We start from the raw sequence: 121,896 nt of genomic DNA on the forward strand, positions 1-121,896 counted from the left end.
GCAGGGAACTTCTGAGAAATGCAATTGTGGAACATTCTATTGTAAAATCATTACAAGCCTATTTAACTCCTATTTAACTTTTCCCTATTAGCCCATTGAAGATTTTAGTCCAGTATACCTTCTCTGTATTACTTACAACACGTTAATATCCTTCCTTAAATGATGAGACCAACTCAGTACATTTCTTGCAAATGAGAAAAATTAAGAGAATTGGGGTCATTTTAGGAACGACTTCTTCCCTCTGGTATCACATTTCTGAATGGATAATGAATCAACCCATGAACCGTATTTCACTATTTTAACACTAATTATTTAACTTAATTATTCCATGCATATTTAAAATACTTCTTAGTGTAATTTATAATATTTTTACATTTTGCATTATACTGCAGCACAACAATAAATTTTTTGGAGTTCTTGTATCCAATGGACCCTTGGCACAACTATAAAGCAAATAGGTCAAATATGTCTACCAGTGATATTAAACCTGGTTCTGAACTAGGGCTTTTCTCTTTGGACAGAAGGATGAGGGATGACTTGATAGAGGTATACAAGATGATAAAGGGTATAGACTGAGTGGACCACCAGAGATTTTTTTTCCCCGGGCACAAATAACCAAAACCGGGGGACATAATTTTAAGGTGATTGGAAAAAGTATAGAAGGGATGTCAGAGGTAAGTTTCTTTTTTAAACACAGAATGATAAATTTGTGGAACATGCTGCCAGGGATGGTGACAGAGACAAATACATTAAGGACATTTAAGAAACTAAGATATGCACATGGCTGATAGATAAAATGGAAGGCTATGTAGGAGGGCAAGGATTCATCTGAGAATAGGTTAAAAGGTTGGCACAATATCGTAGGCTGAAGGCCTGTACTGTTCTACAGTGTGTCCTGTGTTTAACTGTGGTCTCACCAGCATCCTGTTCAGCTGAACCATCACTTCTCCCTTTTGAATTCAAACCACTCAGTAAATAAACAAAAATATTCTCTTCACTTTCCTGACTACTTGCTGTGCCTGCATGCTAATCGTGTACTAGGATATCAAATACCTTTGCATCTTCAAGCACTGTAATCGGTTACCACTTGCTCTCCTCACACTGTTGCCATCAGAACGGAGATACAGGAGCCTCAAGTCCCACACTGCCTAGTTCAGGAACAGTTATTACACCTCAGCCATCAGGACTTGAACCAGAGGGAATCATTTCATTCACACCAGCACTAAGTTGATTCCTCACTCTTAAGGACTCTACAACTCATATTTTCAATATTTATTGCTTATTTATTTAGTATTATTATTATTTCTTTTTCTTTGTATTTGGACAGTTTGTTGTATTTTACACATTGGTCTTTGTCGTATGTGGTTTTTCATTGATTCTTTTGTGTTTAAAGAGTCACAGAGTCATAGAAAAATACAGCACAGAAACAGGCACTTTGGCCCATCTAGTCTGTGCTGAACCATTTAAACTGCCTACTCCCATCAACTTGCACAGGGGCTATAGCCCTCCATACTCCTACCATCAATGTACCTATCCAAACTCCTCTTAAACATTGAAATTGAGCTTACATGCACCACTTGTGCTGGCAGCTCATTCCACACTCTTACGAGGATGATTCCAGGAATGAAGTGTTTGGCAGCTTTGGGCTTGTACTCACTGAAGTTTGGAAGAATGCAGGGGGCGGGGGGGGGGGATCTCATTGAAACCTACCAAATGTTGAAAGGTCTAGATAGAGTGGATGTGGAGAGGATGTTTCCTGTGGTGGGGGTATCCAGAACTAGAGGGCACAGCTTCAAAATTGAGGGGCGACCATTTAGAACAGAGGTAAGGAGGATTTTTTTTTAACCAGAGAGTAGTGAATCTGTGGAATGCTTTGCCACAGACTGTGGTGGAGGCCAGGTCCGTGCATATACTTAAGATGGAAGTTGATCGTTTCCTGATCGATCAGGGCATCAAAGGACATGGAGAGAAGACAGGTGTAGGGGGCTGAGTGGGATTCGGAATTGGCCCTGATGGAACGGCAGAGCAGACTTGATGGGCTGAATGGCCTAATTCTGCTCCCATGTCTTATTATCATATGGACCCCCTGAGTGAAGAATTTTCCCTCATCTTCCTATTAAACCTTTCACCTTTCAACCTTAATCCATGACCTCTAGTTGTTGTCAACCCAACCTCAGTGGGAAAAGCCCACTTGCATTGATTCTACCTATACCCCTCATCATTTTGGTGTTTTTTTTGCGTGTCACACCAGACAGTCAGCTATTCTTGTCTGGCGCGTGGTGTCAGGATTGGTCTCCTTTCGGACTAACTGGGTCACGATATGAACGTTCCTGACTTGACCCTTTTTTTTACGAGGCCAAGTAGCTAGCTCGATGCTCAACCCTGCACAGATGGAAGCGTGCTCGGTGGGGGGTGGCCCGACTTGGATTTGAACTTGAGAGCCTTCGCTCCAGAGTCTGGCGCTGATGCCATTGCGCCACCAGTCGGCTATTTTGTATTAACTGTGAATTCCCACAAGAAAATGAACCTCAGGGTAGTATAAGGTGACATATATGTACTTTAATAAACTTGCTTTGAATTTTGAGGCATCCTCATTCTCCTGTTCCTCCTTGGATTTGATACAGTGAAGCTAGTTTACCACGTTGATCCTACCTCAGTACAGAAAAGAAACACTTCAACACTGAGAGGGCTACAGGTAATATGAAATAAAAGGTGACATGCTGCAATGCCTGATGGGGCAGCATTTCCAACATTTTGTGTGTGCTGCCGAAACATCTTCAGATTCTATCACGTTTAGAAGTTATACAAGGCAGTGAAGAGAGGGGGAGAGAAGATTGCAGTAATGAGAAGAAAAACATTGTGCAAAATAAAAGACAGACATAAGTCCATGGTGGTGCAGGAGGTGGTCCGAATTATTCCATTGCTGAGGGTTGTTCAGGCATTTTTAGGATGGAGTCATTACTACAAAGGCCAACATTCACTGACCATTCACTGCTGATGATGCTGAGGATGTTCTACGAGTCTGTGGTGGCCTGTGCGATCACGTTTGCTGTTGTGTGTTGGGGCAACAGGCTGAGGGTAGCAGACACCAACAGAATCAACAAACTCATTCGTAAGGCCAGTGATGTTGAGGGGATAGAACTGGGCTCTCTGACGGTGGTGTCTGAAAAGGGGATGCTGTCCAAGTTGCATGCCATCTTGGACAATATCTCCCATCCACTACATAATGTACTGGGTGGGCACAGGAGTACATTCAGCCAGAGACTCATTCCACCGAGATGCAGCACAGAGCGTCATAGGAAGTCATTCCTGCCTGTGGCCATCAAACTTTACAACTCCTCTCTTGGAGGGTCAGACACCCTGAGCCAATAGGCTGGTCCTGGACTTATTTCATAATTTACTGGCATAATTTACATATTACTATTTAACTATTTATGGTTCTATTACTATTTATTATTTATGGAGCAACTGTAACGAAAACCAATTTCCCCCGGGATTAATTAAGTATGACTATGACTGTGACTATGACTATTATAATCTGTACACTGAAACACACAGTGAAATGCATTAAAAACCAACAGACCCAAGGATGTGCTGGGGGCAAGTGTCACCAGACATTCCAGCGCCAACATAGCACGCCCAGCTCACTCAGCAGAACAAGAGAGAGCACAAAGAAGCAGAACATACCAAGCAACAAAGCAACAACAGCAAAACAAGCCGCATTCTTGCCTTCCACCCACCAGTCATCCAACCCCAGGACAGGCCGTCTTCGGCCTCCAGCCTCCAGAGGACTAGTGGATTCAAAGACATTGGACATCCCCATGGACTCACACACTCACAGACCAAGGGCTTCAGTCATCACACCTTGAGTTTTCAGCTTCTTATCGATGTTTCATATTTGCTGGGTAGTTGTGCCAAGGGTCCATTGGATGCAAGAACTCCACAGAACACTTGATAAAGAATGATGTTTAAACTGACCCCAGGACTCGATGATGAGACTCTGAACTCTAAGCCTCAAACTGAGGGCTCCCAGTAGTTCACCGATTAAGGCTCTGGCCATTAGGAATTTGACTTCTGGACTTCTGATCAAAGGTCTCTTCTTAAACTGCAATTGCTCTGAAGGTAATTATCCTATGATAAAAAATATTCTTGTGACATGGAGAAGACCTTGTATGGTTGTGATCCCATCTTTCCTGGATTTGAGAAATAGTATCAAAGAAATGAGTGCAGTTTAATCAGCTGTAATGGAATCTTGGAATGGAAAGCATCCAACTCCTGGGAATTTACACTTCACCACGGTGGGTACAAAATGCCCAGAAACAAAACAACCCTGAATTGAAACCTCTTATGATCTTTCTTATGGTTTAATTAAAGCCTCACTTCACTGATCACATATTAAAGATCATTCTTTATCAAACAGCTCTATGGAGTTCTTGCATCCAAGGGACCCTTGGCACAACTACACAGCAAATACGAGAAGTGATTACAAGATAATAAGATTAGGACTGTGGGAAATAGGTTGCTCTATGAATAGCTCTGATCTACTGTTAATAATATCAGGTGCGGAGCAGTGATCAATTTACTTTGGAGTAAAGAAATTTCACATGGGCTTGTTAACACGTTCAATACCATATCTTTTTTATTTATAAACATTCATTTTGAAGGACCTGGGTTCAATTGCAAGGGCACCTCTTATATACCTTCCCAAATGAAGGTCGGCTGGTGGCGCAGTGAGATCAGCGTCGGGCTCGAGAACGGAGGTTCCGGAGTTCGATCCAGTGACAGACCACCCCCGTGTGCGCTCTCCATCCACACCGGGTTGATGTCGAGCTCGCAACTCGGCCTCATAAAAATAATACTGGGAAATGTCTGTGCGAGGAGTGGCAACCCACACAGCCTTTCGAACTGCGCCTTGTAAGGAATGAAAATGCCCAACACTGGCCTCTCAGGTCTCAGTCGACATCGTTATCACCATCATCATCGAATGAGAAGCTAGCAGTATTTTTCTTAAACTTGCATCGTTGTGCTGAAAAACCTCAGTATCATATTCAGTGCAGAAACAGACTGTTCGGCCCACTTCAGCCATGCTGTCTATCAGCTAGCCACCTATACTGCATTCTGACATAGTCTTGCAAAGCAGAACTGTGTTTTCAGGATCCTGATGGTAGCAATGATAAGGGGGCATGTCCTGGGTAATGGGGATACTTAATGATGGATGCCACCTTCACGAGGAACTGCTTTTTGAAGATGTCCTAGATGGTGAAGAGGCCAGTGTCCATGATGGAGATGGCTCAGTCTACAACCCTCGGCAAGTTTTTCCGATCTTATACATAGATTGGAAGCCTCCAAACCAGATGGTGATGCAGCCATTCCGAATGCTCTCCATGGTACATTGTAGAAATGAGCTAGTGATTTGAAATCTTGCCATCCTGGCTCTAACTGAAGCAATACTTACTTTTTAATATTCTCCAACCTAGTATACTTTATACTTTATACTTTATTGTCGCCAAACAATTGATACTAGAACGTACAATCATCACAGTGATATTCGATTCTGCGCTTCCCGCTCCTGGTGTACAAATCGATAGTAAATATTAAAAATTTAAATTATAAATCATAAATAGAAAATAGAATATGGAAAATAAGGTAGTGCAAAAAAAAACCGAGAGGCAGGTCCGGATATTTGGAGGGTACGGCCCAGATCCGGGTCAGGATCCATTCAGCAGTCTTATCACAGTTGGAAAGAAGCTGTTCCCAAATCTGGCCGTACAAGTCTTCAAGCTCCTGAGCCTTCTCCCAGAGGGAAGAGGGACGAAAAGTGTGTTGGTTGGGTGGGTCATGTCCTTGAATATCCTGGCAGCACTGCTCCGACAGCGTGCAGTGTAAAGTGAGTACAAGGACGGAAGATTGGTTTGTGTGATGTGCTGCGCCGTGTTCACGATCTTCTGCAGGATTAGGATTCCTCCATGGTCTCACTCCTTCCTTTGGTAGCAAAAGTGGAGATTGTTGACCCTGAGGGAGATTTGTACATCTTCATCAACTTCAAGTGAGAATCCAGAAGACTTTTATAGAAGTTTGCGCAGATTCAGTATGTTATCTAAAACTTCAACAAAACTCTATAGGTGCACAGCGGAGAACATCCTGACTGACTGTATCATGGCCTGGTATGGAAACGTCAATGCCCAGGAAAGCAACACCTACCAAAAGTACTGGACACAAACAAGAGAAAATCTTCAGATGCTGGAACTCCAGGCAACACACTCACAATGCTGGAAGAACTCAGCAGGCCAGGCGTCATCTATGGAAACGAGAACAGTCGAGCCTCTTCATCAGGAGTGCAGAAAAAAGATGAGGAGTCAGAGTGAGAAGGTGGGGAAAGGGGATGAAGAAACACAAGGCGTACAACAGTACTGGATATAGCCCAGTCCATCACAAGCAAAGAGCCCCCCTCCCACCATTGAGTACATCTACAGGGAGAACTGCCACAAGTAAGCAGCATCCTTCACCAAGGACCGGCCCTCTTCTCGCTGCTGCCATTGGAAAGGAGGTACAGGAGTCCTAGGTCGCACACCATCAGGTTCAGGAACGAAAGAATATAGAACATAGAAATCTACAGCACATTACAGGCCCTTTAGCCCACAATGTTGTGCCGACCATGTAACCTACTCTGGAAACTGTCTAGAACTGTCTAGAAACTGTCGACAAAAAAGCCTTGCAGAGGGTGGTTCGGGGAGCAGAGAAGGTTATTGGGATCTCCCTACCTACTGTCCAAGACCTCTTTCAGAGTCGATGCCTCCAGAAGACACGGTACATCATTAAAGACCCCTCACACCCTCTCCATGAACTGTTTGTTCTTCTGCCATCAGGCAAACGTTACAGGAGCATCAAAACTAAAACCACAAGGCTACTAAACAGCTTCCTCCCACAGGCAGTCAGACTGCTAAATAGCTGCTCTACCTGACTCTGCTTTGGACACTTTTAACTCGCACTGGACACTTATAACTTGATTTTAACCGACATGTGGCTGTTGTGTTTTACTATTTATTGCTATGTTTATTATTTAGTGTTGCGTGTGTTATGTTATGATTGCACTGCTCCTGAGAAACGCTGTCTCATTCTGCCCTGCAGGGCTGATGTACGGTTAGAATGACAATAAAGTTTTTTGAATCTTTTGAATCTTGAATTTCTCTACCGCATAGCCCTCTATTTTTCTAAGCTCCATGTACCTATCTAAAAGGCTCTTAAAAGACCCTATTGTATCTGCTTCCACCACCATCACCAGCAATGCATACACCCACCACCTACACAGTTATTACTTTTCAAACATCAGGCTCCTGAACATTGTGGATAACTTCACTCAACTCAACAATGAACTGATTCCACAACCTATGGATTCACTTTCATGGACTCCACATCTCATGTTCTCAGTATTATTTACTTACTTATTTTTTAACTTGCAGTTTGTCTTCTTTTGCCCATTGGTTGTTTGTCAATCTTAGTATGTAGTTTTTCATTGACTCTATTGTACTCCACTGTTCTACCGTGAAAACCTGTAAAGAAATGAATCTCAGTATTGTACATGGGTGACATAGAACCATAGAACCATAGAAACTACAGCACAGAAACAGGCCTTTTGGCCCTTCTTGGCTGTGCCGAACCATTTTCTGCCCAGTCCAGACATATATATACTTTATTAATAAATTACTTCAAACTTTGACTGGAGGATAGAAAATGCTGTTCTGTTATTCAAAATAAGCAATATGGTTAAGCCAGGAAACTCCATGCCACTGGGTCTTGAATAACTAAGAAGTATAAGAATATTGTAAGGGAATGTACTTATTTCACAAAGTTTCGTAGGTTCATTTATTATCAAAGTATGTATGCAATGTACAACTCTGATATTATTCTTCTCCAGATAGCCACGAAATAAAGAAAAACAATGGAAGTCCGTTCAAAGAGTAGGAGCAAACCCACACACAAAAAAGGGACACCAAGACAATCATCCAACCACCCCCCAAACCTCCCTCCCCGCATGAAACGCAATGAGAATATTGGCCCCCAAATCCCCCTCCCCGCACAAAAAACTAACAGAATCACATAAAGAATGCAATCTGCCAAACCCCCCTCAAACGCAATAAGAATATTGACCCCAAAATAACCATAAGACTGAAAAAGTCCATAATATATAGCCCAAATTCAAAAACACGGAATCTTGCTAACATCATAGAAAGAGACATAGTTCGAGGGCACAGGCCTACCCTCTGGTCACAGTGATAGGCCGTACAGGCTCTTCCGGCAACAGAGGGATTAAAAAGCATGTAGCCAGTGCTGAACACTCGCTTGCTCGCCTTCCACACTTGCCTCAATGTTTCATCTTCCTTGCTGCTTTGAACAGTGAATAATGGAAATGGAAAAGCTGAGACTTTTAGGAGGAGTCTACGTGGCTTTGTGTAGGGGTTATCCCATTTCATATATCTGAGCTTTGAGGATTAACTAAGAAAACTCATGAAGACAAAACAGTAGACATTGTATAAACAATAAGAGATTCTGCAGATACTGGAAATTCAGAGTAACACACCTCCATTTCTGATGATGGGTCTTGGCCCAAAACATTAACTCTTTATTCCTTTCCTTTGATGCTGCCTGATCTGCTGAGTTCCTCCAGAACTTTGTGTGTAGACATGGTATACGGATGTCACCAAGACTTTTGACAAGTTCCCACTTGGTAGATTAGTCCACAAGGTTAAAGCATATCAGGGATTAACTTCAATCACCATATAGAGTACATTTACATATATTAAGAGTTTGCTGTGTGTGTTGGTTCGGATACAACATGCAACAAAAGAATGCAACAATTATAAAGATTTATATATAAAAATAAGTCAGATCGTAAAGAAAGGATATGAAATAAAGTGCACATAAGTACACTAATACCAGCAAGTATTTACTATGTCGAGCTTTATAAAAAGTGGTTTAAGGTGCTTAATAACTGTAGATGTTCAAATTCAGGTTCAAGCTCAATTTTTTTGTCATTCAATCATATAAATGAATATTGCCAAACGAAACAATGCTCCTCCAGTTCAAGGTGTACAACTCGAGGTAATATTCCCACAAATAAGTTAACAAATAACAACAAATATATTCCAGAAGATTGGCATTTATCCAAAGGTTCATTTACGACAAAAGGTTTATTTCCACACATAGACTGGGAAGTCCATTCTGTAAAAGGGCTGGATGGTTTGGAGTTTGTCAAATGTGTGCAAGATAGTTTTTTTGCAGCGATACATAGAAGTACCAACTAGAGAAGGGGCAGTGTTGGATCTCCTGTTAGGGAATGAGATAGGGCAGGTGACGGAGGTATGGTTTGGGGAGCACTTCGGGTCCAGTGATCACAGTACCATTAGTTTCAATATAATTATGGAGAAGGATAGGACTGGACCCAGGATTGAGATTTTTGATTGGAGAAAGGCTAACTTTGAGGAGATGTGAATGGATTTAGAAGGAGTGGATAGGGACAATTTGTTTTATGGGAAGGATGTAATGGAGAAATGGAGGTCATTTAAAGGTGAAATTTTGAGGGTACAGGATCTTTATGTTCCTGTTAGATTGAAAGGAAAGGTTAAAAGTTTGAGAGAGCCATGGTTTTCAAGGGATATAGGAAACTTGGTTCGGAAAAAGAGAGGGATTTACAATAAATATAGGCAGCTTGGAGTTAATGAGGTGCTCGAGGAATATAAAGAATGTAAAAAGAATCTTAAGAAAAAAATTAGAAAAGCTAAAAGAAGATAGGAGGCAGCTTTAGCAAGTAAGGTGAAAATAAATCCAAAGGGTTTCTACAGTTATATAAATAGCAAAAGGATAGTGAGGGATAAGATTGGTCCCTTACAGAATCAGATTGGACGGCTATGTGTGGAGCCAAAAGAGATGAGGGAGATTTTGAACGATTTCTTTTCTTCGGTATTCACTTAGGAGAAGGATATTGTATTGTGTAAGGTAAAGGAAACAAGAAGGGTAGTTATGGAAAGTATGACGATTAAAGAAGAGGAAGTACTGGCGCTTTTAAGGAATATAAAAGTGGATAAGTCTCCGGGTCCGGACAAGATATTCCCTAGGACCCTGAGGGAAGTTAGTGTGGAAATAGCAGGGGCTCTGACAGAAATATTTCAAATGTCATTAGAAACAGGGATGGTGCCGGAGGATTGGCGTATTGCTCATGTTGTTCCATTGTTTAAAAAGGGTTCTAAGAGTAAACCTAGCAATTATCAGCCTGTGAGTTTGACATCAGTGGTGGGTAAATTGATGGAAAGTATTCTTAGAGATGGTATATATAATTATCTGGATAGACAGGGGCTGATTAGGAACAGTCAACATGGATTTGTGCGTGGAAGGTCATGTTTGACAAATCTTATTGAATTTTTTGATGAGGTTACTTGGAAAGTTGACGAGGGTAAAGCAGTGGATGTTGTCTATATGGACTTCAGTAAGGCCTTTCACAAGGTTCCACATGGAAGATTAGTTAGGAAGAGGTATTAATATTGAAGTAGTAAAATGGATTCAGCAGTGGCTGGATGGGAGACACCAGAGAGTAGTGGTGGATAACTGTGTGTCAGATTGGAGGCCGGTGTCTAGTGGTGTGCCTCAGGGATCTGTACTGGGTCCAATGTTGTTTGTCATATATATTAATGATCTGGATGATGGGGTGGTAAATTGGATTAGTAAGTATGCAGATGATACTAAGATAGGTGGCGTTGTGGATAATGAAGTAGGTTTTCAAAGCTTGCAGAGAGATTTAGGCCAGTTAGAAGAGTGGGCTGGAAGATGGCAGATGGAGTTTAATGCTGATAAATGTGAGGTGCTACGTTTTGGTAGGACTAATCAAAATAGGACATACATGGTAAATGGTAGGGCATTGAAGAATGCTGTAGAACAGAGGGATCTAGGAATAATGGTGCATATTTCCCTGAAGGTGGAATCTCATGTGGATAGGGTGGTGAAGAAAGCTTTTGGTATGCTGGCCTTTATTAATCAGAGCATTGAGTATAGGAGTTGGGATGTAATGTTGAAATTGTATAAGGCATTGGTAAGGCCAAATTTGGAGTATTGTGTGCAGTTCTGGTCTCCGAATTATAGGAATGATGTCAATAAAATTGAGAGAGTACAGAGGAGGTTTACTAAAATGTTGCCTGGGTTTCATCTTCTAAGTTACAGAGAAAGGTTGAACAAGTTGGGTCTTTATTCTTTGGAGCGTAGAAGGTTGAGAGGGGACTTGACAGAAGTGTTTAAAATTATGAGGGGGATAGATAGAGTTGACGTGGATAGGCTTTCTCCATTGAGAGTGGGGGAGATTCAAACAAGAGGACATGAGCTGAGAGTTAAAGGGCAAATGTTTAGGGGTAACATGAGGGGGAACTTCTTTACTCAGAGAGTGGTAGCTGTGTGGAACGAGCTTCCAGCAGAAGTTTGAGGTAGGTTCGATGTTGACGTTTGAAATTAAATTGGACAGATATATGGACAGGAAGGGAATGGAGGCTTATGGACCGAGTACAGGTCGGTGGCACTAGGTGAGAGTAGGAGTTCGGCTCAGACTAGAAGGGCCGAGATGGTTATATGGTTATAAAAAGTAAATAGTATAATGCTACCAGTGCTTCATATGTGACTAGAGTTGCATGCCTGGGTGGTATCAGGGAGTTCACTGGACTCACAGCCTGGGGGAACAAGCTGCTTCCCATCCAAACAGTCCTTGTTCTAAAGCCATGGTGCTTCCTGTCTGTTGGTAGGAGGTCAGATAGATTATGGGATGGATGGGCAGGATCTTTGACAATGGTAAGGGCCCAGGGTAATAGATAGAAACCCAAGGCTAGTTTGGTGGTAAGACGTAGAGGTGGATGGTTGTTCTCTTGTTGGAAGTCTGTAACCAGCAGTATGATGTAGGAATCAGTGCTCGGTCATCTGTTAATGGGATGAGAATGTAAGTGGTCAGATTAATAAGTTTGTTGGCAGCACAAAAGTTAGTGGAGTTGTAGACAGCAGAGAAGGTTGTCTAAGGTTAGAGAGGGAAATGGATCAGCTGGAAAGTTGCGCAGAGCAGTGGCAGATGGAATTTAATCAAGGCAAGCACACATTTTTGGCAAATAGAATAATTATCAAAAATAAGTATCTGAACTTGCCTTCCTTCTCCCACTAAAACCATAGGTCAATTTGTTTTCAGGTTAAGTAGAGGACACCACTCCTACACTCGTGTAGGATGTGAGACGGATGCCCTAAAATAATGCTAGAAGCCCTAACACAATCATAACTACCATCACCGAATGCTAGGAAGGCCCTGGGATTACATATGTGATTGGCTGACCATTGGCCAATCAGAATGCTTCCCTCCAGAACCTCCAGCCACAGACAGCTCAGTTGAGCCCAACAGCTAATTGATTGCCTGTAAATCATGTTGGGATGTGCACAAGATATGAAAGGCTCCACAGAAATGAATTCCATGACTTTATTTACTCCTCATTGCTAGTCCAACCCTTAACTCATTTTCTTTTTAATATTCACGACATGTGTCATGTGCGCTGTTTATTCTTCCTTTCCCCAGTCAACAGCGGCACTAAATTAAATAGTTGTCGCTGAATAATTGAAATGCAATTAGCAATTACGTTACAATTGCAGCCTTTGGCAAATATCGAGCAGAAGTTTGAACACAAATTCGGAGCGGAACGCTGAGAATTTTTCATCTCAATTAACTTTGGACAAAGATAAAAGGGAGAGAGAGCAGCCAAGGTCGACAAATCGAAAACACCTTTGAAAATGGATCAGATATCAATTCTGTACCTTTTAAGGGAGTTGTCAGAGTGAAAATCCAAGGAATGATTATTTTTTTCCAGTCTGCTTTTCAAAATCACTATGCTTGAAGGGAAAGGACAGCCCTACACTAAAGCTTAAATTCAGAGCATGCACTAGAAAATAATTAGGTTCAGATGTGTTTTCTTTTATTTCCACTGTGTCCTACAAGCGAGAGTCATCCAGTTCTTTAAGGTGTGTTAATGAATCTTATTTTTTATTATCTTCATACATAGACAGACACAACCAGAATATAAAACAATGGAATATTTCTCCATGTGAAATATTATGAGGGCATAGAGAGGGTAAATACAAGGAGGCTTTTTCCACTGAGTTTGGGTGGGACTACAACCAGAGGTCATGGGTTAAGGGTGAAAGGTGAAAAGTTTAAGGGAAACATGAGGGGAAACTTCTACACTCAGAGGGTCATGAGAGTGTGGAATGAGCTGCCAACTGGATGCAGCTCGATTTCAATGTTTAGGAGGAGTTAGGATAGGTACTGTACATGGATGGTAGGGATATGGTCCCAGTGCAGGTCGCTGGGAGGAGACAGTTTAAGTGGTTTCAGCATGGAATAATTGGGCCGAAGGGCCTACTTACGTGCTGTATTCTCTATGACTAGATTAGGTCATTGGTTCATGACTTGGCGGAGGTGGTCACTTTACGAGCCAGCAATTGGCCACTGAATGTAGTCACCTTCAATCCACAAGCGGGTACGCTTTGGTGTGGAGTGCACAGGGCAGATCGAGGAATGAAAACTCTCCACATTAAGTCCAAGCTGAGTGTGCAACCAGGCAAGATGCACTGAGTGTCAGTGGTCCTCTTGGAGGAAAGAAGCCCCATGGCCCAAGTCCTGGGTCTGCAAGTCTGTGAGACCACTAGGCTGAATATCCATGAGTCTACTGGGGTGTGAAGGCCAAAGACGGCTTGTTCTGGGGTTGGAGGGCTATCTGTTTGTGTGTGTGAGTAGGTGGGTAGGAGAGAGGAATGGGCTTTGTTTTGCTGTAGTTGCTTTGTTTAGAAGAATGGAGGGGTGGGGTGGTTATTGAAACCTACAGAAAATTAAAAGGCATAGATAGAGTAAACAAGGAGTGGATGTTTTCAGTAGTGGGAGAATCTAAGGCCAGAGGGCTCAGCCTCAGGACATCCCTTTAGAAGAGAGATGGAAGGAAATTCTTTAGCTAGAAGATGGTGAATCTGTCAGGAAAAGAGTAAATAGTCAACATTTTGGGCCAAGACCCTTCACCCGTCCTGAAGAAGGGTCTCAGCCCTTAACGCCAACTGCTTACTCTTTTCCATAAATGCTGCCAGACCTGTTGAGTTATTCCACCGCTTTGTGTGCATTACTTTGATTTCCAGCATCTGCAGATTTTCTCTTCTTTGCTATATGTTGTGGAGTCAGTTCAGAGTTGAACTGAATGAAGCTATCCGTGCTGGTTCAAGAGTCTGATAGCTGAAGGGTAATATTGTTCTTGAACCAGCTGGTGGGCTAAGGCTCCTGTACCTCCTCCACAATGGCAGCAGTGAGACCAGAGCATGGCTTCAATGGGAAGGGTCTTTGCTCATGGATGCTGCTTTCCTGTGACAGTGCTCCTTGTAGATGTGCTCAATTGCGGGAAGGACTTTTCCTGTGATGGACTGGGCTGTATCCACCACGACTTCCCAGTAGCCCAACAATTTAATTCCTATTCTCATCCCCATTATAACACATCAATCCATGGCCTCCTCTTGTGCCACAATGAGGCCACATTCAGGGTGGAGGAGCAACATTTTATATTCCGTCTGGGTAGCCTCCAACCTGATGGCATGAACATCAATTTCTCCTTCCGGTGAAAATAATTTCTCTCCCCTTCCCCTCTTCTTCTATTCCCTATTCTGGCCTCTTATTTCTTTTCACCTGCTTATTACCTCCCCCTGGTGCCCCCCCACCACCTCCCTGCCCTTCTATGGTCCACTCTCCTCTTCTATCAGGTTCCTTTACCTCCAATCCTTGACCCACCTGGCTTCACCTATCACCTTCTAGCTAGCCTTCTTCCCCTCCCCCTCCCCCTCCCTCCTTTTCATTCTGGCATCTTCCTCCTTCCTTTCCAGTCCTGAAGAAGGCTTTTGGCCCAAAACATTTGTTCATTTCCATCGATGCTGCCTGATCTGCTGAATTCCTCTACAATTTTCTGCATGTTGCTTTTGAAAATGTTTCTGTTCTTGGGCATTGGTGTCTCCACATCACTCTGTGATGCAACCAGTCAGAATACTGTGCATCTATAGAAGTCTGTCAAAGTTTTAGATGACTTTTAAGAAAGTAGGAGTACTGTCATGCCTTTGTGATGGCACTTTTGTGCTGGTCCCAGGACAGATTTCACATAGTCTCTGAGTTCACATACTTGGGGTCGACCATTAGCAAAACTCTCTCCCTCGATGCTGAGATCAATTAGTGTATCGGCAAAGCAGCATCGATCCTTGCTCGACTCTCCTCGCGGGTCTGGGAGAATTCGAAACTCACTACAAAGACCAAGACTGCCTTGTACAATACATGCGTTATCAGCACCCTCCTGTATGGTAGCGTGACTGGACCATCTACTCCAAGCAGGAGAGGAAACTCAAAAGTTTTCACTTGCGCAGCCTTCGCCGCATCCTCAGCTTCACCTGGAGAGACAAAGTCCCAGACTCTGAGGTCTTCCCCCGCGCTGGACTTCTCACAATGTTCATGCTTTTAAGACAACGCAGACTGCGCTGGCTGGGCCACATCCGTCGTATGTAGACTGCCAAAGGACATCCTCTATGGAGAAATAGCAACAGGCAAGAGGAACGTTGGTCGACCCCAGCTTCGCTTTAAGGACCTCTGCAAGCACGACTTGAAAGCCTTAAAAAACAACATAGAGTGCTGGGAGGATACAGCAGATGACCGCAACAAATGGCGAGGTACACTTCAGCAACACCTACAGCAAGGTGAAAGAGTGATCCTGAGTCAGTTTGAGGAGTGGAGGGCTAAATGGAGAGTACAGCGGAAAGCGGACAACAGTTCTACGATGCCCTACACATGCAGCAACTGTGGTAGAGCCTGCTGTTCCAGGATCAGCCTCAATAGCCACAGTCGATGCTGCTCGACAAACCAGTGACTCCCAGAGGCGCAGTACACATGCTCGATCATGACCGACGGAGGCCACACACACAGGACAGATTTTCTGATAAGATAACATGAAAGAATTTAAAGTTATTGACCCTCTCCACCTCTGATTCCCTAATGACGACCTTCTGTAGTCAATAATGGCGGGTCAGATGTGCTCATAATGTTCATAAGAAGGGTTTTGGCAGAACCTCGTTTTCACTATTCTCTGCAGTTCCTTGCATCCCTGTACTTACAAATTGCTGTACCAGACTATGATGCAACCAATCAGGTTACATTCAACAGTACATCTACAGAAATTTGGTAGAATTAGTTAAATACCACAGGTCTTGAATATAGGAAAAAAATTTCAATACAAACTGTAATGCAGGAAATATTCAACTGATGAGGCAGCATCTGTTGAGAAAACAAAGAAAGAATTAACATTGTTAATCTTTTGCCAAAATTACTTGAAGCAGGTTTTAAATTGCAGAGAATTTGTGCATTACTAGAGAGAAGGTTCTTGGGAAATTGAAAGGTCCGACAGACCACCTGGACCAGATGGTGTACACCCCAGGGTTCTGAAAGAGGTCATGAAGGCATTCGTAATGATCTTTCAAGAATCACTAGATTCTGGAATGGTTCCAGAGACTGGAAAATTGCAAATTTCACTCCACTCTTCAAGAAGGGAGAGAAGCAGAAGAAAGGGAACTTTAGGTTTTGTTGAAAAGTTTGTAGGCGATATGAAGATAGGTGGAGGGACAGGTAGGTTTGAGGAAGTAGAGAGGCTACAGAAGGACTTAGACAGATTAGGAGAATGGGCAAAGAAATGGCAGATGGAATACAGTGTCGGGAATTGTATGGTCATGTACTTTGGTAGAAGAAATGGAAGTTTTGACTATTTTCTAAATGGAGAAAAAATACAAAAAAAAAACGAGGTGCAAAGGGACTTGGGAGTCCTTGTGCAGGATTCCCTAAAGGCTAATTTGCAGCTTGGGTCTGTGGTGAGAAAGGCAAATACAATGCTAGTATTCATTTCAAGAGGACTGGAATATAAAAGCAATGATGCAATGTTGCGACTTTATAAAGTTCTGGCAAAGCCTCGCTTGGAGTATTGGGAGCAAGTTTGGGTCCCATATCTTAGAAAGGATGTGCTGAAACTGGAGAGGGTTCAAAGGAGGTTCATGAAAATTATTCCAGAATTAAATGGCTTGTCATCAGAAAGCATTTGATGGGCTTGCATTCACTAGAATTCATAAGAATGGGGGGGTAACCTCATTGAACCCTATCGAATGGTGAAAGACCTTGATAGAGTGGACGGTGGAGATGATGTTTCCTATGGTGGGAGAGTCTAAGACCGGAGGACACAGCCTCAGAATACAGGGGCGTCCTCTTAGAATGCAGATGAGGAGGAATTTCTTTAGCCAGAGAGTAGTGAATCTGTGGAATTCCTTGCCACAGACAGCCGTGTAGGCCAAGTCTTTATGTATATTGAAGGCAGAGGTTGATAGATTCTTGATACGGAGAGAAGGCAGAAGACTGGGGCTGAGAGGAAAATAGGATCAGCCATGAAGAAATGGCCTAACTCTGCTCCTATATCATCTCATGATCTTATATATTAAATAAAGTAAGTTATGCAAAAAGATAGCAAAGGAATATTGCAATAGTGTTCATTGTCTGTTCAACTATCAGAGACAGATTCATTATCACTGATAAATGTCGTGACATTTATTGCTTTGTGATAGTAATTCAGAGCAATATACTGCATACTATAAATTACAACGAGGTATACACAGTTCATGGTCTTCTGCTGCTGGAGCCCACCTACTTCAAGGTTCGATGTGTTGTGTGTTCAGAGGCGCTGTTCTGCACACCACCGTTGTAACGTGTGGTTATTTGGGTTGCTGTCGCCTTCCCATCGACTTGAATGAGCCTGACCATTCTGCTCTCATTAACAGAACATTTTCAACCACAGAACTGACGCTCACTAGATGTTTGTTTTTATTGCACCCTTCTCTGTAAACACGAGATATTGTTGTGCATAGCATCTTACTCTGTCAGAAGCTGTCATTTCAAATCAAATCAGATCAGGTTTAATTATCATTCAACTATACATGGAGACAAACAAATGAAACAGAGCTTCTCTGGGGCCAAGGTGCAAAACATACATGGCACGCTCAAAATAGCAAGCAAAAAACACAGTCATGCAATAAAAATACATATATAGCCCAAGATGCTGAGCAAAAAGTTGACGGTACAGTTCACAGCACTGGCCTGCTTTGGTATTTATCTAAGAGCGATAGATCTGGATCTGAATGTGTACGACCCAGAACTATGCTGCACTTACCTACTGAGTCATTGGGAGAATTCTGAATATTTTATGGCAGCTCTTTGTACTTGGATGTTTATTTGCCTTTGAATATCAGTGATTACTGTAATGGATCATACAGTTATGACCACACACAGATTTGTTATTTTTCTCTCTATTTTCCCCTCTGAATGGAACACTTCTCTCCACAGTGCCAGAACTGGGCAATCTTTAAATGCACATCTCTACAAAAAAAATAACAAAAAATTAAATTACATGTTGTTTCTTTGGGACAATAATAAATAAAATGCATTTACATTTTCAAGTACCTCATCAACATATATTTGATTCAATATCATTATGAAAATATACAGATATTGGTGAAATACTCTATTTTAATGGAAAACATTTTTTGAAGTGAATAACATATAGTTAATAAAAACCATCTGAATCTAAATATAGGCCAACATTTATTTTATATAAAGAGAACTGATTTATAGTGTGGCCTATATTGTATTGGCGGGTCTCAAAGGTTTAGATGATATTTTATCCAGAGGTGCCATATATGAAAGCAAATACAGCTTTGTAATGCGCTTTTAACATATTTGTCGAGATCCTTATCTCTGCAGTTAAAGGGGATGCAATAACTTTGAGCTGGATGGTGACTGATACAAGGTACAGCTATCAAATCCCCTTCAACTGCAAGATACAGTTGTCAAGAGTGGCGGAGTGGAGATACATCTCTACCAAGGGTGGTGTAAATAAGCAACTCTTCCCTCTGCTAACTTGAGCAAGGTATAGCACCTGCTTGACCCCAAGCCGCTCACCAGTCAGGGTCACATGAAGCCATAGGAGCAGCTGGTACATATCAGAAGTCCTGGTTATGCGACTGTTGACACCAGGCAGACAATCTCTGAAGAGTATTGTTGATGGCTGGGCTCACCCCTCTTGGAAAGAAGAAGAAGAAAATGGCAAACCACTTCTGTAGAAAAATTTGCAAAGAACAATCATGGATAAGACCATGATCGCCTGTGTCATCCCACCCATCCATCCAGCATCCTCTTTGACTTTCTACCATCAGGCAGGAGACTCTGATGCATAAAAACAAGAACAGTTAGAGAGGAAACAGTTTCTTCCCCCAGGCTTCAGAATTCCCTGTTACATTTGAAGTATACTAGTTAATCTGCTCCAAACCTTACAATATTTAATATTAATGCACGTTAGCTTGATGAATAATGTCTTCTCGGACTTCCAGCCAGATACTGGTATTGATTATAACCGACATTTCAATGACAAACTCTGCCATCTTCTTCAGGGACAATGCCTGGGCATGTCTAGTCCACTGGTATTTATTCCCCTGTATTCCATCCCTCATGATTGGTTAGTCCTCATCCAATCAGGTTTCCGCTCTCCCAACTTGTTTACAATCGAATATACGTCATCATATATACTGGGAAAGCTCTAGATCCTTTTGCGCTTTAGTTTGATATTTATGCATGATTCATCTGTAGATTTCTCCTTTCCTTCATAAGTTATCATGCGTGATGTGTGTTATGTTACACCCTAATTCAAAGAAATGTTGTTTTGTTTCTATATACATTGTATGGTTATATACATTACATGTATGTATATAGCTAAATGTCAATAAACTTGACTTGACACAGCGCATAATGACGATGATGAAGATTGTTGACAAATATATTAAAAGTGCCTTTACTTTCTTCCCGTGACTGCATAGGCTTTCTCTGGGTACTCTAGTTTCCTCCCACATTCCAAAAATAGATTTCAGGTTAGCTTTAGTAAATTGTGGGTACGTTATGTAGATGCTGGAAGCATGGTGACACTTGCCACGTGCCCTCAGCGTATACTTGATGCAAATGTCGCATTTCACTGTATGTTCTGAAGTACATGTGACAAACAGCACTAATCTCTCTAACCACATAGATGACAAACAACAATGGATCCACAACCAAACCTTGTGACACACTTCTGGTCACAGGGCCCCAATCCCCAAAACAATTCCACTCTACCATCCTCTGACTCCAATTTTATGTCCAGTTGGCTGGTGTACCCTGGATCCCATGTGAACTAACCTCTTCGACATTGGTAAATCATATCTGTCCCATACTGGACGTGTAGAAGTCATCCATATCAGAAGGGTTTGTTATATTAATGATTTGTATGAAATTAAAGAGATTGGCCCTATTAGAACTGAAGCTCACTTCCATGAAATTTAGTTCTGAATGTCATTTGCTTATTTTTTATTGTTTGCACAATTTGTTGTTTTTTCTGCACATTGGGTATTTGATGTTTTTTTTAATGGGTTCTATTGGGTTTCTTTGTTTTGTGGCTGCCTGTAAGGAGATGATTCTCAAGGTTGTATATAGTTTACGGACTTAGATAATAAATGTACTTTGAAATTTGAACCTTTAAACTTTATTTTCCACATGTACATCAAAACAAAGTGAAATATGTCACTTGCGTCAGAATTGTGCTGAGGGCGGCTATAATTGTCGCCACACTTCCGGTGCCAACATAGCATGCCTACAATTTACTAATCCTAACCTGTACATCATTTTTTGGTCACAGGAAGAACATACAAACTCTCCTCTCCTATCCGATTCCTTCCTTACCAGCCCTTGACCTTTCCCACCCATCTGGCTTCACCTATAACCTTGCAGTCAGCATCCTTCCCCTCCCCCCGCCTTTTTATTCTGGCGTCTTCCCCCCTCCTTCTCAGTCCTGAAGAAGGGTCTCATCCCCAAACATCGACTATCTTCATTTTCATAGATGCTACCTGACCTGCTGACTTTCTCTAGCATTTTGTGGGTGTTGCCTTAAATCAGGTTATAACATCTGCAGAAAAAATAGAGAAAATGGAGTGAGGAGGGAAGTGGATTCAGCTATTTTGGATCATCACTATGCCATATGGCATAGAAGTGATCCATCTTCCACTCCGCCCCACATCTTCTCCACGTCCCACTACACCCCACATCTTCTCCACATCCCACTACACCTCTCATCTTCTCCACATTCCACTCCGCCCCACATCTTCTACATGTCCCACTACACCCCACATCTTCTCCACATCCCACTACACCTCACATCTTCTCCACATTCTACTACACCCCGCATCCTCTCCACGTCCCACTACACCCCACATCTTCTCCACATTCCACTACACCCCGCATCTTCTCCATGTCCCACTACACCCCACATCTTCTACACGTCCCACTACAACCCACATCTTCTCCATGTCCCACTACAACACACATCTTCTACACCTTCCACTACACCCCACACTTTCTACACCTCCCATTACACCTTCCACTGCACCTTACATCCTCTACACGTCCCACTACACCCCACATCTTCTACACGTCCCACTACAACCCACATCTTCTCCATGTTCCACTACAACCCACATCTTCTACACCTTCCACTACACCCCACATTTTCTACACCTCCCATTACACCCTATATATTTTACACCTCCCACTACGCCTTATAACTTCTACATCTTACGTCTTCTGTCGTTATTAATGAAAGAGAATGCAATACTGACATTTGGTATAGTGATGATGGAGGAGTTAAGCTGAGGAGCCAAAACTCTAAAGAGATCAGAGGGGTCAATTTTCTGAAAGAGTATGTTGAATATCTGGTACAAGCTTCCAGACAAGGTGGTAATGAGAGATAAAAAACTGAAATTACATTTGCACAGGTACTTGGATACCATGAAACAGTCCACATTTCATGCAGGCAAATGGTATTAGAACAGATAATCATCATGGTCGTCATGGACAAGGTGCATTGAAAGGGCACATTTCTGTGCGGCACGATTCTATGGTTCTGGACACCATGATAATAGAAGTTAAATGAGCAATGGATCTGTTATAAATGGAATTTAAAAACTAGAAGTTGCCCCAAGGCATACAACAGAGACTGTAGATGCTGGAGGTCTGTATCAGCACATGCAAAATGTTGGGGGAATTCAGCGGTCAGCGAGCATCCATGGAGGGGAGTGAACAAGAGAGGAAGAAGATTTCTTCAGTGTACGTGTAACTCAATGAGACTACACAGAAAATCAATAAACACAAGATTCCCCAGATGCTGTAAATCCAGAGCAACACATACAAATTGCTGAAGGAACTCGACAGGTCAGGCAACATCTACAGAAGTAAACAAACAGTTGACATTTTGGACCTGGCCCATCATCAGAACTGGAAAGGAAGGGGAAACACACCAGAAAGATGGGGGAGGGAGAGGGGAAGGAGAACAAACTATAAAGTGAGATGAAGCCAGGTGGGTGGTTAAGGTAAGGACAATGGGAGAAAGGGAAGAAGAGAATGGACAATAGGAGAAAGGGAAGAAAGAGAGGAACCAGGTGATAGACAGATGAAAAAAGATGCAACAGGCCATAGTGAGGAATGGAAGAAGAGGGAAGGGGAAGGAGAAAACAAAAGCAATTACCAGAAGGAGATATTGATATTCATGCCATCGGGTTGGAGGGTACCACGATGAAATATAAGGTGTCACTCCTCCACCCTGAGAGTAGCCTCATTTTGGCACAAGAGGAAGCCATGGACCAACACTTTGGAATGGGAATAGGAATTGGAATTAAAATGCTTAGCCACCAGGAAATTCTGCTTTTAGCTGATGGAGCAGAGGTGCCTGACAAAGTGGTCCCTAAATCTACATTGGGTCTTACCAATGTAGAGGAGGCCACATCATGGACACCGGATACAATAGATGAGCCCAACAGATTCACAGGTGAAGATTTGCCTCACCTGGAAGGACTGTTCGGAGCCCTGAATGGAGGTAAGGGAGGAGGTAAATGGCCAGGCGGAGCACTTCTGTCACTTGCAGATATGTGAACCAGGAGGGAGGTTAGTGGGATGGGGCAAATGGTTAAGGGAATCACGAAGGGAGTGATCTCTCCGGAAAGTGGAGAGTGTGGGGAGGTAAAGATGTGTAGGATGGTAGGTGTTGTGCATTTAATATTTCAGTAGTATTTGAGCAATATTGTAAATATATTGTTTGATTAAGCATTCTTTGTTGTTTACATAATTCATTATGAGTTGTATGTACAAAGTACATGAATGGCATAAATCATTATGCCAACACGTTGTATTTATGCGCCTCATTAGAAGTAAAGTAAAATGAGACTAAGCGTACTCGAGTTACCCCCAGCTCTTCAGTGTTTTTATTTTGATTAATTTCTGGAGTTTTAAAAGCATAACAGTAGGAAACCCTTGAAGATGCTGGAAGTTGCGAGTCTCATGGGCTCATAGGTGAGGACAAGAGGAGCTCTATCCTTCTTAAGGTAGCAGGAAGACAGGGTGAGCATAGATGTCCAGGAAATGGAGGAGACGCAGCAGAGGGCAGCATCAATGAAGGAGGATGTCCTGTAAAGGTAAGCTGCACCTTGGGAATATATTTATGGGAGATGAAGAAACTGAGAAAAGGGAATAGCATTTTAGCAGTTGACAGGTTGGGAAGAGCTATAGTCAAGATAACTATGGGAAACGGCAGGTTATAAAAGGTGTCAGTAGACAGTTTGACTCCAGTGATGGAGGCAGAAAACTCAAGAAAGGGGAGCGAGGTGTCAGAATTGCACCAAGTAAATTTAAGGGCAGGGTGTAAGTCGGAGGCAAAGTTGATGAAATTGATGAGCTCGTGAAGCAGCAGCAATACAGTCATTGATGTAGCACAGAAAGAGTTGGGGAGCATTACTGGAGAAGGCTTCGAACATGGATTGTCCCACATAATTCAATGCCCTACATAGATGCTACCTGACCTTCTCGGTTCCTCCAGCATTTTGTGTGTGTTGATTCAAGGAGAGTGAACTATCTAGGTCCCTGTTAGTCATTTTGTACAAAATCCTGATGAGAGATATGGCATAGTAGAATGCAAAAAATACATGTGTATAATAAAGATAGATTGGTTTTCAATCATAATAAGATTCAAATAGGTTGGGGTGAGAAAGTTAGCTAAAAAGAGAGCAAATTTCTTCAGTATGTTGAAGATAGGTTTTTTGCAACACTGTGCTCTGATACTAAACAAGCATGGGCCATATCATTATAACAATGACTAATTAGCCATTTTAGTTAATGGCTTAACAATTAATGTCCTTCTAATAGTGATCATACTATCATGGAGCTGGCTGTATGATTGAAAAGGGAGAAATATAAAACAATTTGTTTTTCTTTAGATGAACAACTCAACATAAGAGAACTTTATGCTAAATTCTACAGAGCTGATATGATATGAAGAACAACAAAGAAGACATTACAAAAACAGCAGGCTTTCATCAACCGGTGCCTAAGAAGGATTATAAACAGATGGGCTGACAAAGGAATCAACCAGTCACTGCGGGAAAACACCAAACAGGAATCGATATAGATACAAATACACAAACGGAAATGGGGGGTGGATTGGCCAGACCTTGAGGAAGCCAACCAACAACATCAACAGGCAGGCATTAAAATGGAATCCCCAAGGAAAGAGAAAAAAGGAATGGCCGAAGAACAAATGGAGGAGAGACACTGAGGTCAAAGTTAGTTGATGGGGACGCTCCTGATCTACCACTGAGAACAGAGGACGATGGAGACGGGAGGTCATCAATGGCCTATGCTCCACTGGGAGTTAACAGCCAAGAGAAGAAGAAGATGTTAAGTTTAACAGAGCTGACACGAGTAAAGCCACCTACAAAAAGCTAAAGTAACTCTATGGGTCAGGCAGCATCTGTGGAGGGAAATGTACAGTCGATTCTTCAGATCAAGACCCTTCAACAGGACTGGGTGCTGAATGAGTTCCTCCAGCATCTTGTTTGTCTGACTCAAGGTAAGGGGTCTGGACCCAAATTGCCAACTGTCCATTTCCCTCCATAGATGTTGTCCGACACTCAGAGTTCCTCCAGTTTGTTGTTGTTTCTGCAGTCACTTGTGTGACCAATGAGTGAAGATACATCAGTGAAAGGTGTTCAAAAATATACTGAAGCCTCTGTAGGTCAGCGTCAACTGTAAATGTTGTGTCCTAGCTGTTTAGATGCACAAGCCAGGACGGTATAATAAGGCGAGCAGGCTGTTGCCCATATAACAGGCTCCCTCACTCCAAGCAGCTGAGGAACCCAAAGGAACATAGAGACTAAAACAGTTTGGCACCAGCAGCATTGCAGGAGTTGGCAGTCAGGTTGACCTCATCATAGGACTGCCTTAGGGATTCCAGTTCCAGATTTTTCCCTAGGGGTTTACTCTTGAAACCTTCCCCATCAGTGCGTGTAGCCACAAAGCAGTGGAGGTTAGAGATCAGAGTTTTCCTTCTCGTAGATGAGCTGCCAACCATGGTTGAAAAGGACCATATGCCCGACGTGACTGCTTTAAAGGCACCAGTAACCCGCCTTTAATCCTTCTTCTGCCAGTGGGATTGGAAAAGAACACTGACAGGGATGGTGACATGGCAGCAATGGCTAGAATTTCTGGAAGCAATTCAGAAGGTAGAGGATATATACATCCCAATGAGGAAGAATTATTCTAAAGGTAAGATGACACAACCGTGGTTAACAAGAGAAGTCAAAACCAACATAAAAACTGAAGAGAGGGCATACAATAAAGCAAAAATTAATGAGAAGCGAAAGGATTAGGAAGCTTTTAAAAACCACTGGAAGGCAACTGAAAAAAGTCATTAAGCAGGTAAAGATGGAATACGAAAGTAAGCTAGCCAATAATATTAAAGAGGATACCAAAAGCTTCTTCAGATGCATAAAGCGTAAGAGAGGTGAAAATGGATATCGGACCCCTGGAAAATGGTGCTGGACAGGTAGTAATGGGGGTCATCGAAATGGCAGACAAGCTGAATAAATATTTTGCATCAGTCTTCACTGTGGAAGATGCTTCCAGTATGATGGAAGTTCCAGGAGTCAGGGGTCATGAAGTGTGTGAAGTTGCCATAACTAGAGAGAAAGTTCATGGGAAACAGAAAACTCTGAAGGTGGGTAAGTCACCTGGATGGTATACACCCCAGAGTTCTGAAAGACGTGGGAGAAGAGATCATGGAGACATTAGTAATGATCTTTCGAGAATCACTAGATTCCAGAAGACTGGAAACTTGCAAATGTCACTCCACTATTCAAGAAGGGAGAGAGGCAGAAGAAAGGAAACTATAGGCCAGTTAATCTAACCTCAGTTGTTGGGAAGATGTTGGAGTCAATTATTAAGGATGAGGTCTCAGGGTACTTGGAGGCACATGATAAAATAGGCCTTAGCCAGTACGGTTAACTCAGGGGAAAAGCTTGCCTGACAAATCCATTGGAATTCTTTGAAGAAATAGCAAGCAGGATAGCCAAAGGAGAATCCGTTGATGTTGTGTACTTGGATTTTCAGAAGGCTTTTGACAAGGTGCCAGACATGAGGCTGTTTAACAAGTTACAAGCCCATGGTACTACAGGAAAGAGTTTAGTATGGATAAAGCAATAGTTGATTGACAGGAGGCAAAGAGATGGAATAAAGGGAGCCTTTTCTGGCTGGCTGCTGGTGACTAGTGGTGTTCCACAGGGGTCTGTGTTGGGACCAACTCTTTTTTTGTTATATGTCAATGTTTGAATGATGGATTTGATGGCTTTGATGAAAAGTTTGCAGATAATGTGAAGACAGGTGGAATGGCAGATAGTTTTAAAGAAGAGATGCTATGGAGGAACTTAGCCAGATTAGGAGGATAGGCAAATGTGGCAGATGGAATGCAGTGGCGGGAATTGTTTGCTCATGCACTTTGGTAGAAGAAATGGAAGGTTTGACTATTTTCTAAACTGAGAAAAAATACAGGATTCGCTGAAGGTTAGTTTGGAGGCCAATGAAAGGTATGAAAACTCTTTCCACAGATGGGACAGGTTTTGACTTGGGGGTAGACAAGTTGCTATTGTGAGATGGTACACCATGACTATTAGACATAGGAGCAGAATTAGGCCATTTGGCCCATTGAGTCTACTATGCCATTTCACATGGCTGATCAGTTTTTACTCTCAGCCCCAGTCTCCTGCTCCTGTATCCCTTCATGCCCTGGCCACTCAAGAATCTGTCAGCCTCTGCCTTAAATATACATAAAGGCTTGGCCTCCACACTGCCTGTGGCAATGAATTAAACAGATTCACCACTCTCTGGCCAAAGAAATTCTCTCATCTCCATTCTAAAAAAATTCCCCTCTATTGTGAGGCTGGGTCTTCTGGTCTTAGACACTCCCACATTAGGAAACATCCTCTCCACATCTACTCTATCAAGGCCTTTCACCATTCGATAGGTTCCAGTGAGGTCACCCTTTATTCTTCTGAATTCTAGTGAATACAGGCCCAGAGCCATCAAACGTACATCATATGACAAGCCATTCAGCATTGGAATCATTTTCGTGAAACTCTTTTGAATCCTCTCCAGTTTCAGCACAGCCTTTCTAAGATAAGGGGCCCAAAACCGCTCACAATACTCCAAGTGAGGCCTCAACAGTGCTTTATAAAGTTTCAACATTACATCCTTGCTTTTATATTCTAGTCCTCTTGAAATGAATGATAACCACATTTGCCTTCCTCACCACAGACTAACCTGCAAATTAGCCTTTAGGGAATCTTGCACAAGAACTCCCAAATGCCTTTGCACCACACATTTTTGCATTTTCTCTCCATTTAGAAAATAATCAACCTTTTCGTTTCTTCTACCAGAGTGCATGACCATACATGTCCCGACACTATATTCCATTTGCCAGTTTTTTGCCCATTCCCTTAATCTGTCTAATTCCTTATGTAGTGTCCCTATTTCCTCAAAACTACCTGTCCCTCCACCTATCTTCACATCGTCTGCAAACATTGGAAAAAAGTCATCAATTCCATCAAAATCAACCAATTCTTGTTTGGCTATCATGCTTGTTATTTCTTCAAGAATTCCAACAGATTTGTTAAGCAAGATTTTTCCTTGAGGTAACAATGCTGACTATGCCCTATTTTATCATGTGCTTCCAAATACCATGAAACCACATCCTCAACTATCAACTCCAACATCTTCCCACCCACTGAGGTCAGACTAACTGACCTATCATTTCCTTTCTTCTGCTTCTCTCCCTTCTTGAAGAGTGAAGTGACATTTGCAGTTTTTCAGTCTTCCAGAACCATTTCAAATTTTAGTGATTCTTGAATGATCATTTTTAAAAATGCCTCCACAATCTCTTCAGCCACCTCTTTCAGAACTCTGGGGCATACACCATCCGGTCCAGGTGACTTACCCACCTTCAGACCTTTCAGTTTCCCAAGAACCTTCTCTCTAGTTATGGTAGCTTCACACACTTCATAACGCTGACATCTGGAACTTCTACCATACTACTAGTGTCTTCCACAGTAAAGACTGATGCAGTTCGACCGCCATTTCCTTGGCCCCTATACTACCTCTCAAGCATCATTTTCCAGTGGTCCGATACTCACTCTTGCCTCTCTTTTACACTTTATATATCTGAAAAATCCTTTGGTATCCTCTAATATTATTGGCTACCTTAGTTTCGTATTCCATCTTTTCCTTCTTAATGACTTTTTTAGTTGCCTTCTGTTCATATTTGAAAGCTTCCCAATCCTCTAAATTCCTACTAATTTTTGCTCTATTATATGCCCTCTCTTCGGCTTTTACGTTGGTTTTGACTTCCCTTGTTAGCCACAGTTGTGTCATATTTCCTTTAAAATACTTCCTCTTTGGGATGTATATATCCTGGGCCTTCCGAATTGCTTCCAGAAATTCCAGCCATATGCTGCTCAGCTGTCATCCTGCCAGTGTTCTTTTCCAATCAATTCTGGCCATCTCCTCTTTCATGCCTCTGTAATTTGCTTTACTCCACTGTAATATTGATATAGTGGTGCTAGAAAGTTTATGAACCCTATAGAATTTTCGCTATTTCTGCAAAAACATGACCTAAAATGTGATCAGATCTTCACTTAAGTCCTAAAACTGGATAAAGAGAACCAGATTAAATAAATAACACAAAAAAAATTATACTTGTTCATTTATTTATTAAGAAAAATGATCCAATATTACATGTATTTGTTGGATAAAGCTTATGAACCTCTGGGGCAATGCCTTTGACAAAAGCTATTTGGAGTCATGTGTTCCAATCAATGAGATGAGATTGGAGGCGTGGATTGTAGAGGCACCCTGTTCTTTTTCAAAAAAGACACACAAAGTCAGGTTACTGACAGAGCCTTGCTCTTCTCAAGAAAAATCTGTTTATGTGCACCATGCAGTGATCAAAACAACTTTCAGAGAACATTAGAAGAAGAGTTGTAGAGATGCATGAAGCTGGAAAAAGGCACAAAAGCATTTCTAAAGTCTTGAGTGTTCATCAGTCCTCAGTAAGAGAAATTCTCTACTAATGAAGCAAATTCCGTACAGTTGCTACTCTCCCTAGGAGTGGGCATCCAGCAAAGATCATACTAAGAGCACAACATGCAACGTTGGGGGAGGTGAAAAAGAACCCGGGGTAACAGCAAAACACTGCAGAAACCTTTGTTCATGTGCTCTCTATAAGAAAAACACTGAACAAGAATGGTGTTCATGGAAAGACACCATGGAGGAAACCAGTGTTCTCTAAAATAAAACATTGCTGCATGCTTCAAGTCAAGTCAAGTCAAGTCACTTTTTATTGTCATTTCAACTATAACTGCTGGTAAAGAACATAGTAAAAATGAGACAATGTTTTCCAGGACCATGGTGCTACACGAAGCAATACAAAAACTACACTGAACTACATAAGAAAAAACACAGAAACTACACTAGACTACAGTCCTATCCAGGACTGCATAAAGTGCACAGAACAGTGCAGGCACTACAATAAATAATAATAAATAATAAACAAGACAGTAGGGACAGTAGAGGGTATAGAAGGTTGGTGTCAGTCCAGGCTCTAGGTATTGAGGAGTCTGATGGCTTGGGGGGAGAAACTGTTACATAGTCTGGTCATGACAGCCCAAATACTTCGGTGCCTTTTGCCAGATGGCAGGAGGGAGAAGAGTTTGTATGAGGGGTGCGTGGGGTCCTTCATAATGCTGTTTGCTTTAAGGATGCAGTGTGTGGTGTAAATGTCTGTGATGGCGGGAAGAGAGACCCCGATGATCCTCTCAGCTGACCTCACTATCTGCTGCAGGGTCTTGCAATCCGAGACGGTGCAATTTCCGAACCTGGCCATGATGCAGCTGCTCAGGATGCTCTCAATACAACCTCTGTAGAATGTGGTGAGGATGGGGGGTGGGAGATGGACTTTTCTCAGCCTTCGCAGAAAGTAGAGATGCTGCTGGGCTTTCTTTGCTATGGAGCTGATGTTGAGGGACCAGGTGAGATTCTCCACCAGGTGAACACCAAGAAATTTGGTGCTCTTAACGATCTTTACGGAGGAATCATCAATGTTCAGCGGAGAGTGGTCACTGTTTGCAAAATACCACCTGGATGTTCTACAATGCTTCTGGGTCAATGTTTTATGAACAGATGAGACAAAAGTTGAACTTCTTGACAGAAATGCACATAGTTATGTTTAGAGAAAAAAGGGCACTGCACTCCAACACCAAAACCTCACTCCAACTGTGAAGCATGGTGGAAGGAACATCATGGTTTGAGGCTCTTTTGCTGCCTCAGGGCCTGGACAGCTTGCAATCGTTGAGGGAACAATGAATTCAAAATTGTATGGAGACATTTTACTGGAGAATGTCAGGGTAGCAGCCCATCATCTGAAGCTTAATAGAAGGTGGTTAATGCAACAAGACAATGATCCGAAAAGCAGGAGTAAATCAACAACAGAATGGTTTAAAAAGAAGAAAATCGGTGTTTTGAAATAGCTGAGTCAGAGTCCTGACCTTAATCCTGTAGAAATGTTGTGGAAAGACCTGAAGCAAGCAGTTCATGCAAAGAAGCCCACCAACATCCCAGAGTAGGAGCAGTTTTGTAAGGAAGAATGGCCTAAAATTTCTCCAAGACAGGTCAGAATAACAGTTACCGGAAATGTTTGTTCGAAGTTATTGCTGTACAAGGGGCTCAAATCAGTTACTGAAAGCAAAGGTTCACATACTTTTTCCAACAAATACATGTGATAGTAAGTCATTTTTCTCAATAAATAAATGAACAAGTATAATTATTTGTGTTATTTATTTATTTGGGGTCTCTTTATCTAGTTTTAAGCCGCATGAAGATCTGATTACATTTTAGGTCATAATTATGCAGAAGTAGAGAAAATTCTACAGGATTCACAAACTTTCTAGCGCCACTGTACATCTGATTCTAGCTTCTTCTTCTCAGATTTCTGGGTGATTCGATCACTTTCCCCTAAGAGTTCTTTTACCTTAAGCTCTCTAATCAATTCCGGTTCATTCCACAACACACAGTCCAGAATAGCTGATTCCGTAGTGGGTTCAACCAGGAGCTGCTCTAAGAAGCCATCTCGTAGCCAATCTAGGAATTCCTTCTCCTGTAATCCAGCACAAACTTGATTTTCCCAATTTACCTGCATATTGAAGTGCCCCATGACTATTCTAACATTGTCTTTTTGGCATGCATTTTCTATCTCCCGTTGTAACTTGTAGACCGCATCCTTACGATTGTCTGGAGGTCTGTATACAACCCCCACCAGGGTCTTTTTACCCTTGCGGTTCCTTACCTCTATCCACAATAATTCAACACCCTCCCACCCTATGTCACCTCTTCCTAATGATTTTATTTCATTTTTTACCAACAGAGCTTTGCCACCCCCTCTGCCTTCCTGCCTATCCTACAATACAATGTGTATCCTTGGACATTAAGCTCCCATCTATAATCTTCTTTCGGCCATAATTCAGTGATGCCTACAACATCATACTTGCCAATCTATAACAATGCTTCAAGTTCATCCATCTTATTCCGTATACTGCGCAGATTCAAATTTCACACCTTTAGTTCTGTATTCACCTTTTTCCATTTTGTCTGCCTTTTTCCAGTTCATCGTGTTGAATGAAATTTTGGCCTATATCAGCCTCTCCTTGCTAGGAGTCTCACTACACATTGCCTCTGCTTGCAAACCAGCTACCTCTTCTTCAGCATGATCACTCCAGTTCCCAACCCCTGCCAAGTTAGTTTAAACCCAACTGAACAACTCCAGTCAACATCTCACACATGCATTAGGGTCAGAGTTAGCGTTGCCCCTGGAGCCAATCTCACTGCACTTTACACTAATAGATGCACACCTTCTGCGCTTTCTGAGTGTTCACAATGTATGGCCTTGAGGCTCTCTGTGCCATCCTGAATGCGCCTTTTCCTGAATGTTCCTCTACGAGTCTGTGGTGGCCAGTGCTATCATGTTTGCTGTTGTGTGCTGGGGCAGCAGGCTGAGGGTAGCAGACACCAACAGTATCAACAAACTCATTCGTAAGGCCAGTGATATTGTGGGGATGGAACTGGACTCTCTGACAGTGATGTCTGAAAAGAGGATGCTGTCCAAGTTGCATGCCATCTTGGACAATGTCTCCCATCCACTACATAATGTACTGGGTGGGCACAGGAGTACATTCAGCCAGAGACTCATTCCACCGAGATGCAGCACAGAGCGTCATAGGAAGTCATTCCTGCCTGTGGCCATCAAACTTTACAACTCCTCCCTTGGAGGATCAGACACCCTGAGCCAATAGGCTAGTGCTGGACTTATTTCCTGGCATAATTTACATATTACTATTTAATTATTTATGGTTTTATTACTATTTAATTATTTATGGTGTAACTGTAACGAAAACCAATTTCCCTCGGGATCAATAAAGTATGACTATGACTATGACTACTGGGCAAGAGAGGAAAAAAAACACAAATGATAAAAGAGCAATTCTACAAAACTAAAAGGAAAGACATATAAAATACAAAGTGAGCATAGAGCTTAACAATGGACTTATGAAAAGAATAACAAAGTGTCAAGACATACGAGAAGGAATGGAAAAAGAGGGTCTGAAAGAAATATCAAATTTGATGTCAACCATTTTTTACAATTATGGCAAGAAAATAGGTCATCAAAACCAAAGCAACTGCACTGAAAATGGTAGAGGAGGAAACTGTTGATTACATTTACAAATTTACACTCAGTTTAGTATCTACAACAATAGCGTGCTGAATATTGCATGGATTAGTGAGCTTATAGCAACGAAAAATATAATACCGTTGAAGTCAGAAAATCAGAATCAGGTTTAATATCACCGGCATACAATATGTTGAGGAATTTGTTGGCTTGCAGCAGCAAGTCACTGCAATACATAAAGAACTATAAATTACAATAAAATATACAAATAAAAATTAAATTAAATAAGTTGCGCAAAAAGAGAGGGAAAAAACTGACGTAGTGCACAAGGGGTAAATGTCTAGAGTCAGAATCAGGTTTAATAGCACTGGAACATACATCAAAGTTGCTGGTGAACGCAGCAGGCCAGGCAGCATCTATAGGAAGAGGTGCAGTCGACGTTTCAGGCCGAGACCCTTCGTCAGGACTAACTGAAGGAAGAGTGAGTAAGGGATTTGAAAGTTGGAGGGGGAGGGGGAGATCCAAAATGATAGGAGAAGACAGGAGGGGGAGGGATACAGCCGAGAGCTGGACAGGTGATAGGCAAAAGGGGATACGAGAGGATCATGGGACAGGAGGTCCGGGAAGAAAGACAAGGGGGGGGGGTGTTGACCCAGAGGATGGGCAAGAGGTATATTCAGAGGGACAGAGGGAGAAAAAGGAGAGTGAGAGAAAGAATGTGTGCATAAAAATGAGTAACAGATAGGGTACGAGGGGGAGGTGGGGCCTTAGCGGCAGTTTGAGAAGTCGATGTTCATGCCATCAGGTTGGAGGCTACCCAGACGGAATATAAGGTGTTGTTCCTCCAACCTGAGTGTGGATTCATCTCCACAGTAGAGGAGGCCATGGACAGACATGTCAGAATGGGAATGGGATGTGGAATTAAAATGTGTGGCCATTGGGAGATCCTGCTTTCTCTGGCGGACAGAGCGTAGATGTTCAGCAAAGCGGTCTCCCAGTCTGCGTCGGGTCTCACCAATATATAAAAGGCCACATCGGGAGCACCGGACGCAGTATATCACCCCAGTCAACTCACAGGTGAAGTGATGCCTCACCTGGAAGGACTGTTTGGGGCCCTGAATGGTGGTAAGGGAGAAAGTGTAAGGGCATGTGTAGCACTTGTTCCGCTTACACGGATAAGTGCCAGGAGGGAGATCAGTGGGGAGGGATGGGGGGGACGAATGGACAAGGGAGTTGTGTAGGGAGCGATCCCTGCGGAATGCAGAGAAAGGGGGACATCTTTCCCTGTGCAGTAGCCCGTCCATACCAGACGGTGATGCAACCAGTCAGAATGTTCTCCATGGTGCAGATGAGATGCAGTGTTAGAAGGTTTTCATCCTAGGATGCCAGTAGGTGAGAATTCAAAAAATACAACTTACAAAATTCTCTTAATTTAGGAAAAACAGAGAACCAGAGAGCACAGCTTTCAGGTAGGGGTCGGCGGGGGCTGGTTTCACCTGGACTGTAAGGTCCTGTAATTGATTGCTTTAGGACTGACCTGGAATAGCTGAATTCAAAGGTCAATGTAACAGTAGATTTTAATGAATGTGGACAAACACTGCAGGTGTTGGAAATCTGAAATAAAATTTTAAAATGCAGAACTGCATCTGTGGAGATAGCAGTGATGAAGGGAACTGACCTGAGGGTGCTGGCTGTTTCTTTATTCACAGGTGCTGCCTGACCCAGTCATTACACAACACGCACACCTATGTTAGCTGTAAGACCAGTAACTGATTCCACGCTTGAGAATAGGTTAAGGCTGATAGGTGAAACATTTAAGGGGAGGAACATCTTCACTCAGACAGTGGTGGGAGGTGGAACGAGCTGCCAGCGGCAATGGTGGATGCAGGTTCGATAGCAACACGTAAGAGAAGGTTGGATAAGTTCATGGATGGAAAGGGGCTGGAGGGCTATGGTCCAGGGGCAGGTAGATGGCGCTAGGCAGATTAATAGTTCAGCACAGACTAGATGTGTATTTAATATTTCAATAATACACGAGTAATCATGTTTAATTATATGTTTGATTAAGCATTCTTGTTCATTTAAATAATTAAGTACAAGTTATACCAATGAATTGATCCACTTGACCCGAAACAGGAGGGTGTGGGCCATGGCAGTCAAAGCTCAAACTGGGCATGGCACCTGATGATGATGATGATGATGATGATGACAGGTTATATGTAAAACTACATTAATTAAATACGTCATCATGCTATCACATGATACGTGTGCACCTCACTTAAAGCAAAAAACAAAGATACACCCACATTTCAGAATTCCCTTGAGTTTCTTTGAATTAATTTCATGTTTTGAAGTTATAAAACATAAGAAGCTGGGCCAAAGAGCCTGTCTCTGTACTGTAGTGTTGTATGACTCAATGACTCTTCAAGATTCAAGATAGTTTACTGTCATTCTTCAGTACACAAGTGTAAAGGAGAACAAAATGGAAGTTACTCCGAATCTGATGCAACTTAAAAAACACAATAATTATGATTATAAATGCAATACTATAAACACAATGTACAAGTAACTGTTTGAGTGTGGTCATCTACACATAAATAAAGGCATCCATTAGTCTTGTGAGACCATGGATCTGTGCCTGGAAAGTCTTCACTCTGGGCAAGGTTGTATGGAAGACCAGCAGTTGCCCATGCTGCAAGTCCCTCCTCTCCACGACACCAATGTTGTCCAAGGGAAGGGCATTAGGACCCATACAGCTTGGCACCAGTGTCGTCGCAGAGCAATGTGTGATTAAGTGCCTTGCTCAAGGACACAACACATGTTGCCTAGGCTGGGGCTCGAACTCACGACCTTCAGGTAGCTAGTCCAATGCCTTAACCACTTGGCCACATGGCCACACTATATACATAAGATTAGCTTATAAACATAGATTGATTGTATGCACATAAAGGTGCAGGAGTGTCCATGCATAAGGTAACTCTGGCAGGAAATGATAAAGCGTCGAAATGATTGTTGGCAAGAAGAACTCTTCTAAGTGGCATTGGGGCATTTGAAAACACAATAGGACAGTGACTGTGTCGATGTAGGTGTGAGATGTGGAGTGTAAGTATACTGTACAGTGGCAGTGCATGGAGGGATGAAGCGTGCCGAGGGGCTGTGGCAAGGTGTGACTGATGTCTATGCAGTGGTGGTGTGGGGTAGAAGGGTAGGTTAGTGGGTGGAGGTGTTGATCAGCCTTACTGCTTGGGGAAAGTAACTGTTTTTGAGTCTGGTGGTCCTGGTCTGGATGCTACATAGACTCCTCTCTGATGAGAGTGGAACAAACAGTCCATAAGTAGGGTGGGCGGATCCTTCATTATATTACTGGTCTTTTTTCCAGACATAGATATATATCTGTCTATCTATCTATATCCATTGAGCACATCTGCATGGAGCACTGTCACAGGGAAGCTGCATCCATTATCAGGGATCCTCGCCACCCAGGCCATGCTCTCTTCTTGCTGCTGCAACCAGGATAAAGGTACAGGAGGCTCAGGGCCCACATCGCCAGGTCATTACACATCAGCCATCAGGCTCCTGAACCAGAGGGGATAACTTCAGTGAACTTCACTCGCCCCAGCACTGAACTATTCCCATGACCTATGGACTCACTTTCCAGGACTCTTCATCTCATGTTCTTGTTATTTATTGCTTAGTTATTTATTATTGTTATTTTGTTTGTTTGTTTCCTTTGTATTTACTGTGAATGCCCACAAAAAAATGAATCTTAGGTTTGTATTAGGTGACATATATGTACTTTGATAACTCACTTTGACAATGGGCAAGCTGGTGCTGGTGATGTGTTGGGCAATTTGAACTACCCATTTTAGAGGCTGCCTTATCCTACTGTACTTCACCGTCTAAAAGAATTGGCCAAGAGAACTCGCTTCATGCAATAAGCTGCTTTGATCCTTCCAGCTTAATTTAATCTTTAAATGAATTTTAAGTCGGCCTGAACACAATAGCTAAAATGGTTCTTTCGGTGCTGTGGAAATTCTACGGTATCACGTTTAGTCCTCACACTAGATGTAACCCAGACCTGTCCATAGATTATCGCTAATTCTTCCAATAAAGTTCCATGGCATTTCAATTCTTCTGCAGCCTTCTGTCACTGGAATCTTCGGAATTCTCCACCCCAGTGAGCTGCGGATGCCAAGTCATTTAATATGTTCAAGGCTGAAATAGATTTCTGGACTACAGGGGAACCATGAGCTGTGGAAATCAGGCATGAAGAATTTGAATGCAATAGTCCGATCAGCTATGATCCTACTGCACAGGCTCAAGAGGATTTATGACCTTCTCCTCTTCCTACATGTTAGATACATAGATCAATCTGTCATTGAGAGATTCTGAGACTGTGGGTTTCTTTTAATACATATTTCCAAAATAAACCTTATTCAGAACAAGCATATATAAAAAGGAATTAACACCATGCAAAGCATTTTATATTCTTAGTATTCTTACTATGGTGGTTGAGATGGAAAATAAATCAGCCATAAAGACAAGAGATTCTGCAGATGCTGGAAGTTCAGAGCAACACACACAAAGTGCTGGAGGAACTCAGCAGGTCTGGCAGCATCTATGGAGCAGAATAAGTAGTCGGCATTACTTATTTATTTATTATTTGTTCGTTTATTGAGATGCAGCACAGAACAGGCCCCTCCAGCCCTTCGAGCTGTGCTGCCCAGAAATCCCCCAATATAATCCTAGCCTGATCACGGGACATTTACAATGAGCAATTAACCTACCTTTGGACTGCGGGAGGAAACTCACATAGTCATGAGGAGAACATACAAATTCCATACAGACAACAGCGGGAATTGAATCCGGGTCACTGGTACTGTAAAACATTGTACTAACCACTACGCTCCCTTGCCACCCTGGCCAAGACCCTTCATCAAGAATGGCAAAGCAGACCTGATGGGTTGTAGGACCTGATTCTGCTTGTATGTCTTATAGTATAGAAACATAGAAACATAGAAAATAGGTGCAGGAGTAGGCCTTTCAGCCCTTCGAGCCTGCACCGCCATTTATTATGATCATGGCTGATCATCCAACTCAGAACCCCGCCCCAGCCTTCCCTCCATACCCCCTGACCCCTGTAGCCACAAGGGCCATATCTAACTCCCTCTTAAACATAGCCAATGAACTGGCCTCAACAGTTTCCTGTGGCAGAGAATTCCACAGATTCACCACTCTCTGTGTGAAGAAGTTTTTCCTAATCTCGGTCCTAAAAGGCTTCCCCTCTATCCTCAAACTGTGACCCCTCGTTCTGGACTTCCCCAACATCCGGAACAATCTTCCTGCATCTAGCCTGTCCAATCCCTTTAGGATCTTATACATTTCAATCAGATCCCCCCTCAATCTTCTAAATTCCAACGAGTACAAGCCCAGTTCATCCAGTCTTTCTTCATATGAAAGTCCTGCCATCCCAGGAATCAATCTGGTGAACCTTCTTTGTACTCCCTCTATGGCAAAGATGTCTTTCCTCAGATTAGGGGACCAAAACTGCACACAATACTCCAGGTGTGGTCTCACCAAGGCCTTGTACAACTGCAGTAGTACGTCCCTGCTCCTGTACTCGAATCCTCTCGCTATAAATGTCAGCATACCATTCGCCTTTTTCACCGCCTGCTGTACCTGCATGCCCACTTTCAATGACTGGTGTATAATGACACCCAGGTCTCGTTGCACCTCCCCTTTTCCTAATCGGCCACCATTCAGATAATAATCTGTTTTCCTATTTTTGCCACCAAAGTGGATAACTTCACATTTATCCACATTAAATTGCATCTGCCATGAGTTTGCCCACTCACCCAACCTATCCAAGTCACCCTGCATCCTCTTAGCATCCTCCTCACTGCTAACACTGCCGCCCAGCTTCGTGTCATCCGCAAACTTGGAGATGCTGCATTTAATTCCCTCATCCAAGTCATTAATATATATTGTAAACAACTGGGGTCCCAGCACTGAGCCTTGCGGTACCCCACTAGTCACCGTATAATGAGCAATATATTCAGTTTCTGCTGGATCTGTACGTGGTAGTGTCAGTGTATTATTTTTATATAGCACCTTTGCCACTCATGACTTCCACTGTTTGAGTGGCTTTCCTGCTGGAAGCGACCCTTCAATGCCCAGTTGCGGAAGGAGCCTAGGCTGTGGTCCTTCCCCACAAAACTCTTGTGTTGGCTGCACCAAGCTTCAATGCGTCCCTCAGCATGTACTCCCACAGTCTGGAATGTGGGAATGCCAGTCAGCAACATTCCCTTACCGACACCTCACCGTGACGGAACACCAACAAGCTCAGGGAAACTAAGGGGCATCTTTCACTGAACTGATGATCTTCCAGCAACACTTGATTGTGTGATGCTGTTAAAAAAAAGTGCTATAATTTCTTTATTTAAATTGTTTGAGTACACTTCAGTAAGAATGCATAACCAAGCTTTAATCCCCACCACTTAACAGATGGGCACTAACTTTAGATTCCAGGGCTTGGTGGTGAAACACTTGTACCTTGGTGGCAGTTTTGATAAATATGGTGAAAAACTAGAATCAGTTCAAGTTTCAGCTCTGAACGGGCGACCAGCTGTCTAAAGGGATCTCACGCCATGTGAAGTGCAACCAATTTTGTGTCAAGTGAATTATACAGTATAATGTTCTGAAAATTTCCAGTCACTTCTAAGATTAGTACAGTCATAAAAGAGAAGGCTAAGTCTCAGAATCCCAAGAAGAGTTGGATTTTACACGTGCCGCACTGTTCAAAATTAAATCTCAAAACTAGACTAACAGTGTCGGAATGGGTACAGTGTCAGGAATATCTATACCCTCACTACACCATTTTTCTTCAATTATTCAGATTCAGTTTTATTTATCACATGTACATATATCAAAACATACGACAAAATGCGTCTTATTCATTAACAACCAGCACAACAAAGGATGTGCTGGGAGCAGCCCACAAGTGTCACACTTGATTGAAACCTATCAAATGCAAATGTTGAAAGGCCTTGATAGACTGGATGTGGAAAGGATGTTTCCTATGGTGGGAAAGTCTAATACCAGAGGACACAGACTCAGAATAGAGGGGCATCCTTTTAGGAACAGAGATGAGAAGGAATTTCTTTAGCCTGAAAGAGGTGAATCTGTGGAATTCATTGCCACAGGCAGCAGTGGAGACCAAGTCTTTGTGTACATTTGAGGTAGAGGTTGATAGATTCTTGATTGGTCAGGGCATGAAGGGATACAGGGACAAGGCAGGAGATCAGGAATGAGAGGAAAAATAGATCAGTCATGATGAAATGGTGGAGCAGACTTGATGGGCCAAATGGCCTAATTCTGCTCCTATATTTAATGGGCTTACGGCATTACGGTCATATGTCTGGTGCAAGCATAGCATGCCCAGCAGGTTCAGCAGAACAACACAGAACACAGCTAAACAAAAACATACCAAGCCACAATGTAACAACAGTAAAACAAGCTCCGTTCCTCCCTCCCTAACCTGACCCCTAACTCCCCTCTCCGTCCCCAAACCATCCCTACAAACCGAAAAAAAAACCTTAGAAACCAATTAAGCCTGAACCATAATCTTGATGAAGGTTGTAGCTTGGCACCATCTTGACTTCTTTTAGAGCCAATCACAAAAGAAACATGAATGTACTACCCGTGCCAGTATCACCGAGGCATAGTATCACACACAAAATGCTGGAGGAACTCAGCAGTCCAGGCAGCATCGATGGAAAAAAGGACAGTTGATGTTTTGGGTCAAAACCCTTCAGCAGGACTGGAGAAAAAAAAGCTGAGGAGTAGATTTGAAAGGTGGGGGGAGAGGAGAGAGAAAACACCAGGCGATAGGTGAAACTTGGAGGGGGAGGGATGAAGCAAAGAGCTAGGAAGTTGATTGGTGAAAGAGACAGAAGGCCATGGAAGAAAGAATACAGGGGACCAGAGGGAGGCGATGAGTGGGCAAGGAGATAACATGAGAGAGGGACAAGGGGATGAGAAATTTTGAGGGGGCAGGGGTGGAGGCATTACCAGAAGTTTGAGAAATCGATGTTCATGCCATCAGGTTGGAGGCTACTCAAAAGGAATGTAAAGTGTTGTTCCTTCAACCTAAGTGTGACCTTTTCACGACAATGAAGGAGGCCATGGATAGACATATTGGAATGGGAATGGAAAGCGAAATTAAAACGTGTGGCCACTGGGGATCTTGATTGGTTAGTGCATTAAAAGATACTGAGAGAAGGCAGGAGATTGGGGCTGACAGGAAAATTGGATCAGGCATGATGAAATGGTGGGGTGGACTTGAAGGGGCAAATGGCTTAATTCTGTTCCAATATCTTATAGTCTTACTTTCTCAAATGGATGCAAATAATTTTGAAAGGTCTGTTTTGAAGGACAGATTATCCTTTGGTAATACAGGTTTAGTCAAAGAGCTGGAAATTTGGTGGGGTAAATGATTTATAAAAACAATCTATTTTACAGAAAACAGAGTCCATTAGCTTTCTGAGGGGCAGGTCATGCCTCATGAGCCTGATTGAATTCTTTGAGGGCATGACAAAACAGAAGATAGAGAGTGATGTGATGTATATAGATCTTAGTAAGGATTTGGACAAGTTTCCCCACAGCAGGATCATTCAGAAAGCAGAAAGCAGAAAGCATGAGATCCAGTGAAACTTGGTTGTGTGGATTCAGAACTGGCTTGCCTACAGAAGGCAGACGGTAATAGTAGGTGGAACATACTCTGCCTGGAGGTCAATGATGAGCGGTTTTCCACGGGAATCTCTTCTGGGTCTCCCTTTCTTTGTGATTCTTATAAGTGATTTGGATGAGGTAGTCCGGTGGTAGATATGCCCAGGCATCATCCCTCATGAAGATGGCAGACTATGTCATCAAAACGTCGGTTAAAATTGCTAACTGTATCTGAGTAGCCCAAGAAGAGTTTATTTGTCACATACACTGGGAAAGCACTAGTTCCTTTTTCACTTAATCTGGTAAATTCGAAAACAGTCTGAAGTCAAAGATAACAACAGGTAAAGACATAAATAACAAGACACTGGAAAAGGTACATGGATAGGAAAGGTTTAGAGGCAAATGGGTCAAATGCGGGCAGGTGGGACGAGCTCAGATAGCCATCTTGGTATGGACGAGTTGGGCTGCAAAGCTTGTTTCTGTGCTGTATTCTGCTATGACTCAACACCACATCCCCATACTCTCTTCTCACTGCTGCCATTGGGAAGGAGGTACAGGAGCCTCAGGTCCCGCACCACCAGGTTTAGGAACAATTATAATTCGTTTATTTTCACCTGACTGTGCATATATACTGTACACCCAAGTGAAACAGCGTTCCTCCAGACCACAGGGCACCTACAAAACATATATCACACATAGCACATAAAACAAAATATTGCATTATAAATAAGTTAGTAAAGCATAATTCAAAATGTATGTAGTAAAGTGCAGCACAGATAAATAGTAAACAGCTCACTGTCCTAGTGCGAGATGTCAGTGGTGGCAGTGTATTCGTTAGTCTCAGAGCCTGAGGTAAGAAGCTGTTACCCAGTCTGGTGCTTCTGTACCCCCTTTCTGACAGTAGTTGGTCAAAGAGATTCTGGGAAGGGTGGTAGGGGTCCTCAACAATGCTTTGGGCACTTTGTCTGCAGCATTCCTGGTAAATGTTACAAATAGGGGAGAGGGAGACTCTGATGACCCTCTTGGCGGATTTCACTGTCCTCCGTAGGGTCTTGTGGCTCGATGCCTTACAGCATCCATACCACACAATGACACATCCATAATGGACAGTCTCGATGGTGCTCCTGGAGAAAGTTGTTAGAATGGGGATGGGAGCCTTCCACACCTCAATTTCCTCAGAACGTGTTTATGCTGCTGTGCCTTCTTGACTAGTGAAGAGGTATTGTGGGTCCAGGTTAGATTGTCCATTATGTGCACACCAAGGAACTTTGTGCTCTTCACTCTCACCACGGCAGAACCACTAATGTGCAATAGAGACTGGTCAACCTGTGCCTTCCGGAAGTCCGCAATCATCTCTTTTGATTTTTCCACATTGAGACACAGGTTGTTGTTCTCACACCATGTTCTCAACCTCTCTACCTCCACTCAGTATGCTGATTCATCATTGTCGCTGATGAAGCCAGCCACTGTAGTATCATCGGTGAGTCTGATGATGCAGATTGAGCTGAATCTGGCAGTTCAGTCATGTGTCAGCAACATGAATTACCCTCCAACCACCGGGCTCCTGAACCAGTGTGGATAACTTCACTCTCCTCAACCCTGAACTGATTTCACAACTTACTGTGATGCCAAACCAAGTTATCAGAAGATTGATGCTAATGAGAGAGAGATAAGGGAGACAATGGAGAAACATTCAAAATGCTAATAAGAGAGAAGAGAGAGATTAACGAGGAAGAAACACAATTCAGATATTGATAGACCAGTTGCTTTGAACCTGAACTGTTTGAACTTTGATGGACAGACGATACCCCAGCAGGGGGATAAAAAGAACATGTTCGCCAAGGCACAACACACACCACGAGATCACGAGATAACGAGACCCTGGAAGAGCGGTGTGCCCCCACAAGTTGGTGGAAGTTTGGATGTCCGGTTCGCGGGAACCGACCACAGACTCACAGGGTGAAAAGGTACGATCGGCGGGAACCTGGTGTGTGTGTCCGCCCTTGCCTGGGTGCCGGGTTCACCGTGGAAGAACGGTTGTATCCGGAATGGAGGGGTCACAGTCGGTGACCACAGCGGGATAGAAGATATAAAAGGGTCCGCCCAAAAGCCAACTGCGAAGAACGTCAAAGGTCTGCTTGAATCAAATATGCATCTCTCTCTCTCTCTCCCCCCAATGGCACAACAGCGATTACTGCGAACTGCACTAAGCTGAACTGAACTCTGCGTCACTCGAGACTGATCATTTTACCCCTAGACTGCGATAGAGCTTGGTTGATTCCTATTACCCTAGTTCTGTGGACATGTGTGTTTTATCAATGCTAACCTGTTGCATTTATATCCTTACTGTGTTACTTATTTCTTTAATAAAACTTTATTAGTTTCTAGTAATCCAGACTCCAACTAGTGGTCCATTTCTGCTGGTTTGGCAACCCAGTTACGGGGTGCGTAACATTACAAATTCACTTTCAAGGACTCTACCCCTCATGTTCTCAGCATTATTTATTTACTTATATTTTGTGTTTGCACAGTTTGCCTTCATTTGCATGTTGGTTATTTGTCAGTCTTTGTGTGTACTTTTTCATAAATTGCATTGTATTTCTTTGTTTTCCTTTGAATGCCAGCAAGAAAATGAATGTCAAGGTAGAATACGGTAACATATATGCACTTTGGTAATAAATTTAATTTGAACTTTAAACTTAATTATTGGGATCAGGGTGGTCATAGGGACGTTTATGAAGCAGAACTTTTGAATTATGGGTACAGCCCAAGAATTGTCTTCCTCTCTCAGTGCAATTAAAATGGTTTAAGACCAAATGAGACCAGAGAAACTATCAGGATAACAATATTATTCCATGTTAGGAGCTGGTTATTATTGATGTTCAAAAATTGGCTAGCAGAGCTGCTCCTGTCATCTGGCAGGAGACCAAGAAATTCCCGCCAGACCACAGAAATATTGTAGCACATAAAAACACCACATCAGCCAAAAGCGTTACAGCTCCACAAACACAGACACACACACACACACACACACCTTTTTAAATAGGTGAGGCTGCAGTGCTCTGTTTGGCTCTATATTTCACCATAGCCTTGGTTCAAAAGTCAACCAGAGTTTGAGAGGTGAGATCGAATCAGTTTCAGATTTTTTTATCATGTGTATATTGAAACATGTGTCGTTTACATTAACAACAAACATCGAATGGATGTGATGGAAGTAGGCTATAAGTGTCGCCACACATTTGGGTGCCAGCATCGCTTGCCCACAGTGTTCAGCAAGCAACAACAATAGAAACAACGACAAAATAAAAAATACCCACAACAGCAAAACAAAACCCTCACACACAGAGACAGGCCTCCAGCCCCAGGCCCGGCCACCTTTGGGTCTCCAGTCCTTGGCCCTGAACTAGCAGACTTGCAGACATCGGACAAGGCAAACCAAGAGCTTCATCCTTCAAGCCATGTATAAGATGATGAGGGGCATTGATCATGTGGATAGCCAGAGGTTTTTTTCCCAGGGCTGAAATGGCTAACACGAGGGGAGCATAGTTTTCAGGTGCTTGGAGGTAGGTACAAGGGGGATGTCAGTGGCAGGTTTTTCACACAGAGAGTGGTGGGTGCATGGATTGCACTGCCAGAGACAGTGGTGGAAGTGGATACAATCAGGTGTTTTAAGAGACTCTTACGTAGGTACATGGAGCTTAGAAAAATAGAGGGCTATGTGGTAGAGAAATTCTAGGCAGTTTCTAGAGTAGGTTACACGGTCAGCACAACATTATGGGCCAAAGGGCCTGTAATGTGCTGTAGATTTCTATGTTCTATGTTCCACCTCCAGACTCACTGACTTCAACCTTCGGCCTTCAAGCTTCTACCTCCGTACTCGCTGGACTTCGATCTTTGGCTTTGTCCTCTGGATTCCTCCAACCTCTGAGTAACAACCCGAGAACTTGCCAATTACGAGTTTGACATTCAGGCCTTCACCACCGCCCCCCCACCCCCCCCCCGCACCCCCACCGGCACTCGCCGATCACAAATTTCACCTTCAAGCTTCATCCCAGGGTCTCACTGATCACAAGTTTGACCTTCAGGCCTTGACTCCAGGACTAACCGATCACAAGTTTGACCTTCAAGCCTTGACTTCCAGACTCACACAAACCTCCAACGCCAGTGATCTTGTGGGTGGGGGTGGTGGTTGTCACCATCAATGTTTCCTCTAAGGTGTGCGCCAGTGCACACGCGCTCATCTTTTGCTACTAGCGCGCAGAAGGTTGTCATCCCCTACCTCATTGACATGTTACGTATATTTCACGATCAAACACAACCACATTTCCTTTTCAGATTTCTGATGTGGACAGCATTGACAACTTGGAGTTTTTAGAACTGGCTTATTTAAACTGTTTTTATTGAAGAAATTATTCAGTGCACACATGTCACTGGGCAAAAAATTGCTCAGCACAAGATTTTTGCTCACACTGGTCATTACAAAGTAGTGGGAACTTTGGTCACCAGCCCTTGTGAGTCCCACCCATATGGACTTTCAACCTGGTACTTACCAACCTGGGGATTGCTGTGCTCCTCAGCGCCTGCCAATTCAATCTCCAGGATTGCCGACCTTCGAAAATGGAACACTCCAAGCATCAGCTCCTGTACTCACTCTTCATTACTACCTCTGACCTCTAAATCTCCCTCATTCCTGTCCCTAAACCCTAATATGACCCCACAATAGATAGATACATAGATAGATATACTTCATTGATCCCGAGGGAAATTGGGTTTCGTTACAGCTGCACCAACCAAGAATAGAGCATAAATATAGCAATACAAAAACCACAAACAATCAAACAACAAAATGCAAACTATGCCAGATGGAAAATAAGTCCAGGACCAGTCTATTGGCTCAGGGCGTCTGACCCTCCACAGGAGGAGCTGCAAGTTCGATGGCAACAGGCATGAACGACCTCCCGTGCCACCCAGTGTTGTATCGCAGTGGAATATGGCTGAAGTCCAACAGTAAAAAGTTCAATATCCGGTCTACAAACACGTTCCTCGATCGTAATAAGACCCGGATTGCACCATCTGTTGTTAACTAAAACAGTAAGCACCCAACTCCTTTACGCTTACCGCTCTCAGTGCACTTCCAATCAGTCCGAATGGTCTGGAAGCCATCCATGGAAAAGTTTTGATCGGGGGGTATGTCCTCGTGCAGCCCCGTTCCAGTAAAACACATAACACTGCATAATATTCCCATAACCAACCCTACAAATCTAAAAAAAACAATTATCTGAGCTATAAAATCAATGGACATCTCAGCACCATCTTGACCAGAAGATGGGAGTGACTCCCGCTGACCACAAGGTAACATCTAACTGAGCAAGACAGCGAGGAGAAATTGGTCAATGGCCATCAAGGGGAAAACACTTCAACATTTGGTGTCATATCTCACACAAGGGAAGTTGTTTGTTGTTGTTCTCAGTCAATCTTCCCAGTCCCATGACATCACCCCAAGAATTCCTCAGGGCATGGAAAGCTCTGCACTTGCATTTGTGTGCAGTTCCAGCAATTCTCAAGAAGCTTCACAACATCCAGGTTAAGGCAAACCCACTTGTTTCTCTCAATGCAAAATATTCATTCCCTCCACCACCAGTGCACAGAGTCCATAGTGTGCACCATCTACAAAGTACACCTCAGGTATTGGCCTGAACCACAGTGACAACACTTCCCAAACTTGGTCTACCACCAAGGACCAACCACTTCAGTAGGACCAACCAGGGTAGCTCTTACACAGTGAATGGCAGGGCACTGACGAGTGTGGTAGAACAAAGGGATCTGGGAATACAGGTTCATAATTCCTTGAAAGAGTCATCACAGGTAGATCGAATTGTAAAAAGAGCTTTTGGAACATTGGCCTTCATAAATCAAAGTACTGTGTACAGGAGATGGGATGTTATGTTGAAGTTGTAAAAGACATTGGTGAGGAGTATTGGAGTATTGTGTGCAAGTTGGTCACCTACCTACAGGAAAGATGTTAATGAGGTTGAAAAAAATACAAAGAAAAATTACAAGGATGTTGCTGGATCTGGAGGACTCAAGTTATAATGAAAGATTGAATATGTTAGAACATAGAAGATTTGATAGAGGTATACAAAGTTATAAGGGGTATGGATAGGCTAAATACAAGCAGACTTTTTCCACTAAAGTTGAGTGGTTCTACAACTAGAGGTCATGGTTAAGGGTAAAAGTTGAAAAATTTAAGGGGAACATGAGGGAAACTTCTTCGTTCAAAGGGTCGTGAGAGTTTGGAACAAGCTGCCAGTACAAGTGGTGCATGTGAGTGCAATTTCAACATTCAAGAGAAGTTTGGATAGGTAGAGGGATGGTAGGGAGTATGGAGGCCATGGTCCTGGTTCAGGTCAATGGGAGTAGACATTTTAAGTGGTTTTAGCATGGACTAGATGGACAGAAGGGCCTGTTTCTGTGCTGTACTTTTCTATGACTCTGTGACTCTGAGGACGAAGACAGCAGGTATAGGGGAACATCACCACCTGCAAGGTAACCATCTTCCTAACTAGGATCCTAACATTGATTGCTTATTCCTGGCCCAATATGTCAACTGTTTACTCCATTCCATAGATGCTGTGAATTCTGTTAAGTGCTCCAACATTTTCTGTGTGTTATCCAAACATGGAAATATGTTGGTTACACCATGGTCAGGCTGAGCAATTCAAATACACAGGAATGAAAGAAGCTGCAGAGAGTAGTTGACTGCCCAAAACATCATGGGCGCATCCCTTCCCACCATCAGCCATATCTATAGAAGGCAAATTCCTTTATCAAAGACCCCCACTATCTGGGCCACACCATCTTCTCATAGCTTCCCATGGCAGCAGATACAGAAGCGTGAAGTCCCAAGGTGTGGGAACAGCTATTTCACTTTAATCATTCAGTTCTTGAACCAACTGGCAGAACCCTAATCACTACCCCTGTATCTCAATACTATGGCCACTTTGCACCACAATAGTCTTGGTTATACTTTGCTCTAATTGTGCTATTTCTTGTTAAAATTCATTTCTTATTTATGTATAATTTGACTTTTTCTTGTCTATGTTTTGTCACAAATGGTTTGTGCCTGTGATAATGTTCTACAGGCTTGCACTTATGACAATAAACTCCAACTTTGAAATATATTACAAGTTTGTCATGGTCCCTGGGTTTAATTTATTAAGTTGCTCCCCAGCTACTGTATACAGTGGGAGCCTTTTCACCAGGAGAACCACATCAAATCAAGAAAGTAGATCCACCACATCTTCATGGACTACTAGCATGGACAGAAGCTTGGCTGACTGGCAGGAGGCAAAGAGTGGAAATAAAGGGGACCTTTTCTGGTTGGCTGCCAGTGACTAGAGGTGTTTCACAGGGGTCAGTGTTTGGACCAATCCTTTTCACATTATATCTCACTGATATGGATGACAAAAATTATGTCTTTGTGGCTAGGTTTGTGGACAATAGAAAGATTGGTGGAGGGGCAGGTAGTGTTGAGGAAGCAGGGAGTCTGCAGAAGGACTTGGACTGATTAGGAGAATCAGCAAAGAATTGGCAGCTGGACTACAGTGTAGGGAATGCACTTCGGTAGAAGGAATAAAAGCGTAGACTATTTTCTAAACGGAGAAAATTCAGAAATCAGAGTTGCAAAGGGGTTTAGGAGTCCTTGTGCAGTACTACCTGAAGGTTAACTTGCAGGTTAAGTCGGTGATAAGTAAGGCAAAGACAATGCTAGCATTCATTTTGAGAGGACTAGAATATAAAACCAAAGATGTAATGCTGAGGCTTTACAAGGCATTGCTCAGAACACACTTGGAGTATCGTGAGCAGTTTGGGGCCCCTTATCCAATAAATAATGTCTTGGCATTGGAGAGCATCCAGAGGAGGTTCACAAGAATGATCCTGGGAATGAAAGGTTTTACGTGTGGTTTTACATATGGGGAGTATCTGATGGTTCTGTACCTGTACTTGGTTGAGTCTAGAAGAATGAGGGGGATCTCATTGAAACCTGTTGAACATTGAAAGGCCTAGATAGAGTGGACATTGGGAGGATGTTTCCTACAGGGGAAGACTCTAGGACCAGAGGGCACAGCCTCAGAATAGAAGGATGTTCCTTTAGAACAGAGGTGAGGAGGGATTTTTTTACCTAGAGGGTGGTGAATCTGTGGAATTCATAGCCACAGACAACTATGGAGACCAGGTCATTGAGCATATTTACTGAAGTGGAGGTTGGAAAGATCTTGATTAGCAAGGGTGCCAAAGATTACAGGGGGAAGGCAGGAGAATGGGGTTGAGAGGGATAATGTCAGCTGTGATTGAAGAGCAGAATAGACTTGATGGGCCAAATGGCTTAATTCTGCTCCTATATCTTATGGACTAATGGGGACATGCAATAAATGTTGACTATGCCTATTAATCATAAATTAATTTAAGAAACAGAAGTCTTGCTAGGAGGAGAGGATCATGTATATGATCTCCAACCCAATTAGTTCCCCTCTAATTTTCTTCAGGCCTCTCTTATTTCCTTTCCTCCTAGGAGAATTCTTCAAATTATTACCCGTGCCGTGTAATTTCCTTCAATATCCTTCCTCTGTTCCTTTTGCAAGCACTGATGTCCCAGCTGCCAAATGAATCCAAGAGGTCAAAAAGGAGCAACTCCCAGCAACTGTGTCCAAGTTATTCACCACTGATACCTAACATTGCTTGTATATTGTGTGTCCATTTCCAAACACAGGAATACACAAACACACAGCAGATGGGTCAAGAGACGGATAGATAGATAAGAATGGATGGATAGATAGATAGATAGAACAAATGTAAAAGCAAGGATGTAATGGTGAGGATTTAGAAAGCAATGGTCAGAACACACTTAGAGAATTGGGAGAAGTTTTGCCCCCCCCCCCACCCCTCATCTAAGAAAGCATGTGTTGCCATTTCAGAGGGTTCAGAAGAGGTTCACAAGAATGCTCCCAGGAATGAAAGTGTTAACATATTTAGAGCATTTGATGGCACTGGACGTTTACTTGCTGAATTTAAATGTATGAGGGGGATCTGACTGAAACCCATCAAATATTGGAAGATCTAGATAGAGTGGATATGGTGAGGATGTTTTCAATATTGGGGAAGTCTAGTACCTGAGGGCACATTCTCAGAAAAGAGGGCTGTCCATTTATAACAGAGGTGAGAAGGAATTTCTTTACCAAGATTGTGGAGAATCTGAGGAATTTAATGCCACAGTCACCGAGAAGGCCAACTCATTGGGTATACTGAAGGCGGAGGTTGATGGGTAAGGGCGTCAAAGGTTATGGGGAGAAGGCAAGAGAATGGGGTTGAGAAGGAAAATGGCTGACTGGTATCGATGAGCAGAATGACCTTTACTTCTGCTCCTATGTGTTATGGTCTTATAGACACATAGATGAGCATCTTAAACTCGTGCGTTTTCTCTCGATGTGTAGGCAGAATGATGCTAGAAGTTACACCGGAATAATTGTACATACTAACTTAAACCTGCGTTTCCCGCACGCAGTCTATGAACACTGCTCCCTACTGGAAGCTGGGGACATTACACCACAATCCAAACTGGAGCTAACGGTTTCAGCTATTAAAATTTCTTAAATATAACTGTGCAGGATTCTTTTTATTATTGAATTTAGTGTATGCAAAATAGATTGAACCGCTAATAATTCTGTATATTTTAGTACATGCGGTTGATAGAATAAGCCGACCACCTCAGCCCAATGACAAGCAAGAGAAAATCTACAGACGATGGAAACCCGAGCGACACACACAAACTGCTGGAGGAACTCAGAAGGCCAGGTCGCATCTGTGGAAAAGAGTACAGTCGACGTTTCGGACCGAGACCCTTCGGCAGGACGTTTCGGCTCGAAACGTCGACTGTACTCTTTTCCTTGAGTTCCTCCAGCATTTTGTGTGTGTTTACCTTAGCTCAATGGCTGGCATTCAGGGATCACAACCAGGTGGATGAGGTTGGATGCGGCTAGGACACTGGACAAAAGGTTCATTAACGCTCTCCAGCAATTTGGGAAACAGCTACATTTTCAAACATCTCCTTTCAAGTGTAGTAATGTTTGCACATTCCCCAAATTCTCACCCAGAAATTATAGACGGGCTCGGACGAGAATGAAAGATATCCTATCGCAGGTGGTTCTACGGAGCGTTGAGGAGTGGACAGAAAGGGGGTAGGATGGGAGAGAGTCATTGTGGTCTGCGTGAAAGGACCGGTCTCATGGTCTTCCCCTTTCAGGAGGTTCCTACTCTTGTTACTGTTCGGGGCCGGGATTCACCTGCGGAGTGAAGTGGGGATACATCATACCGTCATGCCGGGCTCAAACAAATGGGAAATCAACATTTATCCAATAGCGAGAGTCTGTCCACGATGAGACGTTCCCTTTACGCCCCAGGCACCTTGCACTCAAGCGCAGGTTAGACCGCAATCCTAAAAGCTTCCGAACAGAGTAATCGCGTAATACAGCACGGAAATGGGCGTTCGGCCCATCTCGTCCATGACAAAATGCCCACCTAAGCCTGTCCCATTTGGTCCATCGACCTCTAAACCTTTCTTATCCGTGCACCTGTCTTTTTTTATTTTATCTAGAGATACAGCACGGGAACAGGCCCTTCCGGGCTAATGAGCTCGCTCTGTCCAATTACACTATGTGATCAATTAACTACTAACCCATACATCTTTGGGAACATAGGAGGAAACCGGAGCACCTGGAGGAAACCCAAGGAGTCACCGTGAGAACGTGCAGTCCTTACAGGGAACCCAGATCTCGGACGCTGTGATAATATTACCCTAAACCGCAGCTACGCAAGCGTCGTGTTATTTGCGCCTTCACCTGTTGTTTTTCGCTATGTCCATCCCACATCAGTGCGCTAAAGATGCCAACCCGCTTTTAGAAGACAAAAATTCCGGGAACAAATTCCCCTGTCAACTCGGGAGTCCTGGGAGATTGCAGATGCTGGGATCGCGAGCAAAGAAAAACAACTGGCTAAAATTCTCCAGCATTTTATGTTCGTGCCTTTGTGAACTTGCAGTGAGATTAGAGAATACGTGCAGGTGCACAGAGAGAGAGAGAGACAGACAGACAGACAGACAGATGATTCCTTCTATCATTTATCCCCGTAAACTTTCCTTCAAAATTACTGTCCGCTGGAAATACTTAAATAATAGCTCTCAATTGACCCAATGATCCACATATTACGACCGTTTATGACGATCAACATGCTATGTCTCCAAGTTCGAGGTGAACGGGAATCCGCAAAGCTTTCACAACGGTATCTTGCCTAAGTAAAAGGGTGACGCTGTTTGGACAGCGGTGATTGGGTCGCCGCCAGGATATTGCAGGAAGGGGGAGGGCGCGATGGGAACCTCGCCTTTAACACGCAGTGGTGACGATCTTGTTACAGCCGGTGCCGGTTTGAAACCTCCGCTATAAATTCAATGGTACTCTGCCTTCTGTCTTAGACTCGACTCCCTTCTCCGCTGGGTCGCAGAGAAGGAGGGGGGAGGTGACAGCCGCTTTGCAAAGAATTTTACGTACAAAATAAACATTTTGACGCATCTCCAGTTGCGAGACAAAAACATTTGGGAACTTGGAAAGTTTGCGGTGACTTGTTTTTCATAATTTAGCTTTGAGAATAGCTACCTAGCGACCGGTGTGTTTTATTTTTTTACCATACCCTGCTTTGCCTGCGGACAATGTTGTTGCTCGCCTTGTGGAGTCTGCTGGTGCTCTGCCTTGCGGGAGTGCAGCCTGCTCCCAGTCAGAGGCACGCCGAGCGCAATCTGTTCCCCCTGCGACCGGAATGGAGAAGGAGAAATGGGGTAGTGCAAGCGGTGGATCGGATTTACGCGGGGGACGGCAAGCTCGGTTACATGCTGTACGCAGACGGTAAGAGATTCCTGCTGGACCTGCAGCGGGACGAAGCTGTCACCTCGCCCCGCTTCGGCGCCTCTATCGTGGGGGGCTTGGAGCTTGACGATGGGACGAGCGGCCGCTGCTACTACCGGGGGACGGTGGACAATAACCCGGTGTCGCTTGCCGTCTTCAATGTGTGCGGGGCACTGGACGGTTTCTTCGCCCTGGGCAAATCGCGCTACACCATCAGCCCGTTGGGCGACATCGGTCCCCGGGGCCATCGGGCATTCGGTGACGGCTCGGAGCCGGTGCTTCACGTCTTCACCAAGGATGCTTTCAGGTTCCAGACTTTGGCACAGCCCAACCGGTGCGAAAGCCGTGACAAGGACGGGCAGCCTGCCAAGCGCAAGCATCCCAACTCCTCCGACAGCCCGGGAGAGCCGAAGCAGCCCGGGCGCTCCAAGCGCTCGGTGTCCCGGCCGCGGTATGTGAAGCTGCTGCTGGTGGCCGACGCATCCATGTCCAGCAAGTACGGGCGCAACATCCAGCACTACCTCCTGACGCTGGCTTCCATCGCTTCCAAGCTCTTCGGCCACGCCAGCATCGAGAACGCCGTGCGCCTGTCCGTGGTCAACATCACTGTGGTCAGCCAGGCGGCCGAAGGGCCACAGGTCGACAAGAACGCCGCGGCCACCCTGAAGAGTTTCTGTAAGTGGCAGCACGCCAGGTACGGCGGGACGGACGGGCAGACGGAGCGATACGATGCTGCTCTCCTGTTCACCCGAGAGGTAAGCCACTTAACCCCTGGTCCGTGTCTTTAAACCCCTGCCCAGTGCCAGTAACGTGCACCTTCCGCTGCCTGCTTTGAGAACGTTCCCTGTGTGATAGTGTATTGGAGTATTGGCGGGAAAAGGACACTTAGTCCAAAGGACTCCGACCCTTTGGCCCCAGTGACTAAAGATTTGTGTGTGTGGGGGGGGGGAGGGGTGAGTTAACTTTGTAAAATTGTTATTAATCTCCTGGTGAATGAACTAATTGGTTTTCCTCCAACCAATTTGCAAAATTGCTTCAAAAATAATCTTTATGACACCCCAGGGGCATTTCAGAATCTCCGAGATAGGCACACAGATAATAGGAAAATGGAGGGCTATGTGGGAGGGGAGGCTTAGATTGATGTTAGACTAGGTTAAAAGGTCGACACAACATCGTGAGCCAAAGGGTCTGTACTGTGCTGTGATGTTCTGTGTTTAATGGAGTGAACTGTCTCAAGGTATTGTGACCAATCTCCTCTCGCCTTTTTCCCCTCATGCCACCGGCCCTATCACCCCATCTCTTTCCCCTCCCCGTCCTTTCAATCTGCCCACCGCCCACACATTGGTTCCTCCGATTCCCCTCCACACCCTTTATTCCGTGGTCCACTGTCCTCTCCTATTATACTCCATCTTCTCCAGCCCTTTGTCACTTCCACCTATCGCCTCTTGCATCATTATCTGTCTCCCCTCTCCCTCATCTGCCTTCCAGCCCCCTCACCTGGATCTACCTGGATAACCCGCCATCTCTTGGCTCCGCCCTTTCCCCCTCACGTGTTAATATCGGCTATCTCTCGCCCTCTTTCTTTCGAGTCCCGATGAAGAGACTGGACCCGAAATGTTGACTGTCCATGGTCTGTACTGTGCTGTGATGTTCTGTGTTCTAGTCCGGGGTTTTGAAGGTAAATCCTACTGCTGGCTGTCACCTGTCAAGCTGTTTGACGGGCATGCCCTTGGGGTCCCGAGTGTCAATGTTTAGTTCACTGATGGACGGCTGCCCTTCCCTTCGGTTCGGGGTGGCAAGCACTTGGAGAGCGTCGGCGGACGAAGTCAGCCTGAACCAGCAAATCCGAGGCGGCGAGATGTTTGTAAACACTGCTGCTTCGCTTGCAAGCTTGGAGCACGTGTTTGCGAAATTAAAGGGGCGCCAAGCTCATTGAAGCGTCCTCTGCCAAATGTTATTCCGCAATCGTTCACAGACATGTTGTGCCAGTCAAGTGCATTGTGTCATGACGGATAATTTATGGCCGTATTCCCTCTGCGAGCTAGTGACGCTGTTTTGCCAGGCGTTTTAAATTTCTCATTGAAGCGCTTGGAGGAACCCTTGCTAACAGAATCCTCCACCTCACTCTCGCTGTTTCTGCAGGTTTGTGTTATTTATTCCATCTGTTTAGATCTGGGGTTTCCCAACCTTTTTTTAATGCCATGGACCAATACGATTAAGCAAGAGGTCCGTGGCACCAAGTTGGGAACCCCAGATTGAGAGGTACAGCACGGAACAGGCCCTTGGAGCCGCCCAGCCCACCAACCAACCTATCTAACCTGAGCCTAATCGCAAGTGGACAGTGGGAGGAAACGGCACCCGGAGGAAACCCCGGCGCTTTCCGAGAAAAACGTACAAACTGTGAAGTCCGGTACCGCTAGCTGTAGACTGCAGGACAGTAGCAGTGAGAGGAGCGGCCTGGTAATCCACGCCCTGATTATTTGGGTGTGTGTTCTCTTCTGTCTCCACTCCCTGCGCCACAATCCCAGGATCACCTGGTCACCTATTCCATCCTCCTTTCCTACTAACCCACACGTCAACCCCCATCCCTTCCCTCAATCTTTTATTAATAAGATTTATCACCTGCTCCAATTGCGTCAGAATATTTTGTACATTTCTCGTTGCCACACTATAGGAAGGAAATTATTGCACTGGCAAGAGTGCAGAGGAGATTCACTTGGATGTTAGACCATAAGACATAAGAACAGAATTAGGCCATTCAGCCCGTCGAGTCTGCTCTGCCATTCTATCATGGCTGATTTATTATCTCTCTTAACCCCAGTATCCTGCCTTCTCCACGTAGCCTTTAATGCTCTTGCTAATCAAGAACCTACCAACCACCTCTTTAAATATACCCAGTGACTTGGCCTCCACAGATTCACCACCTGGCTAAAGAAATTTCTCCTTATCTTTGTTCTAGGGGACACCTTTCCAACCTGAGGCTGAGCCTCTAGTCCTAGATGCTGCCACTATGGGAAACGTGTTGCCTGTAACATGGATGATTTTGGTGATGTGGAGAAAATAGATAAGTCGGGCTTGTTTTCCTTGCAGCAAAGTAAGCCAAGGGGTGACCTGATGGGGGCATAGATAGGGTAGAGAGTCAAAATGTTTTTTCCATGCTAGGGACATCTAAAACAAGGGGTCATAGATTTAAGGTTGGGGACTGATAGGGGATGGCACAGTAGCATAGCAGTTAGTGTAATACTTTTATAGTGCCAGCAACCTGGGTTTAATTCCCGCTGTTGTTTGTAACAAATTTGTACAATCCCTGCGTGACCACATGGGTTTCCTCCAGAGTGCTCTGGGGTTTTGTCCCGCATCCCAGAGACATACAGGTTTGTCGGTTAATTGGTCACATGGGTGTAATTGTGCAATGTGGGCTTGTTGGGGCAGAAGTGCCTGTTGCCGTACTGTATCGCAAAATTTAAAAAAATTTTAAAAAATTTAAAGATCCTGGCAATAAGATTATTACATAGTGGTTGATATCCAGAACATGCTACCAGAGGAGGTGCAGGAAACTGCTTAAGGAGAATTTAGACAGATATTTAACTAGACAGCGTATACAGTACTAATATAGGCAAATGGATTAGTGTAAATGGGCACACTCCTGAACCCATTCTATTAATTCTACTGTTTCTTTATATTTACTATGAATGCATGCAAGAAAATGAATCTCAGGGTAGTACAGTGGATTCCAGTTAATTGGGACACATCAAGACCAGTACAGTTTGACCGAATTAAGCAGCAGTCCCAATTCGGTGAAGTTTCATGGAAATAGTTAAAATGGTATAAAAAAAGACAAACTACCATTTAACTGATTAACAACTGTATATTTAAATGAAATGCAGAACAAATTGGAAGACTATCAATACTACTACAGTACTATAAAACTGTGTATTAGTTCCCTATAGTTATCAAAGGTTGAATCATGGTGTTGTGTTCTTTTGACTATAAATGAACAAAATCAGCACCAATACCTTAGTGTGGAAAATGTACTGCCTTCATGCAATTTTTGACAATTGCATCCTCCAACTCTTCATTTTCATTGTAACATTGAAGATAATTTTCGATAACCTTCAAATTCTTTTAGTTCCTAACTTGATGAAATAGTGAAATTAGTGAAATCATTCCAGTTTTACTCTCAACTATTTCTGGCATCTCCAAGCCAGAAGGCTTGAAACCACAGTGAGTAAACCTGTTCTGAATTGTCTTGTTGCTTATTCCTCACTAGCTAACAATGACAAAATTTGCTGTTTTTTTAACACAACTTCACACATTTGTTGCTATTTTTAAACTGTTCATCAAAGTATGCTGTGGTGTTTAATGGACACACAAGTGCACACATATGACACTAATTCAGCAACAGTCTCCTGTCCGAATTAAGCTGTGCAGTGTCCCAAATAATCAAAAGGAATCCTGGCTATTTTTCACTTAGTTTTTGTTCTTTAAGAGTTGTCCTAAATAAGTGGCTTCTCCTATCAACCGATGGCCCAATTAACCAAATACACTGCATGTGCTGACATTTGGATACTTTGATAACAAATTTACTTAGAACTTTGGACTTTGAACCAGCATAGATGACTTCACTCACTTCAACTCTGAACTCATTCCACAATCTACAGATGCCCTTTTACGGACCCCTATGATTCAAGTTCTCAGTATTATTTGTTTAGTTCTTATCTGCAAAATTTGTCACCTTTTGCTTATTGGTTGTTTAGCAGTCTTTGTTTATGTATAGTTTTTCATTCTATTGTATGTCTTTATTTTCCTGTATATGCCTGCAAGAAAATGAATCTCTAGGTAGTATGTGGTGACCTATGTCCTTTGGTAATAAATTTACTTTGAAAAGGTCAGCATGGAAGTGATGGGCTGAAGGGCCTGATTCTCTGCTCTGTGATTGATATTAAGCAATGGCATTTTTAAGTGAATTGCAATGCTATCACTTGTGCAAGTTCTTTTATCCTGTAGGTGCTTCTTAAAGTGTCAAGGGTAATGCTTGTATAGTTTTGGCATCGTTCCATGTCTATTTATCTACTCCTCCCACTAAAGTGATTGCATTAGTAAAGCCATGGAAATTCAACTGTTCCAAACTTGTCCTTAATAAAACGCCAGATTTCAGAATGAAGTGAACCACCACAGTCATCTTAAACACAAGAGATTCTGCAGATGTTGGAAGTCCAGAGTAATACATATACACACGAAATGCTGGAGGAACTCAGCAGATCAGGCAGCATCTATGGGCTGGCTCCCTTCATCTGGAAACTGCAGTTGGAAAACACTTTTGGAGTCTGGATGTCACTGACAATGCCAGCTTTTATTACCCATCCCTCACTGTCCTTGAGAAGATGATGAGATGCCTAGAACCACAGCAGTCTAGGATATAGACTGTGTATTCACCCTCGTAATTCCAAGATTCAGATTTAATACTGGAAAGGTTTTTCTAACTCTGGATTGCAAACTAAGGAAGTAATATTTCACATCGTTGCCATACCCATACTCACCCCTTGCCCAAGCTAACATGAGTTGTTTATTAGTTTTCCCATTGAAAATCAAATGCAGAACCAGTACATGGACCACGTGGTGGAGGGAAAACCATGGTATTGATGGCTACAGTGTCCTGACATTGACTTGGACACTAATGTGCATTGACTGCATTGAGTGTGTAACCAGAGGCACTCACATTCCTCAATGACCATCTGCCTGACCTCTCGTTAATATTAGTTGAAGGAGCGGTGAGTCATAGTGAAGAGAGGTGGAGTTCCTTGGGGCCAGTACTGGGACCGCTGCTTTTAATCTTCATTCATGTTTAGGGCACAATTCCCAGGTCAAATTCAAAGTTGAATTTATTGTAATATGCACTATTGCTTGTATGCGCAAGTGAAATAAAAAAAATACTTCGAGCAGCATCACAGTCACATAGCATCAAATGCGCAACATTCACAAGAGAAACAAATCATACAAATATTGCACAAGGAAGAGCAGAATTAGAACAAGAGACCATTGTAGAGAAAGTGGTCACAGTGTTGCTATACTGAGTTAGTCATTAGGGTTGTGCAGATTGGCTTAATATCCAAATCATTGAAGGGAAGTAGCTGTTCCTGAAACTGGTGGTACGGGACTCTAGGCTTCTGTACCTCCTGCTCAATGGTAGCCGTGGTCGAGCTGCTGCAGAAGGGTTGGAGGGAGAGTGAGCCATGGATGGTGGCAGAACAGTAAACCAGAACCCTGCACAAACAATCCCAAGACCTAAGAGCAACACAGTATACAGCAGGTAGAATCACAGCACCAGAGGTCCAAGTTTAATCTCAGCCTCTTGGTACTGTCTGTGTGGAGCCACACATTCTTCCTGTGGCCACTTGGGTTTTGCCTGAATGTTCCTGTTTCTCTGGCCAGCCTCCATCCCCTTCCACGTCCCAAAGATGTATGAGTTAGTGAATTAATCATAAGACAATGGGCAAATGGAGAGTTGGTGGGTAGGTGGGAGAGAATGGGAAGTGACTACACTCAGAGGGATTGTTCCCCAGGAAGCCGGGATGGTTCCTGGGTGCCGAATAATCTCTTTCTGTATTGTTCTACGGGTAAGATAAATGTTCCATCAGGCACTGAACATCCAGGATTAAAAGAAGTGCAGTCCAGTCATTAGCAATAATAAACACAAAACAACAGGGTTGTCATGCAACACACACACTCACAAAATGCTGGAGGAACTCAGCAGGTTGGGTAGCATCTATAGAGACATGGCCCAGAATGTCTACTGTTTATTCCCCTCCATAGATGCTGAGCTCCGCCAACATTTTGTGTGTTGCTCAAGATCTCTAGCATCTGCAGAATCTCTCGTCTCGGATTGTCATACAGAGTGCTCTTGTTGACTGACGTCATTTGGGGAAGAGATCTGTTGTCTTCATCCATAAGATAGAGAAGCAGAATTAGGCCATTTAGCCCATCGAGTCTGCTCCCCAGTTACATCATGGCTGATTTATTGAGCATCTCAAACTCATCCAGTGTGTGTTTGCGGACCCACCCATGGAGTGGACTCGTGGTAGCTGTGTGAGATAGCCAGCTAGCCACTCAGCTCCAGAGCAGCAAATGTGTGGCATTAACAGTAACACCCAGATTCAAGAACAGGCTTTGAACAAAGAGTAGAGGAGTCGGTGTAAACTGGTGAACAAGTGGCAGTTCCAGGCTCAGGACTGGGGGTGTTACATGTTGGCAGTGAGAACAAGGAGACGTAACACAAGTAGAGGACACGAGTGGAAGGGTGTACGAGGCTCAGTAGTCTAGGGATAAGTGGAGTATTGTGATCAGTTTAGGCTGCCCTGCTATACAACAGATGTTATTAAACTGGAAAGAGTACAGACAAGATTTACAAGGATGCTGTCATGACTCAAGGGCCTGAGTATCAGGAAAGAAGGTAGGCAGGCTTGGACTTTATTCCTTGGAATGTAGGAGACAGGGTGGTAGCCTTATAGAGGTGCATAAGTTCATGAGAGGCATCGACAGGATGATATGACAACATATACAGTATGTGCTTTGGTAATAAATCTACACACTTTTTTAATCGCAGGTTTGGGAAATCAAGAACTATAGGTTTAAAGTGAGAGGAGTAAGATTGATAGGAACGGGGGGAACCTTTTTTACACAGGGTGGTTTGTACGTTCTGCCAACGGAAATGGCTGAGGTAAGATTCAAGATTCAAGTTTATTTATCACCTGTGCATCGAAACGTACAGTGAAATGTGTAGATTGCATTAGCAACCAACACACTCGATGGTGTGCTGGTGTCAGCCTGCAAAAAAATTGGGCAGGTACGTGGATAAGAAAGGTTTGGAAGTTTATGGGCCAAATGCAGCTAATTAGAGAGCCACCTTAGATGTGCATCTTGGTTGGCATGGACTAGATGGGCCAAAGGGCCTATTTCCCTGCTGTATAACCATAAGGAGTCACCTATCCTCATAACATCACAAGGGTAGAATGACATTGTTCAAAAACATCAGCAGTTAAGCCAGTTTCAGCAGCTACTTCTCTGTTTAGAGACCTCTGAGACTGCTTTTGGAAAGTCATTGGCTTGTGCTTTAGAATATAGCAAGTATGTAATGCTCAGGCATTGCTCAAACCAAATCTGGAGTATCGTAAGTAGTTTGGACGTGCTGGCATTGGAGAGGGTCCAGAGGTGGTTCTTGAGAATGATTTCAGGAATGAAACGGTTAACCTAGGAACGCTGGAAGGCTCTGGGCCTGTACTCACTGGAGTTTAAAAGAATGAGGGGGTGATCTCATTGAATGCTATCGAATATTGAAAAGGCCTAGATAGTTATATGTAGAGAGGATGCTTCCTATATTTGGGGAGTCTAGGCCAAGAGAGCACAGCCTCAGAATACAAGGATGTCACTTTAGAACGGAGGTGAGGAATTTCTTTAGCCAGTGGGTGGTGAATCAGTGGAATTCATTGCCACAGACCGCTGTGGAGGTCAAGTCATTGGGTATACTCAAAGCGGAGGTTGATAGGTTCTTAATTAGTCAGGGCATCAAAAGTTACAAAGAGAAGGCAGGAGACTGAGTCAACTCTCCTCATCTGGATCAGAATCAGAATCAGGTTTATTATCACCGGCATGTGTCATGAAATTTGTTAACCTAGCAACAGCAGTTCAATGCAATACATAATATAGAAGAAGAAGAAACCAATAATAAAATAATAAACAAATCAATTATAGTATACAGTATGTGTACCAAACAGATCAAAATCGTGCAAAAAACAGAAATAATATACATTTTTAAAAAGTCTAGTAGTGTTCATGGGTTCAAAGTCCATTTAGGAATCGGAATCCACCTATCACCTGCAGTTCTTGCCTTGCCTCTTCCTCTCATTTGATTATACTGGCTATCTACCCTCTAGCTTTCTCTCGGGAAATAAGAACACTCCCTTTCACAGATGCTGCCTGGCGCACTGAGTCCCTTCAGCAGTTTCTCTTTTTTCTCTCTGTAGACTCCAGCATCTGCAGTCTCTCGTGTATTCACTTTATTCTCTCTCAGTCCCACCCGATAGTCGTCCCTTCAATGCATGCACTCGAGCCACTTAACGTCTTTTTTCCAAAGAAGACCCAAAGGGGACAGTGCTGTGAATCTTAAAATATTTATTTTTTTTAGAGAATCAGCACAGTAACAGGCCCTTCCAGACCACGAATCGGTGCCACCCAATTCCATTCATGTGACCAATTGACCTACTAACCTCTACATCTTTGGAATGTAGGAGGAAATCAAAGACCCAGAGGAACACCACACAGTCACGGGGAGAACATACAAACCCCTTACAGACAGTGGCAGGAATTGAACCTGTGTTCCGGGTGCTGTAATAGAATTACACTAACTGCTACACTACCATGTTGCCACAATACTACTTGAAGCTCCAACAGTACATAACAACTGTATTTTCAACAGAGTTCGAAATATGCTTTCAACATGCACTCAGTGGGTACTTTATTAGGTACAGGAGTAGAATGTGGTAGAATCTTCTACTGCTGCAGCCCATAACCACTTCAAGCTTCAATGTGTTCTGCTTTCTTCTGCATACCACTGTTGTAACGCGAGGTTATTTGTATATCTTCTAAGTTCTTCCAAGCTGTCAAAAGACATAGGAGCAGAATCAGGCCTTTTGGCTCATTGAATTTGTTCTGCTGTTTGATCATTTCCTGCTTAACCCCATTCTCCTGCCTTCTCCCCATAACCTTTCACGCCCTGACTAATCAAGAACTATCAACCTTCGCCTTAAATGTACCCTGGGACTGGTCTCACAGCTGCCTGTGGCAACGAATTCCACAGATTCAGCACCCTCTGGTGAAAGAAATTCCTCCACATCTCTAAATTAATGTCTGCATGTCAATCCCAGTATCAACAGAATTACCCCATTGACCGCTCAGTGGAAGAACAGAGGAATCTCGAGGTCCACAACCATAGACCCCTCGGAGCTCCTTCACAAGGTGATAGGGTGGTTAATAAGGCACACGGCGAGTTAGACTTCATTACTCAGAGATTGAGTTCAAAAGCTGACAGGTAATGTTGTAGCTCCATAAAACTCTGACCATTGTGTTGAGTTTTGGTTGCCTCATTGTAGGAAAGATGTGGAAGCTTTACAGGGACTTGGACTGACTTTTATCCGCGCTGGGGTGATACTGTGTTGCTGACAGGGTTACAGTACGTGATTATTGCATTGGCACTGGCGCTAAAGTGTAGGCAACTTCACCATGTGTGGCCCAAACCTGGCTGTGAAAGAAAGAATATTAGGCACTGGGCTCGCAACTCCATCCTGTTAAAAAAAAACACCAACAGAAGCTCCAAAGACCTCATCCCTGGGAAAGGAAGGATCTTTGAATATGGACAACACTTGGGGACAATGTGAAAGACTGTCTCGAGACAGGGGTCACCAGCGAGCTACTGCTAGAGGCCTAATGCTCTAGTAGGGCTGATGGGCTTAAGTAAGTAAAGAGTTGCCAGGAGGATTAAAGTGTTTGAACTGCAGCTATGGCATTGGTATTTTGATCCTGGCACTGCCCTTACTCTGTTATAGAACAGTACAACACAGTACAGTCCATCGGCCCACAATGTTGTGCCAACCTTTTAACCTACTCTAAGATCAATCTAACAATTCCACCCCACATAACCCTCCATTTTTTTCATCCATCCATAAGATCATAAAACATAGGAGCAGAATTTGGGCCATTCAGCCCATTGAGTCTGCTCCACCATTCATGGCTAATTTATTATCCCTCTTAACGTCATTCTCCTGCCTTCTCCCCATAATCTTTAATGCCCTTATAAATCAAGAACCTATCAACCCCTGCTTTAAATATACTGAATGACGTAACCTCCACAGCAGTCTGCGGCAATGAATTCCACAGATTCATCACACTCTGGCTAATGAAATTCCTCCTCATCTCTATTCTAAATGGATGTCCTTGTATTTTTTCTGACTCTGTGCACCTTGGTCCTAAACTCAGCACTACAGGAAACATCCTCTCCATATCTACTCTGTCTAGGCCTTTCAATATTCAATAGGTTTCAATGAGATCTCCTCTCATACTTCTAAACTCCAGCAAATACAGACCCACAGACACCAAACACTCATCATATGTTAACCCTTTCATTCCCAGAATTATTCTTGTGAACCTCCTCTGGACCCTTTCCAATACCAGGACACCTTTTCGAAGATAAGGAACCAAAGCTGCTCACAATACTTCAAGTGCAGCTTCAGCATCCCATCCTTGCTCTTATATTCTGGTCTTCTTGAAATGAATGCTAACATTGACCTAACCTGTAAGCTAACCTTTACGGAATCCTGCACAAGGACTCCCAAGTTCCTTTGCACGTCTGATTTTTGAATTTTCTTCCTGCTTAGAAAATAGTTAATGCCTTTATTCCTTCTACCGAAGTGCACGACCATAGACTTCCTTCCAGTATATTCCATCTACCACTTTGATCATTCTCCCAGTCTATTCAAGTCCTTCTGCAGACTCCTTGCTTCCCTAACACTGCCTTGTCCACCCCCAACCTATTCTTTATATTGTCTGCAAACCGGGTCATAAAGCCATCAATTCCGTCATCCAACTCATTGACATATAATATATCAAGCAGTCCCAGTACCTGCAGAGCACCACTTGTCATGGCAGCAACCAGAATAGGTCCCCTTTGTTCCCCCTCTTTGTCTCCTGCCAGTCAGCCAGTCTTGTATCTATGCTAGTAGCTCTCCTGTAATATCATGGGTTCTTGACATGTTAAGCAGCCTCACGTGCGGCACCTTGTGAAAGGCCTTCTGAAAATCCAAGTAAATAACATCCACTGACTCTCCCTTGTCTGTCCTACCTGTTATTTCCTCAAAGAATTCCAAAAGATTTCACCTCAAGGAAACCATCCTGACTTTGGCCTACTTTATTATGTGCCCCCAAGTACCCTGAAACTTTAATAACGGCATACATCTTCCCAACCAATGAAATCAGACTCTGGGCTATAATTTCCCTTCTGCCTCCCTCCCTTTTTGAAAAGTGGAGAGTCATTTGCAATTTTCCAGACCTCCAGAACCATTCCAGAATCTAGTGATTATTGAAGGGCCAGTAATAGTACCTCCAGAATCTCTTCAGCCACCTCTTTCAGAACCCTGGGGTGCAGTTCATCTGGTCCAGGTGACTTATCTACCTTCAGACCTTTCAGTCTCCCAAGCATCTTTTCCTTAGTAATAGCAACTGCACTCACCTTTGTCACTAGCACTCTTGAATTTCAGGAAATTCTACCTATCTAAGTGTCTCTTAAATGTCCCTAATGTAGTGCATCTACCGCCCTTCCCTCGCTCCCCCCGGGAGTGTGTTCCATACACCCACCATCCTCTTTTTACGAAAATATCTACCTCTGAATCCTCCTATATTTTCCTCCAATCACCTTAAAATGATTTTCTCTCATAATAGCCATTTCCACCCTGTGTAAAAGATGCTGTCTACCTACGCCTCTTATCATCTTGTATACCTCTATCAAGTCACATTTCATCGTTCACTCCGTAGAGAAAAGCTCTAGCTGGCTCAATCTTACCTCACAAGACATGCTCTCTAATCCAAGTAGCATCCTGGTAAATCTCTGCACCCTCTGTAAAGCTTCCCTTTTCCTTCCAATCCTGATGTGAAGGGCCTCAGCCCGAAACATCGACCGTTTATTCATTTCCATAGATGCAGCCAGACCTGCTGAGTTGCTCCATCATTCTGTGCGTGTTACTCTGGATTTCCAGCATCTACAGAATCTCTTGAGTTTAGGATTCCCTTCTGGTCCACTCCTTCTCTCTCTCTCTTCCTCTATAAACTCTACTGGGAATCTCGTGCAACCTTTCAATCAGAATTCAGAGTGCCTTTCATTGAAGAAACCATGTCATTTGGTATATTACAGGGGGGAAATGTCCATTAATTACTTATCTATCTGCTCAACAAGTGGTATGTTATTTCTGGAAGTAATTCTGAATTCCTGTCCCAATTTAGAGTGGGTGCATGGGTTCAAAGACTGAAGCAGACGTGTAGGAGCAGGTAAAACCTGTTTGGTTGGTTTGCTGAGGGGGTTTCAGTTAGAGACCAGTCAACTCCTTGTGTTTATTAATAACTATACTATGAATAGATGAACTTACTCGGGAAAGGCTGACTGCTGACAGGGTAATCATCAAATCCCACACTGGAACGTAATTGTGACCAATAACATACAAGGGGTTTTGGGTCCTAATATTGTGTAAATAGCGAACACTGGGACTGTTTGTTTCTGTATATTTGTCCATGTATATTTGTGCATGTGACTGTATATGTTCCTACACACATCCACAGACATCTATTTATTTTCCCGACAAAGTTGCATCGGCAAAAACGACAAGCATCCTAGCCATGTTACCCTGCGCCTTTAATTGGACGCATCAGTCAGTCCAAACAGTACACTGACCAGCAGACACCTGACGTGAGCAGCTTCTGATCTAAAACACCACTCATTGGCTCCTCTCTCCACTGAGTTATTTTTTATAATTACTTTTTCCTGCTGAAATGTTATTTTTCTCTCTTCCTCTCAATTTACAGTGACCTTTGAATAAATGTACTTAAACTTTGACCTACTAATGGGCAGTTTGCACAGCTGCCCTCTTCCTCAGTTACCCACCAGTTTTTGCCACCATCCACGGAGTGAGAGGAACCCCAGTTTATGAATTTCACTGGATAACTATCCCCTCTGAGAAGGAAGCAAGCATTTTAATAGCAACAAGAGCCTTAACTGCTCTGAGGTGTTCATTGAATCATCAGGTTTGCCCTGGTGGTGACCCCTTGAAACATCCTGTGGCTTATTCCTGCTCTTATTTTTTATGCTCTTGGGAGTGTTTTACGATTTTCAAAGCAGAGCTGGTGAAGGTGTAGGACATGGTATGGGAACTGCAAGGCATCTGACCAAAGATCCTTCAGTGCATTGAGGACTGTAGAATGTCCCTTCAGAGCAGCGATGAGGAGGAATTTCCTTCACAGAGGGTGGTAGATCTGTGGAATTAGTTGCCACAGACGGCTGTGGAGGCCAAGTCATTGGATATACTTAAAGCAGACGTTGGTAAATTCTTGATTAGCAAGAGTGTCCAAAGGTTATGGGGAGAAGGCAAGAGAATGGTGTTGAGAGGGAAATTAAATCAGCCATGGCCAAACGGTGGAGCAGAATCAATGGGCTGAATGTCCTGATTATGCTCCTATGTCTCATGGGCCCAGCTTTCACTTCACTTACTTTTAGTCAAGTTAGTAGGCATTATAACTCCACAGTGGTACAAATACCAGTACTATGGAATCATACAGTGCAGAAATAGACCTTTCAGCCCAGCAAGCTATTCTCCTCTCGGATTCAGATTTATTATTACTGCCTTGGATGGCATGAACTTTGTTGTTTTATGGCAACAGAACAGTTCCAAATGTTCCTCTAGATAATGTCCTGGGTTGAGGATATACCAGTCTCCACCACCTCCCCAAGAAGTTTTATCCTAATGTTTCTTAGCAAAATGTTTTTAAAATTATAAGAGGTGTGGATGGAGTAAAGAGTCAGAATCTCTTCCCCTGGGTAGAAATGGCAAATACCAGAGGACATGCTTTTAAGATGCATTTCCCTGCATGTTTCAATGTACATGTGATAAGTTAATCTGAATCTGACTCTGAAACAGAGAGACAATGACTGAAGATGATGTGAGAGACAATTATTTTACAGAGAGAATGGTTGGGGACTGGAATGGGTTACCGGGAGAAGCAATGGAAGCAGACAGTGTGAGAGGATTATGCTTAGACTCGTGAATGTGAAGGGAATGGAGGGATATGGATGATATGCCAAAAGAGGATATTTGGTGTAAATCGGCATCAAAACCAGGAAAATATTGTGGCTGAATGGCCTGTACAGTGCCTCGCTGGTCTTGGGTAGGTCCTTCACAAAGACCAAGGAGAGAAGAGAGGACCTCATCCAAAAGGCAGCTTAAGTGACTAAATTTGGACTGGAATCAATAACTGTCTGACTTGGAAGCAACGATCCACTGAACCACTCAGCAGGACAAATGTGGCAGAGGAGAAAGCACAGCCGAGTAAAATGACTCTGTCATGAGATGTTGATTTGAACCTATCTGTTAGAAAACAAGCATATACCCTCAGTGGCCACTTTATTAGGTGCACCTGTACACCTTGTTAATGCAAATATCTAATCAGCCAATCACGTGGCAGCAACTCAAAACACAAAAACATGCAGGCATGGTCAAGAAGTTCAGCTGTTATTCAGACTAAACATTAGAGTGGGGAAGAAATGTGATCTAAGTGACTTTGACCATAAAATGTTTATTGGTGCTTTACAGGGGGTTTTGAGTATCTCAGAAACTGCTGACCTCTTGGGCTTTTTACACACAAAGTTCTTCAGCGTTTACAGAGAATGGTTTAAAAAAACAAAAAAAATAATTGAGTGAGTGGCAGCTCTGTGGGTGAAAATAACTTGTCAATGAGAGAGGTCAGAGGAGACTGTCCAGACTGGTTCAAGCCGACGGGAAGGCGACAGTACCTCAGATAACCACTCGTTACAACAGGGGTGTGCAGAAGAGCATCTCTGAATGCACAACATGTCAAACTTTGAAGCGGATGGGCTGCAGCAGCAGAAAACCATGACAAACCTGCACTCAGTCACTTTTTTAGGTACAGGAAGTAACTAATAAAGTGGCTGCTGACTGTATTTTTATTGATTATTGTACCAACAATGGTGTTAAGAGTCTTTAAATATAACAATTAAGATACCTTTGGAAAATTGGAATATATATATATATAACTCAGAAATACAAACAATGTTAAAGATAAAGACATAAGAAGTCAATTATCTGTAACAGAGTTCTTCTGAGAATAAATCTGAATTTTCAATAATCTGCAATTATACAAATGTATTTATTTCAAACCCTAGCCGCAGCAATCCAGTTTAAACGGGCAGATGTTGCAATGTTGCTGCACGCTCTCCTCAAGTAATGGGAGTTGAGGTTGGATAATATCATGGAGTTCTCTAATCTCTGTAACAGAGTACAATCCATGAGAAACAGAAAATGAATTATTTGCTGGCCTTCAATGTAAATATTTATGTAAATATTAAAATTAATTTGAAGCATAAGACATAGAAGCAAAGTTGGGCCATTTGGCCCATCAAGTCCACTCCACCATTCAATCATAGCTGATTTATTATCTGTCTTAACCCCATTGTCCTGCATTCTCCTCATAATCTTTCATGCCCTTATTAACTTAAGTACCTACCAATTTAAATATACTGTACCTAATGACTTGGCCTCCACAGCCATCTGTGGTAAAGAATTACACAGATTCACCATCATCTGGCCAAAGAAATTCTTCCTCATTCCTGAAGAAGAAACAGCCAATGAGCATCCTAAAGAGAAAAGACTCAGCAGGTTGGGCAGCGTCAATGGAAACGAGTCGACTTTGAAAGGTCTCGGCCTGAAACGTCAACTCTTTATTCCTTTGCAGTGATGCTGCCTGGCCTCCTGACAGGGGAAGAGAGAATACCTGGTGCAGGTTGTGTCTTTGACTATCCGGCTGCTTTACCGAGGCAACAAAAAGTGTCAACAGAGTCCACAGGGGAGAAGCTGACCATTTTAGCCCACCTTAGATAGATATGACTCTGAACAACCTCTTGCTCAATCTCTAACTTGAGTCTAATACATTTTATTTCTCTCGCTCACAGAATCTGTGCGGACACCAGTCGTGTGACACCTTGGGAATGGCAGATGTGGGGACCATCTGCTCCCCTCACCGTAGCTGTGCAATCATTGAGGACGACGGGCTCCACGCTGCGTTCACAGTCGCTCATGAAGTTGGTAAGTTAAAGAAAGCTGAGTCGTAAATTGCCCACTCAAGAGACTCCACAGCAACTTACAGGGAAAATAAGCCTGTCTCAGACAACAGCTCAAGCATTACCTGCATCTGCTTAGAGCTCAAAACTTGCGTAAACATGGGCTAACACAATGCAATGAGAGATTAGCATGTGAGTGCTAGAGCAGGAGCTGGACTGCATTTTCCCAGTTCTGGCTGCTTCAGAGTAGATGACGCTGAGCTTTGGCAGTAGTACAAGGGACCAGTATCATTGATTATGTCTGTTGGGGAGGAGGTACAAGAGCCAGAAGACCCACACTCAAGAACCACTTCTTCCCGCTCCATCATCAAACAGTCCATGAAATGGTTTAAACTGAGAACCGACTAGAGTCATAGAGCACTACACCACAGAAACAAGCCCCCTGACCCTGTTATCCATACCAAACTATTATGCTACCTAGTCCAACCGACCTGCAGCTGTACCATGGGCTGAAATACCTGTTTCTGTGCTGTAGTACTTTATAACTCTATGACTATTGACAGCTCCACGTCTGATCATTTTGTACTCGATCACAGGGCATCTGCTGGGACTATCGCACGATGACTCCAAATTCTGTGAGGAATCTTACGGCTTGACAGAGGATAAGCGACTAATGTCTTCCATCCTGACCAGTATCGACGCGTCCAAACCCTGGTCCAAGTGCACTTCAGCCACAATAACTGAGTTCTTCGATGACGGCCATGGTATGTGTATTGACAGACAGGTTACTTATAACCATCCATTTGAAGGTTCGACATGTTGTGCGCTCAGAGATGCTCTTCTGCACACCACTGTTGGAGCACACGGTTATGTGTTACTGTCACTTTCCTGCCAGCTTGAATCAGTCTGGCCATTCTCCTCAGATCTCTCTCATTAACAAGGCATTTTTACCCACAGAACTGCATCCAAAAATCTGGATTTTTTTTTTTTTTGTTTTTTGAACCATCCTCTTTAAAGTCTAGACATAGTTGTGTGTGAAAATCCCAGATCAGCAGCTGCTGAGATACTCCAACCACGCCATCTGACACCAACAATCATTCCACAGTCAAAGTCACTTTGATCGCATTTCTTCTCCATTCCAATCTCCGGTCTGAACAGCAATTGAACCTCTTGGTCACATCTGCATGTTTATGCATTGAGTTGATGCCACAGGATTGACTAATTAGCTATTTGCGTTAACGAGCTGGTGTACAGGTGTACCTAATAAAGTGGCCACTGAGTGTATACCAAGATGCAGTGGAAAAACTTTGCGTGCCGTCCAGAGAAATCATTCCACACATAATTATGTCAGTGTGGTATAAAAGAAAAGATAACAGAGTGCAGCATAAAGTGTTACAAAAAGTGCAGTGGAAATCAAGTAAGTTACAAGGGCATGAAGGTAAACTGAAAGATCAAGGGTCCCTTAACAGTTGCGAGATCCACTAAAATGAGGTGCAGGTACAATGGAAAAACTTGCTTGCAAGTTTATTTATAATAAATAGAGCAGTCAATGTAATATAGAGTACACACAAATCAGCGTGAGTTCATCAGTCTGATGGCCTGGTGGAAAAAGCTGTCCCGGAGCCTGTTGGTCCTGGCTTTAATGTTGTGGTACCGCTTCCTAGATGCTAGCAACTGGAACAGAGTGCGGTTGGGATGACTTGTAAATGTCCTGAATCATGGGAAGTTCACAACTACAGATGCTCTGGGCTATCCGCACCACTCTATGCAGAGTCCTGCGATTAAGAGAGTTATAGTTCCCATACCAGGCAGTGATGCAGCCAGTCAGGATGCTCTCAACCATGCCCCTATAGAAAGTTCTTAGGATTTGGGGGCCCGGACCAAACTTCCTCAACCGTCTGAGGTGAAAGAGGCCCTGTTGTGCTTTTTTCACCACAGAGCTGGTGTGTACAGACCACGTGAAGTCCTCGGTGATGTGGATGCCGAGGAACTTGAAGCTGTTTACCCTCTCAACCCCAGACCTACTGATGTCAATAGGGGTTAGCCCATCTCCATTCCTCCTGTAATCCACAACCAGCCATCAAGGCAGAGATATGGGAGCCTGAGGGTAGACACTCAGTGTTTCAGGAACAGCTTCTTCCCCTCCACCACCAGGTTTCTGAATGGACAATGAACCTATGTACACTACCTCACCATGGCCTCAGCTTGTGCCAAGAAGGTGGAGGAGGAACCCATCTATATTCCAACCATGAATATCGATTTCTCCTTCCAGTAAAAGAAATTTTCCCTCTCCCTCCCCCTCCCCTCTTCTATTCCCCATTCTAGCCTCTTATCTCTTCTCACCTGCCTATCACCTCCCCTAGGTCCCCTCCTCCTTCCCTTTCTCCTATGGTCTACTCCCCTGTCAGATTTCTTCCTCTCCAGCTCTTCACCTTTCCCACCTACCTGGCTTCACCTATCACCTTCCAGCTATCCTTCCCTCTTCCCCCACCCCCTGCACATTTTTTTTATTTTGGCATCTTCCCCCTTCCTTTCCAGTCCTGAAGAAGGGTCTCGGCCTGAAATGCCAACTGTTTATCCATTTCCGTAGATGCTGCCTGTCCTGCTGAGGTCAGCATTCTGTGCATTATACAACCTTACAAATGCCCGTGATATTAAAAGTGATTTTGGTTCATCAGTTATACAGGACAGTGAAGAGAACAAAAAGTGTGCAAAACAAGACATTAGTGCAAGGAAAAATTTAAGTCCTTAATAGTGCAAGTGGCAGTCCGTAGGGTTTTGTTGCAAAGGTAAAATTAGGATCGTATTGTGCACTGTGTTAGTGCACAGATCTTGTGTTGATGGATTAGGTTTCTCAATCAAATGTACATTGAAACATACAGCGAAATGCTTTGTTTGAGTTAACAATCAACAAGGATGTTCCGGGGAAGGCAACAAGTGTTGTGTTGCTACACTTTTGACATCAATACAGGATACCCAAAACGTTTAGCAGAACAACACACAGACAATATACATCACAACAGCAGAACAAATCCCTTCCTGCCCTTCTACATCACATTGGGGATCACTGCCCCAGATCCCTACGCCCCACCAACTTTGAGAATCTTGACACTGGAAATCACAGGTCTTCATTCTAAGCTCCTGCCAACCCAACCTCCATCGTTGGGGATTGCTGGAGTCTGACATACAGATCCTCCAGCTGACCTTGGGCTTCTGGACGTCCTAAATGATCTTGAGCCTCCTGACCAGCCACCTATCCAAATGATATTGATTTACCAAGTCGTAATTCCTAAGAGTAGAACACAGGCCAGATGCTTTTGCATTAGTTATGCCCATAATGATCATATACTTTCACTTCCCTGCAAAGAGTCAATTAGTCAGGCTACCAAGCTAAATGGACTCAGAAACTCCACATTTGATCCCAATTTGTGCTATATTGCTGGATGGTTGGTGCCCCAGGTTCCTGAACTGAAGGGTAGGGGGAGGGGAATTCTGATGCCCAAAAACTGCGTGGGCCTTAATAGAAAAACTCAGATACAGTGTTCCCAGCAATGAAACAGCCTGCCACTGTCCTCATTCACGTGTGAATAATGACCGTGGGGAAGTTAGTATGTAGAACCATGATTCATCTTTAAAAGTAAAGGCTATGAAACTGAAAGGAGATTCCAAAGAAAACATAGAGTAACATTTGTGTAAACAGATTTGAATTGAAACATCTCAGTTGCTTATTTACCACAAAGTTCCAGTGGAAAGTATGAATGACCAAACTTACACTTACGTGGAAGTTTGTTACCTCCCCAGGCTGCATTAAAATCATTCACAGCTAGTGAATCCATTTTTGAAGTGTAGTTATTGGACAGATAATAGAAGGACGAAAGGGAATCTCACTGAAACCTACTAAATACTGAAAGATCTGGATAGACTGGATGTGGAGAGGATGTTTCCATTAGTAGGAGAGTATAGGATCTGAGGCGACAGAAGTGAGATGAGCAAGTATTTCTTTCGGTAGAATGTGGTGAATCTATGGAACTCATTACCACAGAGGGTTGTGGAGGCTAATAAGTCACTAGATATTTTTAAGGCAGAAATTGATAGGTTCTTGATTGATAGGGGATTTAAGGGTTCCAGGAAGGGAGAAGGTAGATTCTCGATTGGTCAGGGCATGAAGGGATACAGGGCGAAGGCAGGAGATTGGGGCTGAGAGGGAAAATTGGATCAGCCATGATGAAATGGTGGAGCAGACTTGATGAGCCAAATGGCCTAATTCTGCTCCTATATCTTATGGTCTTGTGGTCTTATAGGTAGGAGATGGGGTAAAAAAGAATCAGTTATGATTGAATGGCAGAGCAGACTCAATGGCTTAATTCTAAATCATTAAGAATTCTGCTTCTGGCATCGCTTTTCATATGTCCGAACAGTCTTCTGTGTTAGAAACAATCTTCTAGCCTTTCTATGCAACTACTGTTCCATGGGTTTCAAACTTCTTCACCACACATGTGAGCCTATCATCAGGGTGGAGAGGCCAGCAGCCATAGTCCAGAGCTACAGTACGTAATAGTTAGGTCACTAACCTGATATTCAAAGGTGTTAACCATTGATTTAGAATACAAGTTCTGATCCCACAATGATTCTACTTTAGGTTTGACCATGACGGTGAGGTAGAACATAGAGCATTACAGCACAGTACAGGCCCTTCAGTCCACGATGTTGTGCTGACCTTTAAAACTACACTAACATCTATCTAAGATCAAATCTAGAACATTCCAAACTCATTTCCATTTGGGAGAGTGGCCTAAGTTTGGGACCTTTTGATGACTGTGTAAATAAAAGGAATTTTGCAAATGTTGCCTTGGAAGCGACTAATGTAAGTAGAATAGAAAAACAATACTTCCAGCCACAGATCTCCGAGACGTCACAAGGACTTGGCCCCATTTGACTTCAGGAGGGACAATGATGTCAGTTTGTTACCACATTGCGTTGTTTCAAAGTTCAAAGCAAATTTATTATCAAAGTGTGTAATTGTCACCAAATACTGCTCTGAGATTCAATTTTCACAGAGATCTACAGGTAAAATAAAAGAATACAATAGAATTTACGGAAACTATACATAAAGACTGGCAAACACCGAATGTGCAAAAAACAAACTGTACAAATGAGAAAATCTGCACCTTTATTCATTCAGACACTGAAATTGAAAGAAATGATTTTTATTCAAATTCCCTCCTATCTTCACCTTTAAGTGTTGACTCTCCCTAAGGATTATAGTTGCATGGGAGTAGCCTCTGCTTCTTCATCCAGCTCCCCACTTCTGTATTTACATGAGTGTGTGTTACTATTTGACTGTGTTAAGAATTAATCATTGATCTTGGTCTGCCTTCTCTTGAACCTCTGTTTATCACACATTCACACACCAATTACACACACACGCCTACATTTACAGACACAGCACCACATGAACACGCTTCAGCAAAGAAGTACACAAACACACACATACACACAGATAAAAACAGTGTTTTAGGAACAGCTTCTTCCCCTCTCACATCAGATTTATTATTCCTCTCTTCCTTGATAGTCTCCTTTTGCACTATTTAGTTATTTTTTATTGTATCTTAGTAATTTGTTACACCTGCACCGTACCACTGTCACAAAACAACAAATTTCATGACTTAGGTCAATGGTAATAAACCTGATTCTGAAGAATTCTCGCAGGAGAGTTTTCCCACCTTTCTGCAAGTCCAGGTCAGGGACCTGAAGTCTGCAAGTCTAAGAATCCACAGTTAAGGACTGGAGGCCCAGAGGTAGCCCTGCCTGGGGTGGCAGGCCTGTCTATGTTGGGTGAGGTGGTAGATGGCTTCTTTTGCTGCTTACAAAAAATGCTGGAGGTCAGGCTGCATCTATAAAAAACAGTAAATAGTCAACACTTCAGGCCGGGACCCTTCATCAGGACTGCTGTCGTATTTCATTCCATTGTTTTTGTCGAATCTTGTGTTCTACCAAGCATAGTGGCCCTGGAATGTGTGGTGACACTTGCAGACCGCCCTCAGCACATCTTTGGCTGTGTTGATTGTTAATGTGATGCATTTCACTGTCTGTTCTGATATACATGTGATAAATCAATCTGTATCTGAATCCATCTCGTTCAGTGAGAAGGGGCTCCCTTCACAACACTAGGTCAAACCTGGAACATATTGTGAGCAGTTTTGGGCCATGTTCTAAGAAAGGGTGTGCTGACATTGCAGAGGGTCCAAAGTAGGTTCACGAGAATTATCCAGGGAATGAAAGGGTTAAGATATAAGGACCACTTGTTGGCTTTAGGCTTGTACTCACTGAAGCTTAGAAGAATGACAGGGGAATCTCATTGAAACCTATTGAATATTGAATGGTCTGGATAGAATGGATGTAGAGAGTATAAGTGAGTGAGTCTAGGACCAGAGGGCATGACCTCAGAGTAGAAGGACTGCCAATTAGTACAGAAATGAGGAAGAATTTCTTTAGCCAGAGGATGAATTCATTGCCACAGGCAGCTGTGGAGGTCAAGTCATTGGGTCTATTTAAACTGGAGGTTCACAGCTCCTTGATTAGTCAGGGTGTCAAAGGTTACAGGAGAAGACTGGAGAATGGGATTGAGAGGGATAGTAAATCAGCCGTGACGGAATGGCAGAGCAGACTCAATGGACTAAGTGGCCTAATTCTGCTCCTGTGACCTACGGTCTATGAAGCTTCCTCCCACAGAGTTTTGTGATTGATGTTGCTGTAACTGCTCTTTGGAAGCTCTGTTACATGGGGGAATGTTGGCTTATAGTGTGCTATTTGCTTCCCTTTTCCAGGGGACTGCCTCCTCAGCCCTCCACTGAACCCCATGCGGGCACCAGAGGAGCTTCCAGGCCAGAGCTACGATGCGGCCCGCCAGTGCAAACTGGCTTTCGGGCCGGAGTACACAGTCTGCCCAGGGATGGATGTTTGTTCCCGCCTGTGGTGTGCTGTCATCCGCCAGGGACAGATGGTGTGCATGACCAAGAAGCTGCCCGCCGTGGAAGGGACCCCCTGCGGGAAGGGGAGGATCTGCTTGCACGGGAAGTGCGTGGACAAAACCAAGAGGAAATATTACTCGGTGAGTAAGGGATCTGTGACTGACAGCGTTAGTGGAGAGCGTGGAAAGGAAGGCCCAGATAGGCTGGAAGGGAAGAGTTAAAATATGAGGAGAATTTGGTGGCTGTACTCACTGGAGTTTAGAAAAATGAGGGATATCTCATTGAAACCAACCAAATTTTGAAACTCTTGGATAGAGTGGACATGTAGAGGATGTTTCCAATAGTGGGAGAGTCTATGCCAAAAGGGCATAACCTCAAAATAGAAGGATATCCCCTTAGAGATGAAGGGGAATTTCTTTAGCCAGAGAGTGATGAATCTGTCGAAGTCATTGCCACAAATGGCTGTGGAGGCCAAGTCATTGGGTATTTTTAAAGCAGGGGGTAATAAGTTCTTGATTAGCTAGGGGGTCAAAAGTTATGGGCAGAATGCAGAGAGTGGGGTTAAGAGGGATAATAAATAGCAAAGATTATTTGGTGGAGCAGTCTCAATTGGCCAAATGGCCTAACTGTGCTCCTGTATCTTATCGAATCCATCTTCAGCAACACATACAAGATGCTGGAGATGCTCTTCAGGCCAGGCAGCATCTATGGAGGGGAATGAAGAGTCGTTGTTTCGTGGCGAGACTTTGGAAAGGAAAAGGGCAGAAGCCAGGATAAGAAAGTGGATGGAGGGGAAGGAGTACACGCTGGCAGATGATAGGTGAAACCAGGTGAGGGGGTAGGTGGGTGGAGGAGGGGGTGGTGAGAAGCTGGGAGGTAATAGTGGAAAAGGTATAGAGCTGAAAAAGGAATCTGATAGAGTGGAGAGTGGACCATAGGTGAAAGGAAAGGAGGAGGGCATCAGAGGGAGGTGATTGACAGGTTAGGAGTAGAGAAATGGTGGGAGGTTAACCATAATGGAGGATGGAACAAGAGAGAAGTGGAGAGTGGGGAGTGATTACCAGAAGTTAGAGAAATCAATGTTCATGCCATCAGGTTGATGGCTACCTGGACAAAGTATGAGGTGTTGCTCCTCTAACTTGAGCTTTCCCTCATCGTAGCAATAGAAAAGGCAATGGTCGGACCCGTCAGTGCGGGGATGAGAAACTGAATTGAAATGAGTGGCCACCGGGAGAAATTTCCATTTCTATTGTTGCATTCTGTGTGAGGTGTTCACAATTCGCAGCGTCTGCAGAATCACTCATGTCTGTGGAATCCATCTTGGTGCAGACCCGGACTGGGCTCCCACTCAGAGTGATAGATGTATGGAGGTAGTGGTAGAGGCAGATGCATTAGGGACTTTTAAGAAAACCTTAGGCACATGGATGAAAGGAAAATGGAGCACTAGGTGGGAGGGAAGAGATTGATAGATCTTGGAGTAGGTTAAAAGGATAGCACAACATCTTAAGTCGAAGGGCCTATACTATGTTGTGTCCCATTTACTGTCACTCTGCCTAAACCGCAAAGGTGCAAATGTCCAGCAGAGTGGATAATTGTACGGGAAGCTGGAGTTCTGTCTGCCCTGCTGCTGGGAGAAAGACCCACAGGGTAATTGACTAAGCGTCTGTGACATTCCAGTACTGTGTTAAAAGCAGGAACACAGCTGGCAAACCTACCGGAACTTTGTTCCAATGGAAATAATGTTAGCCAGATCAAGAACAACAGGCCCTTGACTGGAATGCACAAGATGAAAGCTATTTTCCCACAGACCCTTCTTGCAGTCAGCTGCCAAACAGTAGTTGATTCCTTCCAGTTCCCAAGAATTATGAAATGACCGTCTGAGCATTGCAGTGAGACCAAATGGCAGTGCTTTGTCTGATCCCTGGGATGACTGCCCAGGTCCGGTGTCTCACGGCCCTCTGGTCATGGACCCTCAGCTACAGAAGGGGCCGGTTACCTGATGCTGAATCAGATTGTTTGTTGCTCCAGATTCCAGCGGCTGCAGCCCCTCGTGTCCCCAACTGACTTCCACTGATTTTATGCCATTAACTCCGTGTTTTCTTTCCTGGGTTACAGGCTTCAGCGAATGGCAACTGGGGCTCGTGGGGCTCGTGGGGCCCATGTTCACGGACGTGCGGAGGTGGGGTTCAGTTTGCCCGCCGGCACTGCAACAACCCGGCGCCCCGAAACAACGGCAAATACTGTGTGGGCAAACGGGCAATCTACCGATCGTGTAACGTGACTCCGTGCCCGCAAACAGGTATGTGGCTCCTCTGACCTCTCTCATTAACAAGGCATTTTCACCCACAAAGCTGCCACTCACTGGATTTCTTTTGTATCTCACACCATTCTCTGTAAACTCTAGAGACTGTTGTGTGTGGAAATCACAGATCAGCAGCTTCTGAGATACTCAAACCACCCCATCTGGCACCAACAATCATTCCACGGTCAGAGTCACTTAGATCACATTTCTTCCCCATTCTGATGTTTGGTCTGAACAGCAACTGAATCTCTTGACCATGTCTGCATGCTTTTATGCATTGAGTTGCTGCCACATGATTGGCTGATTAGATATTTACATTAATGAGCTGGTGTACAGGTTCTCCTTATAAAGTGACGACTGAGTGTGCATTTATTTCAGTAACTGCACAATGTGTAAACGTCATACCATATAATCAGTATATGGTTATCACTACAGCACGGAAGGAGCCCGTTTGTCCCATCGGGCCCATAATGGTCTATGTAAAATAATCCAGCTGGGTCCACTCGCCCATTTTCTCCCTAAAGCCTGACAAACATTTATGCAGCTCACTTTGAATATGACATCTGAATAGTAGACATGTTTTGATGGTGCCAGAATGTGTGGCCACACTTGGGCTCGATCCTCAGCACATCCTTGGTTGTGTGGGTTATTAACACAAATGACACATTTCACTGTATGTTTCAATGTGCCTATGATAAATAAATCTGAATCCGAATCTTCTTCCGACACTGTCCCTAACGGTGAATTCCAGACCTGAGCAACTCGCTGTGTAAAAATGACTTTCCTCCTATTGGTCTTTGTTCTTTTGCTAATCACCTGTGTTATCTGGTTCTTGACCCCTGTGCAGATGGGAACGATAATTCTGTCTCCTTCGTGATTTCCAATGCTTCTCTCAGACTCCCTTACAACCTTATCTGCTCCTCATGTCTCCTTTACACCTACTGAACTGAAGTCCCTCAAAACAGGAATCACATTGGTAAATCTCTTCTGCGACCTTTCTCAAATCTTTGCATCTCTGCTGGTGCTCCCATGGAAACGCAGCTACACGGCTCGTGCTGACTTTCAGGCCCCATTCCCAGATACCATTCTTACTGCGCAAGTCTTTGGCCTATTTGTTTATCAAAGACAACATTGCTGAACTCGTTCTCACCCTACACCCGTTATCCATGCATACAACCTTCAGCCAAGTTACACCATTACGATGGATTGCAGGAAACTTGACCGATTTTCCTCTCCCTTTTCTCAAGCTTAGGGCACTGAGGTCCAGTGTAGATCCTTAACTATTGCTTCTATTCACATCGCTGCTAAGTAATCATGGTTTACAGTCACACCAGGTGGTGCTCATACCCATAGAGATGGCGCTCAAGAATGTTAATGTTAGAAATTATTAGAGAAACACTGCAAGTAGCGTCCAACAGATAGAAGTATCGAAAATGGCATCCTGTCATTAAGATTTTTAGAAGCCCAACCTCAACTAATATAAGGAACTGTTCATTGACATTAATGCATTCATATTTACATTTGTGTTCTATGAACTCTGGTGCAATTTCAACATTTGAGAGGTTTAGCTAAGTACACAGATGGGAGGGGTACAGAGGGATATGGTCCAGGTGCAGATCAGCGAGGTTTGGCATGGACTGGACGGGCCAAAGGGCCTGTTTCTATGCTGTAGTGCTCTTTGGCTCTATGTTTACATATATTATATAATGTTATATTCTACATTATACTTTATAGATCCTATTATAATTCCATGCACTGACATGCAACAATTATTATTAATTATAATTAATATTATTACAATTATTCAGATTATAATTATATGTATCATAAACATATAACCATATAACAGTTACAGCATGGAAACAGGCCATCTTGGCCCTTCTAGTCCATGCCGAACTCTTACTCTCGCCTAGTCCCACTGACCTGCACTCAGCCCATAAACCTCCATTCCTTTCCTGTCCATATATCTATCCAATTTAACTTTAAACGACAACATCGAACCTGCCTCAACCACTTCTGCTGGAAGATCGTTCCACACAGCCACCACTCTCTGAGTAAAGAAGTTTCCCCTCATGTTACCCCTAAACTTTGGCCCTTTAACTCTCAACTCATGTCCTCTTGTTTGAATCTCCCCCATTCTCAATGGAAAAAGCCTATCCCCGTCAACTCTATCAATCCCCCTCATAATTTTAAATACCCCTATCAAGTCCCCCCTCAACCTTCTATGCTCCAAAGAATAAAGACCTAACTTGTTCAACCTTTAAATTATAATGAAACATAAACTGTATAATGCACCATATACTGCATATACTGAGTTGGATGATCAGCCATGATCATAATAAATGGCGGTGCAGGCTCGAAGGGCCGAATGGCCTACTCCTGCACCTATTTTCTATGTTTCTATGTTTCTATATTATATATAATCTCTTATAATTTTACACACTACAGAAATGAAGCCCTTCATATCAAGATCTCACCTTGATCTATTCCAATATACTTAAGGTTCAACACCTAACAATCCACCAAATATTGCACTTCTCACTTCTCATTAGCTGCTGCCGATTGGTCTTAACATTATCCCTGATTAAATTCCCTCCTTTTAGTCTTGAAGTTAATCTCTAGTTGGTGATTCTTCATTAGACCTATCACTGAGCCAAGTAACTCTTTTTTTTTCCCAGTTGCTCTTTCTCAATCTCAGAATTAACCACTGACCTGTAAAATGAAAGGGAATAAACAGTGGATTTATCATTAGCCTAAGATAGCTTTATTTCAGATGTACTGAGTTCCCTGGAATGACAGAGACCGCTACAATTTGGCACCTGCTGTGTCGCAGGAGTTGTCAGTCAGTGTTGAACTCAAAGTGGGACTGCCCTAGGGCCTCTAGCTCCAGAAGTTTTCCTCTGGGTTTACTCCCGAAGCCTTCCCCAGGAGTGGGTATAGCCGTAAGGCAGTGGAGGTTTGAGATCAGGGTTTTCCTTCTCCTAAATGAGCTGCCAACCCTGATGAGCCCTTTTAAGACACCAGTACCCCGGTTTTGCCACTTCACTTGTCAGTAGAAATGGTTTCATTGAGCATAGTAGCTAAGCCACACGTGAAGGCCAGGAGCTGGACTTGGTTGTCAGAGGCTACTTGAGACTCACGCCATTGAGAGCATTTAATAGCTAGTTGGAGCATATCCCCAGTACCATCCCCCACTATCCACCGACTATGACAACCTTACTACTGTGCTGCCTGATATTCAAAGGAGATAAGATATTCTCATGGATCCTGAGAAGTTTCTTTCCACAACCAGTGCTGTAATAACTGCAGGAATTTTTCCAACAATAATTCCAAAATCCTTGCCAGAAGCAGTAATGAAAACAGAAACACAAGGGACTTAGATGCTGGAATATAGAAAAAGAATCAAAAGAATTTGTCCTGATGCAAGCTCTCGACCTGAGATGTCAGCTCTGCCTTTGCTTCCACAAATGCTGCCTGACCTGCTGAATTCCTCCAACAGCTTGCTTGTAGCTTAATGAAACCACGCATGTGTGCGAAGGATTCCCGGCGCATATCTGGAGGGAAAATTATTCAAATGATTTATTGAATAAATGTTACAGTCTACCTGCTTGAAACACATTTAACCTATGCAGAAAGTACTCCAGAAGTGTATTTCCAGATGGGATTTGCTTGTAAACACCAGGAAAATCTTTGGGATTTTCCATGTTGACTTGAGCAGCTAAGCAGCCCATAGCACAGTGGCTGTGTAATTAATGGTAATGAGAGAGAGCAAGAGAATTCCTAACACCACACTTGTAAGGTGGGTGCCATGTTTGACAGGGAGATAGTTAGGGGATGCTCCAATCATTTTTGACATAGAGATATAGTCGCAGACCCGAAACATTGACTGTTTCCATCTCCACAGATGCTGCCTGACCTGCTGAGTTTTTCCAGCACTTTGGCTCTTTGAACCTTCTCAGACCTTCAAAACTATCATTTCAAATCATTTAGGATTAGTTCCTTGTTCCTCTTTTCTCCCTATAAACCTTGAGGCCGCAAGCCCTCGGAAAAATACTCCTTCTCCTCGAGTATGTTTAATGATTCTGCTTTTACTTTTGTGTCAAGATTGCTTGCCATCGTTTCCAGTACACAAGCGTAAAGGAGATTGAAATAATTGTTACTCTGGATGTGATGCAGCTCAAAAGAAGAATGTAGTGAGATAAAGAACACAGTAATAAAAAAGCCACAATAAATATAAATGCATAAGGTAGCTTATATACACTGATTATATGTACATAAAGTGACGGTAGGTACAGGAGTGTCTGTACATAAGGTGACTCTGACAGGACATGATGAAGTGGGGTGGGCATGGTGGATTGTGTTAGTGCGTGGAGGTGTTGATCAGCCTCACTGCTTAGGGAAAGTAATAGTTTTTGAGTCTGTTGGTCCTGGTGTGGATGCTGCATAGCTTCATCCCTGATGGGAATGGGACAAATAGTCCATGAGCAGGGTGGGAGAGCTCCTTCATGAAGGATCTGTGGCAGAGAATTCCAGAGTTTTATGGTAGGGATATGGGGAATAGCAAATTACTGCCCCAAACTTTGGATAACATCCAAATAAAGTTTAAGGTCTTGGGAGTTAAAATCATAATGGGAACAGATCGTAATGCATTTTTTAATCCTGTAAGACTAAGCAGTACTTTTAGTGCATAATGCAGTGGAAAATAACTGGAGCAGAGGCTTAAATGCTGGGGATAGGTCTGCATCTGGCACGTTTTAAATGATGAATGTATAATCTGGCTGCCTTAGCTCTCCAAAAGAATTCTGATGATTGGACCGTGTAAAATATAAACTAAGCCATAGCAATATTTTCTAAACACTTCTATAAAATATGAATTAGGTGGTGATTAGAGTTAACTTTCTCAAGAAATCTAAATGTGTAAGGAAATTAAATCTGTGTGTGCTCGGAGTAAGGGGAGTGAGAGTTGGTGGGGTCACTCACTTGAAAGACCCAGGGCTTATTTGCTCTTTCAAGCATTAGAGGGGGCTAGTGTTTGGAGTTTGCTGTCAGATCCTGTTGTTCTTGGCTTCTAGTGGCCCCATGTCTTACTGCAAGATGCCAGAGGAGTGAATATTTTCCAGCATACGACACCCTGGACTCTACTTTATATTCTGATCGTGTCGTTAAAAAATATGGTTGGATTTCCAAACATTGGGAAGTATTATTTATCTATTTAGAGATGCCCTTCCGGCTTCAATGAGCCACGTTGATCAGCAACCCACCTATTTAACCCTAGCCTAATCACAAGACAACTTACAATGACCAATTAACCCACTAACCGGTACCTCTTTGAACCGTGGGAGAAAACCAGAGCACCCGGAGGAAATCCATAGGCCCACAGGAAGAACATATAAACCCTCTGAGAGAATGCTGGAATTGAATTTCAACCTCCAACGTCCCAAGCTGTAAAAGTGTTGTGCTATCTGCTACACTACCGTGCACCCAAAAAGATTACTTACGGACAAGGGTTAAATAGGTTCACTAAGCAGGTATCATTCTGGAGACGCACTTAGAAATGGTTCCCTGACCTAGTATTACGTGACATTTTTATATGCTAAAGAACAAAGGTAACAGCAGGACAATTCTATAGTTACAATGTTTCTACAATGCTTCCTTTAAATTACATATAATTATCAAACACTTCTATCTTCACACACACACTCCAGACGCACAAAATGAATGTTAATCATCACTGACTCTGCGCTGCTTTCATGCATATGCGGACATCTCAGGTCCGTGGAGTGTTTCTTAGTTTGCAATCAACCCCAGTCTGCAGCTCCAAGAACACCAATAATCTAGTCTATATTTTAAACTCAATCTACAATCCACCTTCAGGTCTAAAGACTAGTTGCTGTTGTTGAAATTAATATTTGCTGTAAGCATAACTTCAGAATACACCCTAACAGGAGGTAGTTTGTGGGAAGAAGCAGAGGCAGGTTTGTCATCACTGACATTTGTCATTAAATTTGTCACTTTGCTGCTAGTACCAACTGCTGGTTACTATTATCTCCTCTATCTTGCTCAGATATTTATGGATAGACCACCTCTGTAGTGATGCCCACCTCCACTAAATCCAGTACTGAGTTTGTTGATAAAATGTTTTTTTTTAATCCAAATAGGCAAATCTTTCCGGGACGAACAATGCGAAGCAAGGAATGGATATCAGACCGATGCCAAAGGAGTCAAAACGTTCATGGAGTGGGTTCCAAAGTACGCCGGAGTGATCCCTGCAGATGTGTGTAAATTAACCTGTCGTGCAAAGGGAACCGGATACTATGTGGTATTTTCCCAGAAGGTAAGGGCAACCTTTTTTTTAAACACAAAGGGTGATTATCTATGTGGAATGAACTGCCAGAGGAAGTGGTTGAGGCAGGTACAATGACAAATTTTAATAGACATTTGGACAGGTACATGGATTGGAACATTTAAAAAGCAATAGACCACAAGACATAGGAGAAGAATTAGATCATTCATCCATTCAGTCTGCTCCACCATTCTATCACGGCTGATTTATTATCTCTCTCAGCCCCATTTTCCTGCCTTCTCCCTGTAACCTTTGACACCTTTACTAATCAAGAAGCTGTCAACCTCTGCTGGAAATATACCCAATGATTTGGCCTCCACAGCTGTTTGTAGCAATGAATTCCACAGATTCACCACCCTCTGGCTAAAGAAATTCCTCCTCATCTCTGTTCTAAAGGAAGGACATTCTATACTGAGGCTGTTGCAAGTGGGACAAATGTGTGACAGAGTCAGAAACACACGGGTTACTTGGCTAATAACGCCACAGTAACATAGCGATCAGCATGACACTATTACAGCTTGGGGCGTCAGATTTCAACTCCCATGCTGTCTGTAAGGAGTTCATATTTTCTCCAGATGTCCCAGTTACCTCCCACATTTGAAAGATCTACTGGTTGGTAGGTTAATTGGTCATTGTAAATAGTCCTGTGATTAGGCTAGTCTTAGATAGATGGATTACTGAGTGGCGTGGAGCTCTACCTATTTAGCAGTAGCCTAATCACAGCACAATTCCGCGCCGTATCTGCAAATAAATAAAATGAGAACAGCTCTCACGATGCAGAGTGCTCCTCTTGGCTCTGACTGTGCAAAGATCTGATTCTTCCCTCTCTATTCTCGATCGTTCCTCTCATTCCTGAAGCCCACTGCCTGTGGTTACTCAAGCCAAAATCCTCCTTACCAATGCGTCCATATCGAAGAAGAAATGTGTTGGCTTTGTAGAAAGTCTAAAGGGCGTTCACTAGAATTACTCTGGGATTGAAAGGGTTAATATGTGAGGCGTGTTAGAGGGCTCTGGGCCAGAACTCGCTGGAGTTCAGAAAAATGAGAAGAGATCTCACTGAAAACTTAAAAATATTAAAAGACCTAGATAGAATGGATGTTGGGAGGATGGTTCCTATGGTAGGGGAGTCTAGCACCAGAGGGCTCAGAATAGAGGGACATCCCTTTTAGTACAGATATGAGGAGGAATTTCTTTAGCCAGAGGGTGATGAATCTGTGGGATTCGTTGCCACAGTTGTGCAGGGCAAATCATTGGGGGTATTTAGAGCGAAGGTTAATAGGTCCTTGATTAGTAAAGGTATCAAAGGTTATGGGAAGAAGGCAGGAGAATGGAATTGAGAGGGATAGTAAATCATTATGATGGAATGGCAGAGCAGACTCAATGGGCCAAATGGCCTAATTCTGCACCTGCGTCTTATTCTATGGAGTTGTGCGTAATGAGCATTTTCTGACTAAGCAAACTCGTGTAACAGAGACCTAGTAGCATATTCAGCAAGTGCAGTTCCGTCATCAGACCGATGTGAAGCCATTTGTACACCAACGTGTCCGTCAGTTGCTTTGCGATGTGATTTGGGACTAGGTGGTGCTTTTGGCTGGTGGACAACAGGATGGACAGGGCCTCTCTTGCTGCCAATTGTCGGAATCCTAAGTGAAACGGTTCTGGAACAGACCCAGCCCAGCCTCAAGTGATCGTACAGACTGAGGTTCAGTACTAAGTGTCAGCCTCACCCAGTAATTCCATTCATGTGGCTCAGGCTGAGGGCTGAGGGCGTGCTGAAATGTCTCTGAGTTAAAACACATGGGCAGATATTCTAAGTTTATGGCAGAAACTGCAAATTTGTTTTTATGAAGAATACATATAATTCCATGTATGTGGTTGAAGGAGATGAAGTGGATTTCTGGTACTTCAGTTGACCTGAGGTGAGTCGAGGGAAAAGGCATCATAGGTTACAGGGAGAAGACAGGAAAATGGGGCTGAGAGGGATAATAAATCAGCCATGATGGAATAGCAGAGCATATTCGATTAGCAGAATGGCTTAATACTGCTCCTATGCCTTATGAAATTATGGTCTTGTATAGATGGTATAACCCATAAATATCATACTATATCTGTGGCATTTTTTTGCCTTGATGAGCACATCTTTAAGTCTTCATAACTTCAAGATTCTGACATTTTTAAGAACTCTGCAATTTTGCTTATTGCAGGTACACTAAACGAGTGGTTAAATCATTAGTCAAACAACTAAATGGTGTGAGTTCAGATCTCACCTCTGCCTTTGGGGCATTTATTAAAACTTACTTGTCTAAGTCAAGTCAGATCAATCAAACTCAATCACCAACAAGAGAAAATCTGCAGACGCTGGAAATCCGAGCAACACACACAAAGTGCTGGAGAAACTCAGCAGGCCAGGCAGCATCTATGGGAAAGGGTACAGACGATGTTTTGGGCTGAGACCCTTCATCAGGAGTTTTTTTTCCCCAGCTACATGGCCTTCTGAGTTCCTCCAGCATTTTGTATGTGTTGCTTCAATCAAATTCAAGTTTAATTATCATTCATGAATACAACTGAACGAAAGAGCACTCCTCTGAGGCCAAGGTGCAAAAGATACACAGCACATTCAAAATGGTGAGCAAAGAACATAGTCTCACACAAAAAAAACACATATGCAGCCCAAGACCCAGAGTGACATGTTCCGCAAATTGATGATACAGTTCCCAGCAGTGTCACTACAACCCAGCCTGTCATTCCACCAATTGAACACAATGAAATTAAAGATTACCTTTATTTGTCACATGTACATGGAAACATGCAGTGAAATGTGTCATTTGTGTTGCTAGCATGCTGCCCCTAAAATTCTGCAATGGTGACTGTTTAAATGCTCGATTCTTTGGTTTAGGGAAATAGATTTCCTGCCTTTACTGGCTGGCCTACCTGTTGCTCTGGAAATGACTGAGAAACTGCGTTGAAGAGCAGTTGGGGATAGAGGTTCAATGTCAGCTTTTTCTGTCAGGTTCACATTCCATGAATAAGTTTAACAAAAAAAAAACTTTGAACAGCAATGTGAAATGAAACATGAATTAGTGCTTGAGTTGAATGCATAAGGATGTAAGACGTGGGGTTCTACAGTGGTTAGCACAGTGCTTTACAGTACCAGCGACCCGGGTTCATTTCCCACCGCTGTCTGTAAGGAGTTTGTCTGTTCTCCCCGTGACTGCGTGGGTTTCCTCTGGGTGCTTTGGTTTCTTCCCACAGTCCAAAGACATATTGTTTGGTAGGTTAATTGGTCATTATAAATTTTCCCGTGATTAGGCTGATTAAATTGGGGGTTGCTGGGCAGTGTGGCTCAAAGTGCTGGAAGGGCCTGTTCCACAATGTATCTCAATGAATAATTAAATAAAAGACATAAATGCAGAACTAGGCCATTCAACCCATTGAGTCTGCTCCACTATTTCATCATTGCTGATTTATTATCCCTCTCAACTCCACTCTCCTGCTTCTCCCCCTAATCTTTGATGCCCTTTCTAATCATGAACCTATCACCTCCACTCTAAATATACCCAATGACTTGGCCTCCACTGATTCACCACCCTCTGGCTAAAGAAATTCTTCCTCATTTCATATTTTTAGAGTAAACACTTCATGTAATATGGTGACCAAAATTACTTCGCTTCTTGGCTCTTTTCATCTATAATTGAAGAAAGATTGTGTTACTGAACGTTCTTGCCAATAATGATCCAAAGTGTCATCAAAGTGAGCCTGCCTGCGCTTTGTTAACATTGGAACATTCCTTCCCCACCCACTGTTAACTACTGATCTATAACCACATCCCAACTGAGAAACGTAAAACCAATACTTAGTGCCCATGACTTTGTAAAGCCTTTTACTGGCTTTCTTGATCGACATCCATTTCACATGAAGGGCAGGGAAAAATGGAACTGTAAGGGTGTGGCTCAGAACCAAGACACGGTTGAGTTCACTGCTCATGAAAGACTTAGAAAGTAGCTAAATAAAGAAGGAAACTTTCTTGGAGAGTTGCTGCACACGGCTTCTGTCCTCGAAAGCAGCCAACTACTTTGCAGCATTCTAATTAACCATGGCTGGATCCAAGAAATGCCTTGTCAGATAAGTGACCCCTCTGTCTAAAATTCTCTTCACTGCAACCAATCTGATCTTGCACCAATTTATGTCGGTAACTTGCCCCTTTGAAACTAGAAAAACAAATTCAATTCCAATATTAATCCAGCCTGCCAGATGACAACAGTACAAACTGACTGGCTGGCAATGTTCAAAGTTTAAAGTAAATTTATTATCAAAGTACTTGTATATCATCACGTACAACCCTGGGATTAATTTTCTTGTGGCATTATAGCACATACAAAGAAACGCAATGGAAACAGTGAAAAACTACACACAAAGGTGGATGAACAACCAATGTGGAAAAGAAAACAAACTGCAAATGCAACGAAATCTATAAGCAGATAAATAAATAATAATGAGAACATGAGATGTAGAGTTCTTGAAAGTCAGTCTATTGATTATGGAATCAGTGAGGTGATTGAAGATACCAAGCTGTTTAGGAGCCTGATAATTGAGCAGTGATAACTGTACCTGAACCTGGTGCTGTGGGACCCAAAGGTCCTGTAGCTCCTTCTCGTTGGCAGCAGTGAGGAAAAGGCATGGCCTGGATGATGGGGACTCTTCATGATGGGTGCTGCTTTCTTGCGGCAGCGCTCCTTGTAGATGTGTTCAATGGAGGGGAGGGCTTCTTCTGTGATGGACTGGGCTGTATCTCCTACTTTTTGTAGACTTCTCCATTCTGTTTCCATGCCAGTCAGGATACTCCCCACTGTGCATCGATAGAAGTTTGTCAAAATTTTAGATGGCATGCTGAATCTGTGGCAACATCTGCGAATGCAGAGGCGCTGCTGTGTCTTGTTTGTAATTGGATTTGCATGCTTGTGTTACACTAGGGGGAGGTGGTAGCAAGAAGTGGCCAATTGGAGCCTATTGGGACCTATAAACCTCTGCCATTTTAATGGCATGTGTTATGGGTAACATGTCTGCAGGGACTCCCTGTCCCACAATTGTGCTTGCTCCAAATTAAGGCCGAATACACCTTTCGACCCTTCTGCTACACTGAGAATTATTTCCAAACCCAAGCCAACCATCTCCCATTTTGTGATTTATCTCCACTTTGCTCCAATTCTTTTCAATGTAGGTGATATTCTCTGGCCCTTCTTAAAAGCATCTGGAAACACTTAGGTTTTGAATGCATGGAGGTCCCTAGAACCTTAAAAAAACACAAATATAATTCTGGCAATTGGTTCCCACACTACAGAGGCCTTCTTGTTTGAATGAGTTATTATTTAATTGGGATTTACAGGAGAGATGATTCAAGGTCTGGATAATATTGCTTGACTAAGTCATGGCTCAGAATGTGGAGTATCAACTGAGTTAATATACAACATTGTTAGATTGCCAAATCAAAATGTATTTACCATAATGTTTTACAAAGTTCACGTCTAAGAAAGATCCTGGTTCACCTGCACCAGTTCTTAACTTTGAGATGGGTTTGTATAGCCTCCATTTGCAGTTTGCTTACTTGGAACACAAGTCACCCTTGCATTTTTCAGCGGTTGCAGCAAGATGGTTCGATTAGTCAAAGCCACTGCTTTGTAGTGCCTGAGACTCTGGTTCAATTCTGACCTCAGTTATCACCTGTGGGGAGTTTCACAGAACGTTGAACACTATAACACAGTGCAGGCCTTTTGGCCTACAATGTTGTACCGGCTTTTAACATACTATAAAGTATAAGATCTATCTAATCCTTCCCTCCAACATTGCACACCATTCATCTGTATGCTTAATCAAGAGTTTCTCAACTGTCCCTAAAGCTCAAAGTTCAAAGTAATATATTATCAAAGTACGCACATGTCACCATCTACAACCCGAGAATTTCTGTGGAAAAATTTGCCAAGAACAATCATGGTAATGGAAAGACCATGATTGTCTATGTCATACGACATGGCATGTAATGAATGAATGATAGTCAGGATAGAGGGTCAGAATTTTTCCCCCATTGGAGGGGATGAGGTCATTGGAGCTTCTCCTGGTGTTTTTGTACCTCTGGGTTTTTACAGGATGGGTTGCTAGCCCCATGTCCAACCCTCCTCATTTCACAGCCAGACTTGGGCCGTCCATGATGGAATTCAGAGTAGTATATGGTTACATATGCATACTTGGATAATATACTTACTTTGACTTTGACATTGGTGTATAACCTATGTTGGACCTCGCGGTATATTTCCAGTTTCTCGAATTGTATTTTCTTTTCATCCCAGGTAATAGACGGGACAGAATGCCAACCGTACAGTAATTCACTCTGTGTGCGTGGCCGCTGTGTGAGGACGGGCTGTGATGGCATAATTGGCTCCAAACTCCAGTACGACAAGTGTGGAGTGTGCGGCGGAGATAGTAGTACCTGTGTGAAAGTATCTCGGACCTTTACCAAGAGAAGGTAACGTGAGCCAATCTGATACATTTTGCAGTAATAAGATGAGCAGGGTACATGGGTTATATAGGCAGCAATAAATATTATACAGGGTCACGTGAACCCATGGGATCAGGTGGTGGATGGTCATATGAGCAGCTGGTGCATATCACAAGTTCTGGTTATGTGACTACTGACATCAGGCAGACAATCTCTGAAGAGCATCGATAATGGCTGGGGTTACCCGTCTTGTGGGTAACCATAGGTAATTTCTATAGTAAGGACATGTTCAACACAGTTTTGTGAGCCAAAGGGTCTGTATTGTGCTGTAGACTTTCTATGTTTCTATGACACAAATCAGAAGAAGGCAATGGCAAACCACTACTGTAGAAAAATTTGCTGAGAACAATCATTGTCAAGTCCGTGATTTCCCATGTCATATGACACAGCCCGTGATGATAACGATATTGGATGTAGTATAGACTTGAGTGACTGAGCTATAGAGAGAGAGATTAAGTAGGCTGGGACTGAGAGGTGATCTTTAAGAGGTGTGTAAAATCATAAGGGGCATAGTTAAGGTGGATGCAAGCAGTCTTTTTCCCAGGGTTGGGGACTCAAGAACTAGAGGGCATAGGTTTAAGGTGAGAAGGGAATGGTTTATTAGGAGCCTGATGGGGCAACTTCTTTCACACAGTGGGTGATCCTTGCGTGAAGCAAGATGCCAGGAAGTGATTGATAAATAACTGTTAGAAGACATGAACTTGTAAATGGATACGAAAGGTTTAGTGGATAGACCAAATATGGACAAATAAGACTAACTCAGCTCAGCACCATGGTCAGCGTGGATGAGTTAGGCTGAAGAACCAATTTCCAGCTGTATAACTCGGTCATTGGAGACCGTCCCGAGGAGGTTTAGGAAATGATCCCTGGAATGAAAGGGTTAACTTATGAGGAGCCTTTGGCTGTGGAAGAGTACTTACTGGAGATTGAAGGGGATCTCATTGAAACCTACCAAATGTTGAAAGACCTAGACAAAGCGGAATTGGAGAAGATGTTTCCAACAGAGGGAAAGTTTAGAACTAGAGGGCGCAACCTTTCTTTTAGAAAGGAGGTGAAGAGTAATTTCTTTAGCCAGAGGGTGGTGAATTTGTGGAATTCATTGCCACAAACAGTTGTGGAAGCCAAGTTATTTAAAGCGAAGGTTGATAGGTTCTTGATTAGTCAGGGTGTCAGAGGTTATGAGGGGAAGGCAGAAGGATTGAATGGCAGAGCAGACTCGATGGACTAAATGGCCTAATGCTACTCCTATGTCTTATGGTTCTATTGTCTATTGGTGGGGAATGGAATTGCTCTGTGGGCTGGTATAGAATTGAAGGGCTGAATGGCTCCTTTCTGTCATCGGGGAATAAATGTGGAATTTAGCTTGTGATACTTATTAACACATCTGTCTGATAAATATTAAATAATCCCCATCTGTCTTACACAATCACTCCCTCACAAAAGCCTGTAAGTATTGACGTCATCCATGGGAGATTCCAACTTTCTCTGTTCGTCTGTTGTGGGGTCAGAAATGTTTATGCAGGGAAATAGAATACTATTTACATTTCCTTTTCCTATTTTTTTCTCTCATTTGTAATGATTGCTCAGTACTATTCCATCAGCATCTGGGGATTTCTGGTGCTCTGTTCAAGCTGCCTTTTTTGACATATAATCCTAAACTGTGACTGCCTGCAGCCAGTACTGCAGTGGATGCAACGTCTGCAGCACTAAAAATTGGGAAAAGCTCAGGCTGAAACACTTCAGCTGCAGTCTTACAGAACTCTCATTAGCCGCATCTGGAGTATTGCATACTGTTCTGGTCGCTCCACTACAGGAAGGGTTTGGAGAGGGTGCAGAAGAGGTTTACCAAGATGCTGCCTGGATTAGAGGGCATGTGCTTAACGAGTGCTTGGACAAACTTGGATTGTTTTCTCAGGAGCGGTGCAGGCTGAGGAGAGATCTAATAGAGACTTATAAGATTATGAGAGCCATAGATAGAGTAGATAGATAGTAACTTTTCCCAGGGTTGAAATGTCAAATATTAGAGGCATGCATTTAAACTGAGAGGGGATAATTTCAAAGGAGATGTAAGGCGCAAGTTTTCTACACAGAGTGGAGGGTGTCTGGAATGTGCTGCCTGGGGTGGCCATTAGGGATATTAAAAGACTTTTAGATAGGCGCATGAATATGTGGAATGTGAAGGATATGGACATTGTGTAAGCAGAAGAGATTAGTTCAGTTGGCCATTTAATTACTAATTTAATTGGTTCGGTACAACATTGTGGGCTGAAGGGCCTGTTCCTGTGTCCTATGTTCTAACACCGTGGGTCCAGTAGCATCCATAGAACATGATACAGCCAACGTTTCAGGACCAAGACTCTTCATCAAGATAACACTGACAAAAGTTAACTGTTTCTCCTTCCATGGGTACTGGTTAACGTTAGGCCTGTTGAGTTTCTGGCATTTTCTATTGGTTTATTGTTATCACATGCACCAAGATGCAGTGAAAAGCTTTGGCTTGTGTCCCATTTGAACAGGTCATGTCATCAAGGTAGTGAAAAGAGAAGAGGATGCTGAATCTGAATCAGAATGGCATTTAATATCACTGACATATGTCTTGAGATATGTCGTGTGTAAGCACGTGGCCAAGTGGTTAAGGCATTGGACTAGCGACCTGAAGGTCGTGAGTTCGAGCCCCAGCTGAGGCAACATGTTGTGTCCTTGAGCAAGGCACTTAATCACACATTGCTCTGCGACGACACTGGTGCCAAGCTGTATAGGTGTTAATGCCCTTCCCTTGGACAACATTGGTGTCGTGGAGAGGGGAGACTTGCAGCATGGGCAACTGCTGGTCTTCCATACAACCTTGCCCAGGCCTGTGCCCTGGAGAGTGAAGACTTTCCAGGTGCAGATCCATGGTCTCGCAAGACTAGCGGATGCCAAAAATAAAATGTCTTGAGATGTGTTGTTTTGTGGCAGCAGTACAATGCAAGGCATAAAAATTACCTTACTGGTGAAGGGTCTCGGTCTGTAACATCGAATGTTTATTCCTCTGCATAGATGCTGTCTGACCTGCTGAGTTCCTCCAGCACTTTTTTTGTGTGTGTCTTTCTCTCTCTCTCTCTCTCTCTTTCTCTCTCTCTCTCTCTCTCTCTCTCTGGATTTCTAGCATCTGCAGAATCTGTTCTGTTTCTAAGATTTACTATAGGCTGCCAAATTAAACCATGCAAAAGAAGAATAGCGAGGTTGTGTTCATGGGTTGACAGACCATTCAGAAATCTGATGGTGGAGGGAAAGAAGGGGAGGAGAATATAGTGCTACAGATACAGCAAATGTGCAGGGCAGATATTTAAATGAAGTACAAGGGCCGTGATAAGCTAGATCAAGTGATCAAGAGATCATCTTTCAATGTACAAGAGACCACAAGATATAGGAGCAAAATTAGGTCATTTGGCCCATGGAGACTGCTCCGCCATTTCATCATGGCTGATTCATTTCCCTCTCAGCCCCAATCCCCTGCCTTCTTTCTCCCTGTAACTCCACATCCACTCTTTCAAGACCTTTCAACATTTAAAAGCTTTCAATGAGATTCGCCCCCTCATTCTTCTGAATTGCAGTCAGTGCAGGCCCAGAGCTATCAAACGCTCCTCATATGATAAGCCTTTCAATCCCAGAATCATTTTTGTGAACCTCCTTTGGTCTGTACAAGAGTCCCATAACAGTGGAGTAGAGGCTGTCCATGAGCTGTTGGTACATGCCGTCGAGCTTTTGTATCTTCTGCCCAATGGGAAAGGGAAGAAGAGAGAATAACTGGGGTGGGAGATGTCCTTTATTATGATGTGTGCCTTCCTGAAGCAGCGGGAAGTGTTGATGAAATCGTTGAAGGAGCGGCTAGCTATGCCAGGACCACCAGACTCAAAAACTGTTACTTTCCCGCAAGCAGTACGGCTGATCAACACCTCCTCCTACTAACTCCCCCTCCACACCCCTAACCACCAGTACTTGATCATTTCCTGCCTGAGTCACCTCATGTACAGACACTTCTGTTTCCAGCGCCACTTTACCAATCTATGTATATAAGCTATCTTTTGTATTTATTTTTTTGTTTCTTCTATTAATGTGTTCTTTATCTTATTGTATATTTTTTGTGCTGCATTGGTTCTGGAGTAACAATTATTTCAATCTTCTTTGCACTTGTATACTGGAAGTGACATTAATCAATCTTGAATCTTGTTTGGCATGTGAACTGGATTGCGATGTGAACTGTCAGATATATCTTGCTGTCTTGGGCAGAGCAGTTGTCGCACCAAGTTGCAATTCAGCCAGATAAACTGGTCTTGTTCTTTCACTGCGTGCTTTCCAATCGTTGCAAAGCCACTGTCTGCAAGACCCCCAGCTTCATTCTTCCCTGGAAGATTAAGGGTAGCCCAAGTGCCTCCAATTCCTCTTCAGATACAAATTGCACCTGGACGCAGTCTGTCGGAGAAGAAGGTGAAAGCAAAAGGCTGAGAAGAGGAAGGAAACTTCCTCCATTCCAGTGTGGCTCAGATCCATGTAAGGAACCAAGCTATAAAACATAGGAGCAGATGTAGGCCACTTGGCCCATCGAGTCTGTGCCACTATAACAATTTAAAGGTTATTGCTATCCAGCCATACACGTGTATACAGCTAAATGAAACATTGTTCCTCTGGGGCCAAGGTGCAAAGCACAGTTCACACAGCACAACACATATAGTTACAATCCAGCCCATACAGTCACAAAATAATATGAGCACAAGTCCCTGAGCGATCATCGCCATGGGATATTAAACCAGCCCTGTTTATCCAACGTGGCTGTCTTGCTTTTCCTCTTAACCCCTTTCTCTTGCCTTCTCCCTGTAACCTTTGACACCCTGACTAATCAAGAACCTATCAATCTCTACTTTAAATATACCCAATGTGCTGGCCTCCACAGCTGTCTGTGGCAATGAATTCCAAAGTTTCACCATATTCTGGCTAAAGCAGGGCTTCCTAATAATTTTTATGCGATGAACCATTAAGCAAGGGGTCCATGTCCCTAGGATGGAAACCCCTGGGCTAAAGAAATTCCTCCTCATCTCTGCTCATCCTTCTATTCTGAGGCTGTGCCCTCAGGTCCTAGACTCCCCCACTATAGAAAACATCCTCGCCGCATCCACTTTATCCAGGTCTTTCAATATTCAGATTTCACTGAGAACCACTGCACCCTCCCCCTCCCCCCCCCACCCCTTTCGTTCTTCTGAACTCCAGTAACCAGACTGAGATTCATGTTGTGCCTTCTGAAGCAGCCTGTCAATTGTAAAAGTTCCAGAATCTCCTCAGAACAGGAGCAGGGATCAAATATCCCCATGAGTGCAGGGCGGTCAGTAATTAGCAAGCAGCTAGTTAAGAAATGCACTTAAGATACGATAATGGGCAATAATTATCAGGAAGAGAGGGAAGGCTGTTTCCAACAACAGTCTCTAAATATTTACAGGCCTGACTCCCTGGGGTTTCTCATTATCCTGAGTTTCACTCGTTTATATAACATCAATGTTCAAAGTAAGTTTACTATCAAAGTACGTATAAGTCACCATATACTACCCTGAGATTCATTTTCTTGCGGGCTTTCACAGTAGAAGGATGAAGTGCAATAGAATCAATGAAAAACAAAGAATAACAAACAGCCAAAAGAAGAATTGAGAATGTTTCCTACGGTGGGGAGTCTAGGACCAGAGGGCATAGCCTTAGAATAGAAGGATGTTCATTTAGAACAGAGATATGGAGGAATGTCTTTAGTCAAGTTAATTCATTACCACAGATGGCTATAGAGGCCAAGTCATTAACTATATTTAAAGTGGGGGCTTGATTAGCCAGGGCATCAAAGGTTACTAAGGAAGTCATTGAGAGGGATAATAAATCAGCCATGATGGAATGGCAGAGTAGATTCGATATGCCAAATAGTCCAATTCTGCTCCTATGTCTTATGGGCTTGTGGTGTTAAAACAAACTGTGCAAATGCCCTCGGTGTGACACTGACTTACACAGTTCAGAAGGTTCACTTCACCATCTCTGCTAGGGAGCTAGCTGAGGTGCTATGTTAACCCCAGCCAGAGCGCTTCAACCAGCTTGCCCACCCCTGTGCAGAAGCCAGTCTGAAACAGACAGTTTATTTTTTCTGAACCTTCCTTTGAACACTGGAATTTCCTTTACTTTAACCCATGGGAGCTATCTTATCCATGATTACAGTTGTGGAGGCCTTCGAAACGGAATTCTACTCCTGATGACAATTTGCTGACCCACTTGCTGGACGGTGAATGGAGGACTGGGTCCAGCTCTGCTGCTGCTCGTAGTTAAGTAACCTGACAACTTGCAGCCTGGAACTATGCCAGGAGCTGATGTACAGAGAGATCTTGGAGTGTAGGTCCTCAGCTTTCTGAAGGTGGTGACACAAGCAGATAGGATGGTACAGAAGGCATACAGTGTCCCTGACTTCATCAACCAGGGAGCTCTGAAGCTGTCTGTATGTTCACCAAGTAGTGAAAGGGTTACTACACTAGAACATAGAACACATAGCATTACAGCACAGTACAGGCCCTTTGGCCCACAATTTTGTGCTGACCTTTTAATCTAAACCTTCCTCCCACATGGCCTTCCATTTTTCTATCATCCATATGCCTATTGAAGAGTCTGTTAAATCCCCCTAATGTATATATACACCCACCCCTGGCAGGGTATTCTACACACCCACCATACTCTATGCATATATATTTTAAAAATTACCTCTATAATTCCCCCTGTATTTTTCTCCACTCGCCTTAAAATTATGCCCCCTCTTATTAGCCATTTCTACACTGGGGAAGAAGTCTGGTTATTGACTCTATCTATACCTCTTCTCATCTTGTACACCTCTGTCAAGTAGATTCTCCTCCTATTTCAGTCCAAAGAGAAAAGTCCCAGCTTGCTCAACCTATCTTCATAAAACATGCTCTCTAATCCAGGCAGAGTGCTGGTAGATCTCCTCTGCACCCTCTCTATATCCTTCACATAAGGTGACCAGAACTGAACACAATACTCCCAAGTGTGTGAGGCATGGTGAGTGAGTGAGGCCTCTGTCAGTCAGGGTTGAGCCATGGATGTTGTGTCCTAGCTGTCTAGATATGCAAGCCTGGGCAGTACGATATGGAGGGCAAGATGTTGCCATGTAGCAAACTCTCCCTCTTCATGTATCTGATGAACCCAAAGGCACATCAAGGACCAATACAGTTTGGTACCTGCAGCATTGCAGGAGTTGCCAGTCAATGTAGGAGTGCCTTAGGGACCCCAGTTCTGGAACCTTCCCCCAGGGTTTACTCCCGAAGTCTTCCCTATAAGAGGATATAGCCACAAGGCAGTGGAGTTTAAGGTCACAGTTTTTCTTCTCCTAGATGAGCTATCATCCACAGCTGATGAGTCCCATCTGCCAGAAGCAACTGGCTTTAAGGTGCCAGTAACCCACCTTTGCCCTTTCCCTGTCAGTAGAAATGGTTCCTCCAGGCTTAGTAGCTAAGCCTCACATGAAGGCCAGGAGCTGGACTCGGTTGTCAGAGGCTATTTGAGACACACACCATTAGGAGCATTTAATAGATAGTAGGAGCCTGTCCCCATTTCCCAGCACCACCCCCACCCTCCCCCCAATTATAACAACTTCAAGGAACTGAGCTTGGTAATAAAAGTAATAGTACAGCGGTCACTCAAGTCGAGGATGATGTTCTGCTAAGAGTTTGTCTACTGGTAGGTCCTCAGGTGGCTGTAGAGGCCGATCCAGGATCCACAAATTCTGGTGCAGTGTGGACATGAGTAGGTGGTGGTGGTGGTGGTTAGTGTTTGGGTCTTTTCGTTGTTCAGTCTCTGCTTCCGTAGCTGCCACTTGTTCTCTGTGGCACAGCAGAGGTCGATCTTGTATAGCGCCACTCCCTCTTGAACAGATACCCTCCATTTCCCCCTACTGAGTGTTGTGTCTTCCCAGTTTTCAGATGTAATGTTGAATTTCTTCAGGCTGATTTTGATGTTGTATTTGAAGTGTTCCCTTTGCCCACCAGGGGCTCACTGACCTTTCTTCAACTGGGAGTAAAGGATCTGTTTGGGGAGACGTGAGTTAGGCACTCTGATGACCTAACCTATCCATCGGAGTTAGTGTTGCTTTGTCGTGCTGGAGATGCTGTTCATGTTGGCCTCCTCCAGTCCACTACAGTAGCCGACTGTAAAAGCCTACAGTACAATTTCCATGGTATTTGCAACCCAATGGCTGATCCACTCAAGGGTTAAACACTTACCAGTCTGGGCTCATCTGCTTTGATCTACGTTGGCCAGTGCAACATCGGGTTTATACCACCTACAGCTCCTGCAGGTTAAAATGAAGGAAATTCCTGCATTCCGCAGAATGCTGTGAAAAAATAAATGGCATCAGTTGCAGTCTGGTCTCCGTTCAGTGACAGAAATATCCACTGAAGCAGCTTCTGCACCATTTCTAGTTCAAGGGCACAATTACCAAGGTCACAGGGTCATCAAGGACCACTGTGTGGTCTGGGGCTACTCCAGCATAGTCAGTCTGATGTTCGTAAACCTCAAAAATCAAGGGTTTTTTCAGAAAAAATCCCACAGATGCTAATCTCCTGCTCGTGAATGAAGGTCTGTCTAATGGTGCTGGAAACTCTATTCACAAACACGCGATCCAGATGTGGAGGCTGGAGGCAGGGTCTCACAGGCAGATGTCCGCTGGGCCAACGAAACTTCCAAACATCAAGTGTTACCAGCTGTTTAACAAAGAGAGAATATGTACAGTATGTACAACACGTAGATCAAACTTCTGATTAACGTTGTCATGATAAATGCAACCAAGCTAGAGAGGGTGCAGGAAAGATTCACAGAATGTTGCCAGGGTTTAAGTCAAGTTTAAGAACAGCTCTTCCCTCCACGATCAGATTTCTGAATGGACCATGAACACTACCTTACTCCCTTCTTACACTATATATTTATTTTATTTCTTATTGTAAATTATACTCTTTTTTTTTGCATTGCACTGTAGTACTACTTCAAGCCAACAAATTTCAGGACAGACACTCAGTGGCCACTTTATTTGGTACCTCCTGTATCTAACAAAATGGGAACTGAGTGTATATTCATGCTCTTCAGCTGCTGTAGACCACCCACATCAAGGTTTTGACATGATGTGCATTCAGAGATGCTCTTCCTCCGTGTGATTATCTGAGTTACTGTCACCTTCCTGTCAGCTTGAACCAGTCATCCCATTCTCCTGTGACCTCTCTCATTAACAAGGCATTTTTCCCCACAGAACTACCGCTCACCGGATTGTTTTGTTTTTAATTTGTGCGCCAGTCCTGGTAAGTTCTAGTGACTGCAGTGCATGAAAATCCCAGCAGATCGGCATTTTCTGAGATACTCAAATCACCCTGTCTGGCGCCAACAATCATTCCACTGTTCAAGTCACTAAGATCATATTTCTTCCCTATTCTGATGTTTGGTCTGAACAACAACTGAACCCCTTGTCCATATCTGCATGCCTTTATGCATTGAGTTGCTGCCACATGATTGGCCAATTAGATACCTGCTGTACCTAATAAAGTGGCCACTAATGTATGTTAGTGACGATAAACCTGATTTTTGAATCCAAGAGACTGGATAGGCCCGGACTGTTTCCCCAGCAGTGAAGGAGCTTGAGTGGTGACCTTACAGAAGTTTATAAAGCCATGAGGGTTGTTGATAAGGTGGATTGTCACAGTCTTTTTCCCACAGGGTGGGGGAGTCTGAAACTAGAGGGCATAAGTTTAAGCAGAGAGGGGAAAGCATTAAAGGGGATCTAAAGGGTAACTTTTTCCACAAAGGGTGGTGGAGTGTATGGAATGAGCTGCCAGAGGAAATGGTCGAGGCAGGTACAATTACATAGAAAAGACATTCGAGTAGGTTCACAGATAGGGAGGGCTTAAACCAGGGGTTCCCAATTTTTTTTAATGCCATGGACCAACACCATTAAGCAAGGGGTCCGTGGACCCCATGTTGGGAATGCCTGCTTTAAAGGAACATGGGCCAAGTACAGTCACATTGACGAGCTCGGGAAGACATCTTGGTCGGCATGGATGAATTGGGCCGAAGGGCCTGTGTGACTCTTGGTGTGAGACTCTCATTGAAGGAATTGACAGCCAGCTGTGGTACATTGCACGTGGCGAGAATGTGCCTGTGATGGCCAGCACATCAATCACCTGAATGCTCTCGGGGAAAAGAGACGATGTGCCTGGAAATTCCCAGCCTTCAAACCCATTGGATCTATCCCTGTACATCGAGACATACAGTGAAATGCACAATCGCCCAGGGATGTGCCGTGTTTCCTGCCACCAACAGAGCATGCCCGTGATGTTTAGAAGAACAACACAAGCCTCAACAACAACAAGAACAAATCAAGGCAAGGACAAGAACAACAACAGCAAAACAAGCCCCTTTCCCACCCACCTACTCACATAGACAGGCCTCCTAACCCATCACAGGCTGCCTCTGGGCCTCCAGTCCTTGGCTCTGGACTCTCTGACTCGTAGACATCGAGCCTTCAAACTCAAGTTCCTGGTCTGGACTGGCAGACTTGAGCTTCAGGCCTCTACCTCCAGACATGCCAACACTGGTCTCCCAGCTTTTGAGATTAGATCGTAAACTGTAAACGAAATATGAAATTGTGTGTTAAATATTCCAGTGATAGTATTAATACCTTTGTTTTAACTGATTATATCCATGCACCAAGTTCCACACACTGTGAGAAGCATTTATTCAGTGAGATTGGCATAATTTTCTAGCTCAGTCTCGTTACCATGGATACCAGTATTTGTACATGGCAATACATGTAAGTCCCCATAATCAAATGCTGAAATGCTGCGATGTTACCGTTTGTTGCTACATAATACAAAGAAAAGCAGGATTTGATTATTATTTTTTTATTTAGAGATAAAACAAAGCAACAGTTGATGGGAATGTGGAGAGCAAATAAAGGGATTAGTGTACGTGTGCACTGGTGTACACCATCTAGTGTACGTAGATGGGAATGTGTTGGTCCGCATGGACTCAATGAGCTAAATGGCCTATTTTAATGCTGTATGGCTCTGAATTTAGTGTCAGTACCCCAGGGACTCAATCTTCCTACCAAAATACACTTCACTCTCTTGAATTTCATCAGTTTTATGTCTACCCATTTTAACAGTCTGCCATGTATTCCTTGGAGCGTAGCAATCAGCGGAAGTGGTGGATGTGGGTTCCATTTCAACGTTGAAGAGATTTGGTTAAGTACGTGGATGGAAGGGGTGTGGAGGACCATGGTCCTGGCGCACATCAATGGGACTAGGTAGAATGATAGTTTGGAATGGGCTAGATGGGCTGAAAGGCCTGCTTCTGTTCTGTACAACTATCTTACAGGTTTCATGTGAAGTTGTATCTGTAAAGACACGTGTGTATCAGACATGTAACGCGGGTGGCAGTAACCCTAGTGCTGAGCCTTGAAGCTCCTTTGATCGGACACCATTCTCCACACTTCTCAGCTCCATCCCTTACTTGGGCAGACTTTATTCCCTATCCAACCTCTAACTGTATTTTTTATATAATTCTTTGCTCTATAATTGTTCCTCCAGCATTTTGTGTATGTTACTCTAGATTTCCAGAATCTCCTGTGTCGATGAAGAAATCTTCAGGTTTAATGGAAATAACAAGTGTTTGATAATAAAATAACGTATTTATCAGTGCTAACTACATCTTCTCTTATCTCCACAGCGTTGGGTACAGAGAAGTAACAAGAATCCCAGCTGGGGCAGTCCATATCAAGGTGAGACAGTACAAACCCAAGGGACAGCAGCGATTCACTGCTTACTTGGCAGCCAAGAGGAAGAATGGCGACTATCTCTTCAACGGCAAGTACATGATTTCGACCTCAGAGACCATCATCGACCTCAATGGCACGGTGCTCAACTACAGCGGATGGAGCCAGAGGGACGATGAGATGCATTCAATGGGCCACGGCCCACTGAAGGAGCCACTGATAATTCTGATTCTGGCCACCGACCCGAGGAAACCAGTTGACGTGCGTTACAGTTACTACATCCCGAAGAAGCCGCAGGCTGCAACCAGTGAGAATGCCCTGAAAACCCTGACTGCGCAGTCTCACCTTCCCCAGTGGATGACAGGACCTTGGTTATCCTGTTCCAGGACCTGTGATACTGGCTGGCAGACTAGAACTGTTCAATGCAAGAATGGAGAGGGGAAGTTGGCTAAAGGATGCCCTTTGTCCCAAAGACCATCAGCATTTAAACAGTGCTTTCAAAGAAAATGTTAATGCACTTTTCACTGTGAGAGTTCCTCTCTTTTTAATTTTACCATTCCATTTTCTGTTTTAATTTAAAATTCTCGAAGGAAAGGAAGGAAAATATTCTCAGTGTACCTTGGTGTTAAGCAGAAATGGCTTCAGCATCAAGGACGTGGGCAGAATCTGTCTCATCCAAATGACTGCACATCGGAGAGTGGGGGAGCATCGGACTCATGCCCCTAGGAGTCCGCAGACTCGGTGAGAGTGAGAGGGTAGAAGCCAATGGCAGCTGGCACGTCACCTACCTCAGATGCCTCCCTCGTCTACACTGAAGTGAGAACCAAGCGGTTCCACAGTCATCGGGCAAGGCATTGATTCCAGAATTCTCTCCGACCCTCCCAGCGAAGTAGATGTCCACATTTCTGACACGGCCACCATCTTCCTTTGCTCTTCCATGGCCTCTCAGTTGTGGCCAGTGACTGATTCCTAGAAGTTTGGGAGAGTGCAAGACTGGCATTTTCTTCAGTGATTTCAAAGACGATGCAAGACGCTAGAGAAGCGGCCGTTTGTGAAAGGAATGGTTAATCTGGTGATTTAATGAGATCACCACACCTTGCAGACTCTAGGTTGAACTCATGCTGCAGTGTTTGCATTAGAGTGCTTTTGGACGTTGCCTCTCGCTACAATCCCGTTGTGAACCATTTGTAACAGACTTTCTTAAATGAGGCACTGACTGATTCCAGTTTGTAATTGCAAATCTCTCTGGCACAAAATAAAGAGCTGACTGGAATTGAGCAGCAGAAGGAATGTGAGTATAGAAAATCCAGCATTGTATTCCTGAAGGATCACCAGCTGGACTGCATTCCAATGCGCACCTCCAACTGATGAGTAAAAAATGCAGGCTTGAGGCTGCACCAAAAGACCTTTCCCAGAAAACAGTGGCTTTACAGAACACCTGAATCAATTATCATCTCAACTTACCATTCTTGAGTGAATATCTGTCCACAATTTGTCCCAACCCATGGCGCACTCCGCTTGGTGGGTCAGTAGCCCGCACAGAACTGCAACGGACAGAAAGGACATGTTTGTGTTTAATCTCCGACTGAAGGGATTCTTTTTTTCCTTTGACACATACTTTATATCTGGTGCAGGCAAATCTTGTTATAAGCCAGTGGGAACATGGGATTGATTGTCAATAAGGTACTGTGATCAGATGAAACAGCACATCTTTGCAAAGTTGTCTCATGAGGCGATGGGGATAATGAAGGGAAGTAAATTCAGACCGGGCTCTGATATTTACTTGGCAAAAAGTTCTTCAAATCATTTTCGGTAACTTTCAATTCCACGTGACGAAAGCAGCGTGTGGGAGGCAGGTTTTCTTTTCCAAGAAAGTTGACCTTGCACTCCAATTAGAATAGCTGCCTGAAAAACCAGGCTGTGTATTACTGGACTGCGTGAGGGGGCAGCCCTAGTCCAATGGAGACTAAAGGCACTCATCCCGAGAAGCCTCTGCCTCACAGCTGTGAGCTCGCCGGAGGTCAAGAGACAAATTGGTCAGTCTGTTACTGAGCTTCACCAAACGTCCACTGCCAGTTCCATAAGTTAAAGTGGGCCGTGGTGACTTGCATTAAAAGTAGTTGACTTTACTCACCATTCTGCAATGGGTTGTAGGGAGACACTTAGGCTGTTTCTGATCAGCTAGCTGGGATTTCCATGGTAACAATCAAAGCAGTGCTTAGAACCTTTGATCTGCAGAAGTTACTTGCAGGTGGGAAAATGTGCAATTTTTATAGTTAATACTTTTATTTTCATTTTTTATTCCCTGTCCTTAATGGTCAGCTGCCATGCCACTTATAAGATGCATCATTATGTCTTTCCAAATGGCTCCATTATTACTCATTCCCAAACTAAAGTTGTACCTGTGGCGTCAGACCTTTCCCCATCCCTATACTGTATATCAGGAGAATGGGGTTGAGAAGGGATAATAAATCTGCCATGATGAGATGGTGGGGCAGACTAGATGGGCCGAATGGTCTGATTCTGCTCCTGTGTCATACAGAGAATCCATTGCTGACAGGCTTGGTACAGCAGTGTGTCAGTCAAATCAGTTAAGAATCAACCACATCGGTGAGTCACTCATAGGCTGGAGATGTACAAGCAAGTTTCCTCCTCAGAGGGACATTAACTGATCACTTCAGCACTTCAGATAACCCAACCACTATGGTCAGTTTTACTGCTGCCAGCCTTTAAAGTCCCAAACTCTCTATAAACTCAATGTGAAGTCACAGCCTCACAAGAGGCGAGTTGGCATTCCATTGTTTGGATTATTTCTCCAGAGTTCAGGCTGTACATGATGTCCGTCCGTTTACATAACCACTATGAATAAATGTACAGTGTGGCATTGAACCACAAGTTCAGTCCTTTCCTTACGCTTGATCTCAATGGAACAAGTAAAGGTAAACACGAGATTCTGCGGATGCTGGGAATCCAAAGTAACACACACAAAATGCTGAAGGAACTCGGCAGGTCAGGCAGCACCTGTGGAGGGGAATAAACAGTCGGTGATTTAGACTAAGTGAAGATCATTGAGATAAGACTGTTCAGCTCCTCTGAAGGCTGACCCCCTCCAGTCTGTTTATTTATCTTTATTGTGTTTAGGCTAAGCATGCCTATCTCCTATCAGTAAATAGGCTCCTCACTATATCAGCCATGATCTTATTGAGACACAGCATGGAATAGGTCCTGCTGGCCTTTCAAGATGCACCACCCAGCAGTCCTCCAATTTAATCCTAGCCTAATTACAGGGCAATTTACAATGACCGTTTCTACCTACTGGTACAAAACTGGCATGTCTTTAGACTGGGAGGAAATCTGAGCATCCAGAGGAAACCTGCGTGGTCACAAGGAAAATGGACAAACTCCTTACAGGCAGCGGTGGGAATTGAACCCAGGTCGCCCGTACTGTAAAGCATTGTGCTAACCACTACACCACCATGCTGCCATTTATAAGCAGAGGTGTCACTTTCCCAAGGGAGGATAAAAATTACCACTTGCAATGGGGTTGAGTAACCATCCCAGTCCAGGGAAAGTCCTCACAGCAGCAAGTAACTGTATTTCATCTGTTGTCTGCAATGCCCAATGCCCACCTGGTCTGGCTGTGAACCCACAGCTCTGTGGTTGGCACATGGAAGAATGTGGCCTTGCAAGACACTCGGTCCAAGAGAGCAGACTTGAGCATTAAAAATCGGCTCCCAAATCCTGTGAAAGGATAAACCCTTCTGCCACAGGGATCAATGTAAACCACTCTTGTTTATTCTCCAAAGCCCATTTAGACCAATTAGGGAGTAGTCAAAGTAGAGTCAGAAGTGGTAGGATATAGATTTGAAACCTCACACAAAACAGCTCAATTTGTCAAGGTCAAAATAAAACTTCATACCAGGAAACTCAGTGGGGAGTTCTGAAGAGAATGAAGTTCCCCTCTCTTCTTTGTCAATGGGGATGTGTTGGATCCAGATGCTTTTGTAATCCAGATGTTCTTCAGAAGTCAAGAACGAGACATAAAACCTGTTGATAGCAATTTTATTAAGTGTTACAAGAACATTGAAAAGACAATAAGAAAAGTAATTGTGGTCATCTCATACCCAGAGCAAAGAAACAAAAATTCCAGTGATAACAATTAACATAAAATAGCCAGATTCAAGTGGTATGACACCTGCGACTGAGAACTAAGAAGTTTCTAGAAAAATACAGAAGCAATTATTTGTACCATAATTACTGGAAAATTCACTGTTACATGTATATAAAAATGCAAGTGAGCATAAGGAAGTTAGACTGCGAGAAAAAATAACAGTTCTATACCCGAATCCAACAGGTGCAGAAGTCATCAAATCCTCCAGCACCATGTAGATTATAAACCTTTGAACATTCAAAGCTGAGCTCCAATACAATGGCTGCTGGAGTAATATACCAGAGAGCCAGAATCACTCTGACGTGAGTCTGAAAGCCCAAATTTTAAGCTAAATTGAAAGTATCATGAGCAGTTTTGGGCCCCTTATCTAAGAAAGTATGTGTTGGCATTGGAGAAGGTTCATTAAATGATTCTGGGAATGAAAGTGTTAATGTTTGAGGAGTGTTTGCTGGCTCTGGGCCTGTACTCGCTGGAGTTTAGAAGGGGAGGGGGGTGATCTCACTGAATCCTGAAAGGCCTAGATAGAGTGGATGTGGAGGGGATGTTTCCAATATTGGGAGAGTCCAGGATCAGAGGGCACCACCTCAGAATGGAAGTACATCCATTTAGAACAGAAACAAGGAGGAATTTATTTCACTAGAGGGTGGTGAATCTGTGGAGGCCAAGTCATTAGACATACTTACAGTGGTGGTTGTAAGGTTCTTGGTTAGTTATGGTGTCAAAGTTTATGGGAGAATGGGACTAAGAAGGATAATAAATCAGCCTTGCTGGAATGAGAGAGCAGACCCAAAGGGCTGAATGACCTAATTCTGCTCTTCTGTCTTATGGACTAAATTCCTGGCAAGCCCTTCTCTATTCTCATCTCCCACTCGATACTTGTCTCTGGTACAAAGATGAGAAAATCTACAGATGCCGGAATTCCGAGTAACACACACAAAATATAGGCAGAACTCAGCAGGCCAGGCAGCACCTATGGAACAAAAGTACAGTTGATGTTTTGGGCTGTTCATCAGGAATTAAACAGGACGAATCGTCAACAGTTTACTCTTTTCCGAAGATGTCGCCTGGCCTGCTGAGTTCCTCCAGCATTTTATGTGTGTACTTGTCTCTGGTAAATGAATGTGACCATGTCAGGGGTGGAAAGAGCTCCAAGAGTGTGTCAAACTGTTCACTAAGTCCGTAAATCTTTCCATAACTTCTCTAGTTTCCCCCAGGGAATCTTGACGACAACCATTACTTTCTAGCAAGATGGAGCTTTTAGCACTTCAAAACAAATAGTATTTGGTGCTATTTGAATGGGAATAGGCAAGAAATAAACTTGACTCTTTGGCTTTTATTTACAGCTTATGAAGGCCAATGTCTATTATGTTAGATTTAGATGCATCATTACCTGTGGATATTGTCTCATGACGTGGCACATTTTCAAATAGGGAAACCTCTAGTTCCAGCAGCTAACATTTGCTTCTAGATGGAATAAAGGACTTCTCTAATTCCCGGGGAGCGTGATGAACTGCCAGTTCAAAACTGAGTTCAGGAGCCTCAAAGGTTTAGGGGTTGGTGGGGAGAAGAGCAGGTGGGGGGGAGAGGGGATGGGTAGAAGCCTGTGGAGGGTGCTGGGTCGAGTGATGGGCAAGAACGCCATCATTTACACCTGCAGCCTTAAACTCGGGGGACATGTTTATTGGAAAGGAAACAAAATGCTCTTCAGGTCAGGCAGCTTGTGTGGAACGAGAAACAAAGGTCTCAGGTCAAAGGAAGTCATGCAAAACAAAGTTTTTCACTGTATCTCAGTACATGAGACAGTAATTTATCAATATACCAAAGGGTCATGAACCTGTAATATTCAGTCTGTTCCTCCCTCCACAGCTGCTCCCTCACTTGCTGAATGTGAACACCATTTTTTTTAAACAGAAGAGATTCTACAGGCACTAGAAATCCAGAGTAACACACACAAAATGCTGGAGGAACTCAGCAGGTCAGGCAGCATCTATGGAGAGGAATAAACTATTGATGTTTCAGACCAAGACCGTTCTTCAGGATCCTTCATTCTCAAGTCCTGATGACAGCTTTCAGCCCGAAACATCATCTGTTTATTCCTCTTCATAGATGCTGTCTGACCTGCTGAGGTTCTCCAGCATTTTGTATGTGTTGTTCTACAATTTCTTTTATTTTAGGTCTAAGTGATTCACAGGAGATTTTTTTTTTTGGCTATCTCAGTGTGCGCTATTGAGTAGCAATGGATAGGATGTGTTATTCTGGATTCTGCGCCCCACACTCTTCATTGTTTTCATAGCTGGACTATAGACATTTAAAATTTGCTCCATGGTGGTTTAACAAGTCCCTTTAAAATCTAGCAGCTTAAAAAAGAAGAAAATATATTTCTGCTGTGAAAACCTTTCAATGGGGTCTCCAGAAAGAGCGGGGGAAAAAACATTCCATTTAAATTATGGAAAAAAATCCTGAGGCACAGCACTGAAATAATTTATTTTGTTTTTGTACAACTGATATGTGTGATTTTAATGTTTTATTTATTGTTATTTAATTTGGAGAACACCAATCAGGCAAGTTTTTTTTTTGGAAGAGAAAAGAATTTGCTGTTGTGTCCTGTTTTACAATTGTGTTTAATTTATGCTTCACTCTTGTGAATTTTCACTTTTTTTAAAATATATGTATGTATGTTTACGTAATGTACAGCACTGGTTGCCTTGTGTATTATTGTGATGTGTTTCCCTTCATGCAGTTATTTTGCCATTTGTATTCTTTGAGATAAACTGCACTTATCTTTTATGAAAAAATAATTGACTGAGGCAGGATGTCAAATCCACTCTAATACTTGTTTCAAAAAATGTAGCAGTTCTATAATGCATATTAATCATGTCAAAGACATCTTTTTTATCAATTATTTTAAGCCCAGCAGTAATATCCTGTAATATACTGTAACATTAATCATTGCTGTATGTGGAACTAATGCCAAAATTCATCTTTTTTTTAAATGTGTGTAAATTATATATTCTCAAATGCAATACTACAGTCTCACAATTTAATTCTGACATTTAATGGTTGCATTTCAGAGATTACTTCCGTATGCAGTTTCAACCCTGAAGTTTCATATTTTACACACTCCCTCTTATCTTGTAAACACATGGGGGGGGGGGAACAGAAAAAAAATAATTTCATGAGTTCAAGAGACACAGCAATGAAACATCTTTGAAATTGTGGTTTAGTCCACAAGACATAGGAGCAGAATTAGGCCATTTGGCCCATTGAGTCTGCTCCACCATTTCATCATGGCTGATCCATTCTCCCTCTCAGCTCCAATATCCTGCCTTTTCCCCATATCTCTTCATGCCCTAACCATTCAAGAATCTATCAGCCTCTGCCTTAAAGATACATACAGATCTGGGCTCCACAGCCTCCTGTGACAAAGAATTCCACAGATTCGCCACTCTCTAGCTAAAGAAATTCCTCCTCATCTTCGCTTAAAAATCGACGCTCCTCTACTTTAAGGCTGTGTTCTCTGGTCGTAGACTCTCCCACCATGGGAAACATCCTCTCCACATCCACTCTATCAAGGCCTTTCAACATTCGATAGGTTTGAATCAGGTCACCACTCATTCTTCTTAATTCCAGTGAATACAGGCCAAGAGCCATCAAACACTCTTCATATGGCAAGCCATTCAATCCTGGGATCATATTGCTTGTACATGTGGTGCATTCTTCCTTGCAATTAGGATTTCCAGAGCTTTCTATTACAGATTGCACACATCTCCCTCTGTGGAATAATGGAAGATACTTGTGATTCCCTTGATTTTGATCCTAATGGCTGCCTGCAATGCAGGCCAGAAAACAAATATAACTGAAAGTGAATACAGAAACCTCATGCAATTCAATTCAACTTGGAAACTGAAGGAAGTATTTCCATTCACTCAGTGGCCTTCTGCAAGTTTGGAATGCTGCCAATGTCTTTATATGGAAATGTGACAGTCGTTGCAGTGCAGAAGCACACTCCGATCAGTCGGCACTTGTAAGGGTAGGCAACTCTTGGTGAGATGAATGATTTTATTTGTTTATTGAGATACAGTGCAGAACAGTCTCTTCCAACTCTTTGAGCCAAGCCTCCCAGCATCCCCGGTTTAATCACAGGGCGACTTACAATGACCAATTAACCTACCAATCAGTTCATCTCGGAGGAAACCAGAGCGCCCAGGGGAAAGCCACACAGCCATGGTGAGAACGTACAAACTCCTTACAGAGGATGCCAGGATTCAACAGCGAACTCCGATGCCCCCCGAGCAGTAATAGCATTGCACTAACAGCTATGCAAGCAGGGCACTCCATGATGAAGCAGCAAGATTCACAAAAATGCTGGAGGAACTCAGCAAGTTGATTTTTCAGGCAAGACAGCCTTCATCAGACCCAAAACGTCGACTGTTTATTCCTTTCCACGGATGCTGCCTGATCTGCGGAGTTCCTCCAGCATTTCGTGTCTGCTGCCCTGGTTTTCCAGCATCTGCAGAATCTCTTGTGCTTATAAGCAGTAAGATTTATATACTGCGTCCGGTGCTCCCGGTGCGGCCTTCTATATATTGGTGAGACCCGACACAGACTGGGAGACCGTTTCGCTGAACACCTACGCTCTGTCTGACAGAGAAAGCAGGATCTCCCAGTGGCCACACATTTTAATTCCACATCCCATTCCCATTCTGATGTGTCTATCCACGGCCTCCTCTGCTGTCAAGATGAAGCCACACTCAGGTTGGAGGAACAACATCTTATATTCCGCCTGGGTAGTCTCCAACCTGATGACATGAACATCGACTTCTCTAACTTCTGTTAATGCCCCTCCTCCCCTTCTTACCCCATCCCTTATTTATTTATTTATTCATTCATTCATTCATTCATTCATTTATTTATTTATTGTTTTTATCCCTTTCTTTCTCTCTCTCTCTTTTCTCTCTCTGTCCCTCTCACAATAACTCCTTGCCTGCTCTCTATCTTCCTCTGGTGCTCCCCTCCCCCTTTCTTTCTCCCTAGGCCTCCTGTCCCATGATCCTCTCCCTTCTCCAGCCTTGTATTCCTTTTGCCAATCACCTGTCCAGCTCTTGGCTCCATCCCTCCCCCTCCTGTCTTCTCATATCACTTCGGATATCCCCCTCCCCCTCCCACTTTCAAATCTCTTACTATCTCTTCTTTCAGTTAGTCCTGACGAAGGGTCTCGGCCTGAAACGTCAACTGTACTTCTTCCTATAGACACTGCCTGGCCTGCTGCGTTCCACCAGCAATTTGTGTGTGTTGCCAAGATTTATTTGATGTTGTTTAGCCAGTCCATTGAAGAACTTAGCAGAAAAGCCACAATATAATTCTCTCAGTGCCTTGGAATACCTCAGGAAAACTGCATCCGATTAAGTACTTTTGATGTAAGACAGGGTTTCCCAAGCTTTATTGTGCCATGGAGCCTTACCATTAACTGAGGGGTGCATGAACCCCCAGACTGGGAACCCCTGATGTTGGGATTTGAAGCCACTGTGCACATACCAGCTATTCTGCTTCCTCTTAGACTCACAGAAACTTACATAAAAAATTTGTTGATATTAGATCAGATTTATTTATGGACCACATGTACATTGAAACACACATTGAAACAATTGTATTAACAAGCAACAAAATCTGCACGTTCGACCAGCCTGCAGTATTGCCACACGTTCTGGCGCCAACGTAGCATGACTACGAATTTCAGTGGAACAACACACAGCCGTCATACAATAGGGTCAAGGAGTCATAGAAAAGTACCCAACAATAACAGACCCTTTGGCCCATCTAGTCTGTGCCAAACCTTTAATCTACTTACTCCCATTGAACTGCACCAGGACCATAGCCCTCCATACCCCATGTACCTATCCAAACTTCTCTTAAATGTTGAAATCCAGCTCGCATGAACCACGTGCTGGCAGCTCATTCCACACTCTCACAACCCTCTGAGTGAAGAAGTCTCCTCTCATGGTCCCCTTAAACATCTCACCTTTTACCTTTAACCCATGACCTCTGATTGTAGCCCCACTCAACCTCAGTGGGAAAAGCATGCTTCCATTTATCTATACCCTTCATAATTCTATATACCTCTATCAAATCTCCTCTCAATCTTCTACGTTCTCAGGAATAAGGTCCTAACCTATTCAATCTTGCCTTATAACTCAGGTTCTCCAGACCTGGCAACATCCTTGAAAATTTACTCTGTACTCTTTCAACCTTGTTTACATCTTTCCTGTAGGTAGGTGACCAAAGCTGCACACAATACTCCAAATTAGGCCTCATCAATATCTTATACAACTTCAACATAACATCCCATCTCCTGTACTCAATACTTTGATTTATGAAGGCCAATGTGCCAAAAGCTTTCTTTATGACCCTGTGATCTACCTGTGATGCCTCTTTCAACAAATAATGGACCTGTATTCCCAGATCTTTTTGTTCTACCGCACTCCTCAATTCACTGTGTAAGACCAACCCTGGCTGGTCTACCGTAGTGTATAGCCTTGCACTTGTCTGCATTAAATTCCATCAGCCATTTTTCAGCCCATCTTTCCAGCTGGTCCAGATGCCATTGCAAGCCTTGATAGCTTTCCTCGCTGTCCTCTAAATCCCAGTCTTGGTGTCATTCGCAAATTTGCTGATCCATTTAACCACAGGCTTTAAACATCTCTGCTAGGGCTCCGGCAATTTCTGCACTTGCCTCCCGCAGGATCCAAGGGAACACCTTGTCACGCCCTGGGGATTTACCCACCCTAATTTGCCTCAGGATAGCAAATACCTCCTTCTCTGTAATCTGATAGGGTCCATGAAGTCAACGCTGCTTTGCCTCACTTCTATAGACTCCACGTCCATCTCCTGAGTAAATACAGACGCAAAAAAAAATCATTTAAGACCTCTCCCATCTCTTTTGGCTTCACACATGGATTACCGCTCTGATTTTCCAGAGGACCAGCTGTGTCCTTTACAATCCTTTTGCTCTTAAAGTATCTGTAGTATCCCTTATGATTCTCCTTCAGTTTATCTACTAGGGGAACCTTATGCCTTCTTTTAGCCCTCCTGATATATTTTTAAGTGTTCTTTATACTTTATACTTCATTGTCGTCAAACTATTGGTACTAGAACGTACAGTCATCGCAGCGATATTTGATTCTGTGCTTCACACTCCCTGGATTATAAATATTAAATATTATAAATATTAAAAATAGTTAAAATTAGTAAATATTAAAAATTTAAATTATAAATCATAAGTAGAAAATAGAAAAATCGGAAGTAAGGTAGTGCAAAAAAAACCGAGAGGCAGGTCCGGATATTGCATTCTCTTGCATTTCTTATACTCCACAAGCATCTCATTTATTCCTACCAGCACCTACCTTTTTATTCTTATTCCGGGGCCTCAATATATCTTGAAAACCAAACTTCTCTACACCTGTTATCTTTGCCTTTTATTCTGACAGGCATATACAAGATTTGAACTATCAAAATTTCAATTTTGAATGCCTCCCACTTACTAAGTACACCTTTGCTAGAAAACAGCCTGTCCCAATCCACACTTACGAGATCTTTTCTGATGCCATCAAAATTGGTTATTCTCTAAATTAGAATCTTAACCCACGGACCTGGCCTATCTTTTTGCATATTTACTTGGAAACTAATGGCATTGTAATCACTAGATGCAAAGTGATCCCCGAAACAAACTCTTTTCATCTGCCCTGTCTCATTCACTAACAGCGAATCAAGTATCACACCCTCTGTTATTGGGATTTCTACGTTCTGATTAGGGAAACTTTCCTGAACACATTCACCAAAGTCTATCCCCTATAGCACTATAAGGAACAACAGCAAAACAAACATCTTCCCCTCCCCTACGCGTACACACACAGCTGGGCCTCTGACCTCCAGACTCACCAATATAGGGGCTTTCGGCTTCGACCTCCGGACTCGCCAACCTCAGGGCTCTAACCTCAGGAAGTGCCAATCACGAGCCTCTGACCTCAAGACCTGCTGACTAACCTTGGACCTCAAACTCACTGATCTGGGACCAGGAAACCCAGGACTCATTGGCCTCGGGGCTCACTGACACTTAGTCTTAGGGTCCATGAACCTCAGACCTCTGACCTCAATTCTCAGAGGCTTTTGTCCTCTGACCTCAGAGCACTCTGACCTGAACTCCAACCTTTGGCTCTTTCCCCTAACTGTTTTGCTGATCTCTCATTTCACTCATGCCCGTTCCTACCCCTAACATGAAACAGCAATCAGTAGCTCAGGCCATCAAGCCTGTCCTGAACTCAGTGTGATTATGTCTGATCTTTGCAAGGCCACAACTCCTCTCCTGTACTAGTTCCACATAACATTCACTGCCCTGATCTTCAAAACATTTGATCAGAGCCAAGTTTATTGTCATATAAAGAAAGATAAGAACTTATCTTTCTTTGTCAAATGTACACTGGGCTGTCCAGGTAGGACTATTGTCTCTGCCTGCTCCTGCCCTACTGAACTCATGTCCTCATATCTCAATTCCATTCTATCCCTTTTGGTTCATTCCCTTCCCATCTGCATCCATGACATGTCTCAGGCCCCCAACCTCCTCAGTCACTTTTAATTCCTTGGCCTTGACCATCTCATCTTCACCATGGATGTTCAGTCCCTCTACACTTCTATCTTCTTTCAAGAAGGCCTTAAAGCTCTCCGCTTCTTTCTTGACAAAAGAACTAACCAATCCCCCTCCTCCGTCTGGCAGAACTGGTCCTCACCCTGAACAATTTTTCCTTCAGCTCCTCCCACTTTCTCCAAACTCGAGGGGTAGTCACGGGCCCCAGCTTTGCCTGCCTCTTTGTTAGCTAACAGAACAGTTTATGCTCAAAGCCTTCCATAGTTATGCTCCTCAACTCTTCCTCCGCTACATTGGAGCTGCTTCATACACCATTGCTGATCTTGTCAATTTTTTCAACTTTGCCTCCACCTTCATTGAGGGTGTTTAAGGAGGAGATTGACAGGTATCTAATTAGTCAGGGTATCAAGGGATGTGGGGAAAAAGCCGGAAATTGGAACTAGATGGGTGAATATAGATGGGGGAGCTGGGAAGCAGACTCGATGGGCCAAATGGCCTACTTCTGCTCCTTTGTCTTGTCTTGTGAACTTCCAGCCTGCCCTTAAATTCACCTGGTCTGAAACCTCACTCTCCTTTCTCGATCTCTCTGTCTCCATCTCTGGAGACAAAATGTCAAATGACATCTTTTATAAATCGATTGATTCCCACAGTAATCCCGACCTCTTCAAGTCAAATCAAGTCAAGTTTATTGTCATTTAACTATATACATGTATATAAAGTATATAACCATATAATGTACATAGAAACATGAAAACATTCCTCTGAACAAGGCACAAATACACACAAATACACATAACACAAGATAACTTGTGAAGGTAAGGATAAAATCTACAGATGAATCACACATTAATAACAAATTAAATTGCATTAATATTAAATCTCGTAAGGTATGGAACAGATTAACCAGTGACACTTTGAATGCAATGCGGCAGGGAGTTCAAAAGCCTAATGGCCTGTTTCTCATCCTGACCTTTCTTGTTTTTATACATTGTAGTCTCCTGCCAGGTGGTAGGAAGTCAAAGAGGATGCTGGATGGATGGGTGGGATCTTTAACAATACTAAGGGTCCTACATACACAGCGGTCCTGATAAATGTCCCAGATGGATGGTAGGGAGACTCCTATAATTCTCTCAGCTGTTCTCACAGTCCTTTGTAGGGACTTCCCAACTTATCTCCTGGAAAAATGCTATTCCTATTTCTCATTTTCTTTGCCTCCACTGCATCTGCCCCAGAGCACAACTTTCAGTTTCAGGACACCAGAGATGTCCTCCTTGTTTAAAGAACATGGTTTCCTATTGTCCTGCCTATTGGTGCTTTCCTCACCCACATCTCCTCTATTTCCCATACATCCACCCTCACCCCATCTTTCCACCGCCTTAACAGTGATAGAGTTCCCCATGTCCTTACCTACCAACCAATCAGCCTCCGCATCCAACACATCATCCTCTGCAGCTACCGCCATCTCCAAAGGGATCCCAAAACTGAACATACCTTTACCTCTCCCCCTCCTCCACCACTTCCCGCAGTGAATGCTCGTCTATGATTCCCTTGTCCATTCGTCCCTCCCCGTGAATCTCCCTCCTGGCAGTTATCCCTGCAAGTAGCCAAAGAGCTACAGCTGCCAATTTACCTCCTCCCTCACCTCCACTCAGGGCCCCAGGCTGTCCTTCCAGGTGAGGCAATACGTCACCTGCAAATCTACTGGGGTCGTCTATTGTGTCCGGTGTTCCCCATGTAGCCTCCTCTACATTGGAGAGGCCCATTGAAAATTGGAGGGCCACTTCATCAAGTACCTCCGCACCATCTTCCCAATGGCCAAACATGTTAATTCGAATTCCCATTCCCATTCCAATATGTTGGTTCATTGCCTCCTCTTGTGCCACTATAAAGCCACCTTCATGAATATTAATTTCTCCTTCCAGTAAACAAGTTTTCCCCCCTTCCCTTCCTCTAATCCTTACTCTGACCATTTACCTCTTCTCACCTGCCTATTACTTCCCCCTAGGTCCCCTCTTCCTTCCCTTTGTCCTATAGTCCTCACTCCTCTCCTATTAGATTCTTCCTTCTCCAGCCCTCGCTCTTTCCCACCCACCTGGCTTCACCTATTACTTTCCAGCTAGTCTTGTTCCCCTTGCCCCACATTTTTATTCTGGCATCTTCCCCTTTCCTTCTCAGTCCTGAAAAAGGATCTCGCCCCAAAACGTCGACTATCTATTCATGTCCATGAATTTTGCCTGACCTACTGATTTCCTCCAGCATTTTTTGTGTGTTGCTCTGGATTTCCAGCATCTGCAGAATCTCTTGTATTTATCATTCTCACTAATCCTCTATTTATTGATTTATTCTTGTAACTTACGGTAAATCCTTTACTGTAATTTACAACAATAATCTTGCTCTGCTCTGCTGCCCTAAAACAACAAATTTCACAACATATGTCAGTGATAATAAACCTGATTCCAATTCCACCTCCCGTTGGGTCGCAGGTCAAGGAATGCCTGTGGCAATTTGCAAATACTCAGCGCCATCTTTTGGTGCCTCCTCTACTCACAGGAGTCACAAAGAAGTCAGTCCTGAATGCAGGCACATTGAAGAAACTTTGCGCACTTTCAGCTTTGCCCACTGTTGAACAGTTCTCTAGTACGATAAGTCAGACTCTTAATGGAGTCAGAATCAGAATTAAATTTATTATCACTGACATATGTCATAAACTTTTTATGGCCTTCCACCTTATTGTCTGCCTACACTGCACTCTCTCTGTAACTGTAACACTTCATTCTGCACTGTGTTATTCTTTTCCTTAATACTACCTCAATGCTCTGTGTAATTAAATGACCTGTATGGACGGCAAGCAAAACAAGATTTTCAACTGTACCTCAATACGTCAAAGTTCAAAGTATTTTCATTACCAAAGTACGTATATAGTCATAGTCATAGTCACCACTTACGACCCTGAAATTTATAGTCATAGTCATACTTTATTGATCCCGAGGGAAATTGATTTTCATTACAGTTGCCCCAACCAAGAATAGAGTATAAATATAGCAATATAAAACCATAAATAATTAAACAGTAATATGTAAATTATGCCAGGAGATAAGTCCAAGACCAGCCTATTGGCTCAAGGTGTCTGACCCTCCAAGGGAGGAGTTGTAAAGTTTGATGGCCACAGGCAGGAATGACTTCCTATGACGCTCTGTGCTGCATCTCGGTGGAATGAGTCTCTGGCTGAATGTACTCCTGTGCCCACCCAGTACATTATGTAGTGGATGGGAGACATTGTCCAAGATGGCATGCAACTTGGACAGCATCCTCTTTTCAGACACCACCATGAGAGAGTCCAGTTCCATCCCCGCAACATCACTGGCCTTACGAATGAGTTTGTTGATTCTGTTGGTGCCTGCTACCCTCAGCCTGCTGCCCCAGCACACAACAGCAAACATGATAGCACTGGCCACCACAGACTCGTAGAACATCCTCAGCATCATCCGGCAGATGTTAAAGGATCTCAGTCTCCTCAGGAAATAGAGCCGGCTCTGACTCTTCTTGTAGACAGCCTCAATGTTCTTTGACCAGTCCAGTTTATTGTCAGTTCGTATCCCCAGGTATTTGTAATCCTCCACCATGTCCACACTGACCGCCTGGATGGAAATAGGGGTCACCGGTGCCTTCTTGCAAGTATTCACAGTAGATCAAAGAAATACAATAGAATCAATGAAAAACTACGCACAAAAACTGATAAGCAATCAATGTGCAAAAGAAAACAAACTGTACAAGTACAAAAATAATAAATGCTCTTTTCTCGCTGCTGCCTCCAGGAAGGAGGCCTTAGGACTCACATCACCAGGTTCAGGACCAGTTACTACCCCTCAACCAAAGGGAATAACTTCGCTCAACTTCACTTCATCATTGAAATGTTCCCACAACCTATGGACTCACTTTAAAGGATTCTTCATCTCATGTTCTCGATATTTATTGCTTACTTATTTATTTTTATTATTTCTTCTTTTTGTATTTGCACATTTTGCTGACTTCTGCACTCTGGTTGGGCGGCCTAGTTGGGTGGTCTTTCATTGATTCTGTTATGGTTATTATTCGATAGAATTATTGGAAATGATATCTCAGGGTTGTATATGGTGACATATATGTACTTTGATAATGAATTTACTTTGAACTTTGATAATAACAATAAATAAATAATACCGAGAATATGTGTTGTAGAATCCTTGAAAGTGAATCCATAGGTTGTGACA

The 121,896-nt window shown here is 43.4% G+C and overlaps 1 protein-coding gene across 1 annotated transcript; it reads left to right on the plus strand.

Moving 5' to 3' along the window:
• Window positions 1-53,551: 53,551 nt before the first annotated feature.
• Window positions 53,552-112,024, plus strand: LOC134347822 (A disintegrin and metalloproteinase with thrombospondin motifs 5). Its single transcript, XM_063050279.1, has 8 exons — window positions 53,552-54,714; window positions 70,737-70,869; window positions 71,441-71,608; window positions 77,672-77,955; window positions 79,931-80,114; window positions 86,276-86,451; window positions 92,802-92,977; window positions 104,792-112,024. Exons 1-8 carry the CDS (start codon window positions 53,767-53,769, stop codon window positions 105,348-105,350), a joined length of 2,628 nt encoding a protein of 875 aa, XP_062906349.1. The 5' UTR covers window positions 53,552-53,766; the 3' UTR covers window positions 105,351-112,024.
• Window positions 112,025-121,896: the final 9,872 nt, after the last annotated feature.

This window comes from Mobula hypostoma, chromosome 6 (genome assembly GCF_963921235.1).
Source record: "Mobula hypostoma chromosome 6, sMobHyp1.1, whole genome shotgun sequence".
Taxonomy (NCBI): Eukaryota; Metazoa; Chordata; class Chondrichthyes; order Myliobatiformes; family Myliobatidae; genus Mobula; species Mobula hypostoma.

Bases quoted from the DNA above. Each gene is read 5' to 3' on its own strand.
- LOC134347822 (XM_063050279.1), top strand. From the start codon at position 53,767: ATGTTGTTGCTCGCCTTGTGGAGTCTGCTGGTGCTCTGCCTTGCGGGA. The intron at 70,870-71,440 runs GTAAGTTAAAGA...ACTCGATCACAG, and splicing joins CACAGTCGCTCATGAAGTTG to GGCATCTGCTGGGACTATCG. The intron at 80,115-86,275 runs GTATGTGGCTCC...TAATCCAAATAG, and splicing joins GACTCCGTGCCCGCAAACAG to GCAAATCTTTCCGGGACGAA.